Below are 104,021 nucleotides of genomic sequence, written 5' to 3' on the forward strand. Positions count from 1 at the left end.
CCTAACCTTAACCCTTTAACCTAAAACCTAAAACTCTAACCGCTAGTGATAGCTAAAATTAGCGTTAGCTACCTAGCCACCTAGCTAGTGTTAGCCATATCAAATTGGAATTCGCAGCATATCATATGTTTTGCAAATTTGTAGCATATTGTACATTATGCAAATGTGTAACATATTGTACAAATGAAATGGATGACAGACATAAACAAATGAATACATACCATACGAAAATGAGCATATCATACTAAATGAAGTGTCTCAGATTTACGTACAAAATAATATGAAATGCTCTGAGACCACGTTGCAGAGGTGGGTATGTTCCTCATATATACAGTCATTAGTACGTACACTGCCTATCATAAGTATTCACCCCCTTGGATATCTTCATATTTTATTATGTTACAAAGTGGGATTAAAATGCATATAATAAAAAAAAATTGTCAATGATCTACACAAAATACTCTGTAAAGGCAAAGTGTAAGAAACATTCTAACAATTCTTTAAGATGAATGAAAAATAAATCACTAATATACACTACATGACCAAAAGTATGTGGACACCTGCTCATCGAACATCTCATTCCAAAATCATGGGCATTAATATCTGATTTGTCAATCAGATTGCCAGATGGTGAAGCATGATTCATCACTTCGGAGAACGCGTTTCCACTGCTCCAGAGTCCAATGGCGGTGAGCTTTACACCACTCTAGCCAACACTTGGCATTGCGCATGTTGAGCTTAGGCTTGCGTGCAGCTGATCGGCCATGGAAACCCATTTCATGAAGCTCCCGACAAACAGTTCTTGTGCTGACGCGCTTCCAGAGGCATTTTGGAACTCAGTAGTGAGTGTTGCAACTCGGCGGTCCCATTCTGTGAGCTTGTTTGGCCTACCACTTCACAGTTGAGCCTTTGTTGCTCCTAGACTTTCCATTTCACAATAACAGCACTTACAGTTGACCGGGGCAGCTCTAGCAGTGCAGGAAATTGATTAACTGAGTTGCTGGAAGGGTGGCATCCTATGACGGTACCACGTTGAAAGTCACTAAGCTCTTCAGTAAGGCCAGTCTACTGCCAATGTGTATCTATGGAGATTGCATTGCTGTGTGCTCGATTTTATACACCTGTCAGCAACGGGTGTGGCTGAAATAGACGAATCAACTAATTTGAAGTGGAGTCCACATACTTCTGCACACTACCAGTCAAAAGTTTTAGAACACCTACTAAGGGTTTTTCTTTATTTTTACTATTTTCTACATCGTAGAACAAAACTATGAAATTACACATATGGAATCATGTAGTAACCAAAAAAGTGTTAAACAAATCAAAATATATTTTATATTTGAGATTCTTCAAATAACCACCCTTTTCCTTGATGACAGCTTTGCACACTCTTGGCATTCTCTCAATGTTTGTTTTGATCACGAGGACTGGATATATGTTCAGAGTAGCTTCAGAAAATAATATCGACACATATACCGATACGGTGAATGAGTTTATCAGGAAGTGCATAGGATATGTTGTACCCACTGTGGCTATTAAAACCTACCCCAACCAGAAACCATGGGAGCATTCGCGCAAAATTGAAAGTGCGAACCACCGCATTTAACGAGGGCAAGAAGACTGGGAATATGGAAGAATACAAACAGTGTAGTTATTCCCTCCGCAAAGCAATCAAGCAGGCTAAACGTCAGTATAGGGACAAAGTTGAGTCCCAGTTCAACGGCTCAGACATGAGACGTATGTGGCAGGGTCAACAGACAATCACAGATTATAAAAGGAAAACCAGCCACATCACGGACACCGACGCCTTGCTTCCAGACAGGCTGAATACCTTCTTTGCTCACTTTGAGGATAATACAGTGCCACCGACGTGGCTCGCTATCAAGGACTGTGGGCTCTCCTTCTCTGTGGCCGACGTGAGTAAGACATTTAAGCGTGTTAACCCTCTCAAGGCTGCCGGCCCAGATGGCATCCCTAGCCGCGGCCTCAGAGCAAAGCCCAGACCAGCTGTCTGGTGTGTTCACAGATATATTCAATCTCTCCCTTTCCCAGTCTGTTGTCCCCACATGCTTCAAGATGACCACCATTGTCCCTGTACCTAAGAAAGCAAAGGTAATTGAAGTAAATTACTATCGCCCCATAGCACTTACCTCTATCATCATGAAGTGCTTTGAGAGACTAGTCAAGGATCATATCACCTCCAACTTAGCTGCCACCCTAGACCCACTTGCTTACCGCCCAATAGATCCACAGATGATGCAATAGCCACCACACTGCACACTGCCCTGTCCCATCTGGACAAGAGGCATACCTATGTAAGAATGCTGTTCATTGACCATAGCTCAGCATTCAACATCATAGTACCCTCCAAGCTCATCATCAAGCTTGAGGCCCTGGGTCTGAACCCCGCCCTGTGCAACTTGGTCCTGGACTTTCTGACGGGTGGCCCGCAGGTGGTGAAGGTAGGAAACAACACCTCCTCTTCGCTGATCCTCAACACTGTGGCCCCACATGGGTGCGTGCTCAGCCCCCTCCTGTACTCCCTGTTCACCCATGACTGCGTGGCCAAGCAAGCCTCCAACTCAATCATCAAGTTTGCAGACGACACAGTAGCAGGCTTAATTACCAACAACGATGAGACAGCCTACAGGGAGGAGGTAAGGGTTCTAGAGTGTGGTGTCAGGAAAATAACCTCTCACTCAACATCAACAAAACTAAGAAGATAATCGTGGACTTCAGGAAACAGCATAGGGAGCACCCCCCTAACCACATTTTTGGAACAAGAGTGGAGAAGGTGGAAAGCTTCAAGTTCCTCGGTGTACATTTCACTGACAAACTGAAATGGTCCACCCACACAGACAGTGTGGTGAAGAAGGCGCAACAGTGCCTTTTCAACCTCAGGAGGCTAAAGAAATTTGTATATATATTCTTAATCCATTCCTTACTTAGATTTACGTGTATTTTGGGTATATGTTGTGAAACTGTTAGATATTACTTGTTAGATATTACTGCACTGTCGGAGCTAGAATCACAAGCATTTCGATACATCTGCAATAACATCTGCTAAACACGTGTATGTGACCAATAAAATTAGATTTGATTTGACTTGACCTGGAATGCTTTTCCAACAGTCTTGAAGGAGTTCCCACATATGCTGAGCACTTGTTGGTTGCTTTTCCTTCACTCTGCGGTCTGACTCCTCCCAAACCATCTCAATTTGGTTGAGGTCAGGGGATTGTGGAGGCCAGGTCATCTGATGTAGCACTCCATCACTCTCCTTCTTACACAGCCTGGAGGTGTGTTGGGTCATTGTCCTGTTGAAAAACAAATGATAGTCCCACTAAGCCCAAACCAGATGGGATGGCGTATCGCTGCAGAATGCTGTGCTAATAAAAATATATTTTGATTTGTTTAACACTTTTTTTGGTTACTACATGATTCCATATGTGTTATTTCATAGTTTTAGTGTCTTCACTATTATTCTACAATGTAGAAAATATAAAAAATATAAGAAAAACCCTAGGTTTTATACAACTTTTGACCGGTAGTGTATATCAACAGTGTACCCCCTGAGGTAATACATGTTAAAAAACATATTTGGCAGCGATTACAGTTGTGAATCGTATCAGGTAAATCTCTAAGAACTTTGCATATCTGGATTGTGCAATATCTGCCCATTATTCTTTTCAAAATTCTTTAAACACTGTGAAGGTGTTGGGGGTCATGGCTAGACAGCAATTTTCAAGTCATGCATAGATTTTCAAGCAGATTTTACTCAAAACTGTAACTTTGCCGCTCAATAACATGAACTGCCTTCTTGGTAGATTTGGCCTTGTGTTGTAGGTTATTGTCCTGCTGAAAGTAGAATTCCTCTCCCAGTGTATGGTGTAAAGCAGACTGAAGCAGGTTTTCCTCTAGGATTTTGCTTGAGTTTAGTTCCATCCCGTTTCTTTTTATCCTGAAAAACTCCCCAGTCTTTTCAGATGTCAAGCATACCATGATGCAGCCACCACCATGCTTGAAAATAAGGAGGCAGTTACTCAGTGATGTGTTGTATTGGATTTGCTCCAAGAATAAGGTTCTACATTTAGGCCAAAAAAGTGAATTCCTTTGTCTTTTTTGTTGCAGTATTACTTTAGCGCCTTGTTGCGTACAGGATGGAATATTTTTATTCTGTATAATTGTATTCTTCTTTTCACTCTGTCATTTAGTTCATTATTGCGGAGTCACTACAATGTTGATCCATCCTCAGTTTTATCCCATCACAACAATTGTAGCTGTCTTAAAATCACCAATGGCCTAAACAGTTTCCTTCCTGTCCTGCAGCTTAGTCCAGAAGGACGACTGTATCTTTGATGTGTCTGGGTGGTTTAATACATCATCCACAGCATAATTATTAACTTGACCATGCTTAAAGAGATAGTCAATGTCTGATTTGTTATTGTTACCCATCTACGTTTTTGTAGTTGAATCTGTGCTTGAAATGTAATACTTGACCCTACAGATGTTGTATGTATGGGAACAGAGGAAGGGGTGGTCATTAAAAAAAGAATGTCAACCCCTATTATTTCACACAGTGAGTACATGTGATTATGTGATTGGTTAAGTCAAATTTGACTCCCAAACTAATTTAGGCTTACCTAAACAAACGGGGTAAATACTTATGCAACAGTTATTTCATATTTATTAATTTGAAAGAAATTGTAGAATTCTCTTTTCACTTTGACATTTTGGAGTATTTTGTATAGATCAATGACAAGAAATCACAATTAAATCTATTTCAATCCAACTTTGTAATGCAACAAATGGTGAAAAACTCAAAGAGAGGGGACTCATGTAAGACTCAGGACCATCCTGTCACGCTCTGACCTAGGAGAGCTGTGTTTTCTCTGTTTAGTTAGGTCAGGGTGTGATAGGTGGGTGGGCATTCTATCTTTTGTTTTCTATGTTTTGGCCGGGTAGGGTTTCCAATCAGAGGCAGCTGTCTATCGTTGTCTCTGATTGGAAGCCATACTTAGGCATCCTGTTTTTCCCTTTGTTTCCGTGGGATCTTGTTTTTGTGCAGCTGTGTGTGAGCAGCCCCAGAACATCACGTTTGTTTCAGTGTCACCTGTTTATTGTTTTGTTCAAGTTCACAAATAAAATATGTGGAGCTACCGGCACGCTGCGCCTTGGCTAATTTATGACAGGGAATACGAAGATAGCACTCGTGACACATCCGCTCAGTATCCTACTCTATGCTATCTGTATCTAAGTTCCCGAAAAGTGATGATGACCTTTTCACCCAAAATTAGATTTGACCAAAATCCTTTCAGGCTTCCATAACACCGTGTACAGAATCAAAACTAATGTCACAACTTGGGGCGGCCATACTTGCACAATAGAGGTATGACTTCAGTGCTGCTTTTCATTTGTTACTAAAAACACATATTTTCCTCATTATGCTCAGGTTCTAGATATATAACTTCCTTCCTCCACACGGCATAACAATATCAAGCCACAGGAGAGAGATAGAGCCCCAAGGTATCAAAATAGATAAATTGGCCTTTGACATGGCCTGCTTGGACTAAAATCCTTGCTCTCTTTCCATGTCTTAAACCCCGGATCACAATACTCTAACTGGGGCTGTCCCATTGATATGGTTCACATGTTTGTTTATTCTAAATATGTGCTATGGTTGCAATCAGTGGCGACCAGTCTTTCAGGGCAGGTGGGGCAGAGCCCACCTGTTTTGAGCCCCACCTGTTTTGAGCCCCACATTTTAACTCCCAAAAAAACAGGCTTGCCTGTTTTGCATGTTATTTTTGCATTAATACGTGTCACATATCAGTTTGCAAACAATGTCAAATATAAATACATATATCATTGAGTTAATAAAGCTGCATGCAAACATGGTCTCTTTTTTGTTTTCTTGAGTAAGGCAGCTCCAAAACGCAGGTGTTTCAGCCTACCTCAGTGCTTTCTGTGGTGGTGGGGCAAGCCAGTGTTGCTCGGTGATTGGCTCAGTGTTCTGTCACTCATGGGGACACTACATCACCACGAAGTCTAAGGGGAGACCTCAACAATTCTAGCCCCTTGGGTGCTGCCATAGGTTTCCATTCGAAGTGCCCATCCAAGAAGGCTCAAGGTCATTGTCCACAGATAAAATGACGTCAAATCACGTTATATCAACAGTAGCTTTGATTGGACTAATCACAAATTTAGCAATGAGTGGTTTGGAAGGCTTAAGTCCTTCCAAACCACTCATTGTTGAATTTGCGATTTCCAACTTGTTGAGTAATGTTTATGTCCAATGGCCGATGAGCACCGATACGTTTTATCTATAATTTCTCTTCATTATTTCTCTTCATATCACAATGATCAGTGGATAATTGCAAGCATTGCAAAGCAATCATTAGTCTGCTATTCAGTAGAGTGGCTGTGCTTGTGTGGTCCTAAGTCTAAGATTAATGGTCTCTTTTACTAGTTTAAAATTATAAATATTCAACATTGGCCATGCTCTCAATGAAGCATGATTTGTGCCACGCTCAAAACAATTGTTAACTCGGAACTGCAAAATCTGACTTTAGTGAGTTCAAGACAACTGGGAACTCGGGAAAAACAAGCTACAACTGGGAAAATGTGTTTTGAACAAGCACCATAAATCCAGAGAATGCCAGACTTCGATGACAAAATTAGCCATCTTCCTGTTCAAGTGAGCACAGCACAACAAGGTAAGACCAAAAATATATTGTAAGCTGCGGCATAAATTATGTAATATGCCAGGGAGATATGTATACTGTAGCTACGAAAGTAATACTAAGTGTATGTTGTGTAGTAAGCTGTTAGTAGCCCATGTGCCTCACCCTAATAATGTGGTCTATTTTCACCTCTTAATTTGTCCTACTGTTCTGACTTGGTGGTGCATATGTAGCCTATAACCTGTTTTTGTGAAATGTAATCATTGAATATTGTAATAGCTTTCATTGTTTGCTTTTATGCCCCCATTATTTATCTTACGGTTCTGACTTGGTGTACAAGAAGAACACTGTAAGAACGGCCCATGTTCTGAATTCTGTCACTGTACATTTCAAAGTGCTGAACAAATAGTTATATTGACTACGTCTGTCTGAGCTCGCTCATTAATGTCTTAATGTCTTATGCCATAGTTTGTACATCTCAAATGTCAGTAGAAACCAATTTTATTTTAAGCAAGTCAGCCATATCAGCTATGTTTTTTTAAGGCAGTAAATGAGACTGAATGAACTGTTTTGCTGTGAGACAAGGCTCCGCTGATAGCCAGGTGTAGCAGTGGTATAGTGCAATGATGTCACGGCTGTTTAAAAGATCGGACCAAAGCGCAGAATGGTTGTAGTTCCACATATTTATTATTACTGTGAAACGTTGCAATACACCAAATACTTGAAATAACAAAACCAAAAAACCGTGACGCAGAGAGAAATACACACTACTCAAAAATTAACAACCAACAAACACAAGTGGAAAAACCCCCTACATAAATATGATCTCCAATTAGAGACAACGAGAACCGGCTGCTTCTAATTGGAGATCATCCCAACAATCCCAACATAGAAATAGAAACCTAGAAAAACCACAAAGAAACAGATAACAAGAAAACCACCCAAAAACACCCCTGTCACGCCCTGACCTACTCTACTATATAAAATGACATCTTACAAGGGTCAGGACGTGACAGTACCCCCCCCCCCCCCCAAAGGTGCAGACTCCGAATGTAAAAAAAAAAACCTACAAAACATAAAGGGAGGGTAGGGAGTGTGACAAATGTCTATAGCGGCTCTAGTGCTAAACCCAGAACCTTACTATCCCTCAGATCCTCCAGCAGCGGAGGTGGCTCCGGTTCAGGGCATAACGCCCGTTCCACCCGCAGATCTCTCCTCTTCTGTAACACCGGACCGCGGATCGTTATCGGAGTAATCGGACTGTAGATCATTACCGGAAGCTCTGTGCTGCAGACCGCCACTGGAGGTTCTGGGCTGCAGGCCGCCGCTGAAGGTTCTGGAAACCTAGAAAAACCACATAGAAACAGATAACAAGAAAACCACCCAAAAACACCCCCTGTCAGGCCCTGACCTACTCTACTACAGAAAATGACATCTTACAAGGGTCAGGACGTGACAAATTAATGTATTGTTTAGAGTTGTGTTGTGTAGCGCCTTTGCTGGCATGCATCCAACATTTTTTTGGCCCCACCAAGATTTACATGCTAAAATCGACAAAGTATAAATATAATCAGAATTTTGGATTACAATATAGTCTTTGCAGAGATTACCACTTTTGAAACCATGATGCTACAAATAAAACAGAATTATTTTAAGTCAATATAATTATTTGTTCAGCACTTATGAAATGTACAGTGACAGAATTCAGAACATGGGCTATTCTTACAGTGTTCTTCCTGTACACCAAATCAGAACCATAGGATAAGTAAAGGGGGCATATAAGCAAACAATGAAAGCTATTACAATATTCAATGATAATCAAAGGGCTACAGTTACTTTTTGTGACAGACCTTTGGTTGTGTTTCCTCCAGCCCCTATTGGCATGTTACAAAGTTAGAAACTGAGTGGTTACATTTCAAAGATTTTCTGTTACAGTTCTGGTGGAGAAGCAAAATGTTGAGATAAAAAAAAATATCTTTGGCACAGAGTCTATCAGACAGTGTCGTCATCGTTTAAGTGCCCTGTACACTGAATGGTTGCACTAATATTTGAATCACTTGACATACATTTCTCTATCCTCAAAGTGGTATAACTAGCATAATGAGATTATTCTTATGAAGAGTCCAACCCATCAACATCTCCAGAGACAGCAACATCAACCTCAGGAACTAGAGTAAGTCACCTTCTAAAATCTAACTAAAATCAACTAAATCTTTCCATGACTCCACAATGAGCAAATAAATATACTGGAGCTAGGCATAAACATGGTCCGTATCTTGTTGTTATAGTTGGTGTGTTTACAAGTAAGCTACAAGGAGGTATTAGTAAGGAGAGGATGGTGTGGGTGACTGACTGGTATCTGTTGGGGGTGGGTATTGTGTGAGGAGGTTAGAATGCATGATCTATTGACATGAGGGTATAGTACCTTGTTTGAGTGTGTATTGATGGAGACAAAGTAGTAAAATGTTGGCTAATCACTGACTACTGTGTGTCCTACAGACTAATCCTGCTGTGGCTGCTGATGACGGTGATCTTGACACCAGCTTTAGTAGTACGGAGCCTGTAGACCCATTGGATGAAAGCTTTCAGCCTGGAATAAGCTCAAGCTCAACATCATCTTACTTTGAAACAAGCCAGGACAGCCAAAGGTATTTATGAAAGCACAATACCCTCTTGAGAAAACAGAATTACCAATACACGAAACTTTCTCCTCACATTTTTCATGCCCTTGCATCAGTTCTTTGGCATGGGGGAGAGGGGCTGTTTCTATACTGTTCTAGCCTTTTCACTCTATTGTTGGCAGTGTTTTCCATACACAACTAGACTGTCTACAAGTCAAGCCTCCGTCAAACTGTTCACATCTTTGCTAACAGTGTCACGTCCTGGCCAGTATAAGGGTTAATTGGTATTGTAGTTTGGTCAGGACGTGGCAGAGGGTATTTGTTTTATGTGGTTAGGGGTGGTGTGTTTGTTGTAGGGCATTTGATTTAAGTATTCCGGGGTTTTTGGGCACTGTTCCTTGTTTACGTATTTCTATGTTGATCTAGTTAGTTGTATGTCTATGTTTGGTTAATTGGGGTGGACTTCCAATTGAAGGCAGCTGTGTGGTGTTGCCTTTGATTGGAAGTCCTATATTAGTTGGGTGTGTTTGTCTGTTTAATAGCTGTGCAGCAACCCTCCCCATCCAACCTGACAGAGCTTCAGAGGATCTGCATAGAAGAATGGGAAAAACTCTCCAAATACAGGTGTGCCAAGCTTGTAGCATCATACCCAAGAAGACGCAAGTCTGTAATCGCTGCCAAAGGTGCTTCAACAAAGTACTGAGTAAAGGTTATGAATATTTATGTAAATGTGATATTTCAGTTTTTTATTTTAATTACATTTCTAAAAAACTGTTTTTGCTTTGTCATTATGGGGTATTGTGTGTAGGTTGATGAGGAGAAAAAAAACAATTGAATACATTTTAGAATAAGGCTGTAACTGTAACGGGCGTCATATGAAGGGGACCAAGGCGCAGCGTGTTGAGTGCTCATCGTAATTTTTTATGAAAATGAACACTGAATACAAATAAACAAAACGTGACAGCCAACAGTTCTGTCAGGTTAATCTTACAAAACAACTACCCACACAAACCAAGGGAAAAGGCTGCCTAAGTATGGCTTCCAATCAGAGACAACGAAACCATACCCGGCCAAAACATAGAAAACAAAAACTTAGAATGCCCACCCCCTATCACACCCTGACCTAACTAAACAGAGAAAAACCAGCTCTCCTAGGTCAGCGCGTGACAGTAACGTAACAAAATGTTGAAAAAGTGAAGGGTCTGAATATTTTTTGAATGCACTGTATGTACAGTACCAGTCAAAAGTTTGGACTCACCTACTCATTCAAGGGTTTTTCTTTCTTTTACTATTTTCTACATTGTAGAAAAAATAGTGAAGACATCAAAACCATGAAATAACACATATGGAATCATGTAGTAACCAAAAAAGTATTCAACAAATTAAAATGTATTTTAGATTTTATATTCTTCAAAGTAGCTTCAAAGTAGCTTTGCACACTATTTGTTATTCTCTCAACAGGCTTCATCAGGAATGCTTTTCCAACAGTCTTGAAGGAGTTCCCACATATGCTGAGCACTTGTTGGCTGCTTTTTCTTCACTCTGCGGTCCAACTCATCCCAAACCATCTCAATTAGGTTGAGGTCGAGTGATTGTGCAGGCCAGGTCATCTGATGCAGCTGTCCATCACGCTCCTTATTGGTCAAATAGCCCTTACACAACCTAAAAGTGTGTTGGGTCATTGTCCTGTTGAAAAACAAATGATAGTCCCACTAAGCGCAAACCAGATGGGATGGCGTATTGCTGCAGAATGCTGTGATAGCCATGCTTGTTAAGTGTGCCTTGAATTCTAAATAAATCACTGACGGTGTCACCAGCATAGCACCCCCACACCATCACACCCCCTCCTCCATGCTTCATGGTGCGAACCATACATGCGGAAATCATCCGTTCACCTACTCTGTGTCTCACAAAGACACGGCGGTTGGATCCAAAAATCTCAAATTTGGACTCATCAGACCAAAGGACAGATGTCCTCCGGTCTAATGTCCATTGCTCGTGTTTCTTGGCCCAAGCAAGTCTCTTTGCAGCAATTCGACCATGAAGGCCTGATTCACGCAGTCTCTTCTGAACAGTTGATGTTGAGATGTGTCTGTTACTTGAAGTCTGTGAATCATTGATTTGGGCTGCAATCTGAGGTGCAGTTAACTCTAATGAACGTATCCTCTGCAGCAGAGGTAACTCTGCATCTTTCTTTCCTGTGGCGGTCCTCATGAGAGCCATCATAGCGCTTGATGGTTTTTGCAACTGCACTTGAAGAAACGTTCAAAGTTCTTGAAATTTTCCGTATTGACTGACCTTCATGTCTTAAAGTATTGATGGACTGTCATATTCTTTTTGTTTATTTGAGCTGTTCTTGCCATAATATGGACTTGGTATTTTACCAATAGAGCTATCTTCTGTATACCACCTCTACCTTGTCACAACACAACTGATTGGCTCTAACACTTTAAGAAGGAAATCAATTCCACAAATTAACTTTTAACAAGTCACACCTGTTAATTGAAATACATTCCAGGTGACTACTGTTAACTCGAAATGACACAACAACAAGGTTCCAGTTTAACAAAGTTTATAATGTATGAACACACTACAAGGTAGCCATGCCACTTTAGGCTAGGTCCATCAACCACAAGACTCCCTGCGCAGGTGCACTATTGACTGAGTGATAGCCCCGTAATAACAGAAATATAGGGATACTTAAAACATGAACTTAACAATCTCCCCCTTTTCTTTAAAGACAAATAAAACATCAACAACATAATTAAATGTCCAAGTATTATTCAAGTTCCCCATTGCAAATGACTTGTGTGACAGTTTTTATTTGTATTACTCAAGCTGCCACTTTCCATTACTGAGAGCCTGTAGAAGCACAAGACCAGATGCTCCTTTTTTAGTCAGACAGTCTGCAAGCTGTTCCTTTGTGGTCGACCACAGAATCCGCTGGATTCTCTGTTCTTGAATCCCTGTAGCTCAGTTGGTAGAGCGTGGTGTTTGCAACACCAGGGTTGTGGGTTCGATTCCCACGGGGGGCCAGCACAGAAAAAAAATATATAATGTATGATATGTATGAAATTGTATGAAATGTATGCATTCACTACTGTAAGTCGCTCTGGATAAGAGCGTCTGCTAAATGACAAAAAAAATATATATATGTATATATATATATATAATAACAAAAAATAAATAAATAAATAAGTTCCTTGATGCTGCTAATCTCAAGACGAAGTCTTTTCTCTGTGACAGACTTTGTTGACTTCACAGCATCAACTAATGAGTAGCTGTCAGTGACACAAACTACAGGTAGAATGTGCCGTTTTGTCTCACCAGTAGTAAGCTCTGAGAACAGAGTTGCAAGAAAGATCGCATTGTCAATTCCATCCGCAAGAGCAAGTGTTTCTCCAGCAAGTGTGCTTCGGACAACCCTTCTGATCCTTTTTGTCTGCCAACAGATAGGTGAGAATCTTCCTCCTTCACCCATTAACACGATTAGATGTCCACCTTGTGTGCCTCCATCTGTAAGGTTCCCTAGCGAAGCATCACTGAAGACAACTGGTTTCAAAGAGTCATCTTTTCCAACATGCTGAAACTTTAAAGTCACTTGTGATTTCCGTTTACGAACAACTTTCTTTGCCACATGAATGGTTTGTACAGTGGCGTGTTTTGTGTTAGATGCCAAGTTGCAACCATCAAACATTACATCAGGTCTACTCTGTCTAGCAACCCATAAAATTTGTCCTATCTTTGACCTCAATTGATCAGCTTCAATTCCACATAGAGGGGAATTCCTTTGTACGGCTCTTGAAGAATCCATGTGGATGGGTTGAAGATTCTTGATATAGCTCTCCTGTTGCATCAGTATTGTTCCATCAACTGTAATAAACTCTATGCCAACATAACAAAAATGATCATGCTCCTCACGGCCGACCTGGAAAACAGCTTTGAGATGTGGAATCACAGTTGTAGCAAAGGTCTGTGAGCCACCCCAGATAAAGTCATCAACATGACAGGCAAGTACTCCAGTCACATTGCAGTCTTGATCAAGCCAATAGAAGACTGCAGGATCCACTTGTGACATTTTTCCACCTGTATTCAGCATTGTTGCCTTGACTTTGTTGTACCAGTGGAGTGATGCATCTGCCAATCCATACACACACTTTTTTAGTTTCCACAGTGTTCCTTCGCTTTTAGCTTCAGGCGGAGGTCGGATGTGAATGTCCCTTGACAGCTCTGTTCCCTGCAAAAATGCAGATTTGATGTCTATGGAATTAAGTTTCCATTTTTTCTGGCAGATCACTGACATCAGCAATCTGAGTGACTCTGAGGCGCATGTCGGTGAGTCTTTTGGGAGTTCTTTAGCAGCCAGCTCCTCAAAACCTCTAGCCACTAGACGTGCTTTAGGCACTATTCCAGGTAAGGATTCTTTAAGGGTACACATCCACCTTGTTGAGACACATTCTTCGCCAATGTCTTTGACTTCCTCAAACACTAAATTTTTCCTCCAATTACTGAGCTCATCTAGCTTAGCTGAGTCAAATGACACGTCCTTTGATTCAAGTACATCATCATTTTGAATGTCATTCTGTTTTTCTCGATTTTCCATTGGTTCAATTCTGAGATTATCTACAAGTGACAGGTCAGCTGACCCTGTTGTACCAGAAAGTGTAGCTGGTTCAGAGTACTGCAAGTTGTACCAGTTCTGGTGTTTTCCTTTGGAAAACTTTCCACTTTCTCTGTCCATGTATTTCACAGTTTGTCCAGTTTTCAGATGGGAACAACCATGTTCTCTGAACACATGTGGCTGTTGTTGAATGTTTTCCTCATTTGAACGCTCAACAGTATTATCTGTGGCATGGTTGAAGGTCTCTGCTTCATTTCCTGTGTCAGTTTCAGTGTCCATATCATTGGATGCGACATCTGGTAGGTTTGTGTCTGTTACTGTGTCCTTTTTGTCATTTTCATTAGGAGACTGATTCTCAGCAACAGCCCCTCTATCTTGTTGATCATTTACTTTCCACAATCTTGAGTGATGCACCCTGACAATGATGTCTCCGTGCCTCACAAATATCACCACACCATCTTGGCCAATGACTACTCCCGGTCCTTTCCACTCTTGACAGTCAACTCGTTTGTAGTACACTTTGTTTCCAGTTTCGTACTTCTCATCATCATTATTCCCTGAACTGCTGAGTAACTTCTGAAATCTGTCAACTGTAGCATGTCCAAACTGTTTGTGAAGCTTTAACAATACTTTGTGTTTTTCTTTTGTGTTCATGTTCTCTGTGACTGTCAGAATCTCCATGTGCTCTGTGTGCGTCAGAATCTCATTTTTGCATGGACTCTGTGTGATGTCTTTGTCTAAAATGTTTACACAATAGTGGCCTGAGGTAGTAAGTTCAAGAGTCACTGGTTGTTTAAACATCACTGCCTTGTCATTTTGTTATGTCTAGTACAGCCCCTGCCTTCTTGAGGGAAGTTTTGCTTAATAGTAAGGGGATATCTACAGGGACCACCTCTGTTTCAATGTGACACTTAGTCTGACCAATTTTTGCTGGTATCTTAACTCTTTTGGTAGAATGGACAATTCTCCCATCTCCAAATTTGAAAGCTCTGTTGCTTGGTGTGTCAATCATATTTTGTGCTTCTTTCATATTTAGTTCACTGACATAGCTATCAAGCCATTTTGCACCACACACTGTCCGTGTCCATGCAGTATCAATCACAGCAGATCCTAAGGATTCAACTATACAAATCTCTGTATCAGAAGCAGATTCATTTGAAAACAGTGTAATCTTACACTGCTCTCTCTCTGTGTTTACATTTTCCTCTGTTAGATAAACTTGTTCATTTTTATGAGGACAGTCTTTAACCCAATGGTAAGTGCTTTGACAAATAGCACATTTTGATCTCCTTCCATATTTGTCCAGTGGATTTGTGCCGGGAAATGGTGCCCTCTTCTGGTTGTCTTGAGAACGTGACTTGTTGGCGCCTTTTCTCTGCTGCTCTGTGCAATATGCTGCGTCACTCACTTGCATTCCATCTGTTATTGGCGCGACAGACGTCTTTTCACCAAAAATTATTTTTAGTGCCGACTTCATTGATGCAAAAGTCAGCACAGTACAAGCAGTCAAAGCCAACTGTTTCTCCCTACCATCTAGACAGGCAGTATCTAGCAACTTGAAAGCTAACACTGCATCCGGGAGAACCATGTCGTACTTGCACATCCTATTGTACCTCTGTTCGAAATCAATGATGTAGTCCGTCATTGCAACCAAAATATCTCTCGTAACACTGTCAAAGTTTGAATATGCCTCGTAGGCGCGGTCTTTCTCTTCTTTAAGAAATACAGAATCCAGTGCTCTGATCAAAGTTCCCATACCATCATCCTAGTTCAAATCCTCAACGGATATTTCTAGTGCTGTATCTCTCCCTCTTCCCTCGAGCGATAATACCACCGCAAGTGCTTGCTTTTTCGCGTCCAGATTAGTAACCCGTGTCCAGATTCCAAGTTCATTTTTCCAACTTTCGTACGACCTCTTCTCGTCGAAGCGAGGTGGCACATTGTAGTTATTAGCCATCCTCTGCTACCAATGTTAACTCGAAATGACACAACGACAAGGTTCCAGTTGAACAAAGTTTACTATACTGTATGAACACACTACAAGGTAGTCATGCCACTCTAGGCTAGGTCCATCAACCACAAGACTCCCTGCGCAGACGCACTCTTGATTGAGTGATAGTCCCGTAATAACAGAAATATATGTCACGTCCTGACCAGCAGAGGGAGTAGTTTTGTAGTATTTTGGTCAGGACGTGGCAGAAGAAGTCTGTATGTGTTTTCTAGTATGTCTGTTTCTGTGTTAGTCTTGTGACTCCTGATCAGGAACAGCTGGATATCGTTGTTCCTGATTGGGAGTCATATATTAGGAGTGTGTTTTTCACCTGGGGTTTGTGGGTTGTTGTTTTAGCACTGCTTTATGTTAGCCTACTAACGGGTCCTGTCGGTATATTGTTTCTTGTTTTTTTTGGTGTTCATTTTATTCTAATTAAATAGTAAGATGAGCATTCACATCCCGTCTGCGTTTTGGTCATCCATTCACCACGACAGTCGTTACAATATAGGGATACTTAAAACATGAACTTAACAACTACCTCATGAAGCTGGTTGAGAGAATGCCAAGAGTGTACAAAGCTGTCATCAAGGCAAAGGGTGGCTACTTTGAAGAATATATAACATATATTTTGATTTGTTTAACCTCTAGGGTATGTGGGACGAAATCGTCCCACCTACTCAACAGCCAGTGGAATCCCGTGGCGCGATATTCAAATACCTTAGAAATGCTATTACTTCAATTTCTCAAACATATGACTATTTTACACCATTTTAAAGACAAGACTCTCGTTAATCTAACTACACTGTCCGATTTCAAAAAGGCTTTACAACGAAAGCAAAACATTAGATTATGTCAGCAGAGTACCCAGACAGAAATAATCAGACACCCATTTTTCAAGCTAGCATATAATGTCACAAAAACCCAAACCACAGCTAAATGCAGCACTAACCTTTGATGATCTTCATCAGATGACACTCCTAGGACATTATGTTATACAATACATGCATGTTTTGTTCAATCAAGTTCATATTTATATCAAAAAACAGCTTTTTACATTAGCATGTGACGTTCAGAACTAGCATACCCACCGCAAACTTTCGGTGAATTTACTAAATTACTCACGATAAACGTTCACAAAAAACATAACAATTATTTTAAGAATTATAGACACAGAACTCCTTTATGCAATCGCTATGTCCGATTTTAAAATAGCTTTTCGGCAAAAGCACATATTGCAATATTCTGAGTAGATAGCTCGCCATCACGGGCTAGCTATTTTGACACCCACCAAGTTTGGCACTCACCAAACTCACATTTACTATAAGAAAAATTGGATTACCTTTGCTGTTCTTCGTCAGAATGCACTCCCAGGACTTCTACTTCAATAACAAATGTTGGTTTGGTTCAAAATAATCCATAGTTATGTTCAAATATCCTCTGTTTTGTTCGTGCGTTCAAGACACTATCCGAAGGGTAACGAAGGGTGACGCGCCGGCGCGTATCGTGACAAAAAAATTCTAAATATTCCATTACCGTACTTCGAAGCATGTCAAACGCTGTTTAAAATCAATTTTTATGCCATTTTTCTCGTAAAAAAGCGATAATATTCCGACCGGGAAACCCTGTTTTCGTTCAAAGACTAAAAATCTAAAATGGACTCTTCTCGTGCACGCGCGCGCCAGTCTCATTGTCCTCTGATCGACCACTTACCAAATGCGCTACTGTTTTTCAGCAATGGCCTGCAAAGTCATCATTCAACGTTCTGCCGCCTTCTGAGAGCCTATGGGAGCCGTAGGAAGTGTCACGTTACAGCAGAGATCCTCAGTTTTCAATAAAGAGAGTGTAGAAGGCCAAGAAATGGTCAGAGAGGGCACTTCCTGTAAGGAATCTTCTCAGGTTTTTGCCTGCCATATGAGTTCTGTTATACTCACAGACACCATTCAAACAGTTTTAGAAACTTTAGGGTGTTTTCTATCCAAAGCCAATAATTATATGCATATTCTAGTTTCTGGGCAGTAGTAATAACCAGATTAAATCGGGTACGTTTTTTATCCGGCCGTGCAAATACTGCCCCCTAACCCCAACAGGTTAACTATAATATCCACTGCTAGAAGCCATTTCTCATCCAACAGCAAATGTAATGTCCTAAAAAAACATTGCAGTTGTAGGCTACTACCCATGAGACATTTTGTGCGCCGCTCCATATCTCAAAGCCATATCTGTCACGCCCTGACCAGGTGAACTCTTCTATTTTGGTCAGGGTGTGGCATTTCTATAGTTTATTTTCTATGTTTTGGTATAGCCTTGCTTTGGGGCGTATTTCTATGTTGGGTTATGTCGATTCCCAATCAGAGACAGCTGTCGCTAGTTGCCTCTGATTGGGGAATCATATTTAAGTTCCTTTTCCCCCCACGATGTTTGTGGGTAATTGTATTTGCACTGTGTTTCGTTTCACCTGTGAAACTGTCACCTTTCTCCTTTGCGTATTTATTTTGTTTTGTCGTTCCTATCTAAAATAAATATGTGGAACAGTCAAACTGCTGCGTATTGGTCATCGAGTGATTACGATATATCTTCCGATGAGGGAGAATACGAGGAACGTGACAATATCAAATATCTTGGTTGTAAAATAGTTGCAACTGAGCTGTATATTGAAATAAAAAGAGTTGAAATATATAGAGTTGAGAAATAAAAAATATCTACAGAAAGCTGATACCCTCCCCTCTCTTCGACAGGGACAAAGGGACGAAGCTTCCTAAGCTGTGTGTTTCACATAACTGCATTTTGAAATGTTATACAATCAGAATGCATTTTTCTCTCGAGCAGGCCACGGCAAGGGCACCAGCACAGGGGCAGACACATTCATTACAGGAATCATGAGGATAACATAATTTGCTGTTTGACCAAATAATGCTCTTAGCTACCCCCAAAAAATTGAAGTTTTGAGTTTGTTTTTTCAAAAGTATTTTATAAGGATCTCCATTAGCTGTTGCTGAAGCAGAAACTATGCATACTGAGATCCACACAAAACATAAAATATGACATAATACAGAACATCAATAGACAAGAACACCTCAAGGACTGAACTACACAAATTTAAAACAAGAACAATAGAACCAAAAAAGGTCCTACGGACAGTTACACACATACATACACTAGTATATATAAAGTACTAGTGTCCAAACTTTTGACACACCAACTCATTCAAGGGTTTTATCCGGCCGTGCAGTATTTGCACGGCCGGATAAAAAACGTACCCGATTTAATCTGGTTATTACTACTGCCCAGCAACTACAATATGCATATAATTATTGGCTTTGGATAGAAAACACCCTAAAGTTTCTAAAACTGTTTGAATGGTGTCTGTGAGTATAACAGAACTCATATGGCAGGCAAAAACCTGAGAAGATTCTGTACAGGAAGTGCCCTCTCTGACCATTCCTTGGGCTTCTTGACTCTTTTCATTGAAAACTTCCGATCTTTGCTGTAACGTGACACTTCCTACGGCTCCCATAGGCTCTCAGAACCCGGGATAAAGCTGAATGATGTCGAGGCAGCCCCTGGCTGAAAAACTTTAGCGCCTTTGGTAAGTGGTCTATCAGAGGACAATGAGACTGCGGCGCGTGCACCAGGCGACCCCATGTTTTTATTTTCTCTCTCTTTGTACTAAAACACAGATTCCCAGTCGGAATATTTTCGCTTTTTTACGAGAAAAATGGCATAAAAATTGATTTTAAACAGTGGTTGACATGCTTCGAAGTACGGTAATGGAATATTTAGACGTTTTTTTGTCACGAAACGCGTCGGACACGTCACCCTTCTTTACACTTCGGATAGTGTCTTGAACGCACGAACAAAACAGAGGATATTTGAACATAACTAGGGATTATTTTTAACCAAACCAACATTTGTTATTGAAGTAGAAGTCCTGGGAGTGCATTCTGACGAAGAACAGCAAAGGTAATAACATTTTTCTTATAGTAAATCTGACTTTGGTGAGGGCTAAACTTGGTGGGTGTCTAAATAGCTAGCCCTGTGATGCCGGGCTATCTACTTAGAATATTGCAAAATGTGCTTTCACCGAAAAGCTATTTTAAAATCGGACATAGCGAGTGCATAGAGGAGTTCTGTATCTATAATTCTTAAAATAATTGTTATGTTTTTTGTGAACGTTTATCGTGAGTAATTTAGTAAATTCACCGGAAGTTTGCGGGGGGTATGCTAGTTCTGAACGTCACATGCTAATGTAAAAAGCTGTTTTTTGATATAAATATGAACTTGATTGAACAAAACATGCATGTATTGTATAGCATAATGTCCTAGGCGTGTCATCTGATGAAGATCATCAAAGGTTAGTGCTGCATTTAGCTGTTGTTTGGGTTTATGTGACATTATATGCTAGCTTGAAAAATGGGTGTCTGATTATTTCTGTCTGGGTACTCTGCTGACATAATCTAATGTTTTGCTTTCGTTGTAAAGCCTTTTTGAAATCGGACAGTGTGGTTAGATTAACGAGTCTTGTCTTTAAAATGGTGTAAAATAGTCATATGTTTGAGAAATTTAAGTAATAGCATTTCTAAGGTATTTGAATAACGCGCCACAGGATTCCACTGGCTGTTACGTAGGTGGGACGATTTCGTCCCACCTTCCCTAGAGAGGTTAATGTGTTTTGAGTTTCCACTTCCTCATGTGTTGAACCGCAAATAATATTAGCCTATGATATTAGTTAGTGCACATAAAAATGTATGTAATTCATCTCTGCCACGCCCTGACCATAGAGAGCCCTTGGTTCTCTATGGTATAGTAGGTCAGGGCGTGACTAGGGGGTGTTCTAGGTTTATTATTTCTATGTTGGTGTGCTTGGTATGGTTCCCAATAAGAGGCAGCTGTTTAGCGTTGTCTCTGATTGGGGATCATATTTAGGCAGCCATTTCCCCACTGTGTTTTGTGAGATCTTGGTTTGTTTTTGTGTAGTTGCCTGTGAGCACTCCATAGCTTCACGTGTTCGTTTATTCATTGTTTGTTTTTTTAGTTTAATTGAATAAACATGTGGAACCCAGGTCATGCTGCGCTTTGGTCCGAGTATGCTTCCAACGACAATTGTGACAGAAGATCCCACCACAACAGGACCAAGCAGCGTGCCCAGGAGGAGAAGGTATCCTGGGCTTGGGAGGAGACCAAGGAGGAGAAGACATCCTGGACTTGGGAGGAAATCTTGGTGTGGAAGCAGACGCAAGGAGAGAAGGGAGGACAGCGACGATGCCGGGGTTCAGTCCAGGCACGGCGTCCAGTCCCGCTCCATGGCGAGAGCGCTCCTTTGCGCCGGTACCCAGTCCAGGCACGGCGTTCAGTCCCGCTCCATGGCCGGAGCCTTCCTCTGCGCCGGTGCCCAGTCCAGGCACGGCGTCCAACCCAGCTCCATGGCCAGAGCCCTCCTTTGCGCTGGTGCCCAGTCCAGGTATGGCATCCAACCCAGCTCCATGGCCAGAGCCCTCCTTTGCACCGGTGCCCAGTCCAGGCACGGTGTTCAGCCCGGCGCCATGGCCGGATCCGGGGTCTGGGTGGGGGCTACGACCTGCACCGGAGCCGCCACCGACACTAATCACCCCCCCCCCCCCACCCTCCCCAGTTGGTTTCAGGTTTTGCGGCCGGAGTCCGCACCTTTGGGAGGGGGGGTACTGTCACTCCCTGACCATAGAGAGCCCTTGGTTCTCTATGGTATAGTAGGTCAGGGCGTGACTAGGGGGTGTTCTAGGTTTATTATTTCTATGTTGGTGTGCTTGGTATGGTTCCCAATCAGAGGCAGCCGTTTAGCGTTGTCTCTGATTGGGGATCATATTTAGGCAGCCATTTCCCCACTGTGTTTTGTGGGATCTTGTTTTGTTTTTGTGTAGTTGCCTGTGAGCACTCCATAGCTTCACGTGTTTGTTTATTCTTTGTTTTTTTGAGAGTTTCATTTAATAAACATGTGGATCCCAGATCACGCTACGCTTTGGTCCGAGTATGCTTCCAACGACGACCGTGACAATCTCTACTGAACCAAAAACAATTCTGGAAATTCTGATTCCTATTTTCACAGTAAAATATAGCAACTATAGTTTAATTGTCAACCCAAAAGTGAGTTGGGGGAGTGAGCAGTGATGTGGGCTGGTGTGGAGAAAATGCCAGGGCCAAATTATTGCCCAAGTCCGCCCCTGGACTCAGCTGTCTGTCCACCACGTGGTTTAGCCCAAAACCTTGACGTTGTTCCAGCATAACCGTCACCTGGCATTTAAATCTAGGCATGTTGTCATCATTTCATTACATACAACCTCATGGTGTTCTATAGTGTCTGGTGGGACAAATGCAGGACATACAAACCCCATGTAAAGATTTTTTTTTTAAACTAATATAAAAGTTCCAATCTGATTACTTTTTATTCTCTGGAGAAAGCCATCGATCACCCAAACTATTAAGCCTTTTATAATACAGCCCATCTACTGTATCAATTCTGCTATGGAGCCATTCTGGAATTTTGATATTAAAGGCCCCAGTGTAATCAAATTGTCCTGTGTTTTATATATACTGTATTTCCACACTATGAGCTTGAATAATACTGTGAAATTGTGACAATTATGATAATGCCATTTTAGTGCAAAGGCTGTTTGAAAAGACTGCCTGAAATGTCTGCCTGTTTTGGTGAGATGGAGCTTTGGCCTGCCTGATGACATCACCAGATGGTAAATTAGTTAATAGACAGATAAGAAGTAGATTTCTGAACCTTTCTGCCGATAACAGATAGTTTTCAGTTTTTCCCTCCCCACTCAGACCACTCCCAGACTGTCCTAGCAAAACTCTTGCTTGAGAAATGTCTCTTTGTTAAAAAGTATATATATATATATTTTATTTTTTTATTGAACAATCAGAGTAAGGCACTTAATTGTTACTCAGAAATGATTTTATGTTGAGAGAAAAAAACAGGTGCATTGGACCTTTATTTTTTACTTATCAATTTTTTACTTAACACTTATTTTTCTTAAAACTGCATTGTAAGTAAGCGTTTCACTGTAAGGTTGTATTCGGTTCATGTGACAAATACAATTTGATTTGATAAAAGACACAGTTTGTTATCTCATAATTCCTGCAGTTGTTAACATTGTTACTACCAGGCTAAATAACAATCTAATTAACAATCTAAGGATCTGCTTGTTCTGTCTTAGCCGGAAATTCTCAGAAAGTTGCTATTATGATGTGTTGGCTGAACTCAGACTATCTTGCTGGTAGAATCAATCAGCTTTAAAGGACAATATAGAATGACAAACATTGATGAAAATAAAGAATTTAATGAATTTCCATCTAATAACCTCATGTATATGATGTATTGTAGAGGTAGACTGCAAAGCAGCATATAGGCCTTCATCTTGTAAAACTCTGCTTATAAAACCTATAGTACTGACATATCACAAATTCCAATCAAGGCATGATGAATCTCCAAACAGGAAACGTTTATTTCCCCAAAATATAGCCTACCGAGTCTCACAATAATATGGTGTACGTCACATAGGGGTAGGCTAACAAACGGTAGCTTGGGATAAGAGAGGGTTAATGCTGCGTTCAGCAACTAGTCAGAACTAGGAAACTCGGCAATATCCGACTTGCTAAATGGTTGAACGCAGTACGCGTGTAACTTCAACCAGTTAGCAAGTCTGACATTTCCGAGTTTCTTAGTTCCTGACTAGGACATGAACGTAAAACAATAGTCTGAGGGAGGCGGTGGGGTTCATTGAGCAGCTTTTACGCAAGATCAAGGCTTGTCAATTTAATGATGCAGTGATTGGTCGATAGCAAATGACGTTACGGGAGAGGGGGCAAAAAAAATCATCATAGGAGCCAATAAAATTGGTCTATTTTCAGAAGGGTGTGGTTTCATAGATTTCTATAACACGAGGCACTTCTTTACCGGCGTTTTAGTATTAACACGCCTAGGGAATTGATCCATTTTTGCTGTACTATTTATTTATTTATTGAGGAGTTGCTTTATCTTAAATTTAAACATGCTTGGCCTGTGCCTTTATGTGCCTGTTCCGAATTCGGATGCTATTGAATTCGAGTATTATGAGTCCAATGGACTACCATCGGAGCTGAAATCGCTCTTCAAATTGAGTGTGTTTCTACCGTCCCAAGAATGTTCAATTTATCGGAAATGGCGAAAGGTAAGACTTTCACTCTGTTCTTTTACATATGTATTTAATTTGACTTTTCCTCAACTACAAGTTTTATTAACAATTCTATCGTACTTTCCTGTAAATACAACCCCCCTCCTTCCTGTAGTCAGGGTTTGTCTAAATCTCACCTACTGCATAGTGTTGCATGTAATCCACACCAGACCATAATGTTTAAAAGTTTCAGCAGGAATTGAATGCAACAATGATTCAGACCCATGGAAATCAAGATAGAACGCATAATTTCATATAACATCATGTAGACGGGCTTTATTAAAAACTAAGCCCCTACTCAAGGAGTTCCCCGATGGATAAATGTGGCCCCTGATATTCATTAATATATTTGAAAAATGAATTGCTTTTGCATCATCAGTCTTAGAATTCTTTGAATGACTCTACAGTTTGTTTTTATAATTTATAATCTCACACTGAAGGCATAGACAATGTATTATTGTTCTCTACATTGATGGTGCATTGGGCTTGCACATTCAAACTATTGGCCTGCAGCTGCTTTTAGTTTTAGTTTAAATGTGCCTCTTATTAGTCTAATTGCATATCAGTGACCCTAAGCACTAAACCAGCAGATTCAGGGTTGTCAATTAGGCACATTAAGAAATCACTGGAACTGTTAAATTACTATTTATTTTATCTTTATTTAACTAGGCAAGTCACTTATGAACATTCTTATTTTCAATGACGGCCTAGGAACAGTGGGTTAACTGCCTTGTTCAGGGACAGAACAACAGATTTTTACCTTGTCAGCTTGGGGATTTGATCTTGCAACCTTTCGGTTACTAGTCCAACGCTCTAACCACTAGGCAACCTGCCGCCCCATGCATGCAAGACTAGAGTTTCTTGACCCTCAAGACTGCGTGACCCATAGAGGCAAGACATGATGTTCTTGGCAGAGGTTGACATCGTGATTCGAGCCCTCGTGTCTTCAGGCATGGTATTAGTGTCGTGGACATGTATCTATATCCTTAATGACAAGTTGACCTGCCAACTTGTGCTAAGCCCGTCGACCTATCTGGTCTAAAATAGACTGAGGCATCAGCAGTTGAGTTGCTGGCCTGGTGTTGATATTTGCTCTACTGTCTTGAACTACAGGCATCTACCAAAATAAAGGAAACCCCGACATAGTGTCTTAATAGGGCGCTGGGCCACCACAAGCCGCCAGAACAGCTTCAATGCAAAAATGGCATAGAAGGGTCTGTAACTCTATTGGAGAGTTGTTGATTGTGGTGGAAAACCCTGTCTCAGGCACCGCTCCAGAATCTCCCATGAATGTTCAATTGGGTTGAGATCTGGTGACTGACACGCACATCCTTTAACCCCCCTATGCTCCTTTGAGACCGCTCTTTCAAAGTCACTGAGATCTCTTAGCCGTGGTGGCCAAAAAATGGGCAACTGAGTATTTTTATACATGACCCAAATCATGATGGGATGTTAACGGATGAATTAACTCAGGAACCACACCTGTGTGGAAGCTCCTGCTTTCAATGTGCTTTGTGTCCCTCATTTACTCAAATGTTCCCTTTATTTTGGCAGTTACCTGTGTGACAACGCTCCCATTGAGTGTATTCTTTCTGTCCATGTTACAGGCCTAATGTCACATTTTGAAAGTCAATACGCGTTGTTCTCTCACATGGGACAAAATGGTTTTAAATGAAGGACAGGTTAGCCTAGATTTGAGTCAATGGCTTTCAACATGGAGGCAAAGAACACCAAGGCCCTATCAGAAACATTGTTGAAATGCTTTGTCTTGGCTGGATATTGAGGTGGTGACACCATTGAGAAATGCACTGTTTGACATTATACACACAAGTTACCTTACCCTCCTGTCAGGTGCTTACATACATTTAATTAGTATTGTCCCCCTCCAGATAAGCCCCAGTCTTGGGTTTACTTTTGTTGATTGATTTTCTATTGTCCTCCATGCTGTCTGTTATAAGAAATCTATTTTGTTGATAATTTAGTTTTTTTTTTGCCTCTGCAGAAAGCGGTGAAAAGTGCAGACAATGACCTGGATGGGCAGATGGTCTTTGAGGAGTTTGTTCACTATTTGCAAGATCAGGAGAAAGATCTGAAACTCGTCTTCAAGAACCTGGACAGAAGGAGAGCTGGTATGCTATTATGCACAAATCTGAACTTAGTTTCAGAACATGCCTAAGCTACCGTAAAATACACATTTTTGTTTGGATTCAGGTGGAATTGTGATGAATTGTCTTCCATTGTGATTCAGATAAAATGGATTCTAAGGAGATCATGCAGTCTCTCCAGGACCTTGGTGTTCACATATCCCAGCAGCATGCAGAGAAGGTCCTACAGAGGTAAGATATTAGGATGAAAGTGTTTCCTTATGATTTTGGTCAATGTTGTCTGTATAGCTATTATTACCAGTTTGATTCATATTCTCAGGAGTTTATGGTTTTGTTTTCATCTGTTTTTTTTTAAATAGCATGGATAAGAATGGAACAATGACCATCGACTGGAATGAGTGGAGCAACTACCCTCTGCTACAGCCTAAAGAGAACAACATCCCTGAGATCACCCTCTACTGGAAACACTCTACGGTGAGGAGGGAGGGTGTGAAATAGCTATCCACAAAGCAGAGAATTTTATTATATTTAACATGAATTTGCATACACTCTGTATCTACTGACATAAGCCTTTAAAGTTCAATATTGTGAATGGGGATGTTAATCCTATTACATACGGTAGATCAACACCGACTGGACGTGTGTCACCAATTAATCTTATTCATGACTAATTGGTGTAGGACAGGAAAGCTCTGAATACTAGATTATGATTAAAAGATTTACGGGTTGAATTAATTACCCCCTTATATAAAATGTCGATCCAGGTTGAATTATCCCTTATGTAAGATCACGTTTGTAAAGTGGTAGGAGGAGGATAAAGTTATCCCCTGCGTTCTTAGAACCACCTTCACGGGACAGTGTGATCTTGGGCAGCATGTGGGTGGGGTATTGAAATACTGTACGCCTTAATGAGCGAAGCTGCTTCTAAATCTTAGCCTGCTTACCTCCAATGTGCCAAAAGCTACAGAACAGCCTTTACAGGTTGAGCTGGGGCTAAAAATATTCCGAAGTACTCCCTTGGAGATGAGATGACCACCTAACACAAAGGCCAGGCAAAATGTCAAGCAGCATTCACTCGTGAGTCACTTTGGCCTGACTAACATGTGGCAGTAGTATTAATTACACTTACATAACAGGTGCTGCCAATTTCAGATATTCTAAGTTCTTGCATATCATTAAATAGTTTTCCGTTAGTGATTTGGTGCTGGCATGGTAAAGAGGGATAGAGCCTGTACTCTGGTATGGATTTTGCAAAGGCACCTCTCTAGGGACTTAAACCATGTCTGGGGAGTCTCCCTGGCTGATCTAGATGGTCATTGTACAACAAACAGTGTTACAAGGAGGGAACATTCCCCTCAGTCTGTACCCTTATAATATCAGGAGTGCATGTCAAGTCCGAACCACGGCATTAAAGCAGAAGCACCCTTGTGTTTTAACTGGTTTAATGTCCGATTACACAGCAGTGTCCCAGAAATAACAGAACAGGAAACGTATAGAATCCAACTTGCTTCCGAACTCGGAACATTAAGTCAACTGACCTAAAGCCTCATAACCTGTGACCTATGCTCTAAAGAGATGAGGGCAGAGTCTTCTCTGACGCACATTTAGCTGTCAGTACTGTTTGTCCCTAGTCACCTCTACGTGAATGGTTTGTGTAAACATGAGGCCTTAGAAATCCCACACACTGAAAATGTCAGCTCACCCCTTATAGCTTGACTAAACTACTCGTTGCAGCTGCTCTTGGATAACTAATGTATTTTGGGACAAAATAAATGGGTAATTATACTAATGTTCAATCTGTCTGCTCTCTAGCTGTTTGACGTAGGCGACAATCTGATGGTGCCTGATGACTTCACAACAGAGGAGAAACTGACAGGGATGTGGTGGAGGCATCTGGTAGCAGGCGGAGGTGCAGGAGCAGTGTCCCGAACGTTCACCGCCCCCTTAGACCGACTCAAAGTACTCATGCAGGTAAGAAGCCCTTGATCTACTGTCTTAGATACCACCACAGCCCTGTATTCCAAACAACACTTGAAGTCCTAGGAATGGTACACCTTGCCCTCAATTACCTATTCATTGTTGTGTGAAAGTGGGCATCTTGCATAACTTATAGGCAAATAACAGAACTGTTGCAAGAGCGATTACCTAAGAGTCATACATGGGTTAATAAGTACGTAAATGTGCCAAATCATGGGGTCAAGAGTCCTAAGGGCTGTTTGTTCCCCCCTGGCTCATCCAGCCGACCAATGACTGTGGCTGAGAGCCAGCACACCTTCTCTGTTGAGATGTGATTGGCTGCAGCGGCAGATAAGTCAGGAGTGAGTAGATAGGATTTTACGTGATAGCAAAGTGTGGACTCCCGATTGACGTCAGTGGGTCTGTTTGAACAAGTCATCTGTGGGTTGGTGCAACTGAGCCCAGTACACTTTGACTTGTTCCACATTGTACTCACATTCTCAGAGCTAATGCCTCATTACTTAAGTAACTGAATAAATGTTTTGAGAAGGGCCCGATTCAGAGTTGTAATAAGCTTGCACAACGGAAACGTTCGTCTAAATCATTAATTGACGTCAATGGGAGACTTGGCTGAACATTTCAGTTAAGCGCACGGATCAAGTCGGAATAAGGCCCTAATTATCTAATTGGTCACTTGACTTCTGTATGATAAACATTTTATATTCTTGATTTGTCAGGTCCATGGTTCCCGTAGCAACAACATGTGCATCATGAGTGGGCTCACCCAGATGATCAAAGAAGGTGGGATGAGGTCGCTGTGGAGAGGGAACGGAATCAACATTATCAAAATCGCCCCTGAATCCGCCATCAAGTTCATGGCCTATGAGCAGGTACTACATGCAGTGCAACACTTACTCCTATATCATTTTTCTTAATTTAGAGAAAGTTTGGACTCGTATACCGTTTATTGTAACTGCATCTAAATTCTGTATGTGACGACCAAGTTTATGTTCTAACAGTGTCTGTCCTGTCTTATCTCCTCCCCTCACTCTTCTTTCAACGGACACTCTGGTGTAGATCAAGCGTTTGATTGGCAGTGATAAGGAGACACTTGGCATCCTGGAGCGTTTTGTAGCTGGCTCTATGGCTGGAGTCATCGCTCAGAGCACCATCTACCCCATGGAGGTGAGCAGCCGTCTGTCATCACCCTCTAGCATTACGATTAGATCTGGGACGATTACATCTGTGATTGTTATCAGGATGAGGACAAACACTTATGATTTTCAAGTTCGTAATGCCAATGTTTTCGTTTCGATTACATGCCACCTGCTAGATTTTCAGTTTTTTATTTCTGCTCATCAGGTTCTGAAAACACGGCTTGCCCTGCGAAAGACTGGTCAGTACTCTGGTATCTCTGACTGTGCAAAGAGCATCTTCAGGAGAGAGGGACTAGGTGCCTTTTACAAGGGCTTCATCCCCAACATGATGGGCATCATCCCCTACGCTGGAATGGACCTGGCTGTGTATGAGGTAAGAGACCCAGAGAAGGCTTTACAGATCTCTAGTTACATGTTTTCACTGCATTGGAGGCTCCATTTGGAGTAGTCTCTGAATATGTTCCTTTTTCCACAGACATTGAAGAACTCTTGGTTAGAGAAGTATGGCACCAACAGTACTGACCCGGGAGTGTTAGTTCTGCTTGGATGTGGCACAGTCTCCAGCACCTGTGGTCAGCTGGCCAGCTACCCCCTGGCCCTTGTCAGGACCCGCATGCAGGCACAAGGTGAGACCTTCAACAATGCACACCTAATTTACACTGCTTATTGGAATATATTTATTATTTTCCTCATTTTTAATTTAGATGAGGTTATAAATAACTACAAGTTTTGCTGTTCCTTGGCTCTAATGCTGACTGTCAATTATCTCCTATAGCCATGCTGGAGGGCAGCCCACAGATGACAATGTCAGGGCTCTTCAAACAGATCATCCAGACGGAAGGAGCCACTGGCCTCTACAGGGGCCTGGCCCCTAACTTCCTGAAGGTCATTCCAGCTGTCAGCATCAGCTATGTGGTGTACGAGAACCTGAAGACGTCGCTGGGAGTTAAGTCGCGATGAGGTGACTCACAACATCTGAATGAATCATCAACCCCTCAGTTGAGGCTAAGGAATCTGAGACTCTTGGTACTTCAGGTTTATGGCGCCATCTCATTCTGTGAATGCCAGAAGACGGAGGAGAACAAGGGATAACAGAATGAAATGGTATCAACTCTGTGAGCTGAAACTGAGGGAAGGGGCAGCTTCTCTCAATATTGCTATTGCTGCTATTATTTAATTGTTTATTTAGAAGCTCAATTGTTGAGTTATGACCAGAATTCTATAATGAATGTTGGTTAATAAATGTCTACCTGAGTGAGTAACTCCATAATTGGGGACCAATTCTTGTTCTTGTTGCCAGTTTGTGGTATAGTGCCTCTGAAAATGTTCCTGTTTCTATGGCTTAACTCAGTAAATCAGGTTATGCAGCAGTTCAAACTACTTCAGTTATGCCCAATCTAACATGATGTATTGAGACATTTTCCTTAGCGTTAACAGGTTTTCTGAGTAGTTATTGGTTCTTTCCCCACACCTGCTTTTGTCTTTGCCTGATATGAACATTTATATTATTTATTGTTTCCCTTCCCTGTATGTAGGCAATTGGACAAAAGCGCATGTGGTGAATATTTTCCCTTCTCAATCGTTACAGATGAACAATTTATTCGCACTGCCTTTTCTGACTGAGTGATGCTGTATTTCTGATTGAGGGAAGTATTTATTGATGTCCATATCGATCTAATATTTGTCTTTTTGTCTGAAGATGACAGCATTACGTTTTTGTTCAGAACAAGGCAGTAACCGGCTTTATGCTCATACGTTTGCTTTGTTATGGAAAACTAACTGGAGAGCCATATTTACAATTATGTATTAAGAAGTGGGTATGTTTGCAAAAAAAGATCACATGAGCGTTAAATTATTGCTTGAGTCAAGTTTGCCTATATTTGTCCTCTATATATATTTTAATAGTTTGTTAGTTTACATTGGTTGTTTTATTATTGAAATGAATGAATTGCTTCTGTTTTGGTTGTCAGGTCACTTAATCAATGTCTTTGTACCTAAAACCAAAACTTGATTTTAGAGGATTGAGTAACACTAATGCACTTTAATGCTGGAGACACATTTGAAGGTTTTGCATTAACTTTAGATACAAAGTTGGAAACCACTTAAACTTTGGTTAAACCTTTTTTTTAATGGACCATTTGGTACAATGTTCTTTGAGCAAATAAATTAAAAGGATATGTAATTCACGACTTGGAAGTATTTCTTGACTCCTTGAGTGTGTCCCTTCACTTGGACGTGGCTGTTCAATAAGGATATTTAAAAGATTCAGTGTTTTAAAAAAAAGTATTAACCTTGAGTTTCTGTGTGAACATGCATTGTATTGGCCTATAGTTATTGACTTATCAAGAAAAGGGTGCCATTGCAAGGCATAGTTACCGGGGTAGCTGAAAATGGACCACCTGAAGGGGGAGATTCCTGATGTTTGGTACTGTGGCGAAACAAGATTCATTGTCTGTTCTGAGTTTTGATGTTGAGTCTTTGCCTGACTAAAGTGATAGGATATTTCAGTTATTCCAAAAGAGCTTGCGCCGAATCCATTATTTTACAGGTGTTGAGTTTATGGGCATGTGACGCAAGGGATTGACAGCCATCAACATCATAAAACACTGTACAAATAAAGTGCTGTTTCCTATTTAATCACATAATGCTTAACTGGGACCACTGGCTGGGGGTGATTTATTTGAACTAAACACAACGCAAGGAGAGCACATTAACATCTGCTACACTGGTGCCGAGACTCGTCTTGTCTTCGCTGGATGTCGCGTGGAGGGATCCGCGAGCCGGCTTCAAGAAGTACGGTGGTTGCTGATGCACACTGGAGGTCTAGCGTGTACACAGCTGTTTGAGGGTGTTTCTTTTTATACTTTTGTGTCGATTCTTGGTCTTGTTAGAGACGGGTGCAACTACCATTTCACTTTTATTTTGAGTGCATTATTTTGTGTTGATATTGATTGTGATTTTTATTTCCATCAAAAACAGAGTTTTGGTTTTGGGAGAGATAGGGGAGTTCTCATGTTTAACCCTTCACTGTCAGTGGGTAGAGAGGGCAGCTATTTCTCCACTTCCACACCTCTGGCCAGGTCAACTGCACAGGCAAGTGTGCACCTTCCACATGATTTAGAGCTATCTCAACTCCGTGCATTCAAGCTAATTGACCTAGTCCTAGAAATGGGGATGTGTCTATGGATTTCTTTGCAGGCATTGTTAAGCAGATAGGTCACTCCATAGGTGAAAATATTACCTCTTATTGGGAATCAAAGGCTATGGGAGATGGGGTGGGACTTCAGAAGGATGATAATGTTGGTGGTACCAAGGTTTGGGCCAGCTCTACCCTAAATGTTGTGGTGAAAAATTGTCAGGGAGCCAGTGTGTTTCAGGGGGGATGGTTCAGAGAAATGCACAGTACATGAGTGGGAGGAGATCACGTTAGTGTACATGCAGATGAAGGGCTATGTTGGGCAGGAGAGGTCAGATTAAGTTTTGTGCAAGTTGACAGGGCGGGCACGGGATGTGGTAAGAGTAATCCTACACAGTAACCCAGTTGACTTAAGCCAGGGCCCTAGACCGGTTTTTGACATTCTGAAGCATCACTTTAGCAACACAACTCTGACATGCCCCCAGCTCATGTTTATTCTACGTTGCCAATGGAAGTGAAGACTGCATTTGACTACTGGATTAGACTGAACAGGGCAGAGAGGTGGCAGAGGACTGTTTGAAGAGGCAGAAAAAGGAGCTAGACAATCCATCACGTGTTCTGACTGTCATGTTCATCAAGCACTGTCTGAACCCAGAGCTGTCATTGATATTCATGTGCAAACCATTGCATGAGTGGACGGTTGCGGAGGTCCATGGCAGGCTGGAAGAGTACCAGAGGAAGTGCAAGGCTCCATGTCCCCTGCACCTGCCCCCACTGGTCACCACACTGACGCAGGAAGTAAGTTGGCCAGTGTTGGCTGTTGCAAACTGTCCGAAGCCCTTGCCGCAGCCCACAAATGGCTCATCCAAGGCATTGGATTGTTTGATTGCCGTGCTTGAACGGGTTTTGGAGCAGAGGCCACAGCAACCTATGATAACTGTTTCCAGAGAAGGGCGAACCCATCTTTGCAATGAAAAGTGTGTGGGGATGCAAATCACAGCACAATACATTGTTATTCACACCACCTCTGCTTCCTCTGTTATGCAGCTGGGCACACATGTCAAGAATGTCCACGCGCTTCATCAGTAACTCCCGTCGTTCCATCAAACGGCAACACTGCTCAGCGGCAGGAAAACTAGCAGGCCCGCATGGGGTGGGGGGAAGTGCTGGGCCTTGTGAGGTGCCCCAATTAGATAGTGGTGTAGATTTAGTCAATATATTCAAGTGTTTGTGATGAAATTAAGTTGAACGAAAAATACATTATGCAGAATACACAGAGCGCTCCACAACAATGAACTTTTCTATACTAGTGTGTTACTGGAAGATGTTATAGAGGTGAGTGCTATGCACCTTGAGCTCAACGGTGGTGCCACACCTTGAGAAGGCAGGTGTGCTTAAGAGTTGCACCCTCAGTACGACCGAAGTGGTGTTGGTGGGCTGCAGCGGGATTGAAGACCAACCCTGTAGGTGTGGGGGCGAATTGAATCTGTCTGTGTATGGCAGCAGTGTCTCTGTCCCTGTTCTAGTAGTAGATGGCCAACGTGATGAGCTCATCCTAGGCAGCAACTTCATAAAACACCTCATCAGGGAGCTGAAGACAACCAGTGACTTCTGGGAGAAGATGTCATGATCTGAACACAATGGAGATGACAAACTGTTCTGTCTGCTGGCTAATGTAGAGAGATGGAAAGGAACCGAAGTGCCAGAGTGGGCACAGTAAGGCTGAAGCAGGCAGTCACATTGTAGCCTATGCAGGAGCATTTGGTCTGGGGCCGGCTGTGTACGCCTCAAAATGTATCTGCGGGCAGTGCTGTTGTTGCTGAGCCTACGAGGGCACGATCAAGACCGGAAAAAATTATAGTGGGGAGAACAGTAGCGACATTGTGGAGCAATGGCTGGGTTCCTGTCAAAGTTATCAATCCCTCAATCCCTCAATCCCTCACTGGTAGTGCAGATAGCTTGACCATTGACTGACTTCAAACCGCACAGAGTGACAAGTGAGGTGTTGCGCGAGTTAGGGCTAGGTGACATTGAGTCCACTCAGGTGTCACAATAGTGTAAGGCCAAGCTAGTTCATCTTTTAGCCCGCTACGAGTCTATCTTGTCCTGGCACAAACTAGATTGCGGGATGGCTACTGGTTATGTCCATCACATCAGACTCAGTGACACCAAGCCTTTTAGCCTACCTTACCGTAGGCTCTCCCCTAACCATTATGACAAGCCCAGGCAGGCCTTGGATGAGATGGAAGAGCGAGAGATAATCAGGAAATCAAGCAGTGAGTATGCCTCCCCGCTCGTGTTGGTCTGGAAGAAGTCTGGCGATCTGAGACTGTGTACAGATTTCCAATGGCTCAATGCCGTACCTTCAGGCTCTGATCAGGCCCTACACCCAAACAAGGGCACTGCGTTCATCCACCTCTGGCCTGCTCACCTCCCTACCTCTGAGGAAGCACAGTTCCCGCTCAGCCCAGTCAAAACTGTTCGCTGCTCTGGCACCCCAATGGTGGAACAAGCTCCCTCACGACGCCAGGACAGCGGAGTCAATCACCACCTTCAGGAGACACCTGAAACCCCACCTCTTTAAAGAATACCTGGGATAGGACAAAGTAATCCTTCTACCCCCCCCCCTTAAAAGATTTAGATGCACTATTGTAAAGTGGTTGTTCCACTGGATAGCATAAGGTGAATGCACCAATTTGTAAGTCGCTCTGGATAAGAGCGTCTGCTAAATGACTTAAATGTAATGTAAATGTAATGCTCACACCGTAAAGGATGCTCACCCTCGACCTCACCAAGTTGATGCTCTGGCGGCCCTGGGTGGCAATGCCTTCTTTTCTACGATGGATTTGACCTCTTGGCTACTACAATGTGGAAGACGACAAGAAGTTTACACCCTTCACTTCTCCTTCTGGGTTATATGAATATAGCCATCTTCCAATAGTCCAGCTACATTCATGATGATGATGTTGAGCATTTTTGGGGATCAACATGTTTCTAACCTTCTCTGTTACCTGGACGATGTGCTGGTTTTTGCCCCAACTGAAGAACTTTGATTGAAACGCTTGGAGTCCATTTTTGAGCGTCTCAAAGCCCATGATCTGAAATTGGCTCCAAAGAAATTCAATTTCATGAAGAGGTCAGTGCGGTTCTTGGGGCATGTCATCAGTGAAGGAGGTGTCGCCACAGACCCAGAAAAGGTGAAGCCAATCCAGGGATGACAGAGGAGGATCTCATTGAGGATAACACAGACGTGTCCTCCCAGGGGAAGATTCGGTCCTTTCTCGGAATGATAGTCTATTACCAGCAGTTCATTGAGGGGTGCTCCACCATCGCTAAGCTGCTGCATGGGCTGACAACTGGAACGAAGGCGCCACACTATGGAAAAGGCAAGAAAAAACAAGGAATACATAGGAAACTCGCAGCAGACTGGACTGGTGAGTGCAAACAGGCCTTCAGTCAGTTGAAACAAGCTCTCCTCGATCAGGTCATGCTAGCCCACCCTGACTTTAGTAGACCTTTCTTTGCTGTCTGTAGATGCATCTAGTAATGGCTGTCCTCTCCCAGGTGCCAGAGGAAGGGTCTGCAGCCAGACCGGTAGTATTCGCTAGCAAATCACTTACTTGTGCACAATCAAAGTGGAATTCAGCAGGGGAGAATGTAACAGGGTTAGTTATGTTTCCACTTGCCTCTGAAGAAATGTGTATTTAATGTTCAAGCACTCTTACTGATTGGTTCAATTCTGATGACAATAAGGCGTGTTGTTATTGGCCCCGCTTGTAGATGGGGAAGATCGTGAATGTCAGGTATGAAAATGTGATGCAAGGGATTTTACCATCGACAGCCATCAACATCATTAATCCCTGCACAACTAACGTGCTGTTTCCTATTTAATCACATAATAAATAACGCTCAACTAGAACCACTGGCTGGGGTGATTTATTTGAACTAAACACAATGCAAGGAGAGTGCAATTAACGTCTGTTACAGGAGCACAGAGGTTCCTAGGTGTGAGAAGTGTGCAGAAGGTTTCATGAGACAAAAGATTGTGTAGTATTTGGGAAAGAAGCGGTATGTGTTAATTGTAGGAGTGCCCATGGGGCTGGGGGTCAGAAGTGTCCGGTGAGAGAGAGGCAGCTTGAGGTTACCAGGGTTAGAGTAGTGCATATGGTGTCATATGCTGAGACAGTGAAGAAATTAGAGGAAGATGGGTCAAGGTGGAAGGATCCTGAGAGGATTCTCTTGAGTAGTAGATCTGTGCCAGCACAGAATGATTGGCCAACAAGTGATATTTGCTTCAGTAAAGCTTGCACTAGCGAACTTGCAACATTGTATAAAATATTCTGGGCCCTCAGGGTTTCCAGCACCAGTGAACTTCGAACAGACACAGCTGTAGGCTATTTGCACAAGGGACAAGCATTTGCTTGACTTGGGCAGGAGCTCACTGGAGCTGAGTACCAGCACCTAAAATGTTCTACTGCTTGAGCTCCTGTTCCTCTTATAGAATATTAGCTCAAAAGTATTGTGGTGCTCCTTTGCACCTAAAAATAAACAGTACCAGCACCCAAAATGAATACCGGAACCTATTTCAGTCCAGGTCAAGCACTGATAAGAAGTAATCAGGTAGGCCTATTTTGTGACGTTTTCACTGAATCAGAGCATTACATTTTTCCCAATCACACTGAGTGGTTAACGAGGAACTATTGTAATTCTCAATGGATGTAAAAACAGACTTTGTTTGCTTGTTGTTTGAGGTGAAGAAAACTTTACTTTGAGAAGCTCCACAGGTCATTATGAGTCGTGGTGCGTTAAGCCAATCAGAAATACTATCAGATCCCCAAATGAGCACATTTATATGCCTACATTTGCACGCAGGCCAGGTAGCCTATAAACCTACTTCTATGTGTGCGTGTCCTTACTCAACATTGACAGGAGCACTCCAACTAAATTGACAAAACTCAAATGGAATGAAATAAACCAAAACTTGTTTCTCACAAGTGTAGCATAGGTTGTGCACTCTGCAAACAATGTTTCTATTCCGACAATAACTGGAAGCCTGGAATAATAATATTGAATGCATTAACAGAAATTACCATAACCAAAGTAACAAACATTGTACATTAGGAATTAACGGTAAATGTACTGCTGGTGATATATGTAATGGGGAATTGATATACACTAACAATCAAACCCAAACAACTCACACAATGAAGTTATGAAACAATGAACGTGCACAAATTGTCAGGAGAGAGTGCATTCTGGAGAGAGAAGTGCATTGTGCATCTGAGCGCATGGTCTATCTGACGTCTGCATTGGCCATGCAGCATTCACAGTGATATGGCCTCAGCAGAAGTCAGGGCATTCATACTTCTTGCGCTTCCCGGAGCAGTGCAGAGCTGTTGCATAGGAAGTGAGTTTGTGTTTTCTACCACCAACCAATCATGTCAATGTGGAGCTATACAGAGCCCTCTGCATTGGCGATGCGGTACATGGCGATGCGGTACGGAGCTCGAATTGGCCTCTGCATGCCTCTGAAGGCTCTGCAATTGCTTTTGTTTAACTGAGACATTGAGTGTGTCATAGTGAACAAATGATGTACTCAGTTTTTTATGTTGAAACGCTTGATGAATTAGTACCTGTATTCTTTGATCAAATGTTTTACACTCAATTGGAAACACTAGTGATCACATGAATATGCATTAATTTTATCTCATTTACATTAATTGCTGTGGTAATCCACAGACATTCATACGGTAATGCATAATTATTAGCAGCAACTATTGAACCGTTTTAATAGCAAAGTAAATATTGTACCATCATAATCAACTGTCAGCCTTTCCCTTTTCAATCTCACTCATTGGATTATAAGTGCTCAAACCCACAGTATTGGTTTATTCATTCATATGGCTACGTTATTTAATGGCTTCTCTCAAAATTCAAATGTTTACATAAAACTAAGTTCACAACAAGGGTGCCATGCACATTTTAGTCACACTAAAAATACATTGGCTGGTAGGTAGATGTGTTAGTAGCACACCTTGCTGATAGGGAATGAGTGGACCCAGGTACATTGGGAAGAAAAAGTATGTGAACCCTTAGAATTACCTGGATTTCTGCACAAATTGGTCATAACATTTTATCTGATCTTCATCTAAGTCACAACAATAGACAAACACCGTCTGCTTAAACTAATAACACACAATTATAATTTTTCATGTCTATATTGAACACTGTGTAAACATTCACAGTGCAGGTTGGGAAAAGTATGTGAACCCTTGGATTTAATAACAGGTTGACACTCCTTTGGCAGCAATAACCTCAACCAAATGTTTTCTATAGTTGCGTATCAGACCTGCACAACAGTCAGGAGGAATTTTGGACTATTCCTCTTTACAAAACTGTTTCAATTCCACAATATTCTTGGGATGTCTGGTGTGAACCGCTCACTTGAGGTCATGCCACAGCATCTCAATTGGGTTGAGGTCAGGACTGACTGGGCCACTCCAGAAAGTGTATTTTCTTCTATTTAAAGCATTCTGTTGTTGATTTATATCTGTCTTTGTTGTTGTCCTGCTGCATCACCTAACTTCTGTTGAGGTTCAATTGTCAGACAGATGGCCTTACATTCTCCTGCAAAATGTCTTGATAAACCTGGGAATTCATTTTCCTGTCGGATAGCAAGCTGTCCAGGCCCTAAGGCAGCAAAGCAGCCCCAAACCATGATGCTCCCTCCACCATAGTTTACAGTTGGCATGAGGTTTTGATGTTGTGTGCTGGGCCTTTTTTTCTCCACACATAGTGTTGTGTGTTCCTTCCAAACAACACAACTTTAGTTTCATCTGTCCACAGAATATTTTGCCAGCAGCGCAGTGGAACATCGAGGTGCTTCAGGCAGCAATGTTTTTTGGACAGTGGCTTCCCATGAACACCATTCTTATTTAGTGTTTTACGTATTGTAGACTCGTCAACAGAGACGTTAGCATCTTCCAGAGATTTCTGTAAGTCTTTAGCTGACACTAGGATCCTTCTTAGCCTCATTGAGCATTCTGCGCTGTGTTCTTGCAGTCATCTTTGCAGGACGGCCAGTCCTAGGGAGAGTAGCAACAGTGCTGAAATTTCTCCATTTATAGCAATTTGTCTTACAGTGGACTGACTTTTAGAGATACTTTTGAAACCCTTTCCAGCTTTATGCAAGGCAACAATTCTTAATCTTAGGTCTTCTGAGATCTCTTTTGTTCGAGGCATGGTTCACATCAGGCAATGCTTCTTGTGAATAGCAAACTCAAATTTTGTGAGTGTTTTTTATGGGGCAGGGTAGCTCTAACCAAAATCTCCAATCTCGTCTCATTGATTCGACTCAAGGTTAGTTGACTCCTGACTCCAATTATCTTATGGAGAAGTCATTAGCCTAGGAGTTCACATACTTTTTCCAACCTACACTGCGAATGTTTAAATGGTGTATTCAATATAGACATGAAAAATTATAATTGTTTGTGTGTTATTAGTTTAAGCAGACTGTGTTTGTCTATTGTTGTGACTTAGATGAAGATCAGATCAAATTGTATGTAAAATGTATGCAGAAATCCAGAAAATTCCAAAGGGTTCACATACTTTTTCTTGCCACTGTATGAGAACATGGCATTTTTCATCTAAAGACGCAATTTCTTTTTTGAAAAGGACGTATTGTAACAAGAATAAACAGCCTTTTTCATTTGCTCAGTCAAGGCAGTGGGCAAAGCCTCTCACAGTGAAGCATAGAAACAGCAGCGTGTATCTTTCTGATGGGGACAGAGTGGTCCCCATGATAATAGCAAAATAAGCAAAGGCCACAAAGCATGCCAAATTCTGTCCCCATAGACCTCTCATCAAATTCCTTTATGTTTTGTAGATGGCAGCCATTTTCATTTGAGTGAAATCCATTCAAGAGAGCATTACACAGTAGTGTTCATTTTTGGATGTAACTGGGTACTATAAACAATGAAACAGTCATAGAACCAGGACATCAGATTCATTCATGGCACAACAATACCAAGGTTGCATTCATTTATCCTGCTTATTTGGGTTTGTTGATGTTGACTTTGATGACAGTCTGCCTCATCTATGTACCATTGGGGTGTCATACATTCAGTTAATGTCAGTCAAGGTTGTGCTAGGGAACTGTTCATGCAACCGTTTCATGACCTGGATGCAACCCTCTGTCTCTGACTGCTTCATCCATGCAGAGCTGAGAAGTCAGTCTGTGAAGGCATCCTGCTGCTCAGGGGAGAGGCTGTAGGACATGGGAGGAGGTGGCAGGGTCGGCTGGAGAGTCGTGAACTCGCTGCAAAAGTTACTGATGTCCACAGACTCCTTGATTTTTGGCAGGAACGGAGGTTAAATTTTTTTTGCTAGCAGTGCATCCCAGTCTATAGTCTGTTGGTCAAATAGATACAGTACATATGGGTTAAGTTACAAAATATAAGTTATTCTCCCACAAGCATCTCAAAGATACGGTTGATGCATCTACACTACCGTTCAAAAGTTTGGGGTCACTTAGAAATGTCCTTGTTTTTCAAAGAAAAGCACATTTTCTGTCCATTAAAATAACATAAAATTGATCAGGAATACAGTGTAGACATTGTTAATGTTGTAAATGACTATTATAGCTGGAAACGGCAGATTTTTAATGGAATATGTACATTGGCGTACAGAGGCCAATTATCAGCAACCATCACTCCTGTGTTTCAATGGCACGTTGTGTTAGCTAATCCAAGTTTATCATTTTAAAAGGCTAATTGATCATTAGAAAACCCTTTTGCAATTATGTTAGCACAGCTGAAAACTGTTGTCCTGATTAAAGAAGCAATAAAAGTGGCCTTCTTTAGACTAGTTGCGTATTTGGAGCATCAGCATTTGTGGGTTCGATTACAGAATGGCCAGAAACAAAGAGCTTTCTTCTGAAACTCGTCAGTCTGTTCTTGTTCTGAGAAATGAAGGCTATTCCATGCGAGAAATTGCCAAGAAACTGAAGATCTCGTACAACGCTGTGTACTACTCCCTTCACAGAACAGCGCAAACTGGCTCTAACCAGAATAGAAAGAGGAGTGGGAGGCGTCGGTGCACAACTGAGCAAAAGGACAAGTATATTAGAGTGTATAGTTTGAGAAACAGATGCCTCACAAGTCCTCAACTGGCAGCTTCATTAAATAGTACCCGCAAAACACCAGCCTCAACAGTGAAGAGGCAACTCCGGGATGCTCTGTCTGAGATATGATAAACCATTTTGAACAGTAATGTATATCTAAAAGCATTGATTGAAAATTACTTGAACTAAACTAGCTTGAAAAATTGCTCGCCCTTGACTTAATTTCCGTCCCCCTCTCCGGCTCCGTCTTTTCTCTGTATTCCTCTTAAGAAGCTGCATGTACAGACAGGGTGAGGGTTCAAAACAAACACTGGTATCTTCATAACAAAACTCTTTCTGAACGGTTTCCAAATATATACAAATATGAGAGACAAAATGAGAAGAGAAAGAGGGGTGGTTACCTTTTGAGTCATGGAGATGGAGTCTGGAGAGAGGCATCCAGGATGATGAACATCATCATTACCTATGCTGTCAAGCACCTCCTCTTCATCAAATCAAATGTATTTATATAGCCCTTCTTACATCAGCTGATATCTCAAAGTGCTGTACAGAAACCCAGCCTAAAACCCCAAACAGCAAGTAATGCAGGTGTAGAAGCACGGTGGCTAGGAAAAACTCCCTAGAAAGGCCAAAACCTAGGAAGAAACCTAGAGAGGAACCAGGCTATGAGGGGTGGCCAGTCCTCTTCTGGCTGTGCCGGGTGGAGATTATAACAGAACATGGCCAAGATGTTCAAATGTTCATAAATGACCAGCATGGTCAAATAATAATAATCACAGTAGCTGTCGAGGGTGCAACAAGTCAGCACCTCAAGAGTAAATGTCAGTTGGCTTTTCATAGCCGATCATTGAGAGTATCTCTACCGCTCCTGCTGTCTCTAGAGAGTTGAAAACAGCAGGTCTGGGACAGGTAGCAAACAGGCAGGATATAACCCCACCCACTTTGCCAAAGCACAGCCCCCCTCACTAGAGGGATATCTTCAACCACCAACTTACCATCCTGAGACAAGGCCGAGTATAGCCCACAAAGATCTCCGCTACGGCACAACCCAAGGGGGGGCGCCAACCCAGACAGCAAGACCACGTCAGTGACTCAACCCATTCAAGTGATGCACCCCTCCTAGGGACGGCATGGAAGAACACCAGTAAGCCAGTGACTCAGCCCCTGTAATAGGTGACTCAGCCTTCCCAGTTCATCTTCTCCTGGAAATGGAGACTGGCAAAAGATTGATAGAGGGAAGGCTTTATTCTGTTTTATGGCCAGTCATAGAAACTATATAACATTACATATCTGTGTATTTGTATTTATTATGGATCCCCATTAGCTGCTCTTCCTGGGGTCCAGCAAAATTAAGGTAGTTATGCATTTTAAAAACATTACAATACATTCACAACAGATTTCACAACATATTAAGTGTGTGCCCTCATGCCTCTACTCTACTACCACATATCTATAACACAAAATCCATGTGTACATGTGTGTATAGTGTGTGTGTTATTGTGTGTTTGTATGCATATGTCTATGTTTGTGTTGCTTGTTTGTGACAAAGTGTTTAGTCTGTCTGTGTTTTAGGGAGTGCGTTTTTGGTGTGTTTATTTATTTATTTATTTATTTTTATTTCACCTTTATTTAACCAGGTAGGCAAGTTGAGAACAAGTTCTCATTTACAATTGCGACCTGGCCAAGATAAAGCAAAGCAGTTCGACAACATACAAAAACACAGAGTTACACATGGAGTAAAACAACATACAATCAATGATGCAGTAGAAAAAAATAAGACTATATACAATGTGAGCAAATGATGTGAGATAATGGAGGTAAAGGCAAAAAAAATGCCATGGTGGCAAAGTAAATAAAGTATGGCAAGAAAAACACTGGAATGGTAGATTTGTAGTTTGAAGAAAGTTAAAAGTTAAAATATAAATAATATGGTGCAAAGGAGCAAAATAAATAAAATAAATAAATACAGTAGGGGAAAAGGTAGTAGTTTGGGCTCAATTAAAGATGGGCTATGTACAGGTGCAGAGATCTGTGAGCTGCTCTGACAGCTGGTGCTTAAAGCTAGTGAGGGAGATAAGTGTTTCCAGTTTTAGAGATTTTTGTAGTTCGTTCCAGTCATTGGCAGCTGAGAACTGGAAGGAGAGACGACCAAAGGAGGAGTTGGCTTTAGGGGTGACCAGAGAGATATACCTGCTGGAGCGCGTGCTACAGGTGGGAGCTGCTATGGTGACCAGTGAGCGGAGATAAGGGGGGACTTTACCTAGCAGGGTCTTGTAGATGACCTGGAGCCAATGTTTTTGGCGACGATTATGAAGTGAAGGCCAGCCAACGAGAGCATACAGGTCGCAGTGGTGGGTTGTATATGGGGCTTTGGTGACAAAACGGATGGCACTGTGATAGACTGCATCCAGCTTGTTGAGTAGGGTATTGGAGGCTATTTTGTAAATGACATCGCCGAAGTCGAGGATTGGTAGGATGGTCAGTTTTACGAGGGTATGTTTGGCAGCATGAGTGAAGGATGCTTTGTTGCGAAATAGGAAGCCAATTCTAGATTTCACTTTGGATTGGAGATGATTGATGTGAGTCTGGAAGGAGAGTTTACAGTCTAACCAGACACCAAGGTATTTGTAGTTGTCCACAAATTCTAAGTTAGAACCGTCCAGAGAAGTTATGCTGGATGGGCGGGCAGGTGCAGGCAGCGATCGGTTGAAGAGCATGCATTTAGTTTTACTTGTGTTTAGGAGCAGTTGGAGACCACGGAAGGAGAGTTGAATGGCATTGAAGCTCGTCTGGAGGGTTGTTAACACAGTGTCCAAAGAAGGGCCAGATGTATACAGAATGGTGTCGTCTGCGTAGAGGTGGATCAGAGATTCACCAGCAGCAAGAGCGACATCATTTATGTATACAGAGAAAAGAGTTGGCCCAAGAATTGAACCCTGTGGTACCCCCATAGAGACTGCCAGAGGTCCAGACAGTAGGCCCTCCGATTTGACACACTGAACTCTGTCAGAGAAGTAGTTGGTGAACCAGGCGACGCAATCGTTTGAGAAACCAAGGCTACTAAGTCTGCCGATGAGGATGTGGTGATTAACAGAGTCAAAAGCTTTGGCCAGGTCAATGAATACGGCAGCACAGTAATGTTTCTTATCGATGGCGGTTACGATGTCGTTTAGGACCTTGAGCGTGGCTGAGGTGCACCCATGACCAGCTCTGAAACCAGATTGCATAGCGGAGAGGGTGCGGTGGGATTCAAAATAGTCGGTAATCTGTTTGTTGACTTGGCTTTCGAAGACCTTAGAAAGGCAGGGTAGGATGGATATAGGTCTGTAGCAATTTGGGTCAAGAGTGTCACCTCCTTTGAAGAGGGGGATGACAATCTATGGGATCAATCTATTATCACTTACCTCTCCCACAAGCATCTCAAAGATAAGGACATCCATTCCCCACCAGTCCACAGCTTGTGTGTAGTTATCTTCAGTAAGCAACTCAGGCGCCAGGGCCCAGATTCACAAAACACTTCTTACGTAATTACTTAAGAAGCTTCTTAAGAAAAAAACGAAATAGTTCATAAGATAGTTCGTAAGTGCATTTCCTCAACAATATCTTAATATCTTATTCCGAATCTTCTTAAGATGTGTGTTACTAGGCAACCGATTTAGCTAGCTATCTAGCTAGCAATGGCAATCATGTTAGCATATTTCCTACTGAGATTACAGTTCTAAAACATGTTATTGGGTTTAAAATAATAAATACTAAAACTTTCAGATGAAGTTTGTGAGTGAATTAAACATGTTCAATTGCTTTCATGAGTGTATTCTCTCACTACCCTGAGTTTAAGACAAGGGTTCAGCTAAGAACAAATCCAAAAACCTTATTTTCAATAATCTAATTTGTTCTTAACTTTTTGCTTAAGGAGAAACATAAGAAATAGCGCAAGAACATTTCCAAGAACAACCTTTTTGAGGAATAGCAACTTTGCTTAACTTTCTTCATAAGTCTAAAATGGCAGTTAAGAAGACATTTCTTCTGAAGAAGGTTTTGTGAATCTGGGCCCAGGAACTCTGGAATTCCACAGAATGTTGACGTCCGGTCGCCATGCCCCATCCCTGCCAGGTCAACAGCAGATAGAGCAGTGTTTAACCACACACACACACACACACACACACACACACACACACACACACACACACACACACACACACACACACACACACACACACACACACACACACACAGTTTGTAATATGTCATTTCCACACATACCCACATACTCTGTCTGAGATACGATAAACCATAATTTACCTTCTTTACAAAGTCCAAAGTCTGTGATTTTAACAAATCCGTCTGCGTCTATCAGCAAGTTGTCCAACTTCAAATTCCTGTGTAAAACACATCCAATTTAAATAAGCTGCAGATGCAAGCTATAGCTCTATTTAGCGCTGGTTTATAATACCCGTAAGTCAAATGACTCAGACACGACTTACCAATAAACTATCTTATTCAGATGCAGGAACTCTAGACCCAGAAAAACACAGGCTAAGTAGAACCTGTAACCTAAAGAAAAGTCAAGAAAATCTAAGAGAAATCAGGACAATCCAAATTTGCACTGATAAGTGTGTGTTTGTAAGGTACAACTCACTTGGTCTGCACCTCAGAGAAGGCGTTATTGTGGATATGGATCATGAGGTCGCCCCCTGGTGACTACTCCATGACAAAACACGCATGCTCACTGGTCTGGAAGCAGCCGTGCAGGTTGACCAGAAAAGGGTGCCTCGACGCGTTGATTATCTCGAAGATCCTCCTCTCACACATAAGGCTGTCAAGACATCAGAGAGAGCATTTCTTACTGTAAATAAGTTATTATCTGTGGGTATCACTACTGTATGTGTGTTAAGTGAGCAAGCCTATCCATTGTATGGTATACTATATCATTATGTCTCCTATTCTTAAAGAACACTAACCTGTCTTCTTCATCACGGGTCACATTGTGCCTCTTCTTCAAGGCTTTGATGACGTAGAGTTTTCCTGTCTTCTTAAAGTCAGCTAGGAGTACCTGGATAGGGTGAATATTGGAGTACATGATGCAGTGGGCTATGCAAAATCATATAATACTGTAACATCATGTTGTGTTTGCAAAAAACACTGGACCTTTCCAAAGTGTCCTCTTCCCAGGACAGAGATACATTTGAAATCTTCCATCTGCATCCTTGCTCTCTCTGTTGTGTAGTTTTCAATGGAGGACTGAAAAGGGGCAGACAGATATGTTACAAAGCTAGAACCATGGACACCAAGGCCAGTGTGATGGAAATGTCATACTTGTGCTTTTCTATTTAGCTCTTTCTAAGTTCTATGTTTGTGCTTTTCTATAAACCAATTTTTGTGTTCATGCAAGTGACTGACTGAACAAATCCTTACTAACAGCAGCTGCAATTTGGCAGTACACCCAGACCTTGTTTTCAGAACGAAAGATATCTCAGTTTCAAGGTCTCAGCTTAGAGAGAAGAAGCCTCGTGAGGTATTGGTCTGTCACATGTTATGAACCAGTATTGGTCGGTCACATGAATGAAACAAAACAGTAATGATGAATTAATTAAGCTAAATTATGCAAATATGACTTGTCTGTGTATAGCTATATATACAGAACTCCTGACAGACATTCACTATGGTGCATTAAGTTTGTTGGAACCTCTCCAGCGCACTGACAATAAACAATAAACAATCTTACATCAATAAACAATTGGTTTAAGATTGACTGAATGTCCCTATGTAAGAATTTCCACAAAACCAGTCATTCATTTGAATAACATTTCATCAAAGTCTTCTAAAAAAACTCTATGCACATGACTTTACCAAAATGACATTTGACTACCACAGTTTTCTGTTCTGTGGAGCTGGTAGAGGTGTTCACCACTTTTTCTGTCAGAGTAGGAATATGTGGTGTTTTCTGTGCTGTTGAGATCATGTTGGGGATGCATCTTCCCTGGTCAGTGCTAGACGTTTTAGATGACTGCTCTTCACTTATGTTAAGCCTAATCACCGGCACGTCACTGCAGATCAAGAGAAACACAGTGATGGTCATGTATATAGTCAGGGAAATCATGCAGTGATAGTGATATTACATATACTCCCATAACCAAATATTCTTATAAATACACAACACACAATACCTGTTTTAGAGTTGATGTTCTTAATGCACACGTCTGTATTGTGTTTGCATGGGCAGCACTATGCTTTCTCTCACCCTGGCAGTAAGGGGGTTGAGAGTGGCCTTATTGGTGGAAAGTGGCGGGTTGACCACAACATCAGAGGAAGTAGGCAGACTCAAAGTGGTGAAGGAACTGCATTGAGGCAGGACACTCATCATCAGATGGCCCCATGTGGCAAAGTTCCTGTTCATCTGGGCAACACGTAGGAAGTTCTTCCCTGAGTGGAGGGAAAAGAACACTGAGTTCAATCCATCAACCCAATATACTGTACCTATCATCAACAGTAACATGAGTAGGCCTATTCTATCTGTGACTAAAGGGCCAAGGCAGGTGACATAGAGTAACTTTCTCTTTTGAGAAAATGCACCTTTGATTGGGTTGTCGCTCAATCACAGGTTTGACTAAATTCATCTGCAAAGCCACCAGAAAAATAACAAGTAGTGTGTTACATATGGATATCTGATTGATAGGCCGCACTGTGGCTATTCCATCTCATATTCGGAACTATAAACAAATCACACCTCAGTGAACAGTGTACCCTGGGGCTCCAGGCACAAACACAGAAAATGTTGTTGGTTGTCCAGGAACTCTTCCAGGCGCAGGTACTTGACTGCACACGTCACCCTCCATTCTTGCCAGAAGACCCCAATCCCCAGCTCCCGAGACTGTGGGGGTCCAAATATGAAATATATGTATAATCTCTCAACTGAGAATTAATATGACCTTTTACCAATATAGACATGTTCAGACTATGTACAACACTTTCCATTGAGTTCCCATACAACCAGGTAGGGGAAGTACAATGGCTCCTCCTGGTGTTCTGTAAAAGAACTAGCTCTACTAGTCACCCTTCCCACTTCAATGAGAATATCAATCGCCCACTCTATTGACACTACTTGCCCTCTCCAGTTGGATGATGAAGCCTTGTCTCCAGGACTGCTTGTTCAGGCGTTTGCAGTGGGTACAACCCACCACTCTGTTATCCAGTTTCAACACTGCACTCATCTCCACTGCCAGACACAAAGTCAGATATTACTGTCCTAAATTTCCTTGACTACAATAACATGTAGAAGAGCTGGTTCTACAGGTACAGTACTTTGGATATTCAAACACGACAACCACAGCTTCAACAAAGAAGTCACAAGCCCTCTGGGCACTTAATAACATACATACACAGTACACTCCCCGCAGGAGAGGAGGAGGTAGTGGATGTTCAATATAGGACTAAGGATGAGTAGGGCTAAGGTCCTTTATACAGGAACTTACAGAAGAGGTCTTCAGTGTGATCAGGTTGGCTGTCAACTTTGGAATCTGTTGGGCTATCCGGAGCAGAAGATGCACTGGTTATTTGGCCTCGTCCTGGCAAGGATTTCAGCAAGTCCTCACATCCCAGAAGCCTGACCTCAAACATGAATAGAACTGAAGAACTAAGCATCTATGAGTGGCAGGTCTTGCCATTTGGCACGACTTGTAGTCCCTGTTGCGCCATCTACGCTCTGCAACGACACATTCAGGACAACATAGGAGTCAACCAAGAGCGTGTGAAGTCCGCCGAGGAGTCATTCTATGTGGACGACTGCCTTTGAAGCATCCCCTCTGCCGATGAAGCAAGAAACATTGTTAATGGACTGCGGCAGTGGCTCCTTACTGGAGGCTTTGAGATACACCAGTGGGCTAGCAATGTACCAGCTGTCATCGAGCACCTACTGCCCGAAGCAAGATATGAAAGAAGCGAACTGTGGCTTTCCCAAAGTAGCACGGATCTCCAGGAACCAACCCTGGGGCTACGTTGGAACTGCCTCAGAGACTCCTTGGGATACAAGCACTGCACTGTGGAGAGCTCCAAACCTACAATGAGTAATATCTACAGCATGCTTGCCCATCAATACGACCCACTAGGCCTTTCACAACCTGAGGCAAGGTACTCATCCAGGACCTGTGGAAGGAAGGGATAGGTTGGGACGACCCCATTCAACCTCAGAGCCTGCTGGACAGATGGCTTGTCTGGGAACAAGACATTCCTGACCTTGTCCAGATGGAACTCCCCAGAACTTATACACCACCATATGCTGACAATCCAAAGTCAACCAGAGACCTCCACATATTCTGTTATGCATGAGAGAGAGGACATTACTCTGTGTTGCAGAGATTCAGAACCTTAAGGATGTAGCCAACTGCAGGTATATGGATATCGCGAACAACCTGGCTGATGACGTCACTCGGGGCAAGACCTTGAAAGAGCTGGCCCAACCAGATCGATGGCACCAAGGCCCTGAGTTCCTCCAACAGATCAGTGGCCTTCAATGTCTGTTGCTTATCCGGAGCCTGACGACAGCGAACTGAAGAAATCAGCCTTCTGCGGACATGTCTGTCAGTCCTAGTCCTCAGCTCCCAGATATCAGCAAGTTTGATACATGGAACGACCTCATGAAGGCAACAACTAGATCCCTATACGGCACGGCCAATCCACTCTCCAGTTCACCTAGCGAAGCAGCAGACTACATGGAGAACCTCCTCCTGAAGCAAGCTCAGATGGAATCGTTTCCTGAAGAGGTCAAGGCCAACATGTCAAACCGGTCTTCTAACAGTCATCTGGGTCCCTTGTCTCCTGAGTATGATAAGGATTCAGGACTCCTTAGAGTTGGCGGTAGACTATGAAGAGCAGAGCACCTGGAGATGGATGCTATGCACCCCATCGTCTTGGATCCGCTGACCAAGCTACTCATTCAAGATTTCGACAAGACTCTCCTCCATCCCGGCCCAGAGAGGGTTCTGGCGGAACTGCATCATAGATACTGGATTCTGCGGGGAAGGGAAGCCATCTGGGAGTTTCAGCACACCTGTTTGCAATGCCAAAGATAGCGTGTAAAACCTGAAGTTCCACTTAGTGTGTTGTGAATTTTGTTACAATTTTGTATTGTAATGTTTTTAAAATTGTATAACTGCCTTAATTTTGGCAAAACACAGGAAGAATAGCTGCTGCCTTGGCTAATGGAGATCCATAATAAATACAAATACAAATGGCAGACCTACCTCCTGCTTGTCTGCGACTGTACAAGCCACCCTTCTACTGTCCTGGAGTGGATTGTTTCGGACCATTCAACATAAAAATCGGACGTCGCAACGAAAACTGATGGGGCATTGTCTACAAATGCATGACCAGCCGCTGCACCTACCTGGACCTCATGGAGAGCCAGGATGCCAAGGCCTACCTGATGTCTCAAAGACGCTTCATCGCACTTCGAGGCAAGCCTTTTGAGCTTCTATCGGACAATGGTATGAACTTCGTTGGAAGAGACCGAGAACTGCGAGAGGCCTTCAAAGTGATGGCCCCCCACCTGAAGGAACATCTCCGATGTCGCGGAACCAGATCCCGTCACATCGAGCCTCCTACTCATGGGACGCTATGACGCATCTCTTCCTCAGGTTTTGTATGACTCCAGTAACATCCTAGTGAAACGCCGCTGGAGGTATAGCCAAGTCTTTGCCGATCACTTTTGGTCCCAGTTCGTTCTCTATTACTTGCCAAGTCTACAGGAAAGACAGAAGTGGAGTAAGGATGGAAGGGAACTTACTGTGGATCAAGTGGTTCTCATCATGAACACTCAGCTCCCTCGAGCTCTCTGGTCTGTCGGGAAGGTGACTCAAACTTAGCCTGGAGCTGATGGACGTATTTGGACTGCTGCTATCCAGGTCAAGGGTTAGACTTACCTACGGCCAGTGGCCCGGCTGGTGCAGCTCCCAGCCATCCTCGATTACAATGCAGAAGAACCTGGTCACCTAGAACAGACTTTCTATCTGGTTACAATGTTGTAGCAGACATTCAGGGTGGCTGGTAAGAAAGCCTGTCCCTTTAAGAACTCAGTGATGACGTCAAAGCTATCACAAGCTGACAGAGTGTTTAGGTCATTACCAAGTGCAGCTCGCGACCTACTGCTGTGAACACAAATCTCTGTTTTGGACATCATTTCCTTTCTGACCAATTTATTAATCACTGTGCGTGAATACAAAACTGTAAGTAAGGTATATGTTTGAATGACAAAGTTGTCAATAACGTTAGTTTAAGTATATTTGCATCATTATTTCAGCATTATGTATCTCATTTTTATGCAAGCTATCTGGCATTATTAGCTGGTTAGTCTGATGTTGCTAGCTACTTGTATTTTAGTTTCAGTCATTGGATTATTTTAACAGATTAGAGCTATATATCTTCTTTGTTATTGCTAAATGAATGTGCCTTGTCTTAGTATTGATGCCATTGTATTCATGTTTATTATTGTCAGACCACTTCTTGTATGGAAAAATTGACAGTTAATTGGATAATCAAAGCTGAGTGACATGGCACAGAATTGCAAACATTGTTAATCTCCAATCAATATTAAAGAACCCTAAACAAAGGGACTGTCTCTCTCACCTTCTCTCTAACAGGAGTACAATCTCCATAATTTATCCCTACTCAATCAGGGAATAAATTCCAGATGCATCATCCTCTAATTCAAAGTGTGTGTGTGTGTGTGTGTGTGTGTGTGTGTGTGTGTGTGTGTGTGTGTGTGTGTGTGTGTGTGTGTGTACAAACTAAAGCTTTCAGTCCAAGATGGCGTAGCAGTTGGACGTGTGTTTTTGTCTTGTCCTGTCCCATCCCATGTATATATCGTCTTCTCATATATATTTCATATGTATTTTAATCTCACTTTCCATCTACAGACTGAATATACTCTCCTGCAACCCACCTCACCCAATGTGGTACGGATCTGCTATTTTTATACTTTAGAACAGGAACCCCCATCAGAAGCTAGCCAACTAACTAGCTAGTAGTCAGTTAGCCACTGCTAGCGATCCTCACCGTTAACTCGGACATCAACCAGCCTCAACCCGGTCAATTCCTGCCAGTCTGGACAGCGCGATATCAACCCAGAGCATATCGGACTGCTTTTTCTCTACCACATGTCCGGATTCCTACCGCAAGCTCTGAACCTTTACACCGGATCATAGCAGCTAGCTACTCCTGGCTAACGTCTCTGTCCCGAAGCAAGCACCAGTTAGCCTGGAGCTAGCGTGGAGCTAGCCAAAGAGGTCCACCAGCCAATTCTTGGGCTACAATACCTCTTTTGCCAATTGGCCTGGACCCTTTACTGCCGACAAGGAGCCCCGCCGATCCATCACGACTGGTCTGCCAACGTAACCGTCCGAGGTGGTTTCAACAGACTCTTCCATTGTGACGTCGCTGGATGCCCATCTGCTAGCCCCGGCCCACTAGCTGTCTGAATCGCCGTGTCTCCAGCTCGCCTAGCGTAGCAGCGACTACGGAATTGGCTCCCTGACTCATCTAGTGCTACTCATTGGACCCTATGATCACTCGGCTACACATGCCTCTCCCTAATGTCAATATACCTTGTCTATTGCTGTTTTGGTTAGTGATTATTGTCTTATTTCACTGTAGAGCCACTAGCCCTGCCCAATATGCCTTAGATAGCCCTTTTGTTCCACCCCCCCCCCCCCCACATGCGGTGACCTCACCTGGCTTAACTGGTGCCTCTAGAGACAAAACCTCTCTCATCGTCACTCAATACCTAAGTTTACCTCCACTGTACTCACATCCTACCCTACCTTTGTCTGTACATTATGCCTTGAATCTATTCTTCCGTGCCCAGAAATCTGCTCCTTTTACTCTCTGTTCCGAACGCACTAGACAACCAGTTCTTATAGCCTTTAGCTGTACCCTTACCCTACTCCTCCTCTGTTCCTCTGGTGATGTAGAGGTTAACCCAGGCCTTGCAGCCCCCAGCACCACTCTCAACTGTAAAAGCCTTGGTTTCATGCATGTTAACATTAGAAGCCTCCTCCCTAAGTTTGTTTTATTCACTGCTTTAGCACACTCAGGCTTACGAAGGCCACCAAAAATCCTGAAATTTCCATCCCTAACTATAACATCTTCCAACAGCATATAACTGCCAAAGAGGGCTGGGTTGCAATCTACTGCAGAGATATCCTGCAGAGTTCTGTCACACTATCCAGGTCTGTGCCCAAACAATTCAAGCTTCTACTTTTAAAAATCCACCTTTCCAGAAACAAGTCTCTCACCATTGCCACTTGCTATAGACCCCCTTCAGCCTCCAGCTGTGCTCTGGACACCATATGTGAATTGATTGCCCCCCAATTATCTTCAGAGTTCGTACTGTTAGGTGACCTAAACTGGGACATGCTTAACACCCCGGTCGTCTTACAATCTAAGCTAGATGCCCTCAATCTCACACAAATTATTAAGGAACCTACCAGGTACAACCCTAAAACCGTAACCATTGCTACCCTCTTAGATATCATCCTGACTAACTTGCCCTCTAAATACACCTCTGCTGTCTTCAACCAGGATCTCAGCGATCACTGCCTCATTGCCTGAGTATGTAATGGGTCTGCGGTCAAACGACCACCCCTCATCGCTGTCAAACGCTCCCTAAAACACTTCTGCGAGCAGGCCTTTCTAATTGACCTGGCCCGGGTATCCTGGAAGGATATTTACCTCATCCCGTCAGAAGAGGATGCCTGGTTGCTCTTTAAAAGTGCTTTCCTCGCCATCTTAAATAAGCATGCCCCATTCAAAAAATGTAGAACTAAGAACAGATATAGCCCTTGGTTCACCCCAGACTTGACTGCCCTTGACCAGCACAAAAACATCCTGTGGCGTTCTGCATTAGCATCGAATAGCCCCCACGATATGCAACTTTTCAGGGAAGTCAGGAACCAATATACTCAGTCAGTTAGGAAAGCTAAGGCTAGCTTTTTCAAACAGAAATTTGCATCCTGTAACACTAATTCCAAAAAGTTTTGGGACACTGTAAAGTCTATAGAGAATAAGAGCACCTCCTCCCAGCTGCCCACTGCACTGAGACTAGGAAACATTGTCGCCACCGATAAATCTACGATAATCAATCATTTCAATAAGCATTTTTCTACGGCTGGCCATGCTTTCCACCTGGCTACCCCAAACCCGGCCAAATCACCCTCTCTTTCTGAAATGATCTGCTGAAATTGTTGCAACCCCTATTACTAGCCTGTTCAACCTCTCTTTCGTATCGTCTGAGATCCCCAAAGGGGGAGACACTCTAGAGCCAAACTGTTATAGACCTATATCCATCCTGCCCTGCCTTTCTAAAATCTTGGAAGCCAAGTTAACAAACAAATAACCGACCGTTTCAAATCCCACCGTACCTTCTCTACTATGCAATCTGGTTTCCAAGCTGGTCATGGGTGCACCTCAGCCACGCTTAAGGTCCTAAACGATATCATAACCACCATCAATAAAAGACAGTACTGTGCAGCCGTCTTCATCGACCTGGCCAAGGCTTTGGACTCTGTCAATCACTGCATTCTTATCAGCATTTGGTTTCTCAAATGACTGCCTTGTCTGGTTCACCAACTACTTCTCAGATAGAGTTCAGTATGTCAAACCAGAGGGACTGCTGTCCAGACCTCTGGCAGTCTCTATGGGGGTTCCACAGGGTTCAATTATCGGGCCGACTCTTTTCTCTGTATATATCAATGATGTCGCTCTTGCTGCTGGTGATTCTCTGATCCACCTCTACTCAGACGACACCATTCTGTATACATCTGGCCCTTCTTTGGACACTGTGTTAACAAACCTCCAAACAAGCTTCAATGTCATACAACACTCCTTTCGTGACCTCCAACTGCTTTTAAATGCTAGTAAAACTAAATGCATGCTCTTCAACTGATTGTTGCCCTCACCCGCCCGCCTGACTAGCATCACTACTCTGGACAGTTCTGACTAAGAATATGTGGACAACTACAAATACCTAGGTGTCTGGTTAGACTGTAAACTCTCCTTCCAGACTCGCATTAAGCATCTCCAATCCAAAATTAAATCTAGAATCGGCTTCCTATTTTGCAACAAAGCCTCTTTCACTCATGCTGCCAAACATACCCTCGTAAAACTGACCCTCCTACCGATCCTCAACTTCGGCGATGTCATTTACAAAATAGCCTCCAATACCCTACTCAATAAATTGGATGCAGTCTATCACAGTGCCATCCGTTTTGTCACCAAAGCTCCATATACTACCCACCACTGCGACCTGTACGCTCTCGTTGGCTGGCCCTCACTTCATACTCGTCGCCAAACCCACTGGCTCCAGGTCATCTACAAGTCTCTGCTAGGTAAAGTTCCCCTTATCTCAGCTCGCTGGTCACCATAGCAGCACCCACCTGTAGCACGCGCACCAGCAGGTATATCTCTATGGTCACCCCCAAAGCCAATTCCTCCTTCGGCCGCCTCTCCTTCCAGTTCTCTGCTGCCAATGATTGGAACGAACTACAAAAATCTCTAAAACTGGAAACACTTATCTCCCTCACTAGCTTTAAGCACCAGCTGTCAGAGCAGCTTACAGATTACTGCACCTGTACATAGCCCATCTATAATTTAGCCCAAACAACTACCTCTTCCCCTACTGTATTTATTTATTTATTTTTGCTCCTTTGCACCCCATTATTTCTATTTCTACTTTGCACTTTCTTCCACTGCAAATATACCATTCCAGTGTTTTACTTGCTATATTGTATTTACTTCGCCACCATGGCCTTTTTTGCCCTTATCTATTGTAAAGTGGTTGTTCCACTGGATATCATAAGGTGAATGCACCAATTTGTAAGTCGCTCTGGATAAGACTGTCTGCTAAATGACGTAAATGTAAATGTACCTCCCTTATCTCACCTCATTTGCTCACTTTGTATATAGACTTATTTTTCTACTATATATTGACTGTATGTTTGTTTTACTCCATGTGTAAATCTGTGTTGTTGTATGTGTCAAGCTGCTTGCTTTATCTTGGCCAGGTCGCAATTGTAAATGAGAACTTGTTCTCAACTTGCCTACCTGGTTAAACAAGGTGAAATTAATAAAATAAATAAAATCTTGGCCAGGTCGCAGTTGTAAATGAGAACTTGTTCCCAACTGGCCTACCTGGTTAAATAAAGGTGAAATAAAAATAAATACAAAACTGAAAATAAAAAATATTTTTTCTGCAATAGCAGTAGCCTACCTTCCCTTTGTAGCAGGGTAGAGTTGAGAAGGAAAATGCTATACAGCAAGTAAATAACTATATATTTGAAAGAGAAGAAACTGTTAGCTGTGATCATGTAAAAATGATTATGTAAATACATACAAAATGTTACAAAGATGTTTATGTTTTTTTCAACAAAATCCCGCCTTTTTTTAGTGAGTGGGTAGATTCGATTATGCTGAACTGCGGGGAAGCGGTTTATGGCCCGAGCCTTGAACGGGAAAAAACGGTGAGGGAGAAGCGGCTTTCTCAAAAAGAACAGTAATCTGCGCCGCTCGGTCATGTTGTCAACAAGGCAGTTTGTTGCATCGTCCAGACACATACATGTATTTTACATTAAATATGTTTGTATTTTCAAACTAGTTTTCATTGGGAAGGTAGATAAAGCCTTATCAAAAGCAATCACTTTTGCATGTGAAAACAGAATCCTATTATTTACGTCACTTTTATTTTGAGCCGACCTCGCCTGGGCTTTGAACTCGATGCCTGGTTCCAAAACGAATGCAATCAATTTTCACCCGGTGTAAAACACGTCTTCCCGGGTCAGATTAATCGAATCCCCTTAGTATATGCCAGCCCCTGTGTGCGATCTCGCCTATCAGAAAGCAACACTAGAATCGAGCAAGTAGACTTGTCCTCGAGAGGCGGAGCCGGGTTGGTTCCATTTGCTGAGGCGCGTTCGTAGTGAAAGGGAGCGCGTGAGTGGGCTTGCCTTGAGCTTCGTGGTGTCTGACTTACTCGATTTTTATTGTGTAGAGGAGGGCTGCACACGTTGTAACGGTACACCGAAATCGTAGGTAGAAATAATCATCTCCTGTTCGGAGAGAACAGAAAAAAACGAATTCAGTGTTCTTTTCCGAAGTCTGTTATTCACAGCCTTCGAAAAACATGTCGGCATCGGCGGCAAAAGTGAGTAAAAAGGAGCTGAACTCAAACTATGACGGCGCGGACGAGACCTCCGGTAAGGAATGGCGGCCTCCAGTTAACCGCCATTTTCACTTTCTTTATTAGTTCTATTGAAATGTACAACTTGAATGCAAATGAGTTAACAGCCAGTAATGTGTTGTCCTTGTGCTTTTCCATATGAATATGCCCGGTTCTGGGTGCAGTCTGTATTGTCTGCCGTGAGTGCGTAGTTCTAGGTTCTACTACGTTAGACCGGTGATGGAGGCCATGTTAGCTAACTACGTTAGCAACATTTGATAGCTAGCTAACGTTACCTAACTAATTGTTTAATCAATGAATGTCCTGTTCAGTATTTTATTTTGCAAGTCTAGTCCTTAGTACGGTAAAAGCAATTGTACAACCATTTTTATAATAGACAGTGCATTTTTGATTGAGAAGTCATGTTTTCTATGTTGAATGAAACCACCGTGGCCTTGTTACTTTGTTGTTGTGCATATCCGCCATGAAGCTAACAGAGAGTGATATTTGAAACATGGCTAACTAGCTTAACTTATAGTTATTGAGCCGTCATTTTCGAGAAGTATGCCATTGGAAGCATTATATGCGTTGATTCAACAATGCAGGGTTAGTTATAAACAAATAACTTGTGTATAGTTTCGATGCAATGCAGCTAACGTTAGTTAGCTAGCTGTAAGTCAGTGTTGGGGAAAGGAGGCACAGAGTGCAGTGTGCGGACTCCCACATTCAAACCACGCGGCCCTCGCTGTAGCCAGCAGGAAGAACCGCCGTTTACAAGCTGCTCTGAAATCGCTAGTTGCAGAGGTGTTGCTAACACTTTCAGTCATGCATGGCAAAAATCATTTGTTGATTAAGATGGATGTTTTCGCCCATTTTGCACCCCTTTATTCAGACTACAAATCGTTACTAGCTCACTCCTGCAACGCGTTTCCATCCATGGACCTGAGTGAAGCTTGGGAGTTCAGGGTCAATTTCAAAACAAGAACATTAGCTCGTAACTTTCTTTGTTGGATATAGCTACATCGTTGACTATTGGCTGGTAAATGTCCAGTAACTTGGTAGTTACTATTTAATGTTGATGTATATCACCAATGCACTGGACCGAGTCACTACAATATTTTCTGACATTATTGCGTTTCTCATTACAGAAAAAGAGCAACAGGAAGCTATTGAACACATTGATGAAGTTCAAAACGAAATTGACAGGTAAGCCACTCAAGTTAGTGTATATGTATCAGTATTAAACAAATTTGTGTTTAACGGTGTAACAATGTGATTGATATGCAGGGTTTTCTGTCATAAAAACCCTTGGGTGGGCAGCCTAAGAGTTTTTTTTTGGGGGGGGGGGGGGGTGCTGATGTCCAAACTGTAATTTTAGTGTATATATTAGAGGTCGCCCGATTATGATTTTTCAACGCAGATACCGATTATTGGAGGACCAAAAAAAGATGATACTGATTTAATCAGCTGAATTGTATATTTTTGTAATAATGACAATTACAACAATACTGAATGAACACTTATTTTAACTTAATATAATACATAAAATCTATTTGGTCTCAAATAAATAATGAAACATGTTCAATTTGGTTTAAATAATGCAAAAACAGTGTTGGAGAAGAAAGTAAAAGTGCAATATGTGCCATGTAAAAAAGCTACTGCTGCCATCCACCGCTCAGTCAGACTGCTATATCAAATCACAGACTTAATTATAATATAATAAACACACAGAAATACAAGCTGTAGGTCATTAATATGGTCAAATCCGGAAACTATCATTTCGAAAATAAACCGTTTTATTATTTCAGTGAAATATGGAACCGTTTTGTATTTTATCGAACGGGTGGCAACCCTAAGTCTAAATATTGCTGTTACATTGCACAACCTTCAATGTTATGTCATAATTTTTGAAAATTAATTACTTTCTTTTTTATGAAGAAATTGTCACACACACCCTGACTTTGCTTGCACTGAAGGTAAGAGAAGTGACATAATTTCCCTAGTTAATATTGCCTGCTAACATGAATTTCTGAACTTAATATGCAGGTTTTAAAAAAATATACTGCTGTGTATTGCTTTTAAGAAAGGCATTGACGTTTATGGTTAGGTACATTTGTGCAAAGATTGTGCTTTTTTCGGCAATGTGCTTTTGTTAAATCATCGCCTGTTTGGCGAAGTTGAAGTAGGCTGTGATTCGATGATACAGGCACCGCTTTGATTATATGCAACGCAGGACAAGCTAGTTAACTATACATGGTTGATTTATATTACTAGGTTAACTAGTGATTGTGTGAAGAATGATTAGTTTTTTTTATAAGATACGTTTAATGCTAGCTAGCAACTTAACTTGGCTCCTTGCGGCCACAAGGTCCTTTTGATGCTGCACTCGCGTAACAGGTGGTCAGCCTGCCACGCAGTCTCCTCTTGGATTGCAATGTAATCGGCCATGATCAGTGTCCAAAAAGGCCCTAATTAATCAGCCATGCCGATTTAAATAAACTCTTTCGGTGTAAACTTAAATGACTGAAAACCAAATATAAAGTTTGTAGAAAAGAGAATGGACCTATAATTCATTTAACACTTGATTTTGTTATGTTTGAGCAAAAACATTAGCCATGGTAAAATGCATAGAATTGCAGGAAATTATCTTTAAAATGACTTCGCTCAGCTACATGACAGAACATGTACAATTCTGTTTACATTAGCTTTAAAACTACACAATTTTCTCTCAGCTCCATGGCAGTGTGTAGAATTTCAGGAAATTCACGTTAAAACGGCAAACATTTCTCGGCTCCATGGAGTAATTTTGTTAATTTCAGGAAATTTACGTAAAATGCTAAAAATGTATACATCACTTTCGGGAAGAAAAACACCACCTAAGCCCTTTTGATCCAGGAAAAACCCTGATATGCAATCTCTTCTCCACAGACTGAATGAGCAGGCGAGTGAGGAGATATTGAAGGTAGAACAAAAATACAACAAACTCCGTCAGCCATTCTTTCAGAAGAGGTCAGAACTGATCGCCAAAATCCCCAACTTCTGGGTCACAACATTCGTCAATCATCCGCAAGGTGAGTTTCTTTAGCAGGCTCTCACAGGATTTTACCACTAGAACCTAGAATGCTCAGACTGTTTTAATGTTTCCCCCTACAGTTTCTGCCCTTCTTGGTGAGGAAGATGAGGAGGCACTTCACTATCTGACCAGGGTGGAGGTTACAGAGTTTGAAGATATCAAGTCAGGCTACAGAATAGATTTTGTAAGTGAAGGTTACCATCATATTGCATTCATAGGATATTGTATTAATGGCAGCAATATGTCATTTATTGGCTTAATTAAATTGATTTATTTTGTCTTCCAGTATTTTGATGAAAACCCATACTTTGAAAACAAAGTCCTTTCCAAAGAGTTCCACCTGAATGAGAGTGGAGACCCATCATCAAAGTCAACAGAAATCAAATGGAAATCAGGAAAGGTATTTCACATCACCTCTTTTCACATGCATGAAAATATTGGATATTCTCTGAAGGTGCAATATGCAGAAATCGCTCTATTTCCTGGTTGATAAATAATTTCAGTTTGACAACAAAGCAATGTGTAGAGAATCATTGTACCATCTAAACCGATGTGAAATATATATTCAGTAATCCAACATTGTATTTTCAGCTGGATTTTTTTTTTTTAACTACAAAGTAAGACGTAAAAACTAAACTTAAGAATGGGAAGCATAGAAATGGCTCACAGAACATATCTACTGCTTTTTAGACTAGCTTTCAATGAGAATGACAGATCAATAACTCACATTTCTATGTGAAATTGGTCTGGTTGCCCAAATAGTTACATATTGCTGCTTTAAAAGCACAGCAATATGCTTGGAACATCAAATCGCAATAATATCGCAGTATTTATTCGCAATAAATTTAGTTTCAAAATACATATCGTATCATGAAGTCCCTGGAAATTCCCAGCCCTAACCTGAATGTTGTACCTCAGTGTTCATAGATCATTTTGGTTTTCATGCCTGGTTGTTGTGGTCAGGCTATTTTGCTAGACAATTAAATATATATATACACAAGCTCAAATTGTATTTGTCACATGCATGTGTTAAGCAGTTATTGCGAGTGTAGTGAAATGCTTGTGCTTCTAGTTCCAACAATGCAGCAATATCTAACAAGTAATATCTAACAATTTCCCAACAAATACCTAAGTTGGTTTGTTTACCCCTGTGACGTCTCTGAAGGACCTGACAAAGCGCTCCAGCCAGACGCAGAATAAAGCCGGCAAGAAGAGGCAGCATGAAGAGCCAGAGAGCTTCTTCACCTGGTTCACTGATCACTCAGATGCTGGGGCAGATGAGCTGGGAGAGGTTATCAAGGATGACATCTGGCCAAACCCCCTGCAGTACTACCTGGTAAGTCTCCAACAGTGGTGTAAAACATACTTTAAAGTACTACTTACTGTTGTTGTGGTATCTGTACATTCCTTTACTATTTATAATTTTGACAACTTTTACTTCACTACATTCTTAAAGAAAATAATGTACTTTTTATTCCATACATTTTCCCTGACACCCAATGCTTAGCAGGACAGAAATGGTCCAATTTACACACTTATCAAGAGAACCTGCCTGGTCAACCCTACTGCCTCTGATCTGGTGGACTCACTAAGCACATGCTTAGTTTGTAAATTATGTGTGAGGGTTGGACTGTGCCCCTGGCTAGCCGTACATTTTAAAAACAACAATCGTGCTGTCTGGTTTGTGTATGTATATATATATATATATAATTTGAAAAGATTCATACTTAAGTATATTTTAGTCATTACATTTACTTTTGATACGTAAGTAGATTTAAAACCAAATACTTTTATGCTTTTACTCAAGTAGTATTTTACTAGGTGACTTTTACTTGAGTCATTTGTTATGAAGATATCTTTACTTTTACTCAAGTATGACAGTTGGATTATTTTTTCAACACTGGTCTCCAAGGCCTAGCACACCCTGTTATCGATATTCTCTTGACTTTGAATAGGACTTGTTACCAGCTCTTTGACTTCTATGTCCATTTTGCAGCTTTATTATTTCTTCTCTGGATGTCACCCAGGAGATTAAGTCTCCTGTGTAGATGAAGAATTTATAGTTAAAACGTTGGCTAATTTGATTGGCAGGTTCCTGACATGGATGATGAGGAGGCAGAAGGTGAAGATGATGATGACGAGGAAGGTCTTGAGGACATTGATGAGGAGGGCGATGAAGATGATGGAGAGGAAGATGAGGATGACGGAGACGATGGGGAGGTATGCCCTATATAATTGCTTAATTTCCTCTTAATTGGCTATATTGAATAGTGAGGTTTGTTTTTATGGTGTTGATTTTTCCTTTATTTTGTTTAGGACGAAGAAGGAGAAGATGACTAAACCGAAAAATGACATCTACCAATACCCTTTCCTGTTATCCACCTTTCCTGTTATCCACCCATATTTGGGAGCAAGATTTTGTATTTTTATTTTGTGCTTCGTTGTCTCATTCTGAAGCCTCACTCCTGTCTGTGCCATGTTAAGTTTCTTTGTCTCATCTAAAAACCAATGGCAAATTCCTGCCTTGAATTGTATGTACCACCCCAATTCCCAAATTCATCTGAAGAAAAATACAAAAATACAAAAAAATAGAATCAGCATGCCATCTTGAGTAGAATTAAATAGCAATTTATATATATCATTTTCTTGCTGTTAAAGGTTGTGATAAATGAACAAAAGCCATGGTGCAGTGACCTAGCGCTAGCAGACCCCTCTATAGTTTTTTATAATTTTGTTCAGTTGGCGAGTAGATCCCTGCAAATAATCTCCCCCCCATGTGGTTAAAAGTTAACAGAAAATACCAGTTTATTCCCATCACTTGTAATGTTTGGGGTCAATGCTGGGGTAGGGTAAAGGGATATCTTGGGGTGCTGGGGAGGGTGGGCATTTTGACACCATTACTATATCTTTTTTTTTATTATTGTTTTACAGACATCTATGAGATGTGAAATTACATTTTTAATAAACAAAACAAAACTTTAAAAAAAATGCTTGTAAATTTGGGCCCCCACTGCTTCATGGAAAACAACCTGTTATCTCATGGAATTTACATCTAATCAACGTTTTATTTTCCGCTGGGGGGGAAATAATCATCTGTTTTAAACTTAAAGGTGTACAAGTTGTTTTGTTACAATAAAACTTAATGTGTACACAAATGTGTGACTCTTCTAACCAACCATTGTAGTAAGTTGTAGCGATTTATCTAGAGCCAGCAAACTACATGGATGTTAAATGTCTGGCGGTTATGGCTAAAGTAGTGTACTTGTGATACTGGACCAGTATATTAGTGTTACTGATAGTTTATTTTATATTTCAGAAGTGTATACAATCACAAGAAATACTACATGCTGTGTTGGCGCCACTTTTTAATATGAAATGCAAAAGTTAATTGTTAGAGCCAGGTATCCGTTTGTAACTTTGAATGCAGGAGTTGTCAACCTCTGAATGTTTGGAGTCATAGGAAGTGTTGATGGTACAATAATTTAGCAATCGGTTAGTTATCAAAGCCCCAAATGTCTGCTCCGATTCCTCAAATTGCTTTTGGTTCGACTTTGGCAGTTCCAAAACAAACAGCGTAAGGTAAATGTGTATGGCATTGGTGCCTTCAATTTAGAAAACCCCCACTTGGTTGCCAGACACGTTTGATGGATGAGACTAGACACACCACAATCAAAATCATATGCCGAAATCCATTTGAACTCCCAACCCACCAAGGTGCGTGTGACCACTGTCCAGTATACCAGGTGAAATGTCTCCGCCGAAAGTCATGTCTGTTAGCACTGCGGGGGTTCGATCCGCTCGACGGGCACTCTTAGTTTCCCTATAACGGTATCATGTGAGAGGGCGCAAGTCGAAAGCGGATAAAGTTGTCATCTTTCTCAAAAGCCAATTCTTGTCCGCTGGACCTGTAGAACAAGTTTATTTATTATTAACCCTTTAACTAGAACAAGTCACCGAATCCCTCGGCAACACAGGCTTCGACGAGCATTATCACACACAAATACAGTGAAACAAGTGTTTGCAGCCGAGGTTCCGACGGTTTTCTCTGCCCGCCAACGTATGCAATGATACTAGTTACTCTTTCATGTGTGCAGTCATGCAGATCAGGAACGAGCGAGTTCGGACGAAACAGTTAAGAAAATAAGTGGTTATTGCTTAGGACGTTTACAACCAATTCATATAATATTCGAAATGTATCCCTCAAATGTGGTTCGTTTGAGCAACCCATGGCCTGGAAAACTACGTCATGTTTACAAGGATGGTCGAATGAGATCGCATGTCGCCGTCTACAGGCAGGAGATATTTTGCGGTAATTTTACTTGTTGCAGAGGATTTCCCGTTGCTAATGGCAACGCGAATTAGAACGTGGGTCCCAACGAATGTTCTCCAATCACCAGACCAATATCTTTAGAGATGACCGGATCCGATCCCGTCGGTAGAGATTTAGCAGGTAAACAAATCACTTTTGCCAAACCAGTTTTTTTATTCATAATCCGGTTATGAATAAAGAACATCTGTTGAGCTTCAGCTTGCTGGACATGCATGGAGTGATCATCAACATGCTCCCGGGTAATGTTCTTATCGTGGTATGATTATCTCAGGTTGTCTTGTGTGACTTTCTAGCAGCTAGTTGGCCGGCCTACTAGTGCAAATTATGCTCTATCGTGTGCTCCAATTCTAGATTAAATTATTGGTTGAAAACGCGTGATTCTTCACCACCATTGACATTGCATGTTCACGTGCTCGAGACCACACCTGTACATGTACACGTGAAGATGTGTCAGAAGAGCTGCACTGAAAAGACCCCACAGGTTAGTAAACGTTTAGTCAATAGAGTTATAAACACTGATTCAACCTTTGAAATGAAGTGGGCCTATAACAGTTAAGCCATGACTGCCAATCAAAGAGGTACACATCAAAGGCGATATTGGGCACCTGTGTGCCATGGTCCCCTGGGCACTGGACCCTGGAAGAACCTCCACTTGGGATGACAGTGGGAGGTCCTGCAAGTAATTGATTTGCTCCTCACAGATACATTTTCACCCAGTGCAATGGACATTTATAAACATACATTATTGCTCACTATTCCCAAAGGTATATCACGCATGATATCATTAGATATACTACCAATATTGATTTTCATGTTTCTCAGGGGCCTTCATACTGTCTGGAGCAGTTGGCTGACCTGTCTCACGAGGATGAACAAGAGCAGAGGATGCATGGCCAGCGTAACAAATATGGAAAAAAGATTGATAGACTCATGATGGATGTTTGATCTCTGAAGAATGAGGTATGCCAGTTGATAATGTATAGTGTGCACAATTCAATGTTTGCCCCTTACCCAACAAACCCTAGAAGAGGCTATCCCACTATCACAACTCACAGAGCAAAGATCTCACTGGCAATCAGCAATATCCAGTGCCTTCTTGTTTGTTGCATAAATGTGTCCTGTAAACAAAGCAGCTGTGGGCGTGTGTGTGTGTTTCTGTCTGCGATTGATGATCAGATTTGGCTGCGGAAGAAGAAGCGTCTGCTGACGCACCAGTCTGAGTATCTGAGTGCATGCCAGCATGTCATCGACGAGCAGGAGGAGGATCTGCTGGATTCCACCAAAGACCTGGACCTTGGAAAATGAGAGAACATCTCCCTCCAACACTCCCAAAGGAAGAGGTGGGAGACTGGCCACAACAGGTGTGGAGTAATATCATGACATGAGCACATTTAGTCATCATGCATACGTTTACAAACATTCACAAGACAATGTAAAAATGTGTGAGGCAGTTTAGGACTAGCTTGGTCTTAATCTTTCCATTTCGTGCAGGGCTGAGTCGGGGACTCTACATGGGGAAAGAGACATGCTACTGAGGAAGCTGGTAGAAACAGAGATTGATGGGGTGGCAGTGGCCACACAGTTGACAGCCCTAAATGAGGCTATGGGTGGCGTGAAAAAGGTGAGCTGCACTCTCCGAGAATTCTTCAGGGAGTGCCATGAACAAGAGGTACTCTCCCCAATACATGGACTTGCTTAGATTGACAAGTACAGTGTCTTTGCAGGAAAATGGGAAATGACAATAAGAATTGTGGTCTTATATTTTGATTGGAAGAACAAAAATGTTTTAATATTGCAGATAGATTGTAGGTTCTATCATTTTAATTGTTTGCATAATTTCCAACCCCTTATTTGAAATGTTTTCCCTTTATACTTTCCCCCCCTTCTCTACCATCCCTACCCTAATTGGAGTAAACTAACTGACAACAATACTTTTACTGCTACTTACAGCTATTTCGGTCACATCTACGGTACATGTAGTTAAATCATTAAATATTCAGAATTTCCTCTCTCTTCAAGTGCTGGATTTTCATGCAGCCAATCCACCATTCATTCAGATCTTAACTCCAACCCACGGATGTCCACAGATTAACCCATCTTTCCCAGTATAATGCCATTTTGCTATTTCCTTTTGCAATACATCCCTCCATTTTACTATGATGTCTTACTGGGGTTCCTGAATCTCCCTATTTGTAAAAATGTATACCGATATTGCCCTAAAAATACATGTTTTACCTAAGAGTATAATGATATTTTCCATTGACTGATCGTGGTTTTTCAGATCCCATAACAATGCAGTTTGCAGGTCAATCTGAACTCTGATATTATGACATAACAACCGTTCCTGGACCTGACTCCAAAAGCGAGCCACCGATAGACAGTACCAGAAAATATGTTCTATTGCTTCTGTTTCCTCGTGGCAGAGTCTGCACAAGGCTGACTGTTCAATGCCCCATATATTGAGCATTCTTAAAACAATTTTTTTTGTATTAATTGATAGACAGAATCATTGAGGACATCAAAGCAGAGGCAAGGCACACTGGAGAGACTGGCGGGCAAAGAAGCAGAAAAAGTGGTGTGTATCCATCACTGAATTTTCCTTTCACTCTGTGTGGTGCATATCCATTGTCATAGATGACATTTCAAATGTTGTTTCTGCTTTTCTGGCATTTAGCATCTTGCTGCAAAACTCAACAACAAAGGAGATACAGCAGGAGGAGATACAGGCCCTGCTGGAGCAGCAGGAGGAGATACAGGCCTGCTGGACCAGCTGGAGGAGCTGAAGCAGCAGAGTGAAGAGGACAAAGAGAGTCTGAAGCAGGCAGACCAGACACAGTGGCAGAGAGCAGAGCACAGCAAGGATTCAAGACAGCTCTCTGCAAAGCTGCTGGAGAAGGTCTGACACTCACAGGTCCTCAGGCTACTCTCACGGGTTGACATGTGGGGTTTGGATGGCAACAAGGTGGTTGGGTGTGATCCTGTGAATTATATTAAATGGGAGGAACACATGTAGATACATTACCAAGCGATCCAAGAGTCACACTATTAACAAGCGGTCCAAGTGTCACACTGCCCTATGTATTTGTGTGCCATCATTCAGGAGGCTAAGGTGGCAGAGGCCCTTTTTTCAGCTGAGAGCTGGTGTACCCACCACTCCAAAGAGGTGACTGCAAAGAGGCAGCTTGAAGTGGAAATCACTGTTCTCAAGAAGTGAGTAATTGTGACTACCATGAGGCATTCAAGACATGTTTCATATGAATGATTCATAGTGGTTTGTCTTTGGCAAATGACCTTGTAAAAAAAAGTTGTCCAAAACCTTGAAAGCAGGCATTTCTTCCTTTCTGATTACTGCATTATGTGCTTTGTTGTCTGTCTGTGCAGCCAGGTGACTGAGATGACTGCACAGATCCACACTGTGGTGGAGAAAGGCCGTGCTGAGACGGGTGGGCTCCTGATCCGGCTGCACCGCTTCACCTCTGACAACTCCGTCAACAAACTAGAGAACCAGAGACTGAAGGTAAACATGTTTCTCTTCACTTTCAGTCATCAAGTGTAATAAACTATAGAATATCATACCTTGATAAGGACTGAAGATGACAAAACATTCTGTAACTTTGAATGTCAGGTTATTTGTGGATCTTCTTTTTGAGACCACCCTGTCTGCTGCAGAGGAGAACACAGACACAGTCCCAGTCTGAAGCGCAGCAGCTGAAGAGTTCAGTCAAGAAGCTAGAGAGCCAGGTGGAAAACTATAAGAGCAAGGTACAGTTGATCAGGCTATCGGAGTGTCGGCTGTACTTCAATCAAGGTGTTATAATCCAGCTATAATGCTGCATGCTATCCAGTCTGTAGCATAGATTTTGAATTGATTTTATTTTAGCGTTTTTTTTTTTAATGTTCTAAGTGTCAACTTGATAATTTTGGTTGGGCTTCTTCAACTTTTAGGTGGATCAGAGCCTACAGCGGGCTTCATTCAAAGAGGTTCAGCCAGGCCAAGGCTCTGGACCTGGAGAGCCAGCTGGGACTCAGTAGGACAGAGCTCAGTCAGTTACGCAGAAGCAAAGAGGATGTGAGTGAGACATTTTAACCCAAAGACCTGGTTTTCTAGAGAGTTATCTATATGTGTTAAACATTATACATCCAATATCTAGTAAAATATTTGTTACAACTTCGCAAACAATTGCAATGGACAGGAATACTATTTATACAAACTATAAAATCTGAACACCATAATAAGGAATGATACAACAACTATGATAACTTTGTCAAACTGAACTGATATGGAATTCTTTCTTTCTTTGCAGATGGAATGAATATTCCGGAATCAGTTGAGGAACCTGAAGGAGAGACTGGAACAATCTGACTCCACAAACTGCAGCCTGCAGAATTATGTTCAGTTTCTCAAAGCTTCATATAGTAATGTGTTTGATGACTCTGTGCTATCAAGCTCTCGACACACACTCACCAATCGGATTGAATATTCTTAAAATTATATTGTATGAGTTCTATTTTTTATATTCAGTTGAAATGTACTGTACTGTTTAACAAAACAATAACAAAAGCTTAAAATGAGAATGGACAGTCTGGTGTGTTTCACAAACAAACTCAGAAAATGAAGGAATAAATCTAGATAGTTATCCAGCTTTTACCCCCAGTATTTAGATGAACGTTGTTCACAATATGTTACGATTTTACCCATTATGAAGGCAAAGTAGCTTTGAGGATAAACAGCCTTGACTCGGAACCATAGATATATCAGAGCCGGAAATGGACCACGTCGGAGTTTGACTTTCAGTGGCACTTATACCGCAATCAGCAGCTAGCCTAATAATCACCTGTCTCTTAAAGTGTTTGTCGTGTGTTTATTTACACGCCAAAATGCCTGCTGAAAGTTTACGATGGGATACGTTGGAGGCCTTGAAAAACTCACCAAAGGGAAGACTGAAATACAACCCAGACTGGCTCGAAAAGGGGGAGGTAATGAACGTCAGCATGCTAGCTAACGGCTTCACATATATAACGTTAGCTCAAAGGTTCAGTTGTTTCGCATGTTCTGCATTCGCTAACTGACAAAAACAAAGTTACAGCATCACCAATATAATTATTAGCCTGCTACCTAGCTGGACCATGGTATATCTACGATTTCAGTATTCTAACCAACATTGGACACGTTTTAAATAAGCATTTAATTGGATTAGATATGTGATATAGCCTAACGTTACTGGTATGATCCTTTCTCGTCCCCTGCAGGATATTTTGTCAGGTTGTAATGAAGCTCCTAGCTTGTCCCCACTCTCTGGGCTCATCTTGAAGAGGCTTAACATGAGCCCTCGAGCGCTTCAGAAGACCTGCTCTTTGGGCTCTGCTTCTCGTGACCCAAGTCCAGGCCTGTCTGAGGAAGCCCCAGTCTCCTCAACCAGCCCCTTCGCTTCAGCCAATGCTCAGCCCACTCCCCTCTCTTCTCCACTACTGGTCCCCAGGTTGAAGAAAGACACAGAGCAGGCAAGTCTCTTTCCCGCTCTATTTATACCATTTTGTAACTCCCTCTGCACACAATTTTTTTTTTTACATTCGTATGAATTCACCACATTTGTCTTCATATCGATCCATAGCAGATTGTTGGTGATGAGGACAGTGCCCCAGATGCCAGCGACGATCTCAGTCCAGCCACCAACCCCATTCCTCCCCCCACCATCTCCCTTCTGTCTCCCAGGGCAACTCAAATGGAAGGATGTATACGCATTTGTGAGGAGAAACATCGTGCCAAAGCTAAGGTTGCAATAGCTTTTTTCTTTTTTTTCTTAGTTACCTTGTTCATGCATCAACATGGCATAATAATATATTGAATGCATTAACAGCAATTACCGTAACCAAACAAATATTGTAGATTAGAATGGTAAATGTGATACTGGTGTGCCATCCCCGCAGCCTCCACAATGTATTAGTCCACTCAGACAGGCGTGCATCAGACAGGTGTCTCGTGTACCATAACAACAAAATATATACAGTACCAGTCAAAAGTTTGGACACACCTACTCTTCCAGGGTTTTTCTTTATTTTTACTATTTTCTACATTGTGGAATAATAGTGAAGACATCAAAACTATGAAATAGCACATATGGAATCATGTAGTATCCAAAAGATTGTTAAACAAATCAAAATAGATTTTAGATCATTCTAAGTAGCCACCCTTTGCCTTGATGACGGCTTTACACACTCTTGGCATTCTCTCAATTAGCTTCATGAGGTAGTCACCTGGAATGCATTTCAATTAACAGGTGTGCCTTGTTAAAAATTAATTTGTGGATTTTCTTTCCTTAATGCGTTTGAGCCAATCAGTTGTGTTGTGACAAGGTAGGGTTGGTATACAGAAGATAGCCCTATTTGGTAAAAGACCAAGTCCATATTATGGCAAGAACGGCTCAAATAAGAAAAGAGAAATGACAGTCCATCATTACTTTAAGACATGAAGGTCAGTCAATACGGGACATTTCAAGAACTTTGAAAGTTTCTTCAAATGCAGTCGCAAAAACCATCAAGCACTATGATGAAACTGGCTCTCATGAGCACCGCCACAAGAAAGAAAGACCCAGAGTTAACTCTGCTGCAGAGGATAAGTTCATTACAGTTACCAGCCTCAGAAATTGAAGCCCAAATAAGTGCTTCACAGAGTTCAAGTAACAGACACTTCTCAAGATCAATTGTTCAGAGGAGACTGCATGAATCAGGCCTTCATGGTCAAATTGCTGCAAAGAAACCACTACTAAAGGGAACCAATAAGAAGAAGAGACTTGCTTTGGCCAAGAAACACAAGCAATATCCTTTGGTCTGATGAGTCCAAATTTGAGAATTCTGGTTCCAACCGCTGTGTCTTTGTGAGACGCAGAGTAGGTGAAGGGATAATCTCCGCATGTGTGGTTCCCATTGTGAAGCATGGAGGAGGAGGTGTGGGAGTGCTTTGCTGGTGACACTCAGTGATTTTATTTAGAATTCAAGGCACACTTAACCAGCATGGTTACCACAGTATTCTGCAGCGATACGCCATCCCATCTGGTTTGCGCTTAGTGGGACTATCATTTGTTTTTCAACAGGACAATGACCCAAAACACACCTTCAGGCCGTGTAAGGGCTATTTGACCAAGAAGGAGACTGATGGAGTGCTGTATCGGATGACCTGTCCTGCACAATCACCCAACCTCAACCCAATTGAGATGGTTTGGGATGAGTTGGAACGCAGAGTGAAGGAAAGGCAGCCAACAAGTGCTCAGCATATGTGGAAACTACTTCAAGACTGTTGAAACATTCCAGGTGAAGCTGGTTGAGAGAATGCCAAGCGTGTGCAAAGCTGTCATCAAGGCAAAGGGTGGCTACTTTGAAGAGTTCCCACATGTTTAACACTTTTTTGGGGTTACTACATGATTCCATATGTGTTATTTCATAGTTTTGATGTCTTGACTATTATTATACAATGTAGAAAATAGTACAAATAAAGAAAAACCCTTGAATGAGTAGGTGTGTCCAAACTTTTGATTGGTACTGTATATGTGAGAACCATGGCATTATGTTAAGCTAGCATTTCATACCTAATCTAGACCCTTAAATGTCCTGGTGCAGATGGAGCTGAGTCTGAGGCAGGAGCTGCAGGAGAAGCTGGTGGCCTCAGTTGCGAGCCGTGAGTCGGAGCAGCTCAAACGCTTTGAGGAGTTGATGGAGCTGAAGCAGAGACAGGAGGACCAGAGTATGAGGGACATGATGGACAGAGAGTACGCCCTGCTTGGTTTTTATCTCTAAAGCATAATTGTCTCCTTTTCACCCACCAATATGCTGCTGTCCCTGTGACATAATTGAAAATGTGTTAAATGTCAAGAATCTTCATTTGCTGCTTGTCTTTCTCTTGTTTAAAAGAACACAAGAAAGCATTGGGCGCCAAGAAAAGTTGAAAGAAGAGCACAAAAACAGAATAAAGGTATTGAAAGTTTAACCACTGGAACTTCAGAAAGCAAAATGCAAAACAGTCATATTCAGATACAGGTTGAAAAACCTCCTCCGCCCCTCACAGATCCTGAACCTGCGCCTGCGGGAAGCGGAGCAACAGCGTTTGCGGGAGGTGGAATTTGAGAGGCAGAGACAGGTGGAGGGTAGGGAGAGACTGCGTGCTCTCAACGCCATCCAGGAAGAGATACTTCAACTCAATCAGCTCCTGGAGCCGGCCGCACCCACCCAGTCAGGCCCCTCCCCTGATCTTACATCCTATAGCACCCGTGCCAACCAGCTATGCTCCCAGGTGTCAGAGGTGGTGCGCATGACAGCGGAGGTCAGTGTGATTCTCTTTATCCCTCATCTATGGTTGTATGTGTCTTTGTTGAAGTAGACCCATGCTATGGGGGAGCGGGGAATAACATCTATTGTTTTCATCCTGTTTATGTCCTTGCTCTGGTCAATATGGGTAAGTGGTTGTGATTGTGATTGTGTAGGGGGAGTTCCCCAGTGTGGAGGACATGACGGTGGCGGAGCGGGCACTGCATGAGATGAGGTCACTGATCCGGGTGATGCAGGAGGCGGCTGCCCAGGCCCAGGAGAAGAGGAAGAAGGAGCAGGAGGAGGAAGAGAAGCGCAGGAAGATGGCAATGCTGCAGGCCCAGCAGGAAGAGCAGAAGAAGAGTGCAGCTCTGTCAGCTAAAGAGAAGGCACGGAAAAAGGGTAAGGAGAGGGGGGATAAATGGATGGATAAAAGGAATGTCTTTGTTTGGTTACGTAGGGTATGTACGAATGAGTGAAATGTTAGGTAGTGAACAAGGGGTTTAAAAAGCACTCTTCTTTCCAAAGGCCTGCAGACTAAAGCTGAGCAGAGCACTCTGAAGTGGTACCGAGAGCTGCAGGACTCCGCTAACCAGTGTGCACAGTCTTTTGAAGGCTTGAACAACACTAAGGATATCCAGGTTGGTTGAAACTGCATGGGTGAGGAATGAACTGTGCCATTATAGGAAAATGCAGTTCCCACATTATGATACACCTTCACATTAAAAACTCAATTACAAACGATTGGCAACATTACCTTTTTGTTCCTATCACCTTTTACATTTGTTTTTCAGACAAAGAAACTAAGGATGGAGCTCCAGAAGGCAGCCACAATCCCTGTCAGCCAGATCTCCAGTATCTCAGGTGCGTCTGGGTAATGGAGAGGGCTCAGAGGCTTATAATGACACTCATTCTATCTATGGTAAAGTGAAAGAAGGTGAACATTGCTATAATAATTGTGAGATTGAAATTGTCTGCGCCATGTTTGTCAATACCCAGGTTCCAAGCTCAGGGAAATATTTGACAAGATTGACAAGCTGTTGTCTGGGAGATCAGTGGTATCCGGAGGGAAGTCTGTCTCCACCTCCCAGCATCCCAACGGCCTGGACTTTGTCAGCTACAAACTGGCCGAGAAGTTTGTGGTGAGTTCACATGACCTTAGCTTGAACTGCTGGAGACACAGGACTATTGGTCTGTATGGTCTCTTTACAATTCTATACGTTTTTCATACATTGCTGAATTTCTCTGTTACGTTTTATACTCCCATAGTCATACAAATAAAAGACTAGTGTCTTGTTTTCATAGAGCTCTTAAATGCTTCCTAGTCAATGTGTTTCTCTAGAAACAAGGAGAAGAGGAGGTGGCGTCCCACCACGAGGCAGCCTTCCCCATCGCTGTGGTGGCCTCAGGGGTGTGGGAGCTTCATCCCAAAGTCGGAGACCTCATCCTCGCCCACCTTCATAAGAAATGCCCCTACGCCGTGCCCCACTACCCACCTATGAAGGATGGCACGTCTGTAGAGGAATATCAGAAGTCAGTGAGGCATCACACTGTTTTGCAATGCATCTGGAACAAACTGTAAAGAAACAGAAATTGATGTAATTCCATGACTTTGGGTTGAAAACACCTATGCTGCATTTCAAGTGAGTTGCTTACACGATCTAAGCAAATGAGGTTAGTTGCTCTGGCTGAAGTGTTGTTCTGTGTCCCACCAGAATCTTAGGCTACCGTGTGGAAGATGGAGGGGTGGAGGCTCAGGACAGCTTTTTGAAGAGGATGTCAGGAATGATCCGCCTCTATGCTGCTATCATTCAGCTCAGATGGCCTTATGGCTCCAAGCAGGGGGTATCGACAATCCTACATTGTTTACATAACGAATGCTAATATCACTAACTATGTCAAAACACTTCACTGACCCTCCCCCCCAATTGTATACTGTTATTAGGCTGACCTTTATTATTATGATTATGTGTCCACCCCTCCAGCCTGACCCACATGGGCTGAACAATGGCTGGCGCTGGCTGGCTCAGATGCTGAACATGGAGCCCCTGGCAGACGTCACGGCAACACTCCTTTTTGACTTCCTAGAGGTGATGAGTCATGTTTCTGACACCTGTCTCCAAAGACGGTCTCTGGACTAGACATTTTATGCAGGTCACTGACGTCCCCTGTTCTCGGTCTTCCCTTAGGTCTGTGGCAACGCCCTGATGAAGCAGTATCAGGTTCAGTTTTGGAAGCTCATTCTGCTCATCCAAGAGGAATACTTGCCAAGGTACAATCACCACTCTCAGCAGTTCAGTTTTACATCAGAACAAAATAGTCTGCTGTAACTTTGTGGTACACACTACCTTGGCCGCTCTTTCAATGCTAAGACTTCATGTTGTCATTTGTCCTCTTAGGATTGAAGCTGTCACAAGCCAAGGCCAGGCGGGCTCAGTCACGAGGCTCAAGCAGTTCCTGGAGGTAAGTGCTGCAAGGCCAAGCTGCACGGCCCAGTATAGCACAGTATTATAGGCACCGTTGTTTAACTGACACTGATGCACTGTCTTTAAAACCTACTGAACTCTTAAAATTGGTCAAATGATCCTGTGTTTTCTTTTTTTGTCTCCCTATCAGAGTTCATTAAGAAGCAGGCAGATCCCTCCCCCCAAAGGCCAGCTGAGCTCCCACTTCTGGAGATCCTGAGTGTGGGACGGAAGGATGGGAAAGAAGGTTTTGAACATGATCCATCAGTTGGATTCAAGGCTGCATCACCTCAGTCTACAACTCATAGAATGCACTAGGTAGAGAAGCTCTGTCTTGATGTGGAAGTTATGTTTGCAATGATGCACTATATCCTGATCAATTTGCTTAATAGTATGTATACTTAGTATAGTTGGCTAAAACCAAATTATAACTGGCTTGTATCGTGACTGCAACATCAACCATTTTATCCAATCTTCATGCTAATTCTACTGCATAGTCATATCCGTTCTTTTTCTCCTTACTCTTGTTGAGAACATTATACTATTAAGGTAGTTATGTAGCTTCTTGCTGTACAGTTCAAGGCTTTTTTCCCTGATTCAATGTGACTATTTTGCTTTACCAAATTCATATGGTATTACTTATTTTAAACTGAGGGATTTCTTTCCCTTTTTTTTTGTTTCTATTTGTATTTCTTTTTTTGTTGACTGCTTTTAGATCTGAGTACTCAATCATGGCATCCTCTATTCAAGTCATATTGTCAGTGGTCATAATGGAATGGAATCCACCAACATGTTTATATTTTGTACATTGACATCTAATTAGTTGTTTTTATATATTGTGAGGATTTAAGGTTTGCATTTACCACTGTTGGTGCTGAGCTTGTACCAAACCGTTACAAGGCTGCATTCACAGGCAGCCCAATATTGGTATTTTGACCAATCGCAGATATTTTTCAGAACTGATCTGATCGGTCAAAAGACCAATTGGTGAAAAAAAGATCATAATTGGGCTGCCTGTCTAAATGCAGTCTTAGAGTGAAATGAATAATACAGGTGTAACTTGTAAAATAACAATGTACAGTGTTACTGAATTAAAACATGATACATTGTTTACTTATTTTTAACCTTTTTACATGTATGCACATTAGGCTGATTAATACAACAATTTCAACCAGTTTGTCCAATGGTAGCTCCCAAATTATTATACCCATTTCACTTTGCACACTAACGCTCAGATAATTCAATCTGGCTATGACTGGAACCCTCGAACAACCATCTGAGGTAGAATAAGGAGTTAAAGAAAAAATCCTGAAACAGGTAGCCATAAGATTGAGTATACTTTCCATCAAAGCATTAAGTGTATTTCCTACTTTCAGAACTTATGGAAGATCAAACCTAGAGTGAAAAGTATATTGAGTCATCAGATGTAACGTTGAACAGTTAAACAGTCATGTTAGCTTGTTAAATTTAAACCTTTGTGGAATAAATGGAAAACAAAACAGGGGCAGAAAAAAATGGAACCCAAAATGCAAAGACTGGAGGTAATGTTTTGCACTCAGACGCAATGTAAATTTAAAACTGCCAATTTGGTTTTACCCATGTCATACACATTGTTCAAGTCTGCAGCTTTGACACTGGGGGACACCAGGTAGACAGAAACCCACAGTAACCAAGTATCTAAACAGCTAATTGCTGGCAGTTTATTAAAGCAAATCAACGGGTGCATTTTCACAGACATATCAAGGTTGGAAGTAGATTTCTGTGAATTGCAGCAGGTGGAAAAGGTCCTTAGGACAGAATGTTATTGCATTTTTCCACCTATCATGCTGTCTTTACTTAACGCAATCCCTTTTCCCATCTCATGACATCTACAGATTTAGTCTGAGGGCTGGAAGTGCTATTGAATTCAAGTCTCCTAGCGCTGGTCAATGTTTTGAGCAAGATCAGTTGTGGTCCTCATGGCTTGCTGTAACTTTCTCCATGCGTCTATACCAGCTCTTCACCTTAGTGTTCCCCATCATGTCGTTCCAGGCCTCAAGACCCTCCATCACTCTCAGGATCCCATACACTGCCTGCAGAGAAGAGATTCAAGGACAATCAGCAAAACACACTTTGGCTATTGTAAACAAATAGTCTCATCAGGAAATCTGCATCTGAGACAAAGTAGACAATACAAGTTCTAGAAGTCTTAGATAATACTTCACATGACAGATGTGATGCTCTTACCAGGTCAGCCAGATTGGGCTGGTCTCCACCCATGAACAACTTCTTGCCAATGGCCGCCACCCACTCATTGACTGCCTTGTACAGATCCTGTCTCACATCATCCTGCAAGTTGTGTCTGCAGGATAGAGGCATTACATTTAAACAGAGGTCATCACTAAGCATTATTGGCTAGTTATATATCAGACAATCACACAAAAAATGGTTTTGTCACCCACCTACTTTTCAGTCGTTTTGAGATGACAAACATGGCAGCTGCTCCAACATACTTTGCAAAGAAGCCCTCATAAGTGCCAAACTTGCCCTCACGGACAATATAGTCAAAGGAGGCCAGGGCCTCTCCAGTGGTCCGGTACACGTTGGGCGAGATCAGGTGAACCAGCCAATCATCTGCCCACGTACACCATTTGATCTCCTCTCTGAAGAAGATGGACAGTGAAGAGAAAGGGACATTTAACCCTAGATGATGCTTGACAATCTATCAAGAGTAGTGATGCACAGTATGTCTTTAGAGAGGTTTGGACAGATACATTAATTTTCATTAGTAACCCATGCACTGAGGCTTTGTCATTATGGGCAGCAGTAATTTGGCATCCAATGTGTTCACCTACTTTCTGGAGTCTTTCTCTGGGTATATCGTCTGACCTTCAGCTTCATTCACCATTACTTGTTGTTGAACTCTGTCACCTCCTTCCCCTTCTCATTGACGGCTTTCATCTCTGGGTAACGGCGCATAATCTCTGAGATGGTTTTATCTCTGGAGGAAGAGAGAGAATTCAGAATGCTTAGTTATCATGATCAAGAAGGACCACTTTATGTAAAAAAAACAACTAGAACACTTCTCGGGAGGTAGCTACTTACTTGCTCACCAACTGTGTCTTCAAAGCGCTGATTATTACTGAGGAATCGTTCAGTTGCTGATAGGTCAAGAGCACAGAAGGCGAGTGATCACATGACAAGTTCTCCATCATCTCATACACACCTGTAACTAATACCAAGCCTAGCCAGCAGATCCGACCCACTTGCTTACAGGTGCACTATGGTCGGACAGGCTTCCTGTGTAGATTAAGACACTGTAGAGCCGGTGCGAGATATGTACTCCGAATTGTCCCATTATCCCCACGGTTACACAGAAGACTGAGCAACTGCTAAAAAAATAGCAGTCGTTCAATCTTCTCTCTTTGTAACAGTTAGGATAATGGGACTATTCAGAGAACGCACTTCTTATCCCTGGAATGAGGTACGTTTTCCGAGCCATATATATATATAGGAAGCCTGTCTGACCCCAGTGCAGCTGTAAATAAGCGGGTCGGATCTGTTAGCTAATACCAAGCCATGCAGAGCGACTCTGTCCCCCTTACCACATCATTGTTCACCATTAGGATTGGCATTTTTCTGTAAGTTGACCACTTGATTTCCTTCCTCATGACGGGGTTGACCTCCACAATCTCATATGGAAGCCGATGGTAGTGCAGAAAAGCTCTCACTTTACTGCAGAACGGGCAGGTCTTGTACTAGTACAGGGTTTACTTCAGGCCACCATCAGAATAAGCCTGTGGAAGACATACAAGTCAGAAAAAGTCAATTTTATTAACTGCAAATATATTTTAAAAGGCAACATTTGGTTGAACTCGGATCTAACATTGGGCAAACTACATGACAAAAGTGTAACAGTGTAGGTTCCGTCCCTCTCTTCGCCCCCAACCCGGGCTCGAACCAGGGACCCTTGCACACATCAACAACCGACACCCACGAAGCATCGTTACCCATCGCGCCACAAAAGCCACGGCTCTTGCAACGCAAGGGGTAACCCTACTTCAAGTCTCAGAGCGAGTGACGTCACCGATTGAAATGCTATTAGCGCGCACCACCGCTAACTAACTAGCCATTTCACATCGGTTACAAAAGCACACCAGCCAGTAGTCCCGAATGTGGCGATGCGTTTCATCGTGTACATGTCTGATTTATTAGTCAAACCACAGACAGGTTGTCAGCTGACACAATCCACCTGACATGCTTTGCTTCAGGTAGACTATATGGACATCAATGAAAATAGATTTCATAGCTAATATTATTGCCTATTACCATGGCTTCTTCTTCAGCAAGGTGATGTTGGACAGACAACTATTGTTTTATACAAGCCAAGTCCCCCTCCAAGCAGGAACGCACACCCCAGGACACGGCCACCGCGCAGAGGGGTGAAGGGCAGTCTGGATCGGAACCCTGAACCGCCCGTTCCGTATGCCCTGCTGGATCTATGCAGCGAGACCCTTGGAACCAGAGGGGCAATATTCCCAGCAAGACATACTGGACACTCCAAAATGTGCCTGCCGATCTTACCGGCAGTTCTCGCACAAGAAGCTGCCATCTTGATTGTACATAAATTCCCACAATGCAGTACGTAGGGACTTGTTCAAGAACATAGTATCGATTTGCGATTTGGTGGGGTGTTCAAGAGCATCGGTGGGGTGTTCAAGAAGGTTTCTAGGAAATATGCTTTTTGGATCAGGCCCACTGGCCTTCAGCATCAGAGGGAGGGGGACCTCCCATTGTTAAACTCCAAAGTCAGCTCTTGGGCTATAAATAAAGCAAAGAAAGCCTACCCCCAAAAACAACAAACTCGCTCTAACAGCCGTTGAAATGGACTTGTTCTATATCTTTTCCCCCCTGCCCTTTAATCATCAGAATAAGTTGCAATGTGAGATAACTTACAATATGATGCTTTTGTATGTAACCTTACCTTGCAGGTTGCCATTGTTCCAATGGTATAAAGCAGAGGGGGCTGGTGGGAGGAGCTCTGGGAGGACAGGCTCATTGTAATGGCTGGAATGGAATCTTTGGAATGGTACCAGACACACCAAACACATGTCTGACTCTGTTCAGTTGATTCCATTCCAGCCATTACAATGAGCCCATCCTACTATAGCCGCTTCCAACAGCCTTCTCTGGTATACAGTCTATACCATTACTACTGTAGGAGCCATTTCGGCCTACTTTTGTGGTTGTTGTCCATTTGTGTATTCCACATCATTTGTACACTAGAGGGCACTATGTGTTGGGTCATCGGTCACAGGTCACATATACACTGCTCAAAAAAATAAAGGGAACACTAAAATAACACATCCTAGATCTGAATTAAGGAAATAATCTTATTAAATAATTTTTTCTTTACATAGTTGAATGTGCTGACAACAGAATCACACAAAAATAATCAATGGAAATCCAATTTATCAACCCATGGAGGTCTGGATTTGGAGTCACACTCAAAATTAAAGTGGAAAACCACACTACAGGCTGATCCAACTTAGGCGCAGTAGTGTGTGTGGCCTCCACGTGCCTGTATGACCTCCCTACAACACCTGGGCATGCTCCTGATGAGGTGGCGGATGGTCTCCTGAGGGATCTCCTCCCAGACCTGGACTAAAGCATCCGCCAACTCCTGGACAGTCTGTGGTGCAACGTGGCGTTGGTGGATGGAGCGAGACATGATGTCCCAGATGTGCTCAATTGGATTCAGGTCTGGGGAACGAGCGGGCCAGTCTATAGCATCAATGCCTTCCTCTTGCAGGAACTGCTGACACACTCCAGCCACATGAGGTCTAGCATTGTCTTGCATTAGGAGGAACCCAGGGCCAACCGCACCAGCATATGGTCTCACAAGGGGTCTGAGGATCTCATCTCGGTACCTAATGGCAGTCAGGCTACCTCTGGCGAGCACATGGGGGGCTGTGCGGCCCCCCAAAGAAATGCCACCCCACACCATGACTGACCCACCGCCAAACCGGTCATGCTGGAGGATGTTGCAGGCAGCAGAACGTTCTCCACGGCGTCTCCAGACTCTGTCACGTCTGTCACATGTGCTCAGTGTGAACCTGCTTTCATCTGTGAAGAGCACAGGGCGCCAGTGGCGAATTTGCCAATCTTGGTGTTCTCTGGCAAATGCCAAACGTCCTGCACGGTGTTGAGCTGTAAGCACAACCCCCACCTGTGGACGTCGGGCCCTCATACCACCCTCATGGAGTCTGTTTCTGACCGTATGAGCAGGCACATGCACATTTGTGGCCTGCTGGAGGTCATTTTGCAGGGCTCTGGCAGTGCTCCTCCTGCTCCTCCTTGCACAAAGACGGAGGTAGCGGTCCTGCTGCTGGGTTGTTGCCCTCCTACGGCCTCCTCCACTTCTCCTGATGTACTGGCCTGTCTCCTGGTAGCGCCTCCATGCTCTGGACACTACGCTGACAGACACAGCAAACCTTCTTGCCACAGCTCGCATTGATGTGCCATCCTGGATGAGCTGCACTACCTGAGCCACTTGTGTGGGTTGTAGACTCCGTCTCATGCTACCACGAGAGTGAAAGCACCGCCAGCATTCAAAAATGACCAAAACATCAGCCAGGAAGCATAGGAACTGAGAAGTGGCCTGTGGTCACCACCTGCAGAACCACTCCTTTATTGGGGGTGTCTTGCTAATTGCCTATAATTTCCACCTGTTGTCTATTCCATTTGCACAACAGCATGTGAAATTTATTGTCAATCAGTGTTGCTTCCTAAGTGGACAGTTTGATTTCACAGAAGTGTGATTGACTTGGAGTTACATTGTCACATTTGTCGTAGTGGAGAGAAGACCAAGCCGCAGCGGGTATGTGGATACTCATATTCTTTTAATGAAAAAATACGCAAAAGCATCCACAGTGAAAAACAATAAATGATACTCACGACAAGAACAGTTTTGCAGGCTAACAAACGCAGTGCAAAAACAACTACCCACAACCCCAAAGAAAAACACACACTACTATATAGGACTCCCAATCAAAGGCAACTCAACACACCTGCCTTCAATTGGGAGTCCAATCACCAACACAACACTTAACACACAAAACCCTGCCACATCCTGACCAAAACTAATCCAATTGCTCCCTCTGCTGGTCAGGACGTGACATACATTGTGTTGTTTAAGTGTTCCCTTTATTTTTTTGAGCAGTGTATATTGGCGCACAGGTATGGAGAGCATACAGTTCTCACCGTTGACACTATGGAACTAAGATTAGCCTACGTACCTGTAATACAACCTGGTCTCCGGGCAATTTGGCTGCAGAAACCAGGCGGGGTAAAACATCTGCCTGTATGGAATTATTGCTATTTTATCTTTGCTGATAAATGGGCAAAAGACCCAACCAAAGAGCGTCGTTTGGAAAGCAGTTATTTTTGCACGCGTCTATGAACATTTGTAAATCCCAGTGTATTCCACCTGTGCTAGTGGCTATCAGGAAGGTTAGCTACTACAACTACAGTTTGGGTCCTGTTAGTAACTATCCCAGGCTAACTAGGTGCTGACATGGAAGTTCCATGAAACTATTTGGAGATCACCAAAGACCTTTTGTGTTCACAAATGCTGAAATTGGAGAAGAAAGAAGATATTATTAATAACAAATAGATGATGTCCAGTGGCCTAGACTATTATGCTCTTAAAGTTTTCATAAAAAAACAGACGTTTAAGGCTTAGTTATAGCGAAACACATTCATTCTGATCTTCATTTTGACAGTTCATTGCAAAAGTTATATATTTTGGTCTTTTAGTAGTAAATCAAGCTCTTTTTGAAATCGTGATTTAGAGAAGGTGCCTCTATGTCATCTCAAGGGAGGGGTTTGGTATGAAATACACTCCCTTAGAGATGCTAGATGTGCTGGGGGGTACCACCGCAATGCTTACTTTAAAAGCAGGTGACAGCGTGCCTTATTTGGCAATGGTCTTGGTAAGTGGAGTGTGCCAATATGCACTACATGGCCAAAATTATATGGACACCTGCTCATCAAACATCTCATTCCAAAATCATGGGCATTATTATGGTGTTGGTCCCCACCCTTTGCTGCTATAACAGCCTCCACTATTCTAGGAAGGCTTTCCACTAGATGTTGGAACATTGCTGCGAGGACTTGCTTCCATTCAGCCACAAGAGCAATAGTGAGGTCGGACACTGATGTTTAGCGATTAGGCCTTGCTCGCAGTCGGTGTTCCAGTTCATACCAAAGGTGTTCGATGGGGTTGAGGTCAGGACTCTGTGCAGGCCAGTCAAGTTCTTCCACACTGATATCAACAAACCATTTCTGTATGGACCTTGTTTTGTGCACGGGGGCATTGTCATGCTAAAACGGGAAAGGGCCTTCCCAAACTGTTGCCACAAAGTTGGAAGCACAGAATCGTTTAGAATGTTGTTGTATGTTGCAACGTTAAGATTTCCATTCACTGGAAAGAGGGCCTAGCCCGAACCATGAAAAACAGCCCCAGACCATGGTTCCTCCTACACCAAACATTATAGTTGGCACTATGCATTCAGGCAGGGAGCATTCTCCTGACATCCGTCAAACCCAGATTTGTCTGTCGGACTGCCAGATGGTGAAGTGAAATTAATCACTCCAACTCCAGAGAACGCGTTCCACTGCTCCAGAGTCCAATGGTGGCAAGCTTTACACCACGCCAGTCGACGCTTGGCATTGTGCTTGGTGATCTTAGGCTTGTGTGCGGCTGCTCAGCCATGGAAACCCATTTCATGAAGCACCCGACCAACAGTTATTGTACTGACTGTGCTTCCTGAGGCAGTTTGTAGCTGGGTAGTGATTGTTGCAACCGAGGACAGAAGATTTTTAAGCGCTACGGGCTTCAGCAATCGGCGGTCTCGTTCTCAGATCTAGTGTGGCCTACAACTTTGTGGCTGAGCTGTTGTTGCTCCTAGATGTTTCCACTTCACAATAACATCACTTACAGTTGACCAGGGCAGTTCTACTAGGGCAGAAATTTGACGAACTGACTAGTTGGAAAGGTGGCATCCTATGGCGGTGCCACGTTGAAAGTCACTGAGCTCTTCAGTAATGGGCCTGTCAGCAACGGTTGTGGCTGAAATAACGAATAAAAAATTGGATGTAATAAATGTATCACTAGCCACTTTAAACAATGCCACTTTATATAATGTTTACATACCCTACATCACTCATCTCAAATGTATATACTGTACTCTATACCATCTACTGGATCTTGCCTATGCCATTCGGCCATCGCTCATCCATATATTCTTATGTACATATTCTTATTCATTCCTTTACACTTGTGTATATAAGGTAGTTGTTGTGAAATTGTTAGATTACTTGTTAGATATTACTGCATGGTCGGAACTAGAAGCACAAGCATTTCGCTACACTCGCATTAACATCTGCTAACCATGTGCATGTGACAAATAACATTTGATTTGATTTAACTGAATCCACTAATTTGAAGGGGTGTCCATATACTTTTGTATATATAGTGTATGTTTGGATACATACAGTATATATGCATATATGGGCATGTACAATGCATTCGGAAAGTATTCAGACACCATTCCCTGTTTCAAAATTGTGTTACGTTACAGCCTTATTCTAAAATTGCAGAATTTTTTTTCCCTCATCAATCTACGCCCAATACCCCATAATGACAAAGCGAAAACAGATTTTTATAAATGTTTGCAAATGTATAAAAAAACAAAAAACAGAAATACCTTATTTATATAAGTATTCAGACCCTTTGCTATGAGACTCGAAATGTATCTCAGGTGCATCCTGTTTCCATTGATAATTCTTCAAATGTTTCTACAAGTTGTGAATTAGAGGGTGATGCCTCTGGAAGTTATACACTGATTGAGTAGGTGAAGACTAGAGAGACGGTTAGAGAGACAGGTCCTCAGTTTAGGGTTCTTTAATGTTGACTGGAGATTAACAATGTTTGCAATTCTGTGCCATGTCAATCAGCGATTATCCAATTAACTGTTTATCCATACAAGACGTGGTCTTACTTACAGTTTTGGTGTTCATGCACAGTGATGAATAAATTGGTCAGAAAGGAAATAATGTCCAAAACTGAGATTTGTGTTCACAGCAGTAGGTGGCGAGCTGCACTTGGTAATGAACTAAACACTCTGCCAGCTTGTGATAGCTGTGATGTCATTACTGAGTTCTTAAAGGGACAGGCTTTCTTACACAGCTGCCCCGAATGTCTGCTACGACATTCTAGGTCAGAGAGCTCGAGGGAGCTGAGGGTCCACGATGAGAACCACTTGATCCACAGTTAGTTCTCGTCCATCCTTCCTCAACTTCTATCTTTCCTGTAGACTTGGCAAGTAATAGGAAATGAACTGGAACCAAAAGAAATTGGCAAGGACTTGGCTATGCCTTCAGCAGTGTTTCCCTAGGATGTTACTGGAGTCATACAAAATCTGAGGAAGAGATGCGTTGTAGCGTCCCATGAGTAGGAGGCTCATGTGACGGGATCTGGGTCCGTGACATCGGAGGAGAGGTACCCAAGGGGTTTTGCGTTTAAGATTCCGTCCACTACAGGAGAGCACAGTGCGGATCACGGTTTCAGTGTTGGTCTGTTCCTTGAGTATGACCTTGAGAGCAATCTTCACTGACATCACCTCTCTTTCCCACGTTCCAGCAAAGTGAGGGCTTGGCGGGTTTACCTGGAATGTTATCCTCTGTTCGGCCAACAGTTCCTTCAGGTTGGGGGCCATCACTTTGAAGGCCTGTCGCAGTTGTCGGTCTTCTCCAACGAAGTTCATACCATTGTCCGAAAGAAGCTCGAAAGGCTTGCCTCAACGTGCAATGAAGCGTCTTAGAGACATCAGGAAGGTATCGGCATCCAGGCTCTCCAGGAGGTCCGGGTGGGTGCAGCGGCTGCTCAATCTATTTGTAGACGATGCGCCATCTCTTTTCGTTGCGACGTCCAATTTTTATGTTGAATGGTCCGAAACAATCCACTCCAGTAGAGTAAAAGGGTGGCTTGTACAGTTGCAGACGAGCAGAAGGTAAGTCCGCCATCTTTGGAACTTCAGGTTTGGCACTCAATCTTTGCCATTGCAAACAGGTGTGGGGAAACTTCCAGATGGCTTCCCTTCCCCGCAGAATCCAGTATCTATGACTCTGTTCTGCCAGAACCCTCTCTGGGCCGGGATGGAGGAGAATCTCGTCGAAATTTTGAATGAGTAGCTTGGTCAGTGGATGATTTGGATCCAAGACGATGGGGTGCATAGCATCCATCTCCAGGTGCTCTGCTCTTCGCAGTCTACAGCCAACTCTAAGGAGTCCCGAATCCTTATCATAGTCAGGAGACAAGGGACACAGACGACTGTTAGAAGGTATAGACTGGTTTGACATGATGGCCTGGACTCAGTTATGTGATCCGCTGGGTGGTTCGCGGTATCCACATACCTCCAGTTGGCTACGTCCGTAAGGTTCTGAATCTCTGTAACTCGAGTTCCTACAAAGACCTTGTATGTACAAGATTCTGACTTGAGCCAGTGAAGGACTGTGGTGGAATTGGACCAGAGGATGACTTGTCCGATGGGCAGGGTGAGTTCTGCTTGGAGGACACTGGCCAGCTGAGCTCCAGTGAGTGCAGAACTCAACTCCAAGCGTGGCATCAACAGCTGCTTCTTTGGCGCAACGCGAGGCCTGGCCAGAACAAAGTAAATGTTTACCTGCAGTCCACATGTAGGCAACAGAGCCATATGCTCTCTCTGACGCATCACCGAATATGTGCAGGTCTCTGGTCGACTGTCAGCATATGTTGGTGCGTAAGTTCTGGGGAGTTCCATGTGGACAAGGTCAGGAATGTCTTGGTCCCAGACAAGCCATCTGTCCAGCAGCCTCTGAGGCTGAATGGAGTCGTCCCAACATATCCCCTATAGTTGTTGACATCGGACGGATCGAGTGTTGGTTTTTTGTGAAGGGGTGCAACTCTCGCTCTCTTGAAGACGGAAGGGACGTAGCCAGCGGTCAAGGATGAGTTGATGAGCAAGGTGAGGTAAGAGAGAAGGTCTCCGGAAATGGTCTGGAGAAGAGAGGAGGGGATAGGGTCAAGCGGGCACGTTGTTGGGCGGCCGGCCGTCACAAGTCGCAAGATTTCATCTGGAGAGGGAGGGGAGAAAGAGGTCAAAGCATAGGGTAGGGCAATGTGAGCAGGACCAGCGGTGTCGTTTGACTTAACAAACAAGGATCGGATGTCGTCAACCTTCTTTTCAAAATGGTTGACAAAGTCATCCACAGAGAGGGAGGAGGGGGGAGGGGGAGGAGGATTCAGGAGGGAGGAGAAGGTGGCAAAGAGCTTCCTAGGGTTAGAGGCAGATGCTTGGAATTTAGAGTGGTAGAAAGTGGCTTTAGCAGCAGAAACAGAGGAAGAAAATGTGTAGAGGAGGGAGTGAAAAGATGCCAGGTCCGCAGGGAGGGTAGTTTTCCTCCATTTCCGCTCGGCTGCCCGGAGCCCTGTTCTGTGAGCTCGCAATGAGTCGTCAAGCCACGGAGCAGGAGGGGAGGACCGAGCCGGCCGGGAGGATAGGGGACATAGAGAGTCAAAGGATGCAGAAAGGGAGGAGAGGAGGGTTGAGGAGGCAGAATCAGGAGATTGGTTGGAGAAGGATTGAGCAGAGGGAAGAGATGATAGGATGGAAGAGGAGAGAGTAGCAGGAGAGAGAGAGCGAAGGTTGCGGCGGCGCAATACCATCTGAGTAGGGGCAGAGTGAGTAGTGTTGGAGGAGAGCGAGAGGGAAAAGAATACAAGGTAGTGGTCGGAGACTTGGAGGGGAGTTGCAGTGAGATTAGTAGAAGAACAGCATCTAGTAAAGATGAGGTCAAGCGTATTGCCTGCCTTGTGAGTAGGGGGGGACGGTGAGAGGGTGAGGTCAAAAGAGGAGAGGAGTGGAAAGGAGGCAGAGAGAAATGAGTCAAAGGTAGACGTAGGGAGGTTAAAGTCACCCAGAATTGTGAGGAGTGAGCCATCCTCAGGAAAGGAACTTATCAAGGCGTCAAGCTCATTGATGAACTCTCCAAGGGAACCTGGAGGGCACTAAATGATAAGGATGTTAAGCTTGAATGGGCTAGTGACTGTGACAGCATGGAATTCAAAGGAGGAGATAGACAAATGGGTCAGGGGAGAAAGAGAGAATGTCCACTTGGGAGACATGAGGATTCCAGTGCCACCACCCCGCTGACCAGATGCTCTCGGGGTATGCGAGAACATGTGGTCAGACGAGGAGAGAGCAGTAGGAGTAGCAGTGTTTTCTGTGGTAATCCATGTTTCCGTCAGCGCCAAGAAGTCGAGGGACTGGAGGGTAGCATAGGCTGAGATGAACTCTGCCTTGTTGGCCGCAGACCGGCAGTTCCAGAGGCTGCCGGAGACCTGGAACTCCATGTGGGTCGTGCGCACTGGGACCACCAGGTTAGAGTGGCAGCGGCCATGCGGTGTGAAGCGTTTGTGTGGCCTGTGCAGAGAGGAGAGAACAGGGATAGACAGACACATGGTTGACCGGCTACAGGAGAGGCTACGCTAATGCAAAGGAGATTGGAATGAAAATTAACTAAACAACTGGGGAAGCGAGAGAGCAGGGCCTCACTCACTAACCATTCACTGAAACACTCAAATATAACTTTTCCAACTTCCACTTTAAAAATTATAATTGATGTAAACTACAGTGGTTCAATGTTTCCAGGAATAGGCTCAAACTTAGTTTATTCAGCTAGATAACTTGGTACAGTATTCTTCCGTGAAATCCACCCAGTGCACCGTGTCCTATGACGCCATAGCTAACTAGCATGCTAGCATCCAATAACACACAGTTAGCACCAATACTTGGTTGCAACAAACTACCAATGGATCATTCGTGTCCGTGTCTAGTTCCTTTCATAACGCAGAAGTAATTAAACGTTGGCTAGCTAACACAAAGTCAGTCCTGCTAGCTACACAAGTGGACTACACAACTCGAAAGTTCAGAAAGTTAAGCTTACGTTGCAAAAATCTTATTGACTAAAAATGATACAGTACTGCTAGCTGGTAGAGTTGGCTAGCTAGCAGTGGCTGCGTTTACCTTTATCTTTGATATATAGACAACTATGTAGCTAGCTAACATTACACTAATCAAATCGTTCCGTTGTAATGTATTTAGTTTCTACAGTACTGCTAGTTGGTAAAGTTGGCTAGCTAGCAGTGGCTGTGGTGTTGTGGTGTTGATGCCGTTTGGAAAACGGCGCGAACGAACGAATACAGCTGGCTAGCTAACCTTGTTAGTTTCTCAAAGTTAGTTTCTCAAAGCTACACCTACACCTTTAGCTACACCTTTATCCTTGATGCAAAGACAACTATGTAGCTAGCTAGCTAACATTACACTAATGAAATCGTTCCGTTGTAATGTAATGTAATGAAATATAATATTACCCGCGGAGTGAAGTACAGCACGACTATTCGCTCCAGCATCCGGCCCTATTCTAGAGGGGGACGTCTGGAGAAGGGTCATGGCTTGCTGGTCTTGTTTCGAACAAGTTGCCAGCTTCTCACTCACATAGGGAAGGGTATTGATCTGCCAAAGTCACTCCACGTTTCTGAAGAGCTCGGCAGAAGGCGAGACGGTAGCAGTGAACAGGCACTGTTCAGCTGGTGCTGTGTGGACAAAGCTAGTAGGGCCTTGCAGGGACCAGCCGAGTTCGGTGTGGACGGCAATGGCTTCACCAGGTGGGCCTGTACACACTGGCTGTATGGGTATCAGGAGGTGAGGCATGTCTGAACCTTTCAGCAGCAGAGGTTGAGCTTGGTCCACCGGTGGCAAAGGCAGCTTACAGTGGTGGTCATAACGCTTTTGGAGAGCTGCTACTGGGCAGGAGTGTTCGGAAAGGCCTAAGTTGTCTGTGGTGAATGCCTGACATATCTGATAGTACTCGAAAGGTTTGAGCAAGGGAGGACAGGTCAAAGGTCACTGAGGCACCTTGCAGTTGCAAAACGTCTTGTCGAACTGTCCTGAGGGTGAGGGTCTCAGGCTCAGAATTGAGGTTTCGTTTTTGAACATCCTGTGGCAGGACGATGCTAGGAGCCATCGTCGAGCACGGCGTATGTCTCCAGGGCTCGGTCTCCATTGTGAAGTAAGACCTTCAAGACCTTCAGCGTTATTTTAGCCGATCAGTTCGGTCTGTCCAGGTACACCTTGGTCGTAGGGACACGCCTTTCTGGTTTTCCTGTATGGTATCATGAAGGATTGTTAGGTGCTGCTCTTTACATGTCTTGCAAGGTTGTACGAGGGTGCAAGCATCAGCTTTGTGGGATCATCTGCACTTCCAACACCTTTTTCCATCCTTTATCCACTTGACGATCTGTCCTGTGTTCAGCTTCTTGAACTTCATATGAGTTGAGAAAGTGTTCTTTATTGTCACAGTAGGGACAGTATGGCTTGGGGTTGAGCAGGGTCCTTGGGGTTGGGATCTTCACTTGCATTGAAAAGGATTGAACCAGATTTCTTCTTCTGTCTCGTTAACCAACAGCCAGTGGAATCCCGTGGCGCGATATTCAAATACCTTAGAAATGCTATTACTTCAATTTCTCAAACATATGACAATTTTACACCATTTTAAAGACAAGACTCTCGTTAATCTAACCACACTGTCCAATTTCAAAAAGGCTTTACAACGAAAGCAAAACATTAGATTATGTCAGCAGAGTACCCACCCAGAAATAATCAGACACCCATTTTTCAAGCTAGCATATAATGTCACAAAAACCAAAACCACAGCTAAATGCAGCACTAACCTTTGATGATCTTCATCAGATGACACTCCTAGGACATTATGTTATACAATACATGCATGTTTTGTTCAATCAAGTTCATATTTATATCAAAAACCAGCTTTTTACATTAGCATGTGACTAGCATGTGACTAGCATTCCCACCGAACACTTCCGGTGAATTTACTAAATTACTCACGATAAACGTTCACAAAAAACATAACAATTATTTTAAGAATTATAGATACAGAACTCCTTTATGCAATCGCGGTGTCCGATTTTAAAATAGCTTTTCGGTGAAAGCACATTTTGCAATATTCTGAGTAGATAGCCCGGCCATCACAGGCTAGCTATTTTGACACCCACCAAGTTTGGTACTCACCAAACTCAGATTTACTATAAGAAAAATTGGATTACCTTTGCTGTTCTTCGTCAGAATGCACTCCCAGGACTTCTACTTAAACAACAAATGTTGGTTTGGTTCCAAATAATCCATAGTTATATCCAAATAGCGGCGTTTTGTTCGTGCGTTCAAGACACTATCCGAAGGGTAAAGAAGGGTGACGCGCCCGGCGCGTTTCGTGACAAAAAAATTCAAAATATTCCATTACCGTACTTCGAAGCATGTCAAACGCTGTTTAAAATCAATTTTTATGCGATTTTTCTCGTAAAAAAGCGATAATATTCTGACCGGGAGTCGTTGTTTTCGTTCAAAGACAGAGAAAGTAAAATGGACTCTTCACGTGCACTAGCGCGCCCGTCTCATTGTTCTCAGATCGACCACTTACCAAATGCGCTACTGTTTTTCAGCCAGAGACTGGAGAGTCATCATTCCACGTTCTGGCGCCTCCTGAGAGCCTATGGGAGCCTTAGAAAATGTCACGTTACAGCAGAGATCCTTTGTTTTGGATAGAGATGACAAAGAAGGCCAAGCAATGGTCAGAGAGGGCGCTTCCTGTTTGGAATCTTCTCAGGTTTTGGCCTGCCATATGAGTTCTGTTATACTCACAGACACCATTCAAACAGTTTTAGAAACTTTAGGGTGTTTTCCATCCAAATCAATCAATTATATGCATATTCTAGTTACTGGGCAGGAGTAGTAACCAGATTAAATCGGGTACGTTTTTTATCCGGCCGTGCAAATACTGCCCCCTATCCCCAACAGGTTAAGGCATGTTGGTCTTTCTTGAATGGCTTAGGCATATCACATTGATAGAGGGCTCTGGCTCTGCTTGATATGTGCTTAGCCTGGGACTTCTTCTGTAACCAGACTGCCAAGTCATGCAAGGTGAACGTCTGATCTGTGCCAGTCCTGAGGATGCTGCGATTGAAGCAGTACTCAACGAATTCATCCCGGTAGCTCTGTGGCATCTTTCTCAAGAGCCAGTCGATATGGGATTCACATCTGAGGTCAAAGCCGTTCTGCCACTCAAGGGTCCTGAGCATACCTACCAGTGAGTGGATAGAAAGGCAAAGTTGTCAAAGGCTTCTGCATCTCCAAACCTGATGGCTGGGGAGTTTAGGATGGTGGCTAGCTCATACTGGACGAGTGGTGGGGCTGACCATACTTGTCCTGCGGGGCTTGTAAGGCAGCAGTCGTGCATGTAGGCCTTAGCGAGCTGGACTTGCATTCTGTAGTTTCAGGTGGGCCAGGAGCACTTGATACTGATAGCGCTCATTTAGGTGCCTGTGACTGCTCATCAGATCATCTAGGGCCATCTTGAGGAGGGCAAAGTTACTCTCTCTATCGCTCTGAAAGTAGGGCAATGACGGCTTCGGCATGTCATGTGATGAGACAATCAACCTTAACACCTTAATCTCTTTCTTTGAATTTTTTAACTAGGTAGGCCAATTGAGAAAAGTTCTCATTTACAACTGCGACCTGGCCAAGATAAAGCAAAGCAGTGCGACAAAAACAACAACACAGAGTTACACATTGACAACCCATAAACAAACCTTTAGTGTTTTAAGAAAGGATGTGACAAGCTTGGCTAGCTCTAGCTCAGTGGTTCCCAAACTTTTTATAGTACGCAACCTCCAGCTGCGTACCCCCTCTAGCACCAGGGTCAGCGCACTCTCAAATGTTGTTTTTTGCCATCATTGTAAGCCTGCCACACACAAACTATACGATACATTTATTTTTTGTCACAACCCGGCTCGTGGGAAGTGACAAAGGGCTCTTATAGGACCAGGGCACAAATAATAATATAATAATAATCAATAATTTAGCTCTTTATTTAGCCATCTTACATATAAAACCTTATTTGTTTATCAGAAATTGTGAATAACTCACCACAGGTTAATGAGAAGGGTGTGCTTGAAAGGATGCACATAACTCTGATATGTTGGGTTGTATTGGAGAGAGTCTCAGTATTAATTCATTTTCCACAGTCTGTGCCTGTATTAGTTTTCATGCTAGTGAGGGCCGAGAATCCACTCTCACAAACAGTTGAAGTCGGAAGTTTACATACACCTTAGCCATTTAAACTCAGTTTTTCACAATTCCTGACAATTTAATCCTAGTAAAAATTCCCTGTCTTAGGTCAGTTAGGATCACCACTTTATTTTAAGAACGTGAAATGTCAGAATAATAGTACAGAGAGTGATTTATTTCAGCTTTTATTTCTTTCCTCACATTCCCAGTGGGTCAGAAGTTTACATATGCTCAATTAGTATTTGGTAGCATTGCCTTTAAATTGTTTAGCTTGGGTCAAACGTTTTGGGTAGCCTTCCACAAGCTTGCCGTCAATAAGTTGGGTGAATTTTGGCCCATTCCTCCTGACAAGAGCTTGTGTAACTGAGTCAGGTTTGTAGACCTCCTTGCTCGCACACGCTTTTTCAGTTCTGCCCACAAATGTTCTATAGGCTTGAGGTCAGGGCTTTGTGATGGCCACTCCAATACCTTGACTTTGTTGTCCTTAAGCCATTTTGACACAACTTTGGAAGTATGCTTGGGGTCATTGTCCATTTGGAAGACCCATTTGCGAACAAGCTTTAACTTCCTGACTGATGTCTCGAGATGTTGCTTCAATATATCCACATAATTTTCCTGCCACATGATGCCATCTATTTTGTGAAGTGCACCTGTCCCTCCTGCAGGAAAGCAGCCCCACAACATGATGCTGCCACCCCCGTGCTTCACAGTTGGGATGTTGTTCTTCGGCTTGCAAGCCTCCCCCTTTTTCCTCCTAACATAACCATGGCCAAACAGTTCTATTTTTGATTCATCAGACCAGAGGACATTTCTCCAAAAAGTACGATCTTTGTCCCCATGTGCAGTTGCAAACCGTAGTATGGCATTTTTATGGCAGTTTTGGAGCGGCCTTTCAGTTTATGTCAATATAGGACTCGTTTAACTGTGGATATAGATACTTTTGTACCTGTTTCCTCCAGCATCTTCACAAGGTCCTTTGCTGTTGTTCTGGGATTGATTCGTTCACCTCTAGGAGAAAACGCATCTCGTTCCTGAGCAGTATGACGGCTGCGTGGTCCCATGGTGTTTATACTTGCGTACTATTGTTTGTACAGATGAACCTGGTACTTTCAGGCGGGCCACTCGGGCTGGGCCGGAGGACAGGCGGGCCACTCGGGCTGGGCCGGAGGACAGGCGGGCCACTCGGGCTGGGCCGGAGGACAGGCGGGCCACTCGGGCTGGGCCGGAGGACAGGCGGGCCACTCGGGCTGGGCCGGAGGACAGGCGGGGCACCCTGGCAGATCCGGGCAGGCTGGCCACTCTGGCAGCTCCGGGCAGACGGGCCACTCTAACTGATCCGGGCAGTCGGGCCGCTCTAACTGATCCGGGCAGTCGGGCCGCTCTGGCGGCTCCGGGCAGTCTGTCCGCTCTGGCGGCTCCGGGCAGTCGGGCCGCTCTGGCGGCTCCGGGCAGTCGGGCAGCTCTGGCGGCTCCGGGCAGTCGGGCAGCTCTGGCGGCTCCGGGCATTTGGGCAGCTCTGGCGGCTCCTGACTGGCGGGCAGCTCTGGCGACTCCTGACTGGCGGGCAGCTCTGGTGACTCCTGACTGGCGGGCAGCTCTGGCGACTCTTGACTGGCGGGCAGCTCTGGCGACTCTTGACTGGCGAGCAGCTCTGGCGACTCTTGACTGGCGGGCAGCTCTGGCGACTCTTGACTGGTGTGGCGGGCAGCTCTGGCGACTCTTGACTGGCGGGCAGCTCTGGCGACTCCTGACTGGCGAGGCTGGGCTGACGCACTAGCCGCGTGATGCGCGGGGCTGGTACTGGACGTGCCAGCCTGGAGACACGCACCTCTATGCTAGTGCGTATAGCGGGAAACACCGGACCGTAGAGGCGCACTGGCGGTCTTGAGCGCAGGGTTGGCATCACCCCTTCCGGCTCGATGCTCACCTCGCCCTGGCACATGCGGGGCGCTGTTACAGGGCGGACTGGGCTGTGCATACGTATAGACGAGATGGTGCGTATCTCAGCGTAACATGGCGCCCTCCACCTCATACGCACCTCCCTGTAATCACGGGTAGCTGGCTTACGGCTCTTCCTTGGCCTGGCCAAACTACCCGTGTGCCCCCCAAAAAAAAAATTATTGGGGGTGCCTCTCCGGCTTCCTCCCCAGCCGTGTTCCAGCATAACGTTCGCTCCCTTTTCCTGCTGCCTCCGCTCTTCTCAGTGCCTCCACCTGTTCCCATGGGAGGCGATCCCTTCCGGCCAGGATCTCTTCCCAGGTGTAGGATCCCTTGCCATTCAGGATGTCCTCCCATGTCCATTCATCCACCCAATGCTCCTTCCTCTTCCTCTGCTTGGTCCTTTTGTGGTGGGTAGTTCTGTAACAACTGTCATCAAGAATGGACCAAGGCGCAGCGGGAATGTGGATACTCATAGTTTTTTAATAAACATAAGTAAAGCATCCACAGGCAAAAACAATAAACAATACTCACGACGACAGGAACAGTCTTGCAGGCACACAAAACGCAATGCAAGAACAACTACCCACAACCCCATAGAAAAACACACACTCCTATATAGGACTCCCAATCAAAGGCAACTCAACACACCTGCCTTCAATTGGGAGTCCTAATCACCAACACAACACTTAACACACAAAAAACCTGCCACGTCCTGACCAAAACTAATACAATACCTCCCTCTGCTGGTCAGGACGTGACAGTCTTAACAGCTCAATTTTCCAAGGCAGGTTACTCTGGGCACAGCCCTATCCAGAAATCTGGCAGCGGCTTCTGATTAAATTCAATTTTCACAGAACCGCTTGTTGCAATTTTCTTGTTCAGATATCGGTAAGTGGACTGGAGGCAGGGCATGAAAGGGATAATGAATCCAATTGTTTGTGTCGTCCGTTTCGGGAAAGTACCTGCGTAATTGCGCACCCAGCTCACTCAGGTGCTTCACTATATCACATTTTACATTATCCGTAAGCTTGAGTTCATTTGCACACAAACAATCATACAATGACGGAAATACCTGTGTGTTGTCCTTGTTAATGCAGACGGAGAAGAGCTCCAACTTCTTAATCATAGCCTCAATATTGTCCCTCACATTGAATATAGTTGAAGAGAGTCCCTGTAATCCTAGATTCAGATCATTCAGGCGAGAAAAAACATCACCCAGATAGGCCAGTTGTGTGAGAAACTCATCATCGTGCAAGCGGTCAGACAAGTGAAAATGATGGTCAGTAAAGAAAACTTTAAGCTCGTCTCTCAATGAAAAAAAACGTGTCAATACTTTGCCCCTTGATAACCAGCACACTTCTGTATGTTGTAAAAGCGTTACATGGTCACTGCCCATATCATTGCATGAAGCAGAACATACACAAGAGTTCAGGGGCCTTGCTTTAAAAAAAGTTAACCATTTTCATTGTAGTGTCCAAAACGTCTTTCAAGCTGTCAGGTATTCCCTTGGCAGCAAGAGCCTCTCGGTGGATGCTGCAATGTACCCAAGTGGCATCGGGAGCAACTACTTGCATGCACGTTACCACTCCACTATGTCTCTCTGTCATGGCTTTTGCGCCATCAGTACAGATACAGTGGGGGGAAAAAGTGTTTGATCCCCTGCTGATTTTGTATGTTTGCCCACTGACAAAGAAAGGATCAGTCTATAATTTTAATGGTAGGTTTATTTGAACAGTGGGAGACAGAATAACAACAAAAATATCCAGAAAAATGCATGTCAGAAATGTTATAAATTGATTTGCATTTCAATGAGGGAAAGAAGTATTTGACCCCCTCTCAATCAGAAAGATTTCTGGCTCCCAGGTGTCTTTTATACAGGTAACGAGCTGAGATTAGGAGCACACTCTTAAAGGGAGTGCTCCTAACCGCAGCTTGTTTCCTGTAAAAAAGACACCTGTCCACAGAAGCAATCAATCAATCAGATTCCAAACTCTCCACCATGGCCAAGACCAAAGAGCTCTCCAAGGATGTCAGGGACAAGATTGTTGACCTACACAAGGCTGGAATGGGCTACAAGACCATCGCCAAGCAGCTTGGTGAGAAGGTGACAACATTTGGTGCGATTATTCGCAAATGGAAGAAACACAAGAGAACTGTCAATATCCCTCGGCCTGGGGCTCCATGCAAGATCTCACCTCGTGGAGTTGCAATAATTATGAGAACGGTGAGGAATCAGCCCAGAACTACACGGGAGGATCTTGTCAATGATCTCAAGGCAGTTGGGACCATAGTCACCAAGAAAACAATTGGTAACACACTACGCCGTGAAGGACTGAAATCCTGCAGCGCCCGCAAGGTCCCCCTGCTCAAGAATACATATACATGCCCGTCGGAAGTTTGCCAATGAACAACTGAATGACAGAGGACAACTGGTGAAGTGTTGTGGTCAGATGAGACCAAAATGGAGCTCTTTGACATCAACTCAACTCCCCGTGTTTGGAGGAGGAGGAATGCTGCCTATGACCCCAAGAACACCATCCCCACCGTCAAACATGGAGGTGGAAACATGCTTTGGGGGTGTTTTTCTGCTAAGGGGACATGACAACTTCACCGCATCAAAGGGACGATGGACGGGGCCATGTACCGTCAAATCTTGGGTGAGAACCTCCTTCCCTCAGCCATGGCATTGAAAATGGGTCGTGGATGGGTATTCCAGCATGACAATGACCCAAAACACACAGCCAAGGCAACAAATGAGTGGCTCAAGAAGAAGCACATTAAGGTCCTGGAGTGGCCTAGCCAGTCTCCAGACCTTAATCCCATAGACAATCTGTGGAGGGAGCTGAAGGTTTGAGTTGCCAAACGTCAGCCTCGAAACCTTAATGACTTGGAGAAGATCTGCAAAGAGGAGTGGGACAAAATCCCTCCTGAGATGTTTGCAAACCTGGAGGCCAACTACAAGAAACGTCTGACCTCTGTGATTGCCAACAGGGGTTTTGCCACCAAGTACTAAGTCATGTTTTGCAGAGGGGTCAAATACTTACTTCCCTCATTAAAATGCAAATAATTTTATAACATTTTTGACATGTGTTTTTCTGGATTTTTTTGTTGTTATTCTGTCTCTCACTGTTCAAATAAACCTACCATTAAAATTATAGACTGATCCTTTCTTTGTAAGTGGGCAAACGTACAAAATCAGCAGGGGATCAAATACTTTTTTCCCCCACTGTACCAACACATCTTGACCACCAAAGTCCATTTGATGTCATAAAGCTGCCCAGTACTTTAAAAATATCCTGTCCTGTTGTCCTGGCTTCCAGTGGTTTGCAGAAGAGGATGTCTTCCCTAATTGACCCCCCACCATCAACGTAACGGACATATACCAGTAGCTGTGCCAGGCCCGCCACATCTGTTGACACATCCAGCTGCAGCGCGTATAATTCACTGGCTTGTATGCAAGGCAGTAATTGTTTCAAAACATCTCCTGCCACTGATGCGTCGTGAAACAGTGTTGTTTGATGAAGGCCTTGTCTGTGTAGTTTTTCAGTCCTTTTCCCCCAGTATTGTCCCAGCCATATCCGTGGCAGCAGGAAGAATTAAGTCCTCCGCAATAGTATGGGACTTGTCTGTCCTAGCCACTCGGCAGCTCACCATATAAGACGCTTCTAGCCCTTCTTATTAATGGTATCTGTTGCTTTTATACATGTCTTACTACTCGAAAGTCGTCTTAATTCTCGCTCAAAAAACTTGTGTCTTATTTTTCAAATTGGCATGTTTCGTTTCTAAATGTCTGCGCAAGAGTGAAGGTTTCCCGCAAGTGAGTAACGATTAATGTGATTGGATGTTAATTATTTGACTAGGCTACCTGTATTTTACATTGTGTTGTTATTTCGCTGAACACTAGATGGTTTAATTTTAATTTTGGCCATGAAACGAGGCTACTGAGTTGAGAAAAAAACATCCCCCAATTGTGTAGTCCCGTTGGAAAATCTAAATGGACTGTTTGAACATGGGAATCACATTTTTATTTGGCATACCCCCGACGGCATTGCATGTACCCCTGGCTCACCTTGTTCACCTTTCCTGCATGGTTTGGCTTCTGAGTGTGCTGTGCATCACCCTGTCCTGCCTTTGTAACATACAGGTCCACTTCCTGTAGACAAAGAGAGTCTGGCTTCCTGTCCTGGCTGTGGCTCTGAGGCATAGCCTCAGAAAGTAGGGGTACTGAGGGTACTGCAGTACCCCTTGATAAATAACAATAAAATATATTTATCCACCAAATTAGTGCACTAGGCCTTTACTACTCCTGAATGAGCAGAGAAAAAATACTTGTCAGCAGAGCGAGGAGAAAAATACCCTCCCTGATGACAAACATTTTCCGGTTCCATGACTTGAATGGAATTTGTGCCACAAATGCTAAAACATTATAATTTGGAAACAGCCACTGCCAGGGAAACTAAACCAAAGCTTGGATTGCTGTCCTACCTTGTCCATAGACTGATTACAGGGTGAGGAAACCATTGTGTATTTTTTTATTTGTGTGAACTATCCCTTTAAGCACATGGCATAATGAGTAGGATTCTGTGTTTTCACACGCAAAAGTGATTGCTTTTGATAAAAATGCTTTATCTGCCTTCCCAATAAAAACTAGTTTGAAAATTCAAACACACTTGAGTATACAAATCATTAAGAACACTTTCCATGACATGGACTGACTAGGTTAATCCAGGTGAAAGCTATGATCCCTTATTGATGTCACTTGTTAAATCCACTTCAATTAGTGTAGATGAAGGGTAGGAGACAGGTTTAATAAGTATTTTTAAGCCTTGAGACAATTGAGACATGGATTGTGTATGTGTGCCATTCAGAGGATGAATGGGCAAGACAAAACATTTAAGTACCTTTGAATGGGGTATGGTAGTAGATGCCAGGGGCACCGGTTTGTGTCAAGAACTGCAATGCTGTTGGGTATTTCATGCTCAACTTTTTCCTGTGTGTGTCAAGAATGGTCCACCACCCAAAGGACATCCAGCCAACTTGACACAGCTGTGGGAAGCATAGGAGTCAACATGGGCCAGCATCCCTGTGGAACGCTTTCGACACCTTGTAGAGTCCATGCCCCAACGAATAGAGGCTGTTCTGAGGGCAAAAGGGGGGAGAGGGTGCGCCTCAATGTTAGGAAGGTATTCCTAATGTTTGGTATACTGTATCCAATGTATATTTTATGGAAAAGAGATGTATGTTTCTGGACGATGCACAATGCTGCCTTGATGACAACATGACCGAGTGGCGTAGGTTACTGTTCCATTTGAGAAGGGTGCTCCTCCCTCACCGCTTTTGCCCGCTCATGTCACGGTTCATAGGCCAGAGCACCGCAGTTAATAGAACTCCCTCACTGAGGCAAGACTTGCATGAATTCAGCCATGGCATTGGCCACACGATTTTGCTCCATGAGGGGAAAGCTTTGCCTTACAGTTTCCATGACAACTGCTCTTCTACAGTAGGCAGGCAATGTGGGTCTCTGCATCTGAAAACAGTTTCCAGTGTCTCAAACCTTATTCTATTGAACATAGCACACATACTCTTTTCACTGCCCATCTGTCTACCTATAGCCAATGTTAAATTGCACCACAATACAATCTGTGAATTACGATTTAGTTTACATTTCAAATCTGTCTCTTGGGTCGTTCCACCTCAAAAAGATAGAGGATTTCGTCACCCACCATCTCAGATTGTTCTGAAATCGTTTCTGTTGTTAGAAACAGATAAGATAAGCATTCCTGCAACATCATTTTGTTGAAAGACAATTTGAACAATTTGAGTTAATTGATTTGCACCCAAATTTGCCATTTCAATTAATAGGATTCATATAATATTTAATAAATATAGTACTCAACAACCGATTTAGACTAAACCTCTTCTTAACAAGGATTAAGACGTGATGACACCAAGCCCACCCCAATGGCTAGTATAAAGTACCAGATCTCTATGTCTGACAAGTAGTATGAAGCTGCGGATAGGAGTATTGTTTCCTCATACAATGTAATCTATTCAGTGAATTTGATTATGGTTATTTTCCCCTGTTCAGAGAAATGCGTCATTGAAGTTGTTAGGTTTATGTACCGTCATACAACTTGATATTATCAGGTTCTGACCACTAGAGGGTTTCATCTATTAGTGGAAAAAAGTGTGAAGAATCCCCCCTTCCTCAATGTTAATTCAAGATTGAACCTTCAAATGATTTATAAATGTAGAGTGAAGAGTTAAATTCAGAACAATGTATTTGCCAAAATACATATCAAAGAAAAATCATCAACAGAGCCGAGGACTACTCATATCTCATTTTATTATTTCACTTTCTTTTCCTTTAGTGCATCTTCTATTGCAGTGATGTATCTACATCCCAAATGATGTTGGCGACCAGTTGCAGGGGTTGTTGCATTAATGGTGCAGATGATGCTTTGTTTTGGTACATAACGTGTCCTTTATGTTTGGCCAAGAAAATGACCTTGCTGGATAACTTGGATGCATGAATTTCAACTTTACGTCCATGCTTTCATCATCCACAGCATCTGCGATTCCAATCCAGTACTCATCATAGCAGCAAACTATAACACAAGAACTCTGCCAGGAAACCGCAGCTTCCATCACTTTGTTCCACTCTCCAAAAGCCTCATAGGTGCAAAGATAGTTTCCAGTGACACATATTATGCCATTAAGTTTGATATGGTCCTTGGGAAATCCATAGATGAGCATATAGTGGTGAATGTGTGAGAATCTTATTTTCTGATCAGACTGATACTGTATAATGGCTGTTGGGGTGGGCTTGGTGTGGGGGGGTCTGTGGGTGGCTCTTGACCATTTATTTGGATTCCTCATGTCTTACTCATTGGTAGGATGAAGTTTTGTACAACTCGGATGTTAGGTACTATATTTATTGAATATTATGTGAATCCTACAAATTAATAGTGCCAATTTGGGTGCAGTCAATTACTTAAGATCAAATTATATTTCAGCAAAATAATGCTTCCGGAATGCTTATGTTATCTGTTTCTAACTGCAGAAACCATTTCAGAACAATCTGAGATGGTGGGTGTCATGGCTTGCTGAAATGACATGGAACGACTCTTCTCACTTCTCTGAATGAGCATTGTACACTACATGTTGATGCTTTTGAAACGTATATTTCACAACCGTGAATCCCCCTGGTGAATGATGAAACAGGACGTTAGTCATATTCCAGAATTGTACATTGTACACAAAAGTACCAAGTGTGTATGTGCGGTCTTCAGGGGAGGAACAACCTTTTTTCCCAATCTTGTGAGAAACTACTTTAGCCTTTAGCCATTTGAGGTAAAAGCCGTGTGACCTACATATCAAGCCTAAGATTCATTTTAGCTCTGCTGTTAGTTTGAACCCCTAGGGAGCCACTAGAGATGGTAGCTGGGGCATCAACAGATGCAGTACTTCATGAAGGAAGATGCATGGACTGTGTACACATTGTACCTCTAATGTATGTAGCCAAACATACACTTCTAATGTTGCCTTGACAGCAGCCCACATAGCGACATCCTTTCGCCCCAGAGCAATTTCTCTTTTTTTCCCTGGATGTGTTGTTTATTTAGCACCTCTGGTTACACATAACACTGTAGCTTGTCTTCCAGTGTTTACATTTATTCCACTGCAGCACAGTCAGAGAGGAGAGAGGCAGAGGGAAATGAGCACACCTGCTGCATTTCACATTCGTTTTTTTCTCTGCCTTCTGCATACAGTACTTATTATGCAGGCTGTGGTCAGTGTGAAAGGGTGTGTGAACAACATTACAATGCTACTGAGGAATGTTGGATACGCAGCTGAATGCTGAGAGGTTCTACCTACATCTGCAGGATGAAATAGATGAA

At 43.0% G+C, this 104,021-nt stretch overlaps 4 protein-coding genes, 1 long non-coding RNA gene and 1 pseudogene across 14 annotated transcripts; 4 read left to right on the forward strand and 2 right to left on the reverse strand.

Annotated features, from left to right (window-relative positions):
- Positions 1 to 23,948: 23,948 nt before the first annotated feature.
- slc25a25a (solute carrier family 25 member 25a) lies at positions 23,949 to 31,517 on the forward strand. The gene is made up of 10 exons (XM_029762522.1): positions 23,949 to 24,107; positions 26,113 to 26,239; positions 26,359 to 26,446; positions 26,575 to 26,689; positions 28,028 to 28,186; positions 28,909 to 29,061; positions 29,249 to 29,356; positions 29,534 to 29,701; positions 29,804 to 29,954; positions 30,104 to 31,517. Exons 1-10 carry the CDS (start codon positions 23,949 to 23,951, stop codon positions 30,286 to 30,288), a joined length of 1,413 nt encoding a protein of 470 aa, XP_029618382.1. The 3' UTR covers positions 30,289 to 31,517.
- An 11,147-nt stretch (positions 31,518 to 42,664) lies between these two features.
- On the reverse strand, positions 42,665 to 46,403 carry LOC115199949 (uncharacterized). Of its 3 annotated transcripts, none has more exons than XR_003879452.1 (4): positions 46,070 to 46,216; positions 45,888 to 45,964; positions 44,990 to 45,691; positions 42,665 to 42,704 (listed from the first exon to the last, which is right to left on the reverse strand). It is a non-coding gene; the product is annotated as an uncharacterized LOC115199949 (long non-coding RNA). The 3 variants fall into 3 exon arrangements; XR_003879453.1 differs by lacking the exon at positions 42,665 to 42,704 and adding an exon at positions 46,225 to 46,403 and having other exon boundaries at positions 44,894 to 45,691; positions 46,070 to 46,139; XR_003879451.1 differs by lacking the exon at positions 42,665 to 42,704 and having other exon boundaries at positions 44,894 to 45,691.
- An 11,091-nt stretch (positions 46,404 to 57,494) lies between these two features.
- On the forward strand, positions 57,495 to 64,017 carry seta (SET nuclear proto-oncogene a). Its single transcript, XM_029762532.1, has 8 exons — positions 57,495 to 57,826; positions 58,938 to 58,995; positions 60,718 to 60,860; positions 60,943 to 61,046; positions 61,149 to 61,262; positions 62,028 to 62,198; positions 62,954 to 63,082; positions 63,179 to 64,017. Exons 1-8 carry the CDS (start codon positions 57,754 to 57,756, stop codon positions 63,200 to 63,202), a joined length of 816 nt encoding a protein of 271 aa, XP_029618392.1. The 5' UTR covers positions 57,495 to 57,753; the 3' UTR covers positions 63,203 to 64,017.
- Positions 64,018 to 65,195: 1,178 nt separating this feature from the next.
- On the forward strand, positions 65,196 to 69,764 carry LOC115199953 (outer dense fiber protein 2-like). 7 transcript variants are annotated; one of them, XM_029762528.1, is made up of 11 exons: positions 65,196 to 65,312; positions 65,544 to 65,673; positions 66,015 to 66,152; positions 66,369 to 66,532; positions 67,693 to 67,767; positions 67,867 to 68,088; positions 68,293 to 68,402; positions 68,574 to 68,709; positions 68,862 to 68,954; positions 69,138 to 69,261; positions 69,497 to 69,764. In XM_029762528.1, exons 4-10 carry the CDS (start codon positions 66,425 to 66,427, stop codon positions 69,222 to 69,224), a joined length of 831 nt encoding a protein of 276 aa, XP_029618388.1. In that variant the 5' UTR covers positions 65,196 to 65,312; positions 65,544 to 65,673; positions 66,015 to 66,152; positions 66,369 to 66,424; the 3' UTR covers positions 69,225 to 69,261; positions 69,497 to 69,764. The 7 variants fall into 7 exon arrangements, 6 of the variants coding, with proteins under 6 accessions (XP_029618388.1, XP_029618389.1, XP_029618386.1 ...); XM_029762529.1 differs by having other exon boundaries at positions 65,196 to 65,673; XM_029762526.1 differs by lacking the exons at positions 65,196 to 65,312; positions 65,544 to 65,673; positions 66,015 to 66,152 and adding an exon at positions 66,684 to 66,861 and having other exon boundaries at positions 66,446 to 66,553.
- Positions 69,765 to 69,952: 188 nt separating this feature from the next.
- On the forward strand, positions 69,953 to 77,072 carry gle1 (GLE1 RNA export mediator). Of its 2 annotated transcripts, none has more exons than XM_029762523.1 (16): positions 69,953 to 70,169; positions 70,443 to 70,694; positions 70,805 to 70,966; positions 72,807 to 72,955; positions 73,098 to 73,158; positions 73,252 to 73,506; positions 73,667 to 73,892; positions 74,019 to 74,131; positions 74,285 to 74,354; positions 74,490 to 74,632; positions 74,833 to 75,023; positions 75,206 to 75,335; positions 75,476 to 75,580; positions 75,680 to 75,762; positions 75,890 to 75,953; positions 76,107 to 77,072. In XM_029762523.1, exons 1-16 carry the CDS (start codon positions 70,071 to 70,073, stop codon positions 76,173 to 76,175), a joined length of 2,172 nt encoding a protein of 723 aa, XP_029618383.1. In that variant the 5' UTR covers positions 69,953 to 70,070; the 3' UTR covers positions 76,176 to 77,072. The 2 variants fall into 2 exon arrangements, with proteins under 2 accessions (XP_029618383.1, XP_029618384.1); XM_029762524.1 differs by having other exon boundaries at positions 70,808 to 70,966.
- On the reverse strand, positions 77,050 to 80,546 carry LOC115199952 (prostaglandin E synthase 2-like; annotated as a pseudogene).
- Positions 80,547 to 104,021: the final 23,475 nt, after the last annotated feature.

The sequence above is a fragment of the Salmo trutta genome, chromosome 9, assembly GCF_901001165.1.
Source record: "Salmo trutta chromosome 9, fSalTru1.1, whole genome shotgun sequence".
Lineage (NCBI taxonomy): Eukaryota > Metazoa > Chordata > Actinopteri > Salmoniformes > Salmonidae > Salmo > Salmo trutta.

Bases quoted from the DNA above. Each gene is read 5' to 3' on its own strand.
- slc25a25a (XM_029762522.1), top strand. From the start codon at position 23,949: ATGCTTGGCCTGTGCCTTTATGTGCCTGTTCCGAATTCGGATGCTATT. The intron at 26,240-26,358 runs GTATGCTATTAT...ATTGTGATTCAG, and splicing joins CCTGGACAGAAGGAGAGCTG to ATAAAATGGATTCTAAGGAG. The intron at 28,187-28,908 runs GTAAGAAGCCCT...TTGATTTGTCAG, and splicing joins GACTCAAAGTACTCATGCAG to GTCCATGGTTCCCGTAGCAA.
- seta (XM_029762532.1), top strand. From the start codon at position 57,754: ATGTCGGCATCGGCGGCAAAAGTGAGTAAAAAGGAGCTGAACTCAAAC. The intron at 57,827-58,937 runs GTAAGGAATGGC...TTCTCATTACAG, and splicing joins CGGCGCGGACGAGACCTCCG to AAAAAGAGCAACAGGAAGCT. The intron at 60,861-60,942 runs GTGAGTTTCTTT...TTCCCCCTACAG, and splicing joins ATTCGTCAATCATCCGCAAG to TTTCTGCCCTTCTTGGTGAG.
- LOC115199953 (XM_029762526.1), top strand. From the start codon at position 66,718: ATGCTACTGAGGAAGCTGGTAGAAACAGAGATTGATGGGGTGGCAGTG. The intron at 66,862-67,692 runs GTACTCTCCCCA...ATTAATTGATAG, and splicing joins GGGAGTGCCATGAACAAGAG to ACAGAATCATTGAGGACATC. The intron at 68,403-68,573 runs GTGAGTAATTGT...CTGTCTGTGCAG, and splicing joins GAAATCACTGTTCTCAAGAA to CCAGGTGACTGAGATGACTG.
- gle1 (XM_029762523.1), top strand. From the start codon at position 70,071: ATGCCTGCTGAAAGTTTACGATGGGATACGTTGGAGGCCTTGAAAAAC. The intron at 75,024-75,205 runs GTCAGTGAGGCA...GTGTCCCACCAG, and splicing joins TCTGTAGAGGAATATCAGAA to AATCTTAGGCTACCGTGTGG. The intron at 75,581-75,679 runs GTGATGAGTCAT...GTCTTCCCTTAG, and splicing joins TCCTTTTTGACTTCCTAGAG to GTCTGTGGCAACGCCCTGAT.